The 144,179-nt window shown below is 39.3% G+C and overlaps 5 protein-coding genes across 6 annotated transcripts in view; 1 reads left to right on the top strand and 4 right to left on the bottom strand.

Annotated features, from left to right (window-relative positions):
- The window catches only part of SLC34A2 (solute carrier family 34 member 2), an 18,667-nt gene extending 10,813 nt beyond the window's left edge, over positions 1-7,854 (bottom strand). Inside the window, exons 1-4 of the mRNA XM_009812248.2 lie at positions 7,807-7,854; positions 1,854-1,968; positions 1,612-1,749; positions 904-1,032 (exon numbers count right to left, since the gene is read on the bottom strand). Coding sequence (XP_009810550.2) covers positions 904-1,032; positions 1,612-1,749; positions 1,854-1,959 — 373 coding nt within the window. The 5' untranslated portion in view covers positions 1,960-1,968; positions 7,807-7,854. The remainder of the gene's footprint in view (positions 1-903; positions 1,033-1,611; positions 1,750-1,853; positions 1,969-7,806) is intronic.
- A 38,489-nt stretch (positions 7,855-46,343) lies between these two features.
- ANAPC4 (anaphase promoting complex subunit 4) lies at positions 46,344-65,865 on the bottom strand. 2 transcript variants are annotated; one of them, XM_059817455.1, is made up of 28 exons: positions 65,758-65,865; positions 64,947-65,052; positions 63,727-63,859; positions 62,385-62,459; positions 62,217-62,243; positions 62,077-62,121; positions 60,844-60,928; positions 60,337-60,447; positions 59,680-59,763; positions 59,332-59,418; positions 58,558-58,622; positions 58,422-58,464; positions 58,241-58,317; positions 57,694-57,794; positions 57,563-57,614; positions 57,200-57,255; positions 55,939-55,988; positions 54,954-55,010; positions 54,735-54,791; positions 54,104-54,197; positions 52,340-52,437; positions 51,765-51,826; positions 51,644-51,682; positions 51,447-51,548; positions 50,230-50,307; positions 49,257-49,427; positions 47,655-47,778; positions 46,344-47,273 (listed from the first exon to the last, which is right to left on the bottom strand). In XM_059817455.1, the coding sequence occupies exons 1-28, from the start codon at positions 65,863-65,865 to the stop codon at positions 47,058-47,060; spliced, it is 2,403 nt and encodes an 800-aa protein (XP_059673438.1). In that variant the 3' UTR covers positions 46,344-47,057. The 2 variants fall into 2 exon arrangements, with proteins under 2 accessions (XP_059673438.1, XP_009810549.2); XM_009812247.2 differs by having other exon boundaries at positions 55,942-55,988.
- A 1,222-nt stretch (positions 65,866-67,087) lies between these two features.
- Positions 67,088-78,710, bottom strand: ZCCHC4 (zinc finger CCHC-type containing 4). The gene is made up of 13 exons (XM_059817907.1): positions 78,599-78,710; positions 78,148-78,266; positions 76,690-76,772; positions 75,710-75,985; positions 75,116-75,196; positions 74,736-74,808; positions 72,995-73,145; positions 72,416-72,516; positions 71,052-71,173; positions 70,358-70,433; positions 69,804-69,855; positions 68,916-69,060; positions 67,088-67,299 (listed from the first exon to the last, which is right to left on the bottom strand). Exons 1-13 carry the CDS (start codon positions 78,708-78,710, stop codon positions 67,176-67,178), a joined length of 1,515 nt encoding a protein of 504 aa, XP_059673890.1. The 3' UTR covers positions 67,088-67,175.
- Positions 78,711-78,951: 241 nt separating this feature from the next.
- PI4K2B (phosphatidylinositol 4-kinase type 2 beta) lies at positions 78,952-100,009 on the bottom strand. Its single transcript, XM_059817738.1, has 10 exons — positions 99,721-100,009; positions 97,046-97,203; positions 91,685-91,885; positions 91,058-91,189; positions 89,557-89,710; positions 87,894-87,961; positions 87,295-87,394; positions 84,592-84,725; positions 83,461-83,520; positions 78,952-80,597 (listed from the first exon to the last, which is right to left on the bottom strand). Exons 1-10 carry the CDS (start codon positions 100,007-100,009, stop codon positions 80,424-80,426), a joined length of 1,470 nt encoding a protein of 489 aa, XP_059673721.1. The 3' UTR covers positions 78,952-80,423.
- A 3,551-nt stretch (positions 100,010-103,560) lies between these two features.
- On the top strand, positions 103,561-129,867 carry SEPSECS (Sep (O-phosphoserine) tRNA:Sec (selenocysteine) tRNA synthase). The gene is made up of 11 exons (XM_059817716.1): positions 103,561-103,674; positions 105,065-105,219; positions 107,511-107,629; positions 107,717-107,875; positions 110,493-110,646; positions 114,633-114,735; positions 117,016-117,145; positions 117,260-117,351; positions 124,507-124,600; positions 125,238-125,328; positions 127,333-129,867. Exons 1-11 carry the CDS (start codon positions 103,561-103,563, stop codon positions 127,580-127,582), a joined length of 1,461 nt encoding a protein of 486 aa, XP_059673699.1. The 3' UTR covers positions 127,583-129,867.
- The last annotated feature ends 14,312 nt before the right edge of the window (positions 129,868-144,179 follow it).

Here is a 144,179-nt window from a genome sequence, read left to right as displayed (position 1 = left end):
AGGGAACTGCAAGGTGAAGTCCATAGGAATTATCAGAGTGTTTAATTAAAGATCATTCAACCATTTAATTGATACATATACAGCCATGCTTGCCAGTCAAAAAATGTACAAGGTGACGTAGTGCAGGGATCTAAATTCAGGTCCTGAACTCTCAGCTTCTCAGCTGTCAGAGAATACTTCGTATTCTCTCATTTCAGTGACTGAAGAAGCTGTACTGAACTCTGCAGAGAACCATATAAAACCACAGCCATCAGAGGAAAGACTGTAGGACAAAAAAACACACATGCATAGATTTAAATGCTATTATTGCCTTGATATTTTGGTTACTGAATCAAGGGAAATGATTTTAATAATCCTGAGGAATTCTATTCCTGTAGCTTTCTGTGTTGCCAAAAATCCAAAATACTTCCACAGAAGCTCACATATTTCTCTGATAACCGCTTCTGAATCCATCAGCAGCCTTCAACCCTTGGACATAAGTAAAGGTAAAAAATACATTTCAATAGTTTTCATCTTTGAAGGATTTGGGGGACATTTCAGTGCTGGATGCTTTGATCAAGAGCACAATTTTCATATTTCACCTTGTTGAAATGTCTTTCACATGGGACGGATTTATGTATTACAGATGTATTCATGTAAACTGTCACTAAAGTAACAGGAACCTACTAAGAAATCGGGCCCAATAATCCCTACATCAACAGCTTTTTGGAATTTGAGAAACAAAGGCCCTTTCAAACAAATGAAGGTCAGTCTTCAATCAGAGCTACTTCCTTCTGAATCTGTATCTCAATACATAAATCTATGGAGCATGTTCTTGAAGAGTGATACTTGTAATTTAGTCACTCAGATGAAATTTACTGCATCGTTCATAGTTTATTCTTTATATTTTAGGCATTTTCATACCTCCTACCAGTTGAAAAGCAGAGCTCAGTACATCCAGAGAACACACGAACAAGTAGAGCAATCCAAGTAGCATAATAAACTTCCCTATCCCGTAGAGTACACGAATGATTTTTCCTTTTCTATCCAGTTCTGCAAAACAAATACATTATGCATAAAAGACTTGATTGATGTATCTGGTGGTGTCTCTGGAACAGTCTAGTGCACAAGCAGAGACTACAGAGTCAAAGACAGTCTTGTGACCCCAATGTGTGATTAAACCCAAAAGAATGTCCTTCTTAATCAAATTTTAACTGCAGAAACAGGTAGTTCGTTCACCTAGCTTTACCGTGTAAAAGCTTTTGGTATATGACAAAAGCCTATGAAGTCTGAGATTGACCCTCGGTTTTACACAGTCATTCTACTGAGTAAAGAAAGACCAATAGGAGCCTGGATAGAAAATATTGGGTTTGGATTGTTTTCCATATATCTCCTTGTGTTTTAAGGAGGGTAAGCAGCATGATTTCCAGATTCTTCTTAACTAACTAAATATGATGTCCCCGTTCACTGTTGGGGAAGGTGAGACAGAGTGTAAAGCCTACATCTGAAAACTCCTCAAATCTTAAATTCAATTCTGCAGCAAATACCATTTCAGAAAAATAACTGAGACAAAGAGAGGGGCAGTGATGGAGAAAATAAATGCAGGTAACTTATTTACTGAGAAATGGCTACCTGACCACTTGACCCCAGTGTCCTGCAGGTCTGGCAGAGCCCATGGGTCTACTTCTTCTGGCCTTGTCTCATCTATCAAGGCTATTGTGGAAAATGCAGGTTGAATTTCCCCTTTATTTCCAAGTGAAGCCACGTTGCCTGATGAAACAGAACATTAAAAAAACAGTTTACTTACTTTCCATCTTCTCCAAGGAGCACCAAAACCTATATATCTATGTAACTCACAGGTGAGTCCACATTACCTTTGTGATTTTCTCCTTCTTTCCCAGCCATGTTCTGGTTTTGTCTGGAAGAGTCCCCAATATAGTTATTGGTCTCAGGCTTTTCCACCTCAGGCCAGGGAGCCATGACCTGTGACTAGCAAAGTAGTGCTGATTAAAATGTGCGTGCAGTCAAAATATTCAACTTACAATAGGGTATGTGAGAAATGTGATTAAGTTTAAGAGCAAAAGAATTAGGAATGGAATGGAATGGAAGCAATTTGTCCTTGAACACAGTTTTTAACTAATCTTTATGAATTATTCCTTTATTTGCGAAACTGATTTCTCAATTATTTTTTAAATCACACAGTTGATTTATTTGTGCAATTTACACAATTAAAAAAATTATTTCCAACTCATGCCTGTATTTTTCTTCACTTTTAACTGTCATGAAAGCAAAGACTCCTCTGCCTTCCAAACCTTAGGCATTTCTGTTCTTTAATTCATTTTATCTCCTTTCAGCAAGAAGTCAGAGGAATGTTCTTTCTTCCACCTTCTGGATTTAACTGACTGCCTTTACCAAACTGGTAATTCAATAGGCAGACCTTAGCAAAGTTCTTCCCTAAAGCCTTGCCTAGTTCGGGTCACATATGCTAAACACAATCTTCTCGTTGTCTTTACTGGTTGACTCCCATGGAAGCATGGAGGGGAACATGAACCTGGACAAGGTGGAGGAAGACCCAAGAGTTTTGAGCTCCAGAATGATGCTTGCTGAACGACTGAACAAGAGCATAATTAGACAGCAGTGGGCATTTGCCGGTCTGTATTTGCCTGTAACTCACAACCAATGCTGTAAGTGAATCTGAGTTAGTGGCAGCAAGGCCAGGCTCACCCATCTCACGTAGGCTCTCTGCCTGAACCTCTTCTTTCCTGACCCCTTTCGAGCACATTTGACATGCATTTCAATATTAACAAATAATAGCTTAAAAAATAAGACATTGCATGGCCAAATCCTGTTGGCAGAGGTACAAGCACATGTGACAGACCTAGCCCAGGCACAAGAGGAGGAGGCAGCTGTCCCTTGAACCAAAACCTGGAAGACTCCTACTTATTTTCTTCACCAATATCGGAAGCCAGAGGGAGGGACATGAACGAGGGGGAAGGTGATGATGGGGAGCCGAGGCAATATATAGTAATACTACTGCCTTTCCAGGCTTTTAAAGCTGCCGGTTAGCTCAGCCAGCGTGACCAAAAATTCAGTGGAAAGGATGGGAGAAGTGAACCCTCCCCAGAAAAGCCTCACCTTTGGGTCTGTCTCTTCCACCCTCTCTGCCACACGAGTCTGTCAGTGCCACAGGCAAAGCTGCCCCATGGCCGTCACGTGTGGCACCCGGGCGGCTGAAACATCGGTGAGGAAATTTGCCTGCAATGCTCCTCATAAACAGGGCACCTGCACCCAGCCTCGAAGAGTCGGTGTCAGAGTTGGTATCATGCTCCCATAAACAAGGTTCACCTGCACTTAACAGCCACTCTAAGGGAGTATAATTAATCATTTATTTAATCATAATCCTTTATGTAGCTGATGGTGAAAATGTTTTATCCCTGCCCACGTCAATAAGCCACACATTCTCCTCCTTTAGCTGGGAAGGAAACGTCACAGACAAAATCACTCATGTCTTACTGTAACAGAGGAGGGTATTGTTTTCTGGCACTCCACAAAGAAAAGACTATCTCCCCTTCCACATTAGCAGGAAAGATTTTTCTACAATTGCATTAGCAAAAACTATGCTTTTACACATTCTTTATCTGTCGCTAAAGATCCAGAGCAGCTCCCAAGATACACAAAGAAAGATCGCAGAACGGATGGAAGAAAATCACTCTTGCTTGTTTCAACAAGGGTTTCCATTTGCTTGGAGCAAATTCTCATATTTTCACCGATGCCAGAACAACCTCCAAGCCCCACCCATGCCAGAACACCTCCGTCTTGTTAAACAAGTTTCATTTATACATGTTCAGCATTTAAAGAGCTCTAAAAAAAATAACTGCTCAGCACAAGTGCTTCTTAAGGGAAATGCAGTCGTGAAAACGCGTTGGAAATTCAGATGTGAAGTTGCATTGACAACATATTCCCACCATGGAGAGAGACAGAATATGCTGGACACCAGCAGCCCTGGAGATGCCATCAGTACTTTTACAGCTATTCTGTTACGCTCAGTATGGAAATGAAGGATTCAGCCTGCATGATTACTGTATGGAAACTGAGCTGATGCATTCACTGGAGAAACTGGAGCTTGGAAACTTCAGCAGACAAACAGCCTCTATGTCTCCTAAATAAACTCTCCCCATTCAAGAATTCAGCAGGGCATTTTTTCATAATAAGCATCTCTCATGTTCCTGAGGCGCGCAGGATCCCACAGGTACGTCATGTATTATTATTGGGTTTGCTTTATGTTATTAAATACCCTAGAATGAGAGTTGACCACCTCTGTGGAGGAAGTTTTTTTATAGGTATGTATATAAAAATATTCATGAATCCTAGTCAGCCTCTGATTTGGGAAGGTAGACTCGAATACCAGAGGTCCTTACAGTATTTGCCTTGTGCATTCGAGTTTGCAGAGGTATTACTAGAACAGCGCATTCTGTGTGATTGGTATCAAGGACTAATGAAAGCAGAACCGTCTAGACCCTTGAAGCGCTACCAAAGCTGTCAGCCTTCTCCAGATCCCGACTCTTGTTAAGAGGAACAGCTGAGAAGATAGTTTACAGCCACCTGATACTCTGTTTGCTAGAGTCCTCGCCACAGCTACTTACTGTTAATTAATCACTGTGCTACAAGGATAATCTACATTCTACAGTTTTTCCTTCAAAGAATTCTTCCTTGGCCCCAGTAGAGACATTAGCATCTTGAGAAAATACTCAGAAGAAAATCTAGGTGCTGCAGAGGAGCAGAGCAGCGGGGTGACAAAGCTAACTGCATCATTCCCTGGCAGCTCATATTAGCTGTGCCTTTGGAAATGCTGACGTCAAGCGCGGTATGAAAGACCAACATCGTTTGACGCAAGATATAAGTGACAATGAAAACCCTAATAGTGGTTTACTTTTGAACACCAAAGACATAACTACACTGTGAAGGAACATGTTAGAGAACGGGCAGAGGACGGGCCGGTGACGACACATGCCGCAACAAGGAGCTATGTTCAGCTGGACGCACCGGTCCATGTCCAAAGGCAGGATAGCCACAATTGCTGGATGAGGTGCCTGGAGTGATGAGCTCTGCCCATCCCTGTGCCTGCCTGGGTGTCTCAGCGCCGGGTGTCTCAGCGCCGCGTGTCCAGTTCCCGCCTTAGCTGGCAAGATGCCGGCCAGGATGCCTGCACCCAGGGCATAGTCGTGGAGCTCACGTCCGGATAAGCATCGGCGCTTTGGATATCCACCTGTTCGGAGCTGTGCTGAAATGGGAGCTAGTTTCCTCCTGAAAGTGGCGGGTCAAAATATGCTATGCATATTGCAAAGGTCTGAAAACTAATGCCGGCGCAAACTGTAATCCAGTCCGTTGCAGTGAACCTCGCGGCAAATCCTCTCACACCATCGTGCGCACTCCTTTCGGTGTAAGTATAGTCTTTCCTCACCGTCGGAAAATGCTAACTATATGTGACATCCTTTCTGACTCCAAAAGAAACTGAAACCTCCCACTCCTGAGAGGGAGATAGACAGAAATTATGGCATTCAAATTCCGACATAAAATGTGAGAGAGAGAAAGTCGAAGCCAAAGTGGGCTCCCGTGGTTTTTATAGCCATATTCACTCTCTCAGTGCAGCGTTGCGAAGAGTTAAAGTCTCTGGGGAATTATTTGAGCAACACTAGGTGTCATGCAGTTGCCCTATGTTGCGTTCCTCAGTGACTCATTGGACTGTAACAGCATTGCCTCGGTTGCAGGGCTAGACTCTCGGTGCTTTTCAGTTTTAAATCAGAACAGTTGTAAATCTATTTATTTTGCTGGACTTAACACAGAGAATATGAACTACCACTTGCACATGCCTAGACGGTATTGTTTGTACCTCTCCACCCGTGACACCTCACTGAAAGGCCGCGTTGTGCCTGAAATAAGAACTACGAAGCAGTAAGCCTTAAAGAAATCTAACCTCCAGGGGAACAAACCCAGTCAAGCCAAGATGAAAAAAAAGTACTGGAGAAAATAGCAGTATTTTCAAAACCAGCTGGTGATAACTGCAACAACCACCAACGTGACCATACATGTGCCTACAGGTTGCTTAAGCAGCTCCAAATCAAGTTTTGGGTTCAGCCGGGCTTTCCCCTCTCTCACTTGCTCTCCTTCTCTCTCAGCTTTTCTACAAAACCATATCACTTTCTTGTCATTCACCACTGTGCTACTGTTTTTCTGTTAAAAAGGGGTTTATCAGCTAATCTGATAACCAACTGTATGACTTAGTAAATATGAATATTTACCACACATACTTCACAGGAGTAAATACCAAGCTACATAGCAATCCTTCTTATACACAGTCTGAAGAAATATTGGGGTTTCCCCCCCTCACAATTCATCATTTCCGACATAGAAGCACGTTATGTAGAGACAGGAAAGGAAGGATCCTCAGCCAGCACAAATTCATTCTGTAGCTTTACATCAGCTGGTAATTTTGCCCCACAACCTGTTCCATGGCAGCCACAAAGCCCCGGGTGCAACAGAACAGGCAACGACTTAAATAAACACCAGCAATGATTCAGCCTTGCTAGGAGCAAGTCTTGCCTTTGCTCTGGCACCGGCCGCTTTCTTGGGGCTTTTTCTCTGAGTAAGTTATCAGGCTTAGCCAGGATGTAAACTTTCAACTAATGTAGCAGTAAAGGAAAAAACAGATATGTGAAAGCTAGAAAAAAAAAGAGCATTGTGCTCACTGTTTATTCCTATGGATCCCTGAGACTTCCTGCTCACAAGCTTGAATCTAACACATAGCAAAACTGAAAAACCATATAAAACAAGCCAGTCAAGAGAACTAATTTCTAAGCAACTGCAGAGGGAAAACGAATCCCAAACGTTAACTTCTGCGTTCACAACCAAGCAAAGCACCGGACACTGCCACGGAGGAGCCAGAGCCAGGAAACATCAGTGAACTACTTGAAATGCCTATTAGGTATTTAAATAAAACAATTACTTTTTCAGAATAAAACAACAAAAAAATAATAATCCCACCAATGAGGAAATACAACAGATTTACCCCATCCCAAACACAAAACACATGGTAAAGTATCGAGAGAGGAAAAAGTAATGACATTAGAAAGACTTACTGATCTAATGGAACAGCTGCTAATAAAAGTTACTGAGAAACGAGTTGATTTCTGCCTACTGCCACATTAGTTGAGCTAACTGCATTAGACTAATGTATTCCTTTTACCTCCATGTATCAAACCAAATTAGCATAAGAAGATGTTTCCATCGAGAATAGCCTGACATGGCCATAGCGCAGCACACAGACTTTACACACTATCTGTGCTAACACACGAACTGACAGTATTCCCTTCCAATGTTTCATTAATCATATCCTAGACATTTTCCAGTATCCAATACCACTGATTACGATGACTTAAAATCTCACTTTTTTTCAATCCAAATAATAGATAAAACAATACATTCTTATGCTATAGGCAGTAATTTCTGGGAGTTTTTGACAGCTGCTAATAAAATGATTTTTTTCTTTATCATATGCTATAAAAATAAGTCTAGTTATTTGCAGACAAAAAGTAGCACAGTTTGGTTTTAGAACCATGATTTTTATCACTTCCTTAAAATACAAAGACAGTTGAAAGAACACAAGGTGAAAATGCTAACAAGTGGATGACATTTCACATGCCACTCCAGTTCCCCACGTTAGCTCTCTGTTGCCATTCCTTGAGCTGCAGGAGCAGAGCTTTGGATTTATAAGCTAAACAAGTTCAAAAAAGAAGAAAAGAAAACTTGGTCTTAGTTGTTCTTACTTACCACTTCTTTATTCCCAGACAACAGAGCGAACGGATCAGCTGGGCAGCCACTGAAACCTGCAATATATATAGACAGGTGTTGAGCAAAGTTTGCTTTCATCACTGCGCACTAACATTCCTATTTTACAGTCCAGAGGCACTGCCTACCTGCAACGTAATGATCACAATCACCCTTTTTTTAGCAGGAGTGGGCAGCAACCAAGACTGATAAAACTACAGGCTATTTCACACTTATCACATTCTAAAAAATGTCCCATCAGCATTTAAGTACGAGTTAACGAATGTGTTCATGTGAATGCTGGGGAACGGTTTGTTCCAGCCTGAAAAATTGCCGTCCGCCTGATCATTCAGTAATCTTTTTTCCAATAATAATTTTCCAAAAATATTTTGCAATCTCAAAAGTCTGTCAAAAGGGTGTGAAGAAGATGTAGTACTGTTATTTGTCTGTTCAGGTGCCTATTAATCTGCCTAAGAACAGGAGCAAAGGAGAATCAGATAAAAAGCGGTGTAAGTAGGAAACACGTAAGAACTTCTTTGAGAACAGAGGATGGAGTTTCATTCTTATCAGTACTCAATGTTTACAATTAAGGTGAGCTCATTAGCATTTTGGCTGTGGCTGTCCTTCTAAATGAGATTTAAAGATGTAAGGACACCTTTGATAATCGCATTCAGAACTCTACTGAGGAAGAAGACTGTATGATAAACAGATACATTATTCAATAAATACAGTATGGTATTACAGATTAGACAAAGCAGCCACTAGCATTGCCGTCGGTTCTACCGATGAGCTTAATGGGGAGCTGGGGGGGGGACGACTGCATTAGGCACTGTAGCTTCATTTTCTTTGAAATTTTTCTGTTTCAACAGGCAACTTATACTGAGAAAATAAGCTGTAAACCAGCAGCCTAATCAGCAGATCTGCTTTTTCTGCATGTGCGCAGTCATATCTCCCAGCAGCTTAGTGACTTAGTAACTTAGAAAAATAAAACTCTTGCTTTTTGCACCTTCTGCAGAGACGCCCAGCCTTTGGAGCTGTGAGTCAGAACTTACTCTTCCCCTGCGCTGGCATCAGAAATGTTTAGTAAGTCGTGATCGTAAAAGCCTCTGCAGCCTCGTACGCAGCATCACCTCACGGCAGCAGAACCGCCGAGCACCTCCCCTGGCCGCAGTGGCTCTGCTGGTGTACACCCCACCGCCCCCCACTACCCTGGCACGGCTGATGCTGGAGCCCAAGGACGAAAGCACCAGCCCTGCCTCGCCCTTCCCACCTGCGGCTTGCACAGACATGGCTATGGAAAGGAAACCAATTTTTCTTCTGTGCAAAGTGGAGAACAGTCCAAAGTGGAAAGAAGTGATGGAAAATAGACCCAAGGTCCACCTTGGTGGGTCACAGGCTCAGTTTTCTTAACAGAAGTGTACTTTAACATTGCATCTAAAAACAGAAGTGTTTCACTGATGCCCTACACATAGGAAATCAGATGAAGCTTTTACCTGCGAATCCTTGTGTTTCTCTGAGCTGTGGCTTATTCGCTTCTGAATCACTGTTTGTGAAACCCAGCTCTGACAGTGAGAAGGTACGAGACGGGCACGTTCCAAGTACCCAGTTAAGGCTCAGCCAGCGCGTGGTGACGTCTTCCACAGCATTTTTATTCCAACACTGCTCATTCCATTTGCTAAGCACAATCCTATGCTCTGACCATGTTAATGTTTTAGGAAGGCAACAATCCTAGATCAGACCCACCATATTCCCAAAAAGCCTTTAGGAAAGAGAAGTTGCTCACACAGAGGCAGGCGACCTGCGGTCTGTCCTTGGAAGTCCAGGGTGGACCTTCTGCAGAGTCAGTCTGGAAGTATCCACAAAGAGTAGCCACAAGGGATGAACACAAGGGTGTTACTTGTCCCAGAAGCCTTTCCCTCATTCAGGATCAGAGAAGAGGCTGAAATCCTTCCTGGCACACCAGGGCAGTCAGAGCAATAGTCCAGAGCGCTTTTCATGCATCCAGCACAGATTCAAAAGATGTCACTGCTAAGGAAGGATAACCCGATGCTCTTTTGTCCCTCTTCAGGCTTTACTTTGAAGCAACTGACCTAATTTCAGAAAATACTCTTGGATAGGGAACGTTTAATAAAACGAAGCAAGCAAGAAAATTTCAAGGGTTCTGATTTCCTGTCACAAGGGTGCTGGATTAGTCTGCAGCTACTTGGAATAGTACCTGTGACAATCTAGCATTTAGCAGGAGGTGCAACCACAGAAAATGTCTCAAACGCAGAATGTGAAGAAATTCCTGGCATGTGCAAATTCTGTGAGAGGTGAACTCTGTCCAGTCACTGTTATATGTTGCAAGAAGTTATAACACAGGCAAGAAACATGTCTACATAACAGAGATCTGTGCTGCGTGCTTCCTCACAGATCTCCCACAAAAAAGGGATACTTGCTGTGCAAGTGTCAACCCCATTCATCTTTAAGACCCAGGCCCTAGGACAGCAAACCAAGTGCATCTAAGTCAAAACTAAAATAAAAATAATTAAAGGGAAGTAAAGAAATGGTCATCCATCCTGCAAAGGTATCAGAGCAGCCCAAGATATATTTTCACTAACAATTCATATTCACATGATGAGGTTTGCTCTTCTAGTAGACACAGCTTCAAAAACCAGCACGTATGAGCAAGACTCTCAGATAACATCAGGAGAGAAACTCTCTCTCTTACAGTTTAAGTAAATTTTCAATGTTCCACAAATCCAAAGAATGCACAGCATTCTGCACTTACTGGCATTCGAGATGTTGGGACTCTAGAAAACAGCTACACGGCTCTTTACTGAAGAGAATTGGTTTTGTTTCCATCATTTGGAAACAACATTGTCTATTTTAACTGGTTCAGAAGCCTTGAACAAACCTAGTTGTCTACATTTGGGAACTGCATTAGTGCAAATTAGACATCCCTCTTCCAGATATGTAAAACACAAAGCCCTGATCACTAAAGAGAGAGACCAGTGCTGATTTCAATATGAATTATAGCCAGAACAGTTATTTGGTTAAGGATTTAACCCTATTCAGCTGCAGAACACCTTCCTCCTTTGTGCAACTACCTGGAAGAATTTAAGCCCTGGCTTTCTCTGTTGTCTGAAACGTCTTCTGCATTTAAACATTTTAACAATGCAATTTGGTAATGAAAACGCCCAGTCAGATATGTTTTGTGAATATTAAATTCCACATTGGTATACACCTAGGTATTTACTAGGTATCAATATTTGTAGCAGACTCTGACCCTGGCATTATATAGGATGCCTTGATTTTGGAACAGAATGTAAACGTTACAACTTTGTAGTTGATTAATTATTTTTTTTCCATTAAGAAGTGTAAATTTGTCTTTGAAGCTTCAATGCCCACCAGGAAATTGTCTGCTTTTAACTATCCTCTACTCTTCTACTTTAGGTGGGTACGGCTGCAATGCATCCTCAGATCAATTTTTTGCCCAATATTTCTACTATGGTTGGAAATAGTAAAGAAGAACTCCTAAGACTACTTTGACAGCAATAAGAAAGCACCGAATTTAATGTATAAAGAACCTGGATCCTATCACAAGGTTCTGTATTACAATACTGCGCATTTTGTCTCACATGAATGATAGACAAAAAATTAATGGAGTTACAGTAGGTAACAGACTTCCAGAGCTGAGTAATTAATAAAGACATAAAGAGACATCATTTAACAGAGCCAATGCCAGGAATGGGAGGGGGAAATATAATGTGAAGTGAAGGAATCGCAAAGAGAAAAACTACAGGAAGGGCTTTCACAGATAAAAAGGAAAAGAAATCTTTAACTACAGAAAAGAGTTTTTATGAAGGAATAATATGGCCAACAGTTTTAGGCAGATAGCTGTGTTTGAAAGAAAAAAGGGACTCTGTTTTGGTCTTATAATAATTGAGCAGCCCCTCCACCACAGAACCAGCTTACTCTCATTACAACCATGCCTTAAATGTTTTTGTCAGTACAAATGCATCCTTGGGCTACAAGCTAGTGGGGTGTTTTGTTCACGTCCTCTGTGATAGCTATGTTTTCCACTGAAGTCACATACTACAGTTGTTTTTATTCTTCTTGGAGTATCTTATTTTAACTTCCTATTTAGTCAATGTTTTGCTACTAACACATATCAGTACCCATTCTCAACATTAACCAAAACGTAAGGGACTGTGCATCCAGAGCCTGCAGTACAGGCGGAGGGTGACTGTGGGTGTGCAGCGGTGGGAGCCCTGCCCAGCCCTGCAGCGAGGTGGCAAGTGCTTCTTACCCTCTGCCAGGGGCGGCACGACGACAAGCAAAAAGGCACAGACTAAAACATGGCACGTGTAGAAAAAATGCACCAGTACTAGCCTGAATTTTATTTCAGCCAGAATGCTAAAAATACGACTTTTTAGCATGTAGTACCAAGTGCTTTGAAAACTAAAGCCCAGATACATTTTCAAACCATTTTTTATCATAGCTGCTCAAAACGTTTATTGTTTGTCTTGAATGTTTAACTGAAAGTTTTAAGAAATGTCCATTAAAAAACCCAACCCCAAAACAAAGATCTGCTGATGCTTTAGGGTAAGAAATTTTTAATCACAAAAGAAACCCAATATTATTACCCTCTTGCTAACCTTTCCTTACTCTTTTTATAGTCTCTCCCCTTACCTCACCCCCACCCGAGACCCCCTCTCCTCCCTGCTCCTGTTCACTCTCTCAACCAATCTTAATATTCCTCATCTTCCTGTTGTCTCCCACTTTGGACACATATTCATGAATGCAAATAGCATCTCTCCAACAGGGTAACAGGGAAGAGGAAGAAGGGAAGAAGTGAAGGGAAATGTGAGAGCCCTTAAATAAATAACAATATTTACACTCTTATGTAAAACTTAATTTACAGATCTCAATGTGCTTCGGGAAAGTAGGCGATGTTGACTCCTTTGTGTCACAGACAGTTCAAAGATTTTTTTTTTTTTTAAGAAATCCATTGTTTTCTTCCTACACAATTTGTTAACCCTTGGCTGACACTGGACGTGGTGTTGCCGATAGCAGGATGAGCAAGTATAATTACCGGCAGCTAGCTGAGCATGTTTACACTGAAGAGAAGACTCATCTCACATTTCCAACCTTCCACTTCTACTGCACCTGCGTTGTACAGCCTGCTGGCCTCCATGCGCTGCCTACAGAGCAGCTGCTCAGCTACAACAGCCACGCTTATTTGTCTTCTACCCAAATGACTTCTGCCTAAAAGATGCAGAGCATCTTGAAATGAAGATTTTTGCTAACATAAATAATTTTGCACAAAGATATTACTCTTTCAAAGGGCATATATGCACTAATTCTGCATAGAATTGTACATTCCAAATAAAGCATTAAACACCTCAAACTCTGGTTTAAAAATTGCAAATTATTTCACCAATGCCACTATTTGTTACTTATTATTGCGAAATGCTTGGCAGTATCTCCTTTCTAAGTCTTCATCCCTGAAACAGCTTTTTGACAACTCTAGGTGAGTTGCCTAAAGGTGATCTGTTGCCATCAGGTGAGAGACTATATATCTTTACTTTGAACTTACTTTCCATACAACTAACTACCCAACACATTAATTCTGTACAAATCTTTAAACTAGATCTGCAAAATTAACAGCAAAATCCAACCATCTGGTATTCAAAAAATCTCAAATACAGTAACTTTCCTTAAAATATAGTTCATGAGCAATTACCCATGATTATCACCTAACATTTCTGCCAGAATAATCAGTAAAGGCTCTCAGGTCAAGTCGTCCAAAGAACCGGGTGCGAAGACAGCCCTCTCAGGAGTGAGCACTACAGTAATTCTCTTACTGCATTAGGCAAACTAGTTTTGCTGCATAGTTGTGAGATCTTGCAATTAAAAGACCTCTCTGTGCCACGCATCAGAAAAATTTTCTCATTCTGTCACAGCAACTTCTCCCAGTGACATCTGTCCCACATAAACTCTTTTGATGCAATCCTGCTGTCACCTGCAAAAACTGTGGATGGTTTAGGAGGATTTTATTCTCGGAAAGATGACACTGTACCTGGTGCAGGAACCATCCCCAGACTCTTTGCAGTTTAAATTGGATGTTGGTCCTCAGCCTTCACAACAAATTCCACATGGAGAAACATAATGCTTTTTTTTCTTTAACATAATTCCATTCCTGAGGACTTCCTATAGACTTAAGATGCCCGTCTTTAAGATGCATGTAATGAGTGACTTCACTAGAATAAGAAGACAGTCTCCATCTGTTAACGGCATAGCTTCTTGTAAACTATTGAAAATTAAAGTCTACCGCAGACACATAATTACAATTCCTATTGACTTAGAAGTACTTACATGTGTGTATGTAAGACATCATATGGACCAAGGCACGCAGGCAGTAGCTGCTTCTTAATGGTTTACAGTTCATTCTTTTACACAAATATTTTTGGCTTTATAAGGGGTAATTAAGGGATTAATGAGACCAATATTTGCTTTTCCAAAGGAAGGCTGTAATAGACCTAAAGAGGAATCCAAGACAGAAAGCATTTGCTCACAGCCCTCAGCCTTAGCCAATGTGCAGGGTTTTCCTTGCCTGTTTCCATTAAAAAACAGAAACTGATGCAAATGTTTTTGCTGAAGTTGTGTCTCTTTACAAGGAAAATATATAACAGTCTTCCATGTGAAGACACACAAGGCAGAACTCAAGGGTATTGAATAAATCTCTGAACCTTTGGGCTCAGTGCTGGCAGAAAGGGGCTTCGAGCTGTGAGGCAGGGGAAAGTAACCAAAGCATTTAAAAATCAAATCACAGCAAAATATTCTCTGTCCTGTTCATAAGCTGAATTCATGGAACAGAAATTTGAACATTTCTTGGAAATGTAAAGGGATACTTCAAGGATAACTGACTCCACCATTAACTCTTTTTCCTAAAGCAAACAGATCCAAACTTCGGCTGATCGCTGAAGTCCAAAGAGGTAATACTACAGCAAAGACCATCTTCTTGCTGTAAAAGGTGGATGTTGTTAACTGTTAAAATGATTATGAACAATTCCTATGCGTAGGAAAATACAATTTTACCTCTCTAAAAAAGATTGATTGATAAACCTCTGCATAGATAGTTTGGCTGCTCTCTAAAACCTCTTCAAATTTAAAGCCAAATATGCTTATTGATGAGGATAAATTTCCTGGCATAATATGACCTAATTAAGCTGTTGGTTTTGAGTCTTGCTAAGTGTCTCTATCACTCTGTGGGAACATAGTCTTAATAATCAGTTAATGCACTTTCATTAAAATTGTTGCAGTGTTGATAAAAATGACAATACCACAAACCTAAGACTGCCGTTACTTTAGAATTGTTTCCTTGTTTAAGTAAAAAGCATAAATTAGTGCAGCAAGAAGACAAGAATTGCTTCTTAATTGTACTGGAAGGAATTTTTTTTTAAACCTGACGGTAACAAGTGTCATTTTGCATATATTAAGCTTTAAAGAGGTGTCTCTGTTACAGCTGATATGTAACTCAAGACTTACAGAGTCGTAAAACTGTAACTTTATGCTAATTTTAATAAATTATGTATAGCCCATTTACAAATATGTTACGTGCTGTCCTTGATCCCCACACCACGCTTGTATTGGTCTGCTATTTATTTATGGGCTTGGTCTCCATAGGCCTCAGAAACTGTTACTGGTTACAGGAAATAAGATTTGACTTATCAGCCTTCTCCCCTGTTAGTCACAGCAAGGGTTTTCATATGCCATATACCACAGAGCACTTTGTTTCATTATTATGTGAGTTTGAAAAAAGTCCGTAGAGCTTCTTTATTTGAAAAATATTATTGAATAAAATAAAAGAAGATGAAATACAGAGCTTGTGATATTCAGAGGTATTCAAAACAGATATTTCAGAATAATTATTATATATGACATTTCCACAGACTGAAGCCCTTGCTCAGATTTAATCGTTCCATGCTTGCAGTTATTCTTTTCACTGAAACTTAGTGTCAGGAATAATGACCAGGACTTTTTTCAGCCCAGGGGCATTAAGGACAAGAGGGAACACCACACCTGGGATGAAGGCCTGCCCGAGGCGCTCGCTGGGAACCGCAGCCTGCAGGGACAAACCGTGCTGGAGATGCGGGGAGGAAGGAGCCGCACACCTGTGCTCGCTGCCCCGGGCTGCAGCCCAGAACCTGCCCCTGCTCCTGCAAGGATGCTTGAGGCACACTCTGACAGCTACACCAAGGCCCAGGGCAACTGAGCATCAGTTTCTAGATGTGGTGCCTTGGGAAACACATGGCTATTTCTTGTGAGCGAATAAGTAGTGTGAGGAAGTACAAGCCCTAGAAAAGGGGAAAATGGGAACACAGCAAACTGTCAAGGTTTCCAGTGGAGTTTACAGCGTGTTTGCACACAACAAGCAAGGGCACAAGACTCGATCCAACTCCCTCCCCTTTTACTCATAGAAGTAGTCCACATAAATGTTGTTACCAGTTGCACTTTGTCTTTCATGTCTGTGGTACATCATGCACTTGCCTGCAAAGATGAAGCACTCTTACGTAGCAGGATATTACGGAGATGAAGACCACAAACCATCACAGCAAAGGGTAGCCTGAGAGAAGAAATAGCTCCTACAACCCATTTGTTTGTAGTCAAGCACATGATTGTGCCTCTTTTACTGACTTACTGATATTTCCTCTGGAAAGTCACTGCTTCTTGGTGTGTTAGTCCCACTACTTTCTGATAGGTCTAGTATTTACTACGTGGTCAGATTCAACTACTGGTTTTGCACTTTGACGATTAAAGCAGACCATAAATGGTATTCATGCAAAGCCAGCACGATCTGTTCAGGAGGCATATAGAACAGTTTCCAGCACCTTTGATGTATTCTGTAAACAAAATACATAAGGCTCATTATGTCTAATAATAGTACAATAATAACATCTGATGTTTGTATAGCCCATTTCACATTAAAGGGGATTAATCTGTTACAGCATGTTGAAGATGCAAGATTAACAGAGGTATAAATGGTTAAGCACAATTCGTGGTGAAGGGCAAGTTAATGTTACCTGGGATTGATACCACACCATACATGAAAAACCAACATGTCTCTATTTTGCGATCTTTATTTTAAAGTTTCCAGATTTCAGGTGGTCCTTAGTTTAAAAGTCTTTGTTGAAGGGGAAGACAGGGAGATGCCCATTTTGAACAACCATTTCTGAGGAGTTACTTGAAAGTGCTTTCTTAAAGGAAGTGATTTAGGGCAGTTTTATCTGTGCCAGTAAGCACAGGCACATTGGGGGGGGCAACCTGAGAAAGCTGAAAAACCTTCCACGGAGTCGTTCTAGATGTGCCACCTCTCAGTCAGGCGACAGCATCAGGTCGCCTCTACCCATGGAGCGGTTCCCTCTGACTCCCTGTGGCCCCTTGGTCACCCGGTCAGGCCGCCCACAGCACCTCAGCACACACTGCTGCTATCTGAAAGAACGTTTGGGCTTACACAAGCTGTAAGGAAATGGTGGAAACCTCCCTGCCCTACCCACACCCCTTGCTGGGACGCTCTGCTTTGAGTTGGACCCCCAAGACTGCCATCAGTGCAGAGCATCCCCCCACCAAACACCATCCTCCTCTGCTGCCCAGGCAGGCGGCCACGCTGCACCAGGTCCCGGGACAGCCTGACCGCAGCAGCCACATCTCCCCGATGCCGGCAGAGGAGGTGAATTTGTTGCCGGCGGGAGCAGGTCACAGGGCTCACCGCTTCAGGTGCAGCGGGCGGCTGCTGCTCCATGGGATGCAGGAGCAGTTCAGCATGTCGGGGCTGCTCACCCCATGCAGCTGTCTCAGCATAACGCGTCTGCGCCCGCAAAGGTGGACCATCCTCTGGGAACAAACTGGGGATTTACAGCTTGGTGATGAGGAAGAGCTGGCAGGGCGGGGGGGTGGCACAGCGGTGCCGCTCAGCCCCATAAACCGTGCGTCTGACAGCTTGGTTGCAGTTTGCAAGGACAGGCATGCACGGAGGGAGGGCAGGGGGACGAGGGCTGTGGTGTTCTCTGCACAGTCATGGTTGTTCATGTGTGAGCTGGTCCTCGCTCTCAGCCACCGGCAAATCCAGCTGTACTGTAATTTGTTGCCACGTGGAAACATTCACCAGCTCTAACAAACAGGGTGAGACATGCAGATCTCATCCTCCCCAAAATGTTTACAACCAGCCAGGAGGAAAGAAAGTTCACAGACCTGGAGGTCCAGGGCATAACTTGCTGATGCTTTGTCTAGTCCGCAGATCCCAGTGATACAGTAAAACTGTTCACGGATAAGAAAATGCATAGTTTTTTGTGGGCTTTGGATTGCAGGGATTGCAAGAAACGTTTGCAAGATAGAGCTCCACGTTGTCTTTATTTTTTCTGTTCTGAATTAGGACAATCTGGATGCTAAGGCCATTTCTGCCACAGTATTAGCTCTGGCAGGTGGAACAAGCCTCACTAAAGGAATTTTAGCCTTGGCTTGAAATTCAAGAAGTTAAAAAGTGGCATTAGAGCTACAGTGGAGTTTCTAGTGTTGGAAGATGACTGCTCCAGTGCTACAAAAGAGCAGGGTGTAAGAACTGGCTAGATAAGCTAATTCTCCAGCTAATGTAAACAACAGTCGACTGCTAATATTCTTGCCATCCACCCATTTTGCATTTTATGTATGTTTAGACTGACTCCTAGTATTGCAGTCCTCAGGTCTTTTTTGGTATGATACTCCGAACCTTGTCAATACTGATTGACTGATATACATATGTTTTCTCCCTTCTCATGTGGATAATGTGCCACACTTGCTATTTCCAGTCCTGTTGTTTCCCTCTTGGACTGGCAGACATTTAAGCCATCTGACCCACAATTCCCCCTGTCCATTATTTCAGAATTTCAGCTCACAAGTAACCAGCCCCCCCAGCACACTGCAACTCTTGCTGCCATTTCAGATATGGTCCATATAGTCCCACACCTCTGACCCTAATAGCTGCCCTACGTTTTCCCCCAGGAAGAGTAGCCTTTTTCTTTTTTCCCCTCTAAGATGCACTGTTGATTTGGTGATCAACAGGAGATACAGATACCCACATACCCAAATTTATTTTAGTGGTAAAGAAAGGAAGAAACCATTTGAGCAACATTTAACAAATGCATTTACCTCATGGAGTAGATCCTCCCTGCGCTTGGTGTATAAGCAAAGACAAATTATCTACTGTTTAAAGACAAAACACACACCTATTATTTCCACAGCCGAAAAAGGGTTGTATGGAGGATTTGTTCTGTTTTACACTCGTGAGCCTTTGGATGCTCTAGGCTTTTGAATGTAATATCACTTTTTAAAATTATCTTTTCTTAGGTAGATCTTGGAGGTGAGAACTGCCTTATAGAGCATGTCATCAACTCAGCTGCTCTGACATCAAATAATAACATATAAGAGCACACTGTATCTAGGAATACATGTGCAGCATGGGTGCTCGCTGGAAACCCTTATTCACCAAATGTAGTTGCATACAAAGCAGTGTGCCAAAAATGCCCGAGAAAAAAAATGGGGGATGCTTTCAGTCATTACAGTAAATAATGCTTTCCTACCTGACAGCAGAGAAATTTTATTTAGTGTGTCATGCAGAGCAGCTGGCATAGCCTTCATCTGGTGCCAAGTCACATAGCTCATGCCTGCTATGGTACCTGCTGAGTTCGGGACTATCGCTCACAGCCAAAGGCACAAGCAAACAGAGCCAGCTCAGGATGGCTGCTAAACTTGCAGTGGCAGGTCTCCTATGCCCACCCTGGGACAAAAAGTCCAGGACAGAGGAAGCCTCTGAGGAGCAGGAAACTGATCCATAACCCTTGAGTACAAAACCAGAAGCTGGAAAATCTCACAGGAAAGTCCTCCCACCTTTCCTGGGAACTTGGTCAGGCTTGCCAGCACAGTTCGAGCCTTGCCCAATACAGAAATCACTGGGTAGGAGAATGAGCATGGCAGATCTCAGGAATCCTGGAGAAGAAGGAGGCCACTCTACCACCCTCCATATTTAAGCCTTTTCAATTAACTTTGGTTTTCTTACATTTGATTCAGAACAGTTTGTATAATTTATTACTTATATTTTGTAGAAGGCCAGCACAGCAAACACAGCCTTGTATTCAACAATAGTGTACACAAGAATAATCAGGAACTTGGACCTGAAATTTCATAATTCAAGCCACTCGTTGCAGCTTGATGGAACAACATAATACTCCAGTGTCTCACTGGCCATATATTCAGGCTTTGGTCATTTGAGCACTTGAGAGAAATGGAAGCAGATCACTCAAGCTGCCTTTCTGAAGCATTGCCTAAAACCCCAAGGAGTCAGGAAAGGAGGTTAGAGTTGGAGGCGTTTGGGACCTTCCACTTCTTCAGAACACTGATTTGTCAAAACTCTTTGTGATTCGTATGTTTCTTAATGATAAAACTTCTGAAGGAAAGTTTTCTTGGGATGGGAATTGGAGTGTTCAAACAAGAGGAAAGGTTTGTGGGATGTGAGCCCAGAAAGTTTAGTTCATGAGTAACTCTCAGTAAGGCTTGACCGTACCTACTCTTCCAACCACAGCTATTCCACACAAACGCCTGTGGGCAAGGTCATTTGAATTGCAGTTGCTGGGGTCAAGAGCTACTTGAGCTCATTTTCACTTGAAAAGATTAGGAGTTGAGAACCTGAGAAACTCAGCAGCAGAGCTAGCTTTGGAGCAGAGGTGGCCTTCTGGCAGGGGCCTGAAGACACACCTCATTTAGCTAACACAGTTGCCCTTCATACAATGATAAGTGACCAACATTTTCAATAGCAACCAGCATATCAAATTTTGTATGTTTAACACCAAGTACCAATTATCTGGTGAGTAAGATTACTAAGGAAACATGATAAGATTAGAAATGTATACCTTATATTCACCTAGTGGTCAGAAAATAGAGACAACAATAGCCTTTTTATTGTTGTCCGTATTGGATGTGCATCACTCTTGGATGCAAATAGAATTGAGGGGCCATGTGTGAAAGAAATTTTGCTTCCTAATAATAGCAAGTCACAGCAAAGCTCAGGAAATAAAAAAAAATCATTTATAGGCAAACAAACATAAAGGTCATAATAAATTAAAGTTAAATTTAGAAGTTCAAAGAAGGGAAGGAGGAGAGAGAAAAGATAACAGGCATAGACAATAATTACAGTACCTCATGAAAAATGTAGTTAAATACAAAGCTTAACACGCTTTAAAAGAACCCAAAACAAACAACTGTACAAAACAGAGGTTCCAATGTTGATAATTTCCTTAAACAGGTCTATTCTACTGACTCATAGAAGTAATTTGAGGACAACATTTTTAAGCGATGCTCCCATGGAAACACCTCCCTCATGCTGTTGCTTGCCATATATTCTCGATACATAAGCAAACTATAAGATAATTCCACCTTTCTTTGAGCACTAATTCATGTTAAAATTCCCTTTTCTCAACACTACTGCTTTTACATTCATATGATTCAGATGTTTAAATCTGATTAGATCTAACAGTGACTGTTTATAAAAAACCCAAGCAATTGCCAAGAAGAGGTAAAAAGTACTTATGGATGTGATGAGTATCATCAAAGAAGTCAGAGATCTGCAGAGTTTAATGGCATTGTTAAAAGCTGGCATTTCTAGCGATACAGACCAACAAGAAAGTGCATGACCTTTCTAGCGCTGATCTTAACTTCCTCTGTTTAGAAAAATGCAGCTTCCCTGTAAATCTCCTATTCCCACTGGAAAAGAAGAAAAAGAAGATATTCCTAAATCCAGTATTCATCCAAATGCTAGGCAATGAGACAAAGTAAAATCAGTTCTTGAAAATTTGAAAAATGTTGAGCTGAAGAGAAAAAGAGGGCAAGCTTTCAGCCAGTCCTTTCAGTTTGGAAATTGCCCCCTCGAAGCTTCTACTCCATAGAACAGAAATAAAGGACACTGTTGTTACGTGGAAACACATGTTGAATACCCAGTTTAAAAGTAGGACTTTAGTTGTAAGGTATAGCTACTGTTCTGTAAATACTTTCCATAATTTCAGCTTGCAGTCCTTATTTGAAGAGGACCTAACTACAGAGGTGCTAAGTTACGTTCTCATAGCTCTCTTGAGCTGGTTCCTTGTCTTCATCCTTTCTCTCATCCTCCCAGATGTGAAGACCCTCTGGCCACTAGAGCAACAGAAACACTGAGGTTCCTTTCTAGTCACTGGAAAAACATTAATACCTCCAAAAGCTGTTTCATTCCCCTTCATAAAACACTTTACCTAAAATAGATTGATCTGCTTTCTGTTAACTGTAGGCAGCCTGGACTACCACTGGTCTCTTCAGAGCTAAGCTCAGTGAAATGAATACTAGCATAATAGTTACTGTCTTGTCATACTCTAAAAAAAAAAAAAAAAAACAAACAAAAACCAAAACAAAAACCACCTTACAAATTCCTGGCATCTGTATTTCACTTATCTCCACACGAGGACTCTCCTTTTCAACCTATGGATGAGAAAGCTATAAAAGCACTAAAGCAATAACATGAAGGTGCTGGAAGCAGTCCATCTGCATCAGCCTGGCATCAGCCTGGGCCAGCCTACCTTCAGACAGTGGTATTAGGCCTGTTCTTTATATAGCTTTATGCTGAATGTGCTCAGGCCGAAAGAATTATGGGTTTCTTATTATGTAGGGTTTGTTCTGATAACATACACCTTCACTGCAGAAAGTCTTGGGCGTAATCTGGAAGATGCAGCAGACAGAAAGGCATAGCAAGAATATTTGTCATCCAGAAAGAAGAGAGAAACAATTGGGAATGGCAGAAGAGCACACGGCTGCATGCTTGTGTTAAAATGATTATTAGACAAATTATGTAAAAACCCTGAGAACTGGTAACCAAGAGAGGCACAGAGATAGCTAGCTTTAGCCTCAAAAGCTTACTCTTGCTGGTTTCCAGTCAATCACAACCAATGGAGAGAGACCTGTTCTTCCAGAAGGTGTTCAGAAGGTAGCAACGTACCACAGTACCCCTGCAAAAACAGCTGTTTTCTCCGCTAATTGAAGAGGCAGCCTACAAACATTTGCTCATTTGACTTTTTTCTGAACTAAATCAGCACCCTGTGACCCCTGCTGACTGGTGGGTTACATCAGGGGAATAGCCTCGGTATCTTGAGCTCTCAGAAGGCAGTGATAAGCATCTTTCCTGTCCACTGGACTAGGTTGAAGGACTTGATGACTTTAGACACAGCAGCGGTGAGTCTTCTCCTTGGGAAGATGGGGCTTACCTGAGAGAAGGCAGTGGGGTAAGGCCAGAACACAGGAGAAGCAAAGCACTATGAATATTAAGGGATGATCCCTCAAGAAGAAGAAAAACCCACCATGTTTCCAGTTATGATGTAGGCTGGACCACAGTCTGAGCTTGCTGTCTACCGATGACCTTTACAGATGTCTGAGATATATTTATGTGCCCAGCGGAGACAGAATTTAGGTTTTTTGACCTCCTGCCAAACTAACTCCAGAACTGAAGTAGTGTAACAGCAACACCTAAGTAGTGCTGCAGAGAGGACATCATAATTAGTCTGGAGACAGTGCCATCCTACAGCAGCAATACTCTTCAGGTGCCCTTGTGCTGCAGCCACATTAGTGCGTTGTACCACATGCACCTGTCTTGGAGAGTTCAGCTACGATGACGCACAGCGCTTTGCAAACGTCAGCAGTTATCACTGGGGTGAAGACAGATTGGGTGTTGACTTTTGAATTACACAGTTCAGGAAAGAAATGTCATGGGATATTTAAACATACTAAATACTCAGAAACTGTAATTTATGTCCAGCTCACAAGAAGGAAGCAAATAACAGTGCCTGAAACCTAATGGCATGCAAAGCACAACAAAGGAAGGATTCCCCCTTGCTCAACTCTTGATTGTATGTGCTGCAGAAACCTCAGCTTTGCATCTGGTGACAAACAGCATGCAAGGTACAAGGAAATTACAAGCCAACGCTCTATGATTGCAAGCAAAAAAAAAAAAAAGGATAAATTAGTTGTTTCCTATTGATGAAGAGATGCCATTCTCAGAAAAATGGCTAACTCCATAAAACATGTGGTGCAGCAGAAGTAGTTAAGCAGCTCTTCTTTCCCTTTTAAGTAATCAGGGGATTACATCTCTGTACGGTTAAGATCCAAAACCAAGCCAAACTTAAGCAACATTGCTTGACTTCAAACAAGTGAGAGGAAGACTGGGTTTAAAATAAAGATATCCTAAAATATGTGTGTCTTGTCTAACTCCACTGTTTTCATCTTTCCACAGTCGTAGAACTTTTTAGGTTAAAAAAAAAAAAGCATAACAGACTAATAGTGTAACAGGCTCCTCCTGTTCAATATAAAGAGTAGTCCAGCTTCACCATTCCCATTAGCTCAAGTTTCTAGGTTGGATTTTCTGTAGTGTATTTCTGGTATTTCTAAAAGAACCTGAAAGAGCTTGCATCAGCTTTGTGCTCTAAGGAGCTATGCCTATTGCTCTGGATCTATGCATATGTTGCAAACTTCTTTTATACTTATTTTAACTACTGTTGAAATTCAACATGTATTCTAAAGCAGTTTCAGTTATTCCAGAAGTAACATTAAGACTTTAAAAAGATGCTTTTACCAACTTCATACACCATAGTGCTGATTAAGAAATACTAATATATGTAGGCCTAGATATGAGAATTTATTGCCCCACCTGCAAAGCCTATAAAAATGTGCACGCAACATATGACACCCAACCCCAAATGTGTGTCTTAAGCCTATTTACTCACATTCCAAAACCTAATTATTGTGCTACATACACAGACTTGTGCTACCTTCATAACTACGCTAGATTTATGCTATACCCAATTGCCAAAATCAGAAACAAACCATACAACTCTTGCCACTGACATTGGTGGGAAGGTGTGTTGACAGCTTCTGGATGAGCAAGTGCTGGCCAATGTTTGATGGAAACTTCAGAGGATTCAACACAAACATAAGACTCATTTGCATCCACAAAAGTGGGAAGGAAATGGGCAAGTGTTATATATCTGTGGCTTTCTGTGTTAATATTGATTATTGCCAGACCCTTTTTTTTTTTTTTTTTGGCCAAGTTTATTCACTAAAAGCTTCATTCTGCTCAGACTTTTCAAAAGCACTCCCTGACTTCCATAGAACTAGTCTTATATCTAAAGCAAGTAGGACTGTACGAAAAATTGCTTCATGAGTTCACAGTGAAAGTGCCAAGGAGCACATCTTGAACAGCAGTGTGTGTCTCAGGCTCCTTGCTTGCTTACATTGGTCTCCATGAACTGCCAAAACAGAGCACAGATACCTCTGAGGGAGGAGAATTCAGAGGGATTAAGTGGTGCTGCCACACCAGTGCTAAGCAGCGTGTGAACTATCAGGTCGTACGTGATAGGGTGCAGCATTTCTCTAATGCAACTACCTTGATTTTGGATCCAAGCACGCAGTTCTGTGCAAAGGCACTGTTTATGAACAGATAAGCTTGGGCTGGTACTACTTTCAAGTCTTTCTTGTGCCATCTTCCAGTGGCTGGCACGGACATGTCCTCTGTGAATTAGAAGCCCAAATTCCACAGACATCTAATGAGACTGGTTTTGACTTACCTTACTGGTTTTGACCTGGCCAAATCAGTCAAGTTACAGGCACACATGAGGAACCACAACATCCCACGTTTCAGGGTACTTCTTCAGTGTCCCTTATTCTCATAGCTGTTCGTATGGTTGATCACCAATAGTCTTCATGACTCTGAGTATAAATAAAAATGTATAATAAAACAGTATAATAACAATAATATACATACAGCATAATAAAAATAGTTCCATTTTAAAAAAAGAATAAAAACAGAAGGTAGCCTTGTAAGAGGAGAGGCATGGCCGGGACTGCAGGCTGTGAGGTACAGCTCTCCATGCCTCTGTTGCACAGGCAGCAGGACTCCAGAGTCACACTTTGCAGCTGTGCAGTTTCCAGAGCAACACAGAGGATGCTCGTAATCAGCTGACGAGGGGCTTAACTTTTGAGGCATTGGTGGTGTTAAATACTAAAATCTAGGATCCATGCATTTGCTTGCACTTCAGCACAAAAACCCTGCAGAACCATCCCTCTCCTTTTCTGTGGCCCTACAGCCCTCCTATTCACTTGTTAAGTTTTTCACCTAACACAGATAATAAATTTTCTCCATCATTTATAACACTCGTGTTCGGAGGGTTTTGCTAAGAGCTACTTGTTTCGCTTTTGTATTTTATCCTCTGTGCTGATAGTCTTGTAGCCAACAAAGCAGATGGAGCTGAAATACAGATGCAAATAAGTAAGTAGAAAAGTTATATTAATGGAGTCCCCCATTTCACAGAGTGGGAGAACATGAAAAAGGTCTGCCAGAATACATTTTTTTACATCAGTTTTGCTTTTCTTCTATTTTGCGCTATCTGAATGACCTCCAGCTGGGGTGGCAATGAACCTCAGATAGGCAAAGGTGCTGAGAAGTCTAGATTTTTTCTGGCCTCTGAAAATGTAAAATTCTGTGGGCTAAGCCTCTCTTGCTTCATTCCTGTGAAGTATCACAGCAGACAGCTTTATGATCCAATTAAAAAAAAAAGTGTTTTGTTTGAAAAGCTTGTTAGCCTTTCAGATTAAGTCAGCTCAGCTGCAAACCTACCTATCAAAGTTTCATTTGATTACAAATAAAAAATCCAAATAAAAAGGCCAAACACCAGCCAAACCTGAAGACTTACATACTCAGGGTTCCCGGATTCTCTCTTCGTTTTCTTTGGCTTTGTAGTCATGATTATTTGTTACTATTTTTAGCACCAACAACGTGCTTCTCTGAATACTAACAAAACAAGCAGAGTCGCATTCCTACAATGAAAGGAAAGTCAAACAGACAATAGAGCACCCCAGCCTAGTTCTAGGAAGACTATGCACTATGGAAAGAGTAAGTCCAAGTAAATGAATAACACCCCCTATGAAGTTTGCAGGTACTATGCCTTGACCAGACATGTGCAGGCACAAGCTGGCATATAATAGGACCCAACTATCTTGATTCCTGGGCCAGTGATCAAAAGGCGTGCTTCTCCGCCAGCAATGCAGGCTCACCACCCACTGACTTCTCAGGGAAGAGCTGAAGCTTCCGCCTTTGCAGCCAAGAAGAAAACAATATGCAGAGAGATGGCTCTGGATAAGACAGCCTTTGCAAGAAATGGCTTAGGGAACAACAACAAATGAAAGCCGAGTTTTAAAGCCGCATAACACCCAGCACTGCAGGTGTCCGCAACGCTGACCAACTTAGCACTGCGTGCTCCGGGCGTCTAAAGAATAGGTCTTATTTTGAAAAATTGAAAGTTGAGAGAGTACAAACCAGTGAGCACTGCTTTGCATAACACACACTGCAGGTAAGAGGGACAAGTAAAGGGCCGCATTTTCATGTCCTCCCTCACAGTAAGCAGCACCTTTCTCCCTACAGTAGGCCTATTTAAATAACCTGGCTTATAGAAAAGCTTTCTCAACATAAATATCAGAATCTAATGGATATATTTTCCATTTACAGACCTGGACCTGCTCCAGAAAGACATGAGGAAAGACTTCCCTAATAACTCAGAGAGGGAGAACAAGCGAAGCGTATTCAGGTGATTTGTCCCTGGTAGGGAAAGAAGCGATGGCACTGGCATTAGTTTATTAATAGGTTGGAGACTGCTATCCACTCTGCTTTCTCCTCCAAACGAGACACTGCAGCTGCCATACCTTGTTGCTTAACTGTGATGGTAATTTTAATTGTTTCAGTACATGAGAACATGCACTATATCCTTGAAATACATTCAAGAAAGTGTAGAGTTCTACAAATCCAAGGAAAAATTTTGTAGAGATATAAGAGGGAATGATTATTTATTATATCCTCTGATTTGTGCAACTGCAGTTTCTGAATTTGACCAAATGACTTTGCATCAAACCCATAATTTTAGACTAAGTTGAAGCATCTAGTCTACAGAGCATACTCAGTCTTGGTTTAAAGAGACCAGATGATGAGAAAGCCAATACATCCCTGAATTAACTGTTTCCAGGGTAAATGAGCCACACAGTTAAAAACGTAAGCTGTATTCCAAGCCCCTCTCTGTCCATTCTTAAGATCTTGAACATTTTTCTTGATGCAATGAAATTAGGTATCTGGTACTATTAAAGTTCTAGCTTAAGCGTACTTAAAATTGTGTCTGCAACCTGCCAAACTGAAAAATTCACATAGGAGTTTAAAAAAAAAAGGATTTTAAGGGCAGAGCAAGTAATTTTGCCAAGATAATTTTTTACTTCAGAACTGAACGCTATAGTCAAATCCATGCATAAATCCATTTTTCATTTTCTGTATTCATCCTAACATGTTTATAATTAGAAGATTAAATAGGTTTAAAATTGCAAATAGACATTCACAGATAAGAAATATAAATTATGCTATCACATGGAAGAAAATCCATTGCAAAAATTAAAGAATTAAATGTGTCTACTTGTTTTGTTCTACGGTTTCTCCTCCATTATTTACCTTGCACATTCCTACTACCAGACCTTTCCCACATCAGGTAAAATTTTGATTAATCTTGGTCATGTACTTACACTGAAGACTACGACAGCAGTGGCTGAAAATCAGTATGTGTACTAACACATTTGTCCATAACTGGTAAAATTTTAATTCATCTCCACCATGTATTTGCATTTGGAACTGCATCACCTGGGACCGACTAACACCAGCTATGCTGCCTGTTGATCAATGGACTCATTTCCCAATGAGCAAGCAGCCGAATCACACAAATCTTATTCACAGTCAGCTCTGTTCACCATCCCTCAGTTATAATGTCAGCAGAGATGCACTGAAAGACTACATTATTCCTCGCCTACAAAAGTGTCCAGAGACAGCAGATCAATATTATGGCCATAGAGATAGTGCAGTTCCTCTGCCTAAGAACAGATTTCTGTAAATCCACAGGCAACAACCAAGCATATTTTTTTGTTACTCTATTTGCTTTTCTATTATCTTTGTTCTTTATATTAAGTATTTACGATATAAAACCAAAGGGGAGTTTAGCAGTAATGGGCGCCAGGTTATGCACAGATGCCCCAGAAGAGACAAAGGTGCAAGAGGTCCCTCCCCTGCCCCCATGCAGGAGGGTGGTATGGCTGGAGACCCATGGGTGCTGCAGCTCTGCACCTACCACCACAGCCCAAGGCAGGTACCCGGGCTCCCCTGACAAGGACCGTGCACCTCCAGATGTTGCAGTAGGAGAGACCAAAAAATCCCCACCACACACCGCGGAGCAGCCATCCACTTCTAATCCCTGTGTCGGGTGAGCAGGCAAAGGATTCGTAAGGGGGGTCCCATACCGCCAGCCCACACCAGCCCGGGTTTGTGAAAGATTGGCTACTCCTGAAGCAGGATTTCTCAAACTTGTTGCTGTTATGTCTATACTTACCAAACAAAAGGTATTGGGCCACACCCTATCTCATGCTAGGTGACATTCAGACGTAATGCAATATTTAATTTCATGAAACCTGTCTTGCCAAAGTTTGCAATGACCTCAGCCTGGGTGCTGCATCCTCACCTTCCTTTGACACAGGTGCTCGCATTCTTCTGCCCAGGATGTTGCCTTCCTTTTGCTTCACTGCCAGCCTTCTGCTTTTTCTTTTAATTCTCTTACAGTTTTGATCAAAGGTGTTTGCCTTTCTGAGTCCTCTGCCACTCTTCTCCACTTTCTGTTAGTGTCCTACAGGTCTTTGACCTTGGTTTCTTTCTCTTCACCTTCAAAAATTCCTCCTAGGATCTCAAGTGCAAACAAATTGTAGCTACAATTCCCATGCCACTGAAGCGCTGAGGGTAGAGGAGGTCTTACGATTTTTTTTTAAAAGTTAGACTCATTCACAAAATAAAAGGTGTCTTGTGTTAGAGAGCTTCTCCAATGTTTTGATCACTGGTTTTGTATGTGACTTCCCTAAAATTTTATATACAGTGTAAAAAAATTAAACAAGCCAGAGCTACTACAGAGATAAATTCATCCATGTTCAGTCTTACAAGATGCACTTCAATTTCATAGACTATCTCAAGTTGGAAGGGACCCATAAAGATCATCAAGTCCGACTCACAAAAAACCTGGGGAAAAAACCTGACCTGTTAGGGTAATATTTGAGAAATGGTATGTTATATAACAAAGACTTACAAATAACAAGCAGCAGCATAAATTCTAGACGCACAGGCTTACATGGCTGTATTTTGACTTCTAAGTACTTGCTACAGGCTTTTTATGCTTTCACTTAGTTTCTTGAGAAGCTCACCCAGAGGTTACCTACAGAGATAACCATGAGTGTGCTACACTTTGAGTGTTATGAGCATGGGAATAAAAAGCTATGACCATCGTGAGACAAATCTTGGCCCTTCTGAAACAGGTGTCAAAACCTCTACTAACAACTCCAGCTAGCTTTTCATCGTCATGTTTAAAACCAATGTAGCCCATTTTTGAAGCTTGATAGAACATGTACTGCCATGCTTATGTAACGATAAGCACTCCCAAAGAGAGCAGAACAGCACAAAAGCCCTTAAAAATACCAACAATGTAAAGAAATAACGCATTTTATACTTAAAGTCATCAGCGTTGGCTCCATCTCAGCACAGCTCTGGACTCTGTGTGCTCCAGCACTGCAAAGCACACAGCAGCCCAAAGCGGCAGGAGCAACCGGCACTGGAGCTAGGAGCGGGGAAGCCTGGTCTCCTGCGCCTGTGGTGGGTGGCCTCGGTGACACTGCCCACCACGGGGGTAGGGAGTGCCATTTAACCTGAACAAAGGCGTGTGGAAACAACAGATTGGGAGAGGAAATGAATTAGCGTCTGGCAAGTATCGATTATCTAATAGTGAGGAGTTGCAGTCATAGCTGGTCATCAGGGTTGGCTAGATAAGGAGATTAGGGTTTAGAAATTAATGAATTGTCTAGGATGAGCAAGAAGGGAGACGGATCTGAGGAGGAGTACTGGTAAGGCTGGTAAAGAGCATGAGACAGAGCCAGGAAACAGGGAAGCTTTGAATGGAGGAGGAGACCTGGGAAAGAAATTATGCTTGAGAGGGAGGGAAAGATTAGGAAAAAGGACAGTTCGGTGCAATAGGAACGAGCTAAACAAGAAAAATGGGAAAAAGATATTGGAGCACTGATGGCGGACAGGACAAGGGCACCCCAGAAAGGAGAGTGGTGTCTGGGGAGAGGGAGAGGTTTGCAGGTAGGAAGCTCAAAGAGCTTGGGTAGTGAGTTCCATAGTGAGTTCAGAGGGACATCTGGGACTGGCTGGAGAAGGACACTGGTAGAAGTTACCTAAAGAGAGCAGAGGAGATGACAAAGCAACTGGGGTCTGCAAGGGATGGGGCTAGGTCAGGCTCAGATTGGAGAAGTGGGGAGAGACGTGACCAACTCGGGGAGAAGGAGGAGAGGAAGGAGCAATTGAGACTGTACCACCAAGTACACCCTTTTCTTCAACCCCTAGGAGCCTTTTCAGCCTTTCCCCGTGCCCAAGCTACAGTGCTACTTTCCATTTTAAACAGCAGCACACTTGCTTTGAATGGGTGTGCCTGCAGGAATTAGGAGTTCATATCATGTTATTAACCACCACCGAGCCCAGAAGCAGTTACAGATCTGTTGCAAGAAACTTGAGGTTTTTTTGTACATCACTTTCTGATCTTTGAGTTTGAGTGGTGGTTTTTAACCCAAGTATTTTTAACCTTTTATTATACTAATGCTTATTATAGCAAGCGAGAACACAGAACTTGAAAAATTCTAAACAAGAACCATCAACATTATCTAATGATACATCTAGCCTGATTAAGAAAGCTGTATAACTCATTAAGTGTATTTCGGGAGTTGGTTTGTTATGAGAGATAATGCCAGACAGCTGACTTCTGCAAGGAACATTTTTTTCTCATTATTTTAATCTTAGAAAAATATTAGAATTACAGAAAAGTATAATTAATGACATCTGTTTATTAATTTCATTAGTGTGGCAATGAATTAAATACAGTTATCAGAGTAGGAAAGCACTTCTAAATCACTGTTTATGAACAAAGATGAAGTTGAGCTCAGAAGAGATCATCTGAAACCAGACAATTAGACATTAGCTTGATGAATTTGTTGATTGTCTTTCTGGTCTGGCCACCAGCAGCTATCAACATCTAGCTACAGGGGAAGAACAGTCAGTGCAGGGGGAGGAGAACTGGGCTGTACCTTGGTGACAACCTATTCTCAGATCAGTTTACGTCAGCAATGAAGACTGACCCCTTTGAATTTATCAACTGACTGTAGGCCTGTATTCCAATAACTCTTATTTGTGCTTGAGAGAGCGGGTATTGCACAAAACTGAATTGCAGAAGAAACCGTTTCACTTGCATTTAGGAAAAAAAAATAGCCTTTCTTCAGACCACACAATGACAGTTTGAGAACCCAGTTTTCCTGTTATTCTTGGGATATATAACTTTTATCTGGCAGGCAAACAGGAACAGTGTTGACAACAAAGTGACTTTTTTTTTTTTATATGAATCAAATTCTTTTTGCTATGCGTATGCTTACATATACATGTGCAAGTATTCTTTGTGAAAGACAGCTTCATAGCTGCACGTTCAGACTGTTATCTTTCGGGAACGATAAAAACAAACTGAACCTACAGCAACCATAAAAAAGTGTTTACTCACTAATCTGCACTGATATGTTTATGCCAAAAACAGATGAGGATCATGCACTTCCCTTAAAGAAAGCATTCATTATTTCAGGATGCCCTGTAAAATTGCAAGTTGTATTTTCTACCTTATCTTCATGGACTTTCCTGTCTCTCCCCTACTTAGCCCAATATTTAGAATGCCTTTCCTTGTGCAAAGCCCCTCAGGTGGTGGTTTAAGGTTTCCCCCAGAGCAATGGGGAGTCACTCTCCTGTCTGTCCCTTGCAGGAGAGGCACTTGTTTTTGGTCTACCCCAGTGTTGTCCTTTGTGCTATGATCTAAAACCACCTCAGGTCTTGCATTCTCCACACTCACCTGACCATGGCCCTCTCACAGGGGTGTCTGAATACATCCTTTTTTTTTTCCCAGATCTGCAGCCTCCAAAGTTTGTTGATATCACCCTGAGAGTCCTTGTCCCCTACGGTGCCCAATCGTCTTAAAGACAAAACAAACAAAAGCTTATTTAGGAAGATTTCAGGTGAGGCTAGGAGACTGAAAACAAAAGTATAGCAAGTGTAGAACACAAGCCAGATGATACTTAGCTGGATGCTTTCGCCTCCTTCCAAGATGCTTTTGGCCTCCCATGCCTGAGAGTTCCCAGACATATCCCATTAGCTGGAGCCAGGAACACAAGTTTTACAGCACCAACGTGTCAGCCAGGTGTGGGCCAAGTTCTGAAATTTTCTAAGGCAAGTTAGAGGAGGAAGGAAGGTTGGGTCCCATCTTCCCCTCCTTCATCAATTTTACAATTAGCATTACAATTCTAAGTTTCATTTAGTACCTTCTTCTCAGTATAAGTGGCCTTAATATTGACAGAATTAATTGTCAAGAAGCTTTATGTCAGCTTTCAGGGTTCCCTTACTGTGTTTGGGGTTAACATCTTAAAAATAAGATAAACAAGTTGCTAGTTTTGCTTTGTGAGCAGGAAGAAACTCCCTAGATGACACCTTATCTCTACTTTATGACTGTTAACTAATGCCTACGCCTTATCACACTGAATTATCTAAAGACTGAACCCTGACCTCATGTAGAAGATACTATTGGACTTAGCTTCTGTTCTAGGGTCTAATCTTCTCATTTAATGGCAAAAATTCTGACACGCTAGATACATGGCTTCATCCTACACCATTTGCTCATCTCACAGCAGTTACAGGTTCAAAACACCCATAAAATTATCTGTGAATTTTTCCATGTTTAACTACCTTCTTCCAATGATGAAGTTTTCAAGCTTTTACTTATTTATTTATTAAATTACAGCAATATTGTGAACGCTTTCATAATAAACCATTAAAAAAATTAATTTTCCTTCAAGGGAAACACCTGCATTACGATGTTTATTTCCAGCAGCAGATTCCTTGTAACAGCAAATAAAAGAAATAGAAATTATTAGGACAAATTCCTAATTCAGTTTCCTTCCTGTGACATCCCTCACTCCAGTCAAGCTCCTTCAGACTGAGACCTTGAAGTATGGGATAACGCAAAGTGGCTTCCTCCCCAGAAGAGCCAGAAAACAGGGGGGAAAAAAAAAAAAAATTACTCTCATTTGTTCATTCTCCTGCTATTTGCAGCGCCTGCTTCTTCAGAAACAAAGCTCTTATACCTTGTAGGTAGGACCTTGCTATCATGCCTCCTATACACTTGAAGCCCCTACCTACTCTTTCTCTGGTACCAGAGCTGCTGAAATCAAATCAGGTGTAAGGAGAAGACCATGGAGCATTAGTCCAGACATAGCAATCTGAACAAAGTTTTGTGCTTGGGCTACACGTTTGACATGTACCAGAAAGTTGCTAAAACATCTTAAGAAAGGTTAGCCACTTCTGGATGCTATTACAGAATCTAGGGAACCAAGGACATGACTTTGCATTTTGAGTCTGCTTTATAATTACCAGCAACTTCTTTTCAGGATGTGCTTACACCCACATGTAGGTGGACTGCAATCCAAAATCAGAGCTAAAGAACATTGTTAGCTTCAATCATGAACTCCACACCGGATCAACAGTGCTCAGCAACTCTGGAAAATCACCCCTAGAAAATAATTCATAAAGCTTATGGTGTTTGGGGCTCCATATTCAAAAGGACACTGATTACTTTTATCAGTTACAGGAGGGACTAAGTGTATATACTTGCTGAAACACACACAGTAAACTATACAAAACAGGCAGAAGGGGAACAAGTGCTGTGCCGACTGGCGTGCTGAAGATTGTTTTTACCTCTACAAAATGAATTAATTTTGCTCTACTTCTCCAACACAGCTACATCACTTTCATGCACATGCTGTGTTTCTGCTCACTCTCACACCTTGTACTTTAGCAGTGTTTGCCTCCTTCATGTCTGCACTTCATGGATGTTGCAGAGCTCAAGAACTTAAACATTAGTAGTTACATATCAGGAATGGAGGATACTCACTTAAGAAACATTATGCATCTTACTGTTTGCAGCCTCCTCTGGAGAACAGCTGTCCTCCACCTCTTCCTCTGCGACCACTTAAAGAAGATGAATCAACTCATAACTTGACACGCCTAATTATTACATACTGGTAATATTCAAGGATGCTGTCAGATAAAGAAGAGGGTGTAGCCTCCATGCGAACATGCTTTCCTGCTCTCAAATCAAAGGCCTTCCTTTAATTAGAGTAATCTAATTAATTTAGGCCCAAATGAAGCTTCACAGGCAAAGGCAAATCCAGATGAGGCATCATAAATAAGCAATACAAATCACTCATTCATCCTATAATTATTAGATGTTTTCAAAACAAGCCTTACAAGGAGGCTGAGGTCCCCTATTGTTTCTATCAGGAAAGGAAGAAAAAGCTTCTTTAATCACCTTATTTTGAAATATACTTATATAGAAGATGACTAAATGAATACATACAGTAACCTAAAAAGTTTAGAAAGCAATTAAGAGACGTTTTAAAATTATTTTAAAAAGCTAAAGCTCTTAGAATGATGGACAATCAAATTCTTCCCCTTGAAACAGTTCTGGCAATTAGCCTATATTTCCTGACTTCCTGATTATGGAAAGGCTGCTCATATTTTTAATTCAGGCATTTCTAACAGAGGGAATCATTAATCCACCCCAAACATCGCATTTCACTGCAGCCAGAGATTTGTACTGGATGAATTTACATGTTAAGTCCAAAATACAGTGGTATTCTGGTACCAAAGTGATGGGTCAGCTGTTTAATCAATATTTAGCTACCAGTTTCCCATTTGCTTTGGTCCAAACTACCTTTCAGTACATGCTATCCACTAATCCTGGCAGGAAAGGATGACAGAATGAGTCCAGCATGATTTTTCCAATCTTTCTTTTCTGGGGCAGCAAAGAGATGCAGCTGAAGGGTGCTTTATTCTTCCAGCTACACCGGCAACATAAGGCGAATGAGATGAGGAGAAAGAAAGAGCTGCAGCATAGTGGGATTTCTGCAACAGGAAAACTGGCTTGTCTCTCTTTCTTTGCACCTGACCAGTGCCCATCTCCAAGGCAGCACTGCTCACACAGACTATGGAAACATTGCAATTGCTCAGGAACAAAAGAGCAGACCTCATGCTATGGCTTCGAAGGCAAAGCCCTGTGCAAGTGAAAGAAAAGAAAGAAGGATTAGGGTCTCTATTCTCATCTCTGGACTCCCACAGCCCACCAGCTCTGGTTTACCTGTGCTAGCACGTAATACACTACTTTTCTTCAGGTTCTTTCAGGTGTCTTCTGAAAAGCACCTTGAGACAGCAACCAAACAACTGAATCAGACACAAATTTAGGGAACGTGATGCTAATGAAATATTCACAGCAACTCTGCCATTTCATCTGAATCCATATAGAGGTAAAATCACTCTCCCCTCTTGATCTGGTTAATTCACACAAACCCCACTTCCAGTTAGAGCAATTATTTGAGTGAAGGAGTAGGTTACAATGACCTCAGAAGAAGGTCATTAAGCTTTTTCAAAAGGCAAGCCAAACAGGTTTTTAGGGAGAAGTAGTATTTTTGGTTTTTTCAACCCATCAGTTGCTGTAACAGACAAACTTTCAGAGACTGAAGAAGCACTTTTCCTTAAAGCCACTCTGCTTTTTTCCAGATATATCTGTTGGTCTGATAAAATACATTAATTTCTCCCTACAAATATTGCCTTTCAGAGTATCACAGATGTGTCAAAGCTACCACTACAACAACTGATTGTGATAGGTTTGTATACTAAAGAGTCGTTTTAGGACAAACTTTGAAGGAGGATTAAACCTGTATTTCTGAAGTGCCAATGATACAGCCACAGCATTTCAGACTGCACAAATGGAGACAGTACAGATTTAAATAGGCCAAATTAAGTCATTAGTAAGCAAAGTACATTTCCCCAAAGCACTTTTAGGATGAACTCCAAATGGTCAAAGCATGGGACAAGATTACTGACACTGGCTGACCTACCCACCTTCATATCAGAAGATTCCCAAACATGATTAGGTCAATAGAGAAAGCATAACGAGGCCTCCGGCAGGTCATTAAACAGAAGACACTGGCATTTGAAGTGCGCATCTGATATAAAGAAAAACATTGCTTGAAGGCTCCCAGAAATAAATGCTTACTTAAGATGAAGACAAACAGGAATTCAATAGCACCTTTTACAGTTAGAGAACAATGAATCCTGTAAATATTTTCCACTCATTTAATTTAAAAATAAATCCACCTAATCTGTGTTCTCATTTTCTGCTTTTGCTCTCTGTTCTTATTATTGCAAACAATTTGAATAGGTGGAATATTCTTAGAAACCGATTTTTAAACAATTACTATAAAGAGATCACTTTGAACATACAGCAGTAAATATACACACTGAAGACAGACTGACCAAGTGTAGCCTAAACAAGCAGAGGGAAAAAAGATAAAGCAATCCTGTGTAGTCAAAATATGTAAGTAATAAAAGTAATGGGTAGACCTGGCTTCTTAAGGCCCATATTCACTGCAGCCACATGCTCCCCCAGCTCCTAGTCTCCCTAGTAGCACAGTGAACCCACAGAAGGTTTCTGAAATCAAACTTCACAACATAATTCCTCCTTTCCCCCCCTCTCCTGTTTCACACAAAATAGTGGATGTCGTGGCTTCTTCTTAAACAGCTTCGTCTACTCAAAGAGAAAAATGCTTCTGTCTTTCTTCTCCTGTTGGACTCTCACACTTTGAACCATTCCAGATCTAGTCATAGCTGGGTCTAACTGAAGAACCAGCCAAGATGGCATGGCAATATTCCTTTAGCATCACATCACAAATAGAGAGAAATGGGAAAGTACAGGTTTAATCAGAAATCTTAAGTCACAAATACGGTCTTTAGCTGAAATACAAATGACATAAAGGAAAAAGGAGAGTATCAAAAGCCTTCCATGGTTTCCATCCCCTGATACAAAATTAAAGTTTGGCTTTGAGAAAGTAATGAATGTGCCAAACACCCGGACCTTTAAAATAATTGTAGTGCTTTATGTACTAAACCATGCAAATTATCCAGCAGTCAGGAAGTAGTACCACCAAACCTCTGAAGGTTTCTTCCTACACAGACCCTTTTCTTCCCCTCTAGGTATTTTGTTTGGCCATCTCTCTGTGTTTTCCGAACGCTAGGTAACTGCTGCTCCAACGAGGCTACCAGGTACCTAGAAATCCTTGATAAATGGCCACTCTGCCTATACAAACCAACCCTACAATGTGTGCACAGCCACTGCAGCAAGCAGGTTGAAGGCTGGCAACTTTTTATCCAGAGGCAGTAAAAATAAAAATCATGCCTTTCACCAAAATCTACACCAATCTGCTGTGAGCATGCATCAGGTCCACATATATTTCAGATGTGCTCATAACAATAGGAGCACGTGCCCAAATGCTTCAATCCCGTTCTCAGGGAAGCATTCCTGACTGAAGCCCAGATTTTCAGAGGTACCGGCCTGGTGTGCACAACCTCTCACAGACACACGAAACATCCAGTTAATCCTGGTGAACCCAGGAATAACTAGAACCAATGTAGATTTACATCATCCAACAAAACTTGAGCATTTTTTCTGCACATACTCTCTGCGTGCTCATTAGAATTATATTAAAAAGAGGGTTCAGGATGTGCTTTTACCAAAAACAGTTCTACTGGATAGAAAGATATGAAGGCATGACTACTTAGCTGTAAGCTAAGGTAGGGTGTGGATTTCCGGCACACTAGGCATTTTGCAAAAACTGCCCTTGAGCATGCCCCTATCACATGGTGCCAGTGAGCTGACTCCACTATCACTGCACAGTGGCTACCTCACATGTGCTACCAAATGAGAGTTGTGCGCGTAGGCACTCACCAGCCAGTAGCTTATTTTTATAAATCAAAACACTTCCACCACTATGCCTTATCTTGTTTGTGGATCCATAGACACTGGTCCAGATTTTTAAAGGAACTTAGGCATTTAACTTGGCCATTAGGCATTTAACGGATTGGCACAAAGCAAGATGTTAAATCACTGCATATACTACAATAAGGACAACTGTCTAGATTTTCTTTTTTAATTAAGAGACGCAGCACGGGACTTTTTAAAGCACAGCCCCACCTGCCTGTGTGAACCTTTTGAGTTACCCAGAGCTAAGCTAGTAACAGAGAGCCTTATTAGCATGAGGAAAGTACTGGGCAGGTATTGGGAGACACCCAAAAGGTGTGCTCTATTTTAATCCACATTTTTCCAGATAGGTAAGAAACTTCAGTTAGATTTTAAAAATGAGGCATTACATATTTGGCATCGCATTAGTATTATCAGTATTTGCCTACAACACTCCGAAAATAAACCTTTCATTATGTCCAGACATGATTTACAGATACACTCCTTCAAATAGAAACACTGTGTTAATTTTAAGACAAATCTTTTCTTATGTCCAGATCTGATTTACAGTTAATTTCCTTCAAATAAAAATGTATGACGCAGATTTCCATTTGCTTTCTGCCAGAAACTTCTATTTTTAGATGCAGGCCAACTTTATACTCCTTTAATAGGCCTACCACTCCTATATAGCAAATGGTGCACCTCAGCAAGGGCTGACACATTCCGTTAGATAAATAAATTCTGCAGAACTGCTGACAAAATTGTATCAGCGTTGATAAGAACAGCAATGTGTTTGGATCTCCTACTCGATGGAAGTCTGCCAAAGAAAATTACTTAACTACTTTTTTTTTTCTCCTTTCCTTTTTTTTTTTTTAATTGTCATTTTTATATGTGGAAATAAACCAGAAAAAAAGTAGCTCTCTGGGTACACTCCATACTGGAACCAAATTGCTCTTACACAAAATGTCCTTCTGCATCTGTCAAGTTGGGACTGCTCTAGAAGCCTTCACTGGCTCCCGTTTTCAAGGCACAAGGTCTCGTGCCATCAGCTTTGCCCAATATTGTCTCCACCTATGTCTCTCCCATTTCCTCCCACACTCACCTCCCACTCTCCATGCTCTGCCCAAATTACTGATGACTGACTCTTCTGGATTCTTTATCCACTCCCAACTGTGGACTTTCTTATATCCCACCCATGCCAGTAGAAACAACCAGTATCTACCAAATATTTTCCCTCCATCAAGAGCACCCAGAAAACTCCTATTCCGAAAAATACTCCACTGTTAAAGATTATGGGGATATGTAGAAAACATAAAATTATATGTACCATACCTTGTGTCTGACCCTTTGTCTGGCATAAGTTTGGTAACATACAGACAATATAGATAAATATTTTGTTAGCTAAAGGAAAGTACAGAAATTGTTTTCTTGGTTTGCTTTTCTTTTCCCCCCAAGTGGCAAAGCTGGGTTTAGTTTTTCAATAAAAGCGAAAATTTGGCACACATTTGATACACACATTTGGGTTTTTTCTTTTCCTTCCCTATCTCGGTATCAAGTCAAATGGAATTTTCCCGATTCGAAAAACAGTATTTCCTATCTATCTTGCCTTCGTGATGGCCTGTGTTTTATATTTTATGAAATTATGGCAACTTCAAAAACATGCATTTGAATACATAATGTGACAGGAACATGCATTTACTGCTGTTCCTGAAACTAAACAGCTTATTATCCAAAGCACAAGCAAAAAAGGAGTTCGCTTACTAATTTCATTCTCCAGAAGGCCTCTGCAACACACGTAATGTCAGAGTGCAGTGAAGATCATGCAACTCAAATACTGCGTTTCAGGGATCTGCAACAATCCTTGCTGCAAGCTTCTGGGAAAGAATCAACTTCTCCTGGCAAGAAGTTTTTCTTCTATTAGCTAAATTATTTTGAGTTATTTGAAACTATGAATATTTGTCCAAATGTTTACATTACTGAGCAAATATTAGGTAAATTCCACCCAAACAATGAAGCAACTTCCAGCAATGAGTAACAGAAATAGTGCCTCCCTTACATACCTACTTCAGTAAATGTCTAAAAACAATCCCATAACCAGGTATTGCAATGAGAAATGAAAGACACTGGGAGGATCGCAACATTTGGAACAAAAACTCTTTCATCATAATGTAGATAATGTCTGTGTAGGAAGAGAGACTTCGTACTCACTTTCATTTCTCATGGATGTTCTCACTTATCTATTCTTCTCAACACTTCCAAATTATTTCCTGCTTTGACAAGTCAAAACTATTTTTAGAGAATTTCTCAACTCTGGAAAAATAACACTTGGAAAGCCTACTAGAATGAAAAAGACTTCCCCCCCGCCCCCGCTTAGTCTAACTGGCACTATCAAATATTTCCCATTTTATTTAAAACAATTCCATAAACTGAGAAAACAAGATCCTGGAAATAATTATACTTACAATAACCCACAATTCTGACTGAACAGGAAGTCCTTTGAAAACACAAATGCAGTCTCCCTCACATCAACAACCAGTTCCTTCAAAATCATCTATTATAGAGCTGCAAGTGTTTAAACATTAAATTAAGAGATTTGTCAAGGATACAGTTATATAAGCATGTCCTTACTATTACATGGGTTAAAATCAGAGAACATGAGTATGGAGTATGCAGAAAAAAAAAATCAGAACTGAGTTTTACCTGTAACCAACAGTTTAAATTAACTAAGGAACCTATTAGATTACAAAAATAGTGTTTACCTATTTTTGCCATATGACATTTTCTCTATTTTCTACAGAACTAGTGAACAAAGTTGAAAGAAGAGTGTCACCTATGCAGCTTACACAGCCGTCTGCAACACTGTGAATATTTTTTCAAAGTCAGTGTCTGAAATTTTTGCTGGCTACCTATGACTAATACGTTCCCTCACATCTCAAAACAGACCTCTAACTATCATAGAGCTACAGCACCTCATGTCAGCCCCACATTTTCAGAGGGCTTCTAGATATGTAGGAGGAATACTGAGATTTTAAATGAATGAAAGGTCTTCCTTCTCTAAAACAAACAAACAAATCACAGGCCATGATCTAAAGCATTAACAATAATGATGCGTGGTATTTAGGAACTTTACTGTAAATAACAACGAAGTTTGCATTAGGATTAAATAAGGTTATGACAGACACGGTGGAAGCAGTCTCCAAAAATTAGACTAGAAAACAGCAACCCAGCGCCCTACGTTGCAAAAACCAGTACAGCATTTCCCCCACTGCTGTTTCCCTAAAGGTAAATGCCAGGCCCTTAGAGAGGGCACATCCCCACCTCATATTAAGAGCTGGCTTGAGAAGCACACTTTCACTGTAGAAGTCTGCTATATCAAGCAGCAGATGGAAGAATAAAACACAAGGAAGGTAATGTATGGCATGATCCATGTCCTGCCACAGTTGTTTCTCCTCCTGCAAAACAGATACCACTACTTCCTGACCTCTACGTGTCACAGAGCGATGGTATTTTCAGATATTGCTGAAGCAGTGACACACAACACTAGTAACTCAAACTGTATTTGGCAAAGATATTGAATTTAAAACAAAAGTCTCTCTTGGGAGAGGGAGCTTCAGGAAACAATCTCAACTGACATCATTTCCCAGTGCTGACACCTTAGTGACATAATACTATGATGAAGCTTTATTTTACTGCCAAGTCTGGTATCCTCTTGTGAATCTAAATTGAGCAAAGAGGTCACCTCCCCTGTGTGCTTACTACTACTCTCCAAGCATAGGCAGCAGCAAAGTTCTTGTGAACAAAGACACCTGGATCAGCTTATGCTGGATAGAAAGTGGTATAAGCAACACTGGCTTTGCAATAGATCAGCTAAGGAACAGTCACAAAATCCATCCCAGAGGTGATGGTAACAAACAAGAGGGCAATAAAGAAGAGCTTGGGAAACATATGTCCAACCTTTAGTGAGAACTCAGGGAAAAATGCTATCCCCTTAAAACACCAGTGGTGTTCTGTGTAATACCTAGAAGTCTTTTGTTCGACTCCTACCTCAGTCCAGCCATACTTAATTTCTGAGACAGTCACAGCAGTTTGCTATCCAATGCCACCCAAATCCCTTTTAAGGATTGTTAAGAGCTTTGAACTTATGCACCTCCTTTATATTAGGTTTGAAAACGAAGTAATGAAATTACCTGATAAAACACACATGCTATAAATCCATAGACCTAGATCACAAATGAAACTTAACAGCCAACAAAAAGTGATTTGAGTTTAAAAAAAAGACAAAACACCAAAACACACACCATAAAACCCCCTCACAAAAAAAAAAACCCCACACAACATTCACAGAACAGCTCCATGAAGTTAAGTTGCTCTCATTCTGTACTTCAAGCATCCTAAGATGTTCAAAACTACATGACATCCAATGGTAAGAAAAAATGTCATAACTGGTAATACCTAAATCAGGGCATGCGTCTGGACCTTGCAGAACACCCATCAAGTGCTGATTTTGCAGAAGCCAAGCTGATTCAGTCTGAATTTGCATGTTCTCCTTCAAGTTCTGTGGAAGGGAGGCAAGTATAGTTTCCAGATTTAAACCTTTCTCTGATGTCACATCAATGGCTTGTTTTAAAATATCATTGCTTGAATACAAACTTTGGCTATCTCCCCAAGATACAAAGCGTGCAGAAAGAGAAGTATACGTCCAGTCTCAAATTGTGGAAGAATCCCAGCCTGAGAGAGAATTAAGAACAATGAAGACCAGTTTCTGTTAAAAGCATTTGCAGATGCATGCAAGTGGGCTAATTCATTCTCTAAGAGCGACCTGCAGCTTCTCACACGATCAAAATATTACACTCAGAAATTGCCTGAGGATACAAGAGCTCCCTTGTGAGTTCAGGCTGTCGCTAGCACAACTTTGGAGCTGCAGGGCAGAGGACAGCAGTTTAGCCGCAACTACAGCAACGGCCCACCCATGAACCAGAGCTCAGTACCACACTGTATATGGTGAACAACAGATGAACAAGAGAAACACAGACTGAAGGATACAAGGATACAAGCTGTTCATTTAAAATAGGCTTCACTTTGCACAACCTGGAACATAATATGAACTAACGAGCAAGCGACACCACTTCCAGCCAGATGACTGCACTGAGAACTATTCTTCCTATATACAATACTCCTTGTGTATACTTTGCGTAGTAGAAAGGGGACGTAACCCCAGCAAACTGAATTAACCTTGCTGGTGCTTAACTGAAAGTGGCTCACTACAGATTGGACAATCCCACTCTAGGAAGTCAAGTTCAACTCAGATTACAAATTCAACACAGCAATAACTGAACTGCATATGCTGTTGTCATAAGCACATGCATGTTAGCATGTCTGAGGGACATTACCGAATAAAAAGTATATATAATCTCTAACACAAGCAGAAAAACTAAAAGGGAAGTTTAGGTCTGTTACAGAACCTTAAATGTGAAAGTCTCTAGTTGTAACACAGAAAAAGAAAAAAGTCAATAAACATTGGGGGAAAATGAAAGGTGTAAATTTCACCTACATTTGTTCAGGACACCTCCCCAAATTATAACTAGCAGAGATGCACTTGTTTTGAAGTTTTGCCTTGGTTCACTTTGAGACAACTCAATTCCAACATGCCTATTGGGACTTTGGCACAGCTTCACTTTGGTAAAAGACAGCTTTTGCAATTGGATCTCCTGAGGCATTTTGTTCTACAAAATACGTAATTGGTGCTTTTGTTAATGCACTTTATTTCAACAAATTCTAAACATTTTTCTTGTATTTGTTTACTACTCCTCTTTGACTCTTACTGACTGTAAAGACTTGCAGATGTTAATGCTGATGTTAACGTTATGAAGTGAATCAGATGAGGATGTTCATGGACAACTTCTAAGCTTTGCTTTTGTAAATGTTCAGTATTAAGCTAGGAGGGAGGAGAGGAGGGAAGCACTCTCCCCTTGCTGGAAGATCTCCTTCGACCAGGACTTCAGAACCTAAGGCTGTCCCTGGATCACTTTTGCTGGGTTAAGGACAGGGTGACACAGGACTTTGGCTAGAGCTGAGATCGTGCCAGTAAAACGTCAATATACTCGCCATGACAGATAAGGTTGCTCCTTCACTCAGTACCGAGTGATCAAGCTTCACGTCAAGGAATTATCAGTAATCTACAAAGATAAAACATACTGGGGAGACAGGAAAGAGGAGACAAAGTGCCTCTTAAGTCTCCTCCAGCTACAATTTGTTTAAAATCCCTTACACTTTGTTCATCTCAATCTATCGCCTCCCTGAAAACCAACTCAAACCAACTCTGAGTGTCATTCTTCCTGAGCAAGCCATCAGATCCCTTGATTTAAATCAGATCCTACTTTCTCTCAACCTTCAGTAACTTCAAACCTCTCCAAAATACAGACTGCATCTTTGTAAGATATCACATCCGTTATTTGACATGTGATCATTTCAATACTTCTGCCAACTACAGTGATTCTTCACATGAAAAAATATTCATTCTATTTTTAAAAGTGTTTTAAAATTTAATAGATACGAAAAGGGAGAAACCCAAGACACATTGTAATTAGCCATGTATTTATGGATCTCCAGCAAAAGTCCTTGAACATGAATCTCCCAGGTACAAACCATATCTTCTTATTTAGGAGCACAGCACACCTAGCATTGTAGATGTCCCTACAGTTGAAATAATACCCAAAATTTGTAAGGAAGAAAGTCGTCTGAGTGTGAAGTAACTGAAAAGTGAAAGCCCAGTCATACAGTCACTTCCGATTTCAGAGTAGTGTGGCTGCTTTTATTACAAGGCAGAGATCAACCCATAGACTTATCTACTATGAAGGGAGCTTCGACTTAGAACAGAGGTAGAAGTGAAATGTGTAGGTGGGAAAGTGAAAGCCTTGATCACTTGTTACTTATCAGGCACCTTTTTAGGAACATCAGCGTCTTCTTTAATTCCTATGAAGCACTCAACTCTGCTGGTTTATATCTTTTTTTTACAGTAGTCTGGACATTGATACAGAGTACGAGGAACTCTTTATCAATTTATTGTAAGTCATGATATCATTGACCCTGCATGACCACAATATGTCCAATCCCTGTCATAAATTCTGGTGAGAAACCAGACCAAGAAGTAAGTCTGATCTAACTGTTGCCATAAACATAGTAGGAATTTAACAAAAAATTCTGCTTTTAATTGTGTCCAGGAGCCTCCAGTGACCTTCTTACAGGGATAATCAAAGGTGGAATTTGGCCCAAAGCAATTTGCTTTTTAGTTGCATTCAAACATCAAGATTATTAATAGATATCACAGAGAAATCAACGCACCCCTAAACTCTCGACTGGTATTTTAAGTCTTCCAAAGTGATCTCATCAGATACATATGCTGAATTCTATGCATGACACACAATACCACATCAGAATAAAAAAAAAAATATATATATATACTCTCTGTTTTAACTTTTCATTACAAAAATAACAAATGGAGAAGACAGACTTGCAGGAACAATCTCACAGAAACTAGGCAGTCTAAGACATACAAACATTTGACAAAAAACATACACACATATACGCACACAAATGTTGCGCTGAGGACTGAAGAACTGCACAGATTGAAATACTGTGTTACTAAGTATAGATGTTATCAAAAGAGTTTTTAGAAGTATGTATTTAAGCAACAATTGCTAAATTTTGTTGTCTAACTAGTCTTATGGTGATCTGCAAGCTTGTTGTTGGCCATACACGCTCTTAAATTTCAGCTGTACAGGAAGCTTCTGTAGCCATTACTAGAACACAAAGTCTGAGAAGAAAAGAATTCGGTCCTGAGTTTTGTTGTTTTCACAAACAAGTTCATTTTATCTTAATAACAGTATTCAGAACTGAACAGGTTAACTCCAAAAACGTCAGCTGGTATTTCTTTTTTTCCTCACCTATTAAAAAATGGAAAAGCTCTCAAGGAAATTTAGTTCATACCAAACCATGTGCCAGACAAAAAATGGATCAAATAAACGTACTCTAGAACACAGAGAGTCTTAGCTGAGAAGCAATACAGAATTCTGACACACAACATCTTACTAAAGCCGCTTGAGGAGGTACAGGATACATCGTCTCAGCAGCCTGAAGTGAGATTACAGTCTTCTCCCTTTACCAGTATAAAAGCCTATGTCAAGGATCCAGACTTGAATCATGTTCTTCAGTTTCATCAGGTAGCTCTTCAGCAGATGCACTACACACATTGTCCTGGTTATCTGCAGACTGATTTAGCTCATCAGGTTCCCCAGCTGCAATCTGAGTTGTTTCTTCTTCCTCTTCTTCCTCAACTTCCCCATCATCCTCTACATCCATCTCAAACACCCTCACATGACGGAGATTTGAACTTAGCTACAGAGACATTAAGAAGTTTCTGTTAACAATAAATAAACAAAAGCACCAATACAATTTTAAAAGTCACCCAATAGCTTTGAAACTAGCCTTTATCTTTGAAATGGAGGTATCAAGGAAATTAGCAACTTTTTTATTGCTCTGCAGGCTGAAAATTAAAGCAAGTAGATCTATTAACTTTTGTTAAAGTTTTTCCATGTTGTGTTATGAAAGAGGTATGACTGTATCTTGACGCACTTAGATTACAAGAGAATAATCTCTTTGTTAAAAAAAAACTTTTGATAAACCTGTTTCTGCTAATTTAGTGAGATTATCACTCTCTCCAGTCATAGCATGTTTTCTTTACTAGTTTACAGGCTTGTTCACAGATACTGTACTTACCACACAGGAAACTTTTCTAATGCCATTTACAGAAACATACTGAGCTTTCATATTCTCCAACACTCTCCACTGATTCTCCAAGAAGACAGTACATGTGGATATCTCACCATTTTGCTCATCCAGCCTGCACATAGCAAGAAGAAAAGCACAAAACTAGCATATAAGAAACAATTCCAGTACTAAGAAAAACTTCAGTCAGTCCAGTATTTTATGTCTAAGTTTTACTATGTCATATGCAAAAAGCATTTGAAACCATCATAATTCTGCTACAGCTATTCTAGAGCAGGGGATCCAACTGTGGAGACACAGCATGTTTCAACTGAGGTAAAAGATTACAGTAGGTGAGAAGGGAGTTGTAAAGCCTGATCTTCCCACAAATAACAGCTACAGCAGGAATATGAGGATGGCCTTCCTTCAAACCTCTCCTCTGCAAGAAGAGGAGTTTCTGAACATAGTCCTGGAAACGATGCCTCCACTTACTCAGAAGTTTGGCCTCCATGACCTTTCAAAGATATATCACTCCAGTTCACCCCCCCCTCATAGGGACTGTATGAAGGAACTCCCTGCCTATTTCAGTGGCCAGGATTAGTTTGAACTTGCTTTTAGTATTTTCTATTCATTCTTCAATACACAATTTAGTGAAACATTGGAATAGGCTGCCCAGGGAGGTGGTAGAGTCACCCTCCCTGGAGGTATTCAAGGAGCATGTGGATGTGGCATTGTGGGATGTAGCTTGATGGGCATGGAGCTGTGTGGTGTTGGGTGGGTTGGTTTTTGGTGTGTTGTGGTTTGTTGTTGTTGTGTGGTTTTTTTGGTTTTTTGGTTTTTTTTTTGGTTGGACTTGATGATCTTATAGGTCTTTTCCAACCTTAGTGATTCTGTGATTCTTTGTGGCATTAAAAAAAAAATATTTACAGTTCAGTATGGCTCTTTATTTTAAGGTAAAAATGTATCTTAAGCAATCCACCAGACAGGCACAGGGAAAAAAAAGAAAAAGCAAGCCAGGCACAACAACCAGAAGACTGGATTCACTGCTTGAACTACATTGGCCTTTTTTGTGTGTGTGTTCACTTCCCCCAGATGCTCTCCTCTCCCTATGCCAACACAGAGAGAGGCACCAATTCTGATGTTTCAAGGCTAAGCTGACAATAGTTGTAAGTATGACTACGAGGAGAAAGATGAAGAAATATTTGTGTATCCTTATTACAAGACAGAGGTATATGAGCAAATATGCTGAAAACATCCTAAATTCAAGTATTCTGACCAGCAAAGTTAGCATACTCTAAAGAAAAGAAGATTTCTGATTCTACAGAATGTCTTCAATTGGTCTTCCCATTTCATGAGAGCCATGTACACAGGTAGGTGTTCAGTCTCAAAAAAACAAGCCCAACCCCAACCCAACCCACAAAAAAAACCCACAAAACAAACTGTTTAGGAAGCTTCCATCTCCCCACCCCACTCTCCCTGGGACAAAGAGAGTTTTTGTCTTTAAAATATTTACACGCACACACACAAAGCATGAGTAACTGTACACAATTAGAATATTTGCTTAATCTGCTTTTCAGTTCAGCATTTTCAGACTTGCTCAAAGTTTCTCAGTACCTTTTTGTAGAATCCCAGATGAATTCCCTATCTTGGTCCTCATCTGTGTATACTGAAGATAAAGGCAGCTGAGCCAAGACTCTCTCTTTCTCCTCTTTTTCCACACTCTCCTTCAGAACTACAGTTACAGTTTCATCATCATAGAAGTGTGCATCTAAACAACTGTAGCATCTATAGGAAAATAATTTAGAAAGCATCACGGAAAAGTGAATACAGAACTAAAATATTTTTAAGTTGCACAGCATTCATCTTAAAAAGTATTCAGTAGTTAACAGTGAGCTTTACTGTAAATGATAAAAAAAGGTCAGTTATGCAGCTAAGACACTGAAAGACAGCCATAACCACAGCAGACTCCTGTAACATGCAGGAAAAAAATATTCTGAAGGGAAAAAAAACCCCAAAACAAACAAACAAAACTTACTAGCAATCTTACTTTTTCCCATTTCAGGTGAAATGTAAGAAACAGTAAACACAAACACCAAACAAAATTTAGAAACACAACTGAAGGTACTGAGGACAATCACATCTGGTCTTTCTACATGAAAAGGATGAGCTTAGTCTGCCACACCTTCTAAGATGCCTTCAAATTCAGGCATATCAAGGCATATCAAGTCTCACTCCATCTTACTTAAAGAACATCACAGATACAAGCAAGAGCTGTTTCCAGCTAGCTTTGTTTCTTGCACGTGTGCTAAAGCTCTAGTTTTCAACTAGAAAACTAAAATTTACTTGACCTTGAGATGAAGTACAAAATAAGACTCCCACAATCCTGCAGCTTCATGGACCTGTGCAATTTCTTACAGCCTGACTCACCCAGGGACTACAAACTGGTCCAGCATCTGAAGTAGTGACTTGCAGGATAAAAGCCAAACTATAATGCCTGAGAAGTTAACTTAATGTAAAATAAACACTAGAAAACACGGTCTTCAATTTAGCAATCTGCAATTCTGGAAGAAAAATCAAGTGTACTGACCTGGAGTCTGAGCTGTCATTTATACTGTTGCTCAAGAAGCTTCCAAAATCTACTCCAAGAATTCCATTACTGACAGACCTAGAAGAACAATGTTCATTATCGCAGTGACTAATTTCTTTTCCATTCATAGAGAATCCAAAATCTCTAACAGCAGCTGTGGTAAGAGATAGTGTAAGCCTGTCTAAGCTTAGTATAATACACAGCTACATCCCAAAATGATGTAACTGGTGAATGGGAACCTTTTGATTTCTTCTGCCCCTCAGCAAAACATGACTAACGGAGTCAAATGGGAAACCACATCTGGCTTGTGGGATACAGTTCTTCTTTGCTGAACTCTTGGCTCAACTGCCCCAGTCTCAGGTCCATTCATTTACTTGTTACTCAAATCTACAGAAAACTAGTTTAGACTGGTTTAGATATCAATGAGGAAGGAAATAGGATAGAAATTACACCACAAAGCTGTAATTTTGTCATTAGCAGCTCTCAACTGGAAACACAAAAGATAGTTTCACCGTATATTTTCTTCAGCAGTAAAACTGCTTTAAAAATTCCCACACCTATCACAGCTCATTTTCTCCTCAAATTAAATGACACAGATTATAAAAATCAGTATTTTACAGAGAGGAAAAGTTTTTGTTGTTTTCTAAACCCAGGTCATTTCAGTAATCCCAATGACAGAATGCATCTTAAACAGTTGTATCAGCATATCTAGGCAGTGACAAACTGCATCTTGGACACAGAAACTCCTGAAGGTACACAAAACTACACCCCAAAGAGAGGTATTCTGTTTGTTGCACCTGTGAGTCCACCTCCCATTTTTCCTTAGAGTATTAAATTACAGGTTGCAAGGGGTTAATCAAAGAATAATTTTTACAGTAAGACAAAGCAACACTGAAAGCATGATTCCCTGTAATTTTTCAAAGGTTTCCACAAGCAAGTAATTCCGTGAGGAGCAAAACTAAGGGAGCTTGATTTTTTTTCCTAAGCCTAAAACCATCTTGGCTCTTGTGATTAGATTTTCCAAGTCTAATACAACACAAACTCCTGCAGCAGTTTCCTACTGCACTTCCTAATGCCTTCCTCATTTTCTCCAGTATATAAGAAAGATTGTATTCATGCTGCTCATTCCTTCTTTTTACAGAAAGATTCAAATTGTAACTGTCTCTATACACACGTCCTGAAGCTCACAAACCACTTCTCCTCCCTTTTTGTCTTACCTGGAAGTATCAGTATGTCTCCTCAAAATGTATATTTTAGAAATAGAATTTTCTAATATGGTGAAGAGAACATAATGTATATTGGACGTTTTGTCATTCCACCTGTAATGCGGGGGGGGGGGGAAAGAAAATTAAAATTTAGGTCAGGTTTTAATAATTGGTAAACAGCATAGAACAAAGAATAGCAGCATACTTACAGAAATGGTAGTTTAAATAATTGAGGTGTGGAATCTTCGCTGAAAAGGAAAAACCAAACCAGATTACAAATGCTACTGTAATTTTATGCAACTGAGCTTTAGAAATAGTGTAAAGCAATACCTTTGAGAAGTTTTGTAGAGACACATGCAGACTGCTTGACGCACTGACTTTCCAATTACATCCTAACAAATATAATGAAAACAGGCCAAAAAATATAGGCAGTTATTCATAATTATACACCTTTTTAAGACAAAAAACCCAAACAAACAAAAATGCTTAAGTACATCTGAAAGAAAAATCCACCAATATTTATGCTGGAATAAACATCCCTAATGCAAACACTACTATCACTTGATAAACTTGTTTCACGTTTCGTCATAATATATAGACTAATATATTACCAACTAACACAGTTATCTAGTACACAGAGCATACACCAAGCTAATTAACATTAAAAATAGATCCCAATAATGTGGGAGCAGAAGACACGAAACAAAAAAATCCCCCATTACGCTCTCCCTAGCCAAAGGCTTGAGACGCCCCGGCAGTGGTGAAGCGGAGCTATATGCTACCATCTAAGTTATAGGCACTCGAAGGCAAAGATTAAAACTTCAGGCCCTACTAAGGCCTTACTACTACCTTCAGTTGACTGCTACCCCTAAAAGAAAGTTATCAATTATATAAATGGAACTTACCGCTGGCTTTTGTAAACACCGATCAATGACCCCTTCCATTTGCCTTTTGACAAAATGCAATGATTTCGCAGGATAGTAGGGAAACAAAAGCGGACTTTCTGTAAACAGATAAAGTTCATTAAAGAAATGCTTGTATCTCTATAAAAACATACTACACTGTTATTACAGTGACAAATTGGAATGAGACCAGTGGAGGGTCAATAAGATGGTCACAGGGCTAGAGCACATGCTTTACAAGGGGAAGTTGAGGGGGCTGGGTTCATTCAGCCTGGAGAAGTGAGGGCTAACAAGGAGGAACCTGTTGCTCTCTTCAGCTACCTAAAGGAGGAGTTACAGAAGATATCCTTTTCAAAGCTGCACACAGTGAGAGAAGAATCAGATAAAAGGAAAAAAGTTTTCACAAGGACTGGTTAGTCACTGGAGCAGGGTGCCCAGACAGGCTGCAGGGTCTCTATCCTTGCAGGCATAGAGGACTTGACTGCCCAAACCCAGCCTAGCTTCAAAATTAGCCCTGCTCTGGTTGGACTAGGTGACCACCTAAATTATTCCCTGATTATAAATTCTAACTCAAGTAACTAACTGGATTACTGTATGAAACGAGATAAATGAATGAGAAATGGATGTCTGCCTGCCCCTTCCGCTTTTCTTCACAGCCCACTCAAAATTGCGAAAAGACAGAACTACATTTACCCAAGAGCTAGAAACGCAGTTGTTATAAAATATCTTGTTTAAGCAAAACAAATTCCGTACTTTTTATAGTAGCTATGATTTGGCTTTAATAGCACTGATTCTTTCTTATGAAATGAAATACTTTGTAAGACGACATTTAGCTTTTGAGATAAATCTCACTACTTATTTTAAGTATATAACCTGTTTCTTTTCCATTGTTTAGCTGGAAAAATGATAAAAATTACATCAAACAATAAAGCAATATAAAACACCAAAGAAGGGTAGAAAGCGTCAATGACAGAAGCATTACTTGTCCTAAACACCTCACAGTTCTGAGAGCGAGACAAACATCTCAATACTTGTCAAATTAATACCAACAAAACCACTTACAAACCATCTCTAACAACAATCACAAATCTTGGGTAGTAACAGAAATGACCAGTCAAGTAGTCTACACATTTAAAGTATCAAACATATTTTCAAAGTATGTTTAAAAATACATTTTCTAAATACTACTTTGCCAAAAAAAAAATGCTATCACTTCCCCCCTTTTTATTGAATTAAATAGGCAGAAAAAGGCAGCTATAGCAAATTCCATTACAAGACAGCTTATGCTGTAGAAGTTTTACAGTCTATGGTTTCTATAGTTAAACAAGAATCATTTTCACCATCAGCTTGTTATAGTCTCCTACTTCTTTTTCACCAGTAATTAACAAAATAGTCTCAGGCTCCAGTCAAAGAGAACCAGTTGGGATACTTCCCCCAGCTATGACCAAAGCATAATTATTTCTTCCTTGAACTGAAATTAAGATCTCCTAAAACAGATATCTCCTGGAATTCCTTCCAAGCCATCATTTCTGAGACTGGTACATAAAAGGTAGGAAAACCAGAATATGGTAACTGGCTGGGTAAGCAGCTACACGAAAACTATGTAAATTAACAAGGCCCATTTATTTTATTCTACTCAGATGGAGACCCATGACTAACACTATAGAAATAACTCGTAAGTATGAAAAAACAGATTATGCTTCTACATTTGTTACATTCTACTTTTACCTTTGATTCACTTTTACTTTTTACTAAAGCACACATTACCTTTAAGATGAGTACTATTTTTAAGAAAGTTAAACCACTGGTTTCCCTCTGTATTAGGTGGTGATACAAGGTCATCATCTTCATCTTTCAAGTACTAGAAAAGAAATGGACATTTGTAAGATTGTATTTTAAGAATAAGAGACATTAAAATTCACCTCCAATATTGCCCCTCACGAGTCTGTTAAACATTTCTTCTTAATTTAACATGCTCTGCTCTTACAACTAAATATTGTACCCCTTCTTGAAACAATAAGAAAAATCAACTATTGTCTAAGATCATATAGTGATATTTCCATAAGAAACTGATTTTTAAATCAAGTTCGAGCACAAATGTTTTAAAATCCAGTAACTAATGGCATAAAGACAACAAACATTTCAGTTTTACATTACTATTGCTAGCTGCGAAGAAGTTTCATCCTTTTCCTAAAAATACAAAACTATAAGATATGTTTTTAAATGCTCCTTTTCCTAGTAATAGTGGAAAATAATTAAAATACTTTCCTTTACCATTACTGGAATGTGCAACACCGAGCAAAAGGGACAGAGAAGAAAAGTGAGGACAGCTTCAAAAGCTTATCCATCTAAGGATTTTCTCATTTATTCTTTTTCCATTTACTCCCTAGTTCTTTACCTGGCCAACTCTCTCCACATTGAAATATTTTCCTTTACGATTATAAAGTTCTGGTGCCTGAAAAAATAATGCAAACAAAACCATTACTTAAACCCAAAGTTAATGAGATGTAGTGTACAAAAAGATGATTGAATTATTTTATTATAGGATTTTTCAGATTCAATTCTTGGCAGCAAAAATACAGTCAGATGCTGTACTTGGCAAACCAATATAAGTTACCTCATTGAAGTGTTCAGTAAGAAAATCAGCAACAAATGTGATATCTTTTTGAGTCATCTAAAAGAAAAAAAAAGAAACAGTGAAAAAAGCAAAGAATAAGAAATACATTTCAATGAGCACAGAACACATGTTCTGTAGGCTGAACGAGCACAGCTCCCTCAGCGTGTCCTCACAGGGCAAGTGCTCCAGCCTCTAACCTGCTTGTGAGCCCTCTGCTGAACTCACTCCAGTTTATTCATGTCTGTCTTATATAGGAGGGCTCCAAACTGGAGAAAGTATTCTAGATGCAATCTGATGCATGCTGAGTAAGGAGGGTAACTACTTCCCTTGACCTCCTGGCCATGCTCCTGTTAGTACAGCCCTGGTTACTCTTGGCCACCTTTGCTGCCAGGGCACACTGCTGGCTCATGCCCCCACCCACCAACAACCCCAAGTCCATCTCAGCAGAGCTGCTCCCAAGCCAGTTGGGGCCCAGTTGTGCAACTGCAGGGCATACTCTTCCCCAAGACAGAACCTTGCATTTGCCCCTGTTGAACTTCAGGAGGTCACTATCTGTCCATTCCTCCAGCCTATCTATTTCCCACTGGAAGGCACCTCTGCCCTTGAATGTATTAACTGGTTTACCCAGTGCGATGGTGTCTGCAAATCTGATGCAGGTATATTCCATCTCCTCTACCAGGGCATTGGTAAAGATATTAAATCCCATTTCAGTTAACTTAGTCATTTAGGGCATATAAAGAGCTGCTATACACAGAGGTCTCGCATTCACATACAGCGTACTAAAAAGAGGAGTATTAATAAAGAAAAAAGAAAAAGTAATTCATGCGAGACAGCGTATTAGTGTGAATCTGCAAGCATCAACTTTCTCAAAGAAATGACACAGACATTATCCTTTAAGTTCTGGAACAAAAATAAACCTTTAATCTTGCCCTCTAAGTCGAGTAGAATACAGGGTATACCACCAATTATTAGAAAATGTTACTACTACCTTGTTCAGCTCGGGAAGCACATGATCTTCTGACATCCTCAACATGGCTGAGGGAAAAATAACAGTCTTACTGCATTAATATTAATGTGTTTTCCTAATATTCTTAATTTTTCCATGGCTATGTAATAAGATACGGCTGATAAAACAGGAAAGATTAATTTGTCAGAAGCAAAAGTCTGGACTGAAGAATTATGAATTGAGACTGAAATTAAGTCTCACTTGCCCCACTAGCTTACAATACAAATCTCAGAGAATTTTTATCTTTAACCTTTTCCAACTGCATTGTACCCGGTACAAGACTGAGATAAGATTATTGTAGAAAGAGTTCACAAGAATTTATTCATGTACCTACTAAGAGTAGTAAAATGGATATATATATAAAATACATTAATACTGTCATGCCCAGAATAACGTGTTTTAAGAGAATTGCACAGAAGTAATTTTAAATCAGTGAGGCTTAGATAAACAGTTCTCTGTTTAGTTTCAACACAAGCAAACACAGTGAACACTTAAATAATGAAAGTTCTAACATTATGACAGAGAACTCCGATAGCTCTGCTTTCTGTAATTTTTAAAGTTAAAACTATTTATTCCTGCTTGTAAGCACTAACACTGCATTTCTGGTGCTTTTACAGTTTCTGGTAAGGCTGCTTAGTTTTTTGTAAAGTAGTTCTAAAAAGATCAATTAAAAATTATACACCTATTCATAACCACTTTATAAAAACAAGCAGGCTAAAATACAGCATTCTGCACTTCCTTCTAACATTTTACCTGCAGCTACCCAGCTACAACTGGAGGTGGCTATTAAGTGAATCCGGACATTCAGAGACTGTTTACATCTGTCCATAACCTTACAGCTAACTAGGTCTCCACAGGAGAAAACAGCAAGTTACAGAGTAAAGGAGAGTTAGACTATACTTTAAATTTGGTGTAAACTAAATAAAGTCCTTTAATTTCTCCAAGACCACCAAATTGCTCATGAAACAGACAACAGTTCAGAATAACATTACAGGATAAGTATATACAATACCCACTGTACATACACTAAGTTTAATTGAGAACTATCAAATTTATGATCTATGCATTCAATATCATATTTATTCTTGCCTCATCAACTGTAACCTTTTGGATGTCCAGAAATTTTCTATGATAGAAATAAATAGATGGTTATAACTAAGACTGGCTTAATTATTTGCTGACAGTTCAATGCTTACAATACAAAACAGATACTGGATGCTTACTATGTCGTCAAGCTTACCAACATACAGCCATCGAAAAAATGCTTTGAAGTTTTTCATACTACTGTCGATAACTCTAAGCAAGAAACAAGAAAACAAATTATCAGATCTAAATGTCACAAGCTGCTCCGGGCTTAAGTCCCATCTTTACTACAGAAAGGCCTGCAAGCACCATCATTTTTTTAAAAAAAAGACTGGTGCAACCTTACAAGTAAGACTATTCTTGGGGTATGAGTCTATGAGATGCAGTGAGACAAGATAAAAGCTCACCGCCAACAGAGGAGCCTTTCTCTCCCAACTTCCTCTATTCCCAGCCACATGCTTCCCCTTAGATAAAAGATTCAATAGGCATGTTTTTTAAACTCTGCAGACGTTATACTTACTGAAGCAGCTCATTTGCTTTCAGGATGAAAGAACCAACAGCAGTAATAGCCTCTGCAAAAAGAGCTATCCATTATTATTAAGCTTTCAAAAGCGAAATCAGAGTAGGTAAGTAGCACACACACTACTGTACCTTCAATTCCAGATGCATCTAATCCCAGAGACTCGTATTTTTGTTTCCATAAAGCCATTCCTTTCAGTTCACTCAAGTGGTATAACAGTGCCTCAGAGCCACTAGGAAGACAGAGCAAAGTAGTATAATCTTTTAGACACCCTTTGGAAATTCACTGCTTCACTGCATGCTACATTTTTATCTTTTAACGTGCAAAGAGCAGAGCTTTATAAGGTGGTCTGACGTATAAGAGTTAAAAGTATCACTTCACAGAAAAGCAAATATTGTCCTAATGATTTTAACCACCACACAAAGTTGGTGTGATTATTTTGCATATATCCTATAAACACACCAGGCAGTGATATACAGGTGATGTACCGTGGAGATTGTTCAAAGTACTTCAACAGTTCTCCATTACCCAAAAGTAAAATAGTACATTTTGCCAAGGATCACGGTCTCCGCACCAGCACACCTATATACAAAGAGCCACTGATGCAGCACACTGTCTTTTAGCAAAGCATATAATATGCCATTTTATCTATAATTCATTGGACATTCTGTGACTTACCTCTGCAAATGACTTATGACCAACTTTTGTATACTGGAATAGGAAGACTCTATGGACTGACCAAGTTTTTTTAAACCCTGTTAACAAAGAAATACAAACATATAATAATGTTCTGTTAACAGAACAGTGATTAAAAGATATTGAAATACATTATTTTAATGTATCAAAAATATTAACATACCTTTACCGTCAGTTGGTTCATTAGTAATGCCTGAAGTTCCAGACTAAAGGGGGTGGGGGACAGAACCAGATATGTGCTCATTCTGTATTTCAATATCAAATGCAAATGCATACTCAGATAAAACAACAGTAATTACCTTGCTTTGCCCCATAACAGCAGCTGCATAAACTCATCCTGAACAGAAGTGGTTGTGTTCTTTTCCTGTCAGTCAAAATGATTGAAAGAGATCATTAAAGAGATTAAATCCAGGCTACCAAGTAATCTCACAAACACTTCAATTAAAGTATATCATAACTCACCCATATCCCATATGAATGCTTGAAATCAGACTAGTGCTCACTGGAAATTTTCTAGTATTTTAAGTTACTTCCAATTATATTACCCAGTAAAAATTCTAAGCAGTTTGCCACCACCAAGAATCTATTTTAAAAAATAAATAAATTATTTGATTCAATTAACTTCTAGCCATGGTCAATGACCACAAAATTTAAGCAAATCTAAGAGCATCTTAATCATGGCTGTTATACATGTTCTATTGAACTAGGCAGTAAGTGCTGGTGGGCTGTGACTCAACACTTACAGTATTCAGTTTATCAATGTCTGAAGTACAAAGAGCACAAGCTTGAAAAGAAAGCAACTGATCAATAGCTGTGCAAGCTAAAAACTATCACTTTTGAATAACTTATAATAGATAAAATAAAAAGTATCACAATACAATCGTGCTTGATTGTACTCATATCTTCAGTGTCAGAGCACTTGACACACAATAGATTCCAGGTTGCTTCTGAACTTAGAGATTGTTATCTGGAGGCATTATGCTTCAACAACATTAAGACACACAGTTTGTTAACATGAACAACAGAACTACTGCAAAAAATGTTTTTCCAAAGAATGGTTAATACTACACTACCTGTACGAACTTTGTTAGCCGTGAGTCCATCTGCATCAATATTTCTTCCCACGCTTCACACATGCACGTCAGTGACAACTTTATATACTGTAATACAGATACAGACATTAGCGTTATTCCCTTTTTCCCCTTCCTTCAAAACGCATGCAAGAACTGGATGTTACAATACAAACGGAAGATATACTGTAGACATCATATAAAATTTATTATCAAATTCCAAGTTAGAGCTCTACATTTATTTAAAACCAACTTTAGCTTCCTACTAGAAAACATTTATTTTACTTGTGTTAAGAATATTGAAGCCCGTAAGAACTGTGATATTAGAAAGATGTCATAACATAACTGTACCTGTAACAGAGTTGAAATGTGAGTAAACTTCCGGGCCATTCGAGTTACCTCAGGTAAGTAACTTGATAACAGACTAGTGTCCAGCTATAAGAAATGAAACAAGCAACAGTTATCAGATGATTTGTCTTTTCAGAAATTTTAGATTACAGAAATAAAGACAGGTGGGGAGGCCCACAGAAAAACTGTCATTTCCCATTTCATTAAAGTTGATTTTAAGAGGGAAATACATTTAATTCAAAGGGGCAATAAATACTTTTAATAAATCTATAAAAACTCCTGATGAAGTTCCTCATTTTGGAGTTTTAAAAATAACAGTTTTAAGGATGATTGTTCAGGATAGACTGGATAATCAACAGCAATGCTGCTATGCCTTTGTGTGCAGGACGAAGAAAATCTGAATAACTGTAACTGAATAAATGAATGTTATATTTAAAGTAATATTTTTAAAGAATGCCTCAGATCACCACCATCAGTCTCATCAGTGAAACTGCATGTTAACATGATAAATCCAAAAATTAAATCGGAGTGTATTTCAGAAAGGCTGGATACAGTAGTTTGTGGGTTTTCTGCAAATAATAGGAAAGCAATAAAGCTACCAGAAAGTAATTAAAAAAGCAGTTTTACTTTTAAAGAACATTTTAAAATTACTTTACTTGCCTGAAAATACGTTATCTCTGCTTCGCTGTCTGAAGAGCCTCGTATCTCTGTAATAACCGACAGCGATTTCAAATCACTAGACAAGCATAGTCCACGACAAGAACCTGCCACCTGAGGGATTCCAGTTTAAAAGTTAATGAAATATTGCATTTCCTCCAAGATGCATTTACTGTTCTAACACATTCACATACAAAGAAAGCTGCATTCAACGACATGTAAAAACAAAGCGGAATTTTCAGCTACTGTTCAGGAACAACAGCACTCCTTTTACTGTGGATTAGTGCTGAACTTTGTTTCAAATGAAACAAGATGTTAAAATTGCCAGAGTTAGAGTGTCTTTCCAAGAATAACCACACGACCCAATCAAGAGAAACAACTATGCCTTTCTTTAAACTTCAACAACCCAGTTTCACTTATCTGTTAGTATACATATGTATTTTTTCCATTCAATCCAGCTGTAGTTTGGTACATTATGAAGAAAAAAACACAGAAAGGAATGGAACATACCCCAGTTACTGTAGCAATCTTGAACATTCCATAAGCATAAATCTCAATAAATCCTGAGCTGCCACCAAGGACAAGAGCATTAAGCCTATAAAAACAGAAGAATATGTGTTGATAAGCATACTGAAACAAATTCTAATGCATACAAATACAATTCTTAATAATTAAATTCCATCCCTTTACTAAAGATCTTCTAAAGAATCAATGAACTAGTGTCTACGATCCAAGAAATTTAAAAACAAAAGAAATACTAGCTTGGATTTCATTGATAAGACCTGCCTCAACACCTACAGAAAGAGTATCAATTACTAAATTAACTGAGATTATAGGGAAAAAATGACACAATTTAGGCACAGAAGCTCTTCTTCGCTAACTTTGTAACTTCCAGAAGAAAAAAGTAACTGTTTCTAGCAACAGCCCACCTATAAATAGAGGCTGCAAAGCATTCTTACAAAGCTACTTTTGTATTCCCCTGAGTTTATCCTAACTACACGCAGAGTAAGTTTGCCACAGTCACTCAGTGGCATTCCTCAGCAAAACCTCAAAAGCAATAAACGTTTGAAATGGATGCAAATTTTGAAATAAGGAGAATGATTCTCAGTGGTGTGACTGTAAGGAACAGTGAAAGAAAGCAAATGGAAAAACAAGGCACAGAGGTTAAGAGCCCTCCTCAAAGATGCACCACAAGCTCTCCACAAAGCCAGTCTCAGCCTGCTAAACTACACTTCCTCCAGCTGCTCCCCATGTGCTTCCTAATAAGAGATACTTACCTTAAAGTATCCCTAATACTGCTGATTTCAGAGCTAATTCTAAGTTTAGCTTTGTCACACTCATGCAAACCCACAGAAATTCCCTGTCTATAACAAGCGTTCGCAAATGTCTCCAAGACCAGCTTAAGCTAGCCTTCAAATACACCCCAAGAAATCATCGTCTAAGGAAAAGAAGCTAAGGCATCAACAGCAGTTGCTGATAAAGTGCCTTATAATCCCTCTAAATTGAGGAGAAAAGGTGTAAGATGATGGAGGGACTTTTTTTTTTTTAATATATTCTTTAAACCTTATCTTTGTACATGAAAAAAGAGACATTCCATAACCTTTCTACAGGACCCTTAAAACCAGCTTATGAATAACTTAAAAGTAAACCCACTTATCCATTATTTTACAGCTTTAAAAAAAACAACCAACAAAACGAAACAAACAAAAAACCAAACCCCAGCAACCCACATAGGGAATTTACCTTACATCACCCAGAAGCTTCATAATCTCATCTGACTTTTCTTCACTGAAAATACAAAACATATAGGGTTTATGTAGTTTGTCTCAATACCAGAAAACAAAATAAAACAAAAAAAAATATATAAGATGACAATTTCTTACCTGAAAATTTTTGCAGTAGTACTGTAACTGAAAACAAAATAATTATTTTCAGTAACAATGAGTAGACATCTAATCCAAAGCATCTGTAGACCATTAAAGATAAATATCCAAAACAATGACAACAAATGACAAATTGTATGTTCTCAAGCTTACTAGTATAATGCTTACTTTTTTGGTAGTGCTGGTAATTTAGGCAAAAGGAGATTTGATTCATCCTCAGCATTGTAAAAGGAAGTGAGGACACTGTAAAAGAAGTAAGACTGTCTTTACCACCCAAGCTGTAAAAATGGGGGGGGGAGATAATTTCTTTCTAACTTCAAAGTTACTGCATATACTCAATACGTCATCTATGTTAAAGAGTTACAAATATCAGAGGGTAATCCCCTATGGGGCCTTTAATAATTTATCAAATTAATAAAAGCAGTCTGATAATTTTGTTTCATTTCCACCAAAGGAGAATATAAAGGTTGTATCTGCTGGCTCAGTAGCTTGCCACCAAATCCCTCATCACCTGTAATGCAGTTACTGTCCGAGGCTTTCTGTTTAAACCCTGTACAACCCTGCAGTACAGCCTACCTACACCTCAGAAAACCTTCACTCTAAAGACACGTTACAGTGAGAGTGAGACCAAAGTGCAATACTTAATACCACACCCTACACATGCCAGAAGGATGAGATTCCCAATAAGGTGATAAGTCTATCTCCATCAGCAGAAGAATGCTAGAGTGATTTAAGAGGTAGTTATTTTCTTGCTATTTTAAAATTGGCGTTTTCTGGAGGTGGGGGGGAAATCCCCAAGTCAGGCTTACACCACCTCCCTTTTTTAAATAAATGTTTTATTTAATTATTGTCTGGCACCACTATAAGGTGCCTATCAGAGGTCTTTGTAAGACTACAGAAACAGGGACCATGATGTCCTCCAGCTCACAAGTGTTGCTGAGAATTGTCTAATGCCACGGAGCTCATGGTCACTAGGAGCAATCCGACTTCCTGAAGCAAGTACACCCACAACAGAATTGCCACTGGGGTTGGATGTAACACCAAAGGCACATTGTGAAAGATGTAAACACCAAACTAAAGATCTTGAAAACATAAGTGAAGAAAGATTTAAATATAATACTTATTCTGACTAACAAAATAGATGAATATAATAACAGTATTATAATTAGCTTAATAAATTAATTGGTATTGAAATAAACTAGATCAGAAAACAGGCTGTACAAGCTAACATTATATTAAGCAGCTCTTAAGAGGTGGGCACTGAAGCTCATGCTGAAATTTTTGTGTACAACCTAAAGAACCACAAGACTAAGATATCAGCACTAAAAATAAGTGTATGGAAAGTGTCCATTCTAACCAAAAGGAAAATTTTAGCTAAGTGGTAACAAAAAGCCATAGCTACATAATATTATATTATTTTATATGACTGCTCGTAACATACTAACTATAAATTATTAGTAAAGTGGCACTACGTAGCCCATAATTTACTTCTAGAGTTTTTCGGGCTCACCTGCTTTCCTCAGTTACTTCCATCCAATGCATGTAAGTAATAGATGAGTCCACAGAGAAGGAGTGCAAGCTTTCAGGTTTTTCTACATCACACAGAATAATCCGCTTGGTATCAGTAAGGCCAAAAGCCAAAACTAGAGAAAGATGAGTAAAATGTATAAACCACCAATGTGCAAAACTTTGTAGTTACTTTACACTGAATTAGAAAATACGTCTTCAAAGCCAACTACTTAAGAGAATTTTCTCTTTGTTTATTTACAGTCCTCCCAAATTCTCATTTGAAACGTACTCATTAAAATGAAGGTTTGAATTCCTATCATATTTTAGGTGATAAATCTAAGTCATAGACATGATCCCACAATTATTTATCTAAATGTTGAACTGAACATGCTTCTAACACTTCTAACAACAGTTCTGATAAAGCAGAGGCTTCAGTTTTTGCAAATTTGAGGCCAAAATTGTATATAAAGACTGTGTACCAGGAAAGTTTGGGTTTTATTACAACCAAATACAATTTAAGGCTTGCTGAGCAACTTTTGCATCACCTTCTTCTCAACTTTATTATCCATAAAAGCATACGGCAGGCAAAGGTTTCTCTGCTTACTTCCTTGTAATCTCAGGCAACCAGCTTAAAAGTAAGTTTCTTAAACTCCTCTGACTCCATCATAAAACTATATAGGTATTTTTTTAGCCACATGTCATGGAAGAAGCTTGTTCCCTCTCTGGCCTCTAATGAGTCAAAAAATTAATGAATTTCCAGCTTAGGTTTATTAAGCTACTAGTTTCAACATTATTTCTGTTGATAAGGAAAAGACTTTTTTTCTTCTGTGGTGTATTATTAGAGCAATTTTAGCCTCTAAAGTTCAGTCTGTGCTAAACAAGCTAAGCTCTTCAGTCAACCCCGATGAGACAGCCTCTCTCTCTAATTGTACAATAAATTTTGTCATTCATATAAAAATATTCTCCTCAGTTAGGAAGTTGTTACACCTTGAAAAGCAGTATTTTGGACATAAGTCCACCTTGCAAATCTTTCTTGCAATTGCTTTCAACAGTGTAACTCCATTACTTTGAATAAACCTATATAAAATGAAGCCACTCTTCTCTTCAAACAGTTTACTTGAAAATTTCCTTCACAGACAAAAGGTATTACACCACCACAACTTTCACTGACTTCCAGTGGGATTTTTATTACACCGTATCAGCTCATATACTCGACATTACTTTTGCCATCTGGTCTCCAAGCAAGAGCAGTCACTTCTTTTCCTGTATTTTCATTTGGAGGCAAACTCCACACTCGTTGAAAGTTTGCAAGCCGATGAAGTAAAACCTACAAAGCAAACCCATTGAAGACAGAAAAATAAACCACATTCTCCCATTAATACCACTTTGTAAATCAGTTCAAGATACACTTATTTTACCATTCTTTAGTAATTCCTACATCTTAAATGTCACCTGCTCCTCTAATAGATGGTTGACTCCTATGTCATTTTAGAGGACAGTATACTGTTTACTGTACCACAACATAAAGAAATAAGCTGTGCCTTGTACAAGCCTAGAAGCCTGTAGTCAACAGGGGTTGCCCATGCTTCTCCAGCAAAGACGGCCTGAAAGCACAGCAGTCTGTCTTCATACATGATAACACAGAGCAGTTCCAGGACAAAAATACCTGAAAATAGATTTCATTTATGTAAGAAATTTCATGCGCTTTAAAAACCCACTGATACAGGCCCAGAGAGCATCATCAGCAAATTTGTCTGGAAATTATTAAGTAAAAAGGGAAAGAGCAGTAAGTATTGAGAAGCTTGATAAAAAATGCTCTACTCCTAAGTGTTTGGCTAAGTTTACAAGAATTATGGCACAGGTAGCAGCAAAGGCATCTCAGCGACTGCACAGAACAGGCAGCGTTTTCCTGCTAGCAGCAACCGGCCTTCCCTCCTCAGAGCTCTTCCGCTCAGCCCACAGATGCGGCCTCCAGCACGGCCCCGGGCTCCCCCTGCCCCGGACCGGCGGCTCGGCAGCCCCCCGCACTCACCTCACCCGCTCTGTTGGCCAGGGCGATAAGGTCCCTTTTGGGGGACCAGGCCATGAAGACGACCTCCTGGGGCAGCTGCTTCTCCCCCACTTGCCGGAAGGCGGGCATGGCGGCGGGGCGCTCCGGCCGGGCGCCGGCGGTGCTCCAAGGGGCTGCCGGGCCCCTTCCCTTTGGCCGCGCGCCCCCTGACCCCGCGGTGCCGCGGGCTTCCCGCCCTCCGCTCCCGGCTTCCGGAGGCGGTGCTTCCCGCCGCGGCGCGGATTGGGCCTTGAGTGGGGCGGGGCCGCCGCGGCCGCCCGCGCCTCAGCCTTGGGCCCGGGGAACGGGGCGGCGGCGGCGGGCGCTGCCCCGCGGCGGGGCGGGGAGGCGGGTCAGGCTCCTTCCACCCTGCCCGCTGGGACAAGGCCCCCGCCTGCCGTGTGCCCCTCAGCGAGGGGCAAAGGCTGTCGCCGGCGGGGCACGGCTGCCTCCCCTCACCCCGGCCCGGGGCTGAGAGAAACGCCCGCGGCCGTGAGGGCCTCTTGGAAGGGGGGCGGTGGGGCCCGGGGCTGGCGCTACTGCCCCTTGCGGGGGCCCGGCCCCAGCTGGGGGTGGCCGCCTTTGACAGCTAGTGCCAGGGGAGAGCCCAGCCTCGCCTACCTGCAGTGCAAAGCGAAACTGCAGACGTACTCCAAGTAATGCTGCTTTAACGTCAGCCTAACAAACAATGGGGTTAAGGCTGCGACACACCACGGAAGCATCATCCCCTTCTACTGCGATACAAACCATCTTTCTTACGCTTATGCACTAACGTTCAATTCCCACTTTTGCAATAACCCCCTCTGTCAGCAGTGCCAACCCAAAATATTAAAACTAAGGATTCTTTTAAATTGAACTGGTGGAAGTAGTTTTATAAGAAATTTAAGGATACTTACAAGGTCACTTTTTGCACTTACTAAGCTTCTGAACTACATTTAATTTTTTGTTCTTAGGCTTTTTTTCCATTTGGAGAGGAAGTAAAAAAAAATAATCCCCAAACCCATACTGCGAGAGGACTGGAACTAACAGAGCTTGGGTTCCGATGAATTTGTGCCTTCCCGTCACCAATCTCACTTTCTCCCTTGCCCCGAGTCCCCCAATACCTACCACAAACCACAGTATCCACCAATACCTCACCCCTCAGCAGTACTCCTCCCTTGACTTCGGACTCCCACTAAACCAGGCAAATAGCTAATCCTAAACACATGAAACCGTTACATTATACAAATACATGGTAAGTCTGTGGTTTACTTAGCTTTTTTTTTTTTTTTGTGCCAGTAATGATGCAAAATAAAAGAACTGTCACTTTTAATTCAATCAGGTTTTATTTTGGATGTTAATATTAACATTTTCAGAAAACAGAATCAAAGGCTGGCCATAAAAAAAATTAGCAAGCAGTGTCACATCTTTTTTTTCTTATTTTTTACTTTCTTCCTGGAGAATACAGTATGCTTCATATCCAATCTTTTACAGATCCCCATCTTTACCCTCTTTAGAGTTTTCTGCCTTTGCTTTTTGTCAGCTCTGTAAAGCAAAAAAGGAATATAGAGGTTAGAATAAAATGGATAATGTAGTTCTACATTTTCTGGTATTTGAAATAATCTGTCCATGTAAGTACGTGAACTCAGAAGTACTGTCACAAAAAGTACAAAAAACATTCCATCATACAATGTTATGACATTCAATCTTCCTAAAACCGTTGACAACTTTATTGCCATTAATTATTTTTCATTTATGCACTTATTCAGCATTTACCTTTAAACAGATATAGAAAACCTAAGAAATGCCACCGACCATTTGGTGCTCAATATAGAATGCATGAATATATAATAGAAAGGCTTAGAAGAAAGTACATAAAGTTTAGTAACGTTATGAAGACTCCTGCAAATAATACAGGACCTAAATGTAACTAGCAAGTGGATTGTTTTCTGTCTTTGACAAAGGATGTCTTTCATAACACAAAGCACTGAACAATTTTAACAAATAAAACATACGGATGTTTTTATTAGAAGAAGAAACCTAAGTCATCTTCTGTAATAAATCAGCAAAAGAAATAACTCACGATCTGAAAGGACTAAACCATTCCAGTACTATATATACTTGACAGAAGAAACAGATGAGGTTTCATGAATTTCTTTTAGTATCCTTTTTACTTTTCTAAGCAAGAAAAAAAACCACTAAGTGATTAAAAGAGAAATGGAAATGAAATATTGCTACATTTTAGCTCTAATACTCCATTACCAAAGCTCAGATTAATGTCATAGCAGGAAATGAAGCAATACACCTGTAGCCCTCTACCATCCCGCAAGCATCTGGTGAATCTCTTGATGCTGATCCAGGAGGGTAACTATCTGAGTCTCACTATGCAAGAGGTACATCTTTTGGGAGGGAAAACTTGCATTTCCACTGTTACATCCATTCAAGTCAAGAATCACAAACAAACCCACACACTCTGGAGAGGGAGTTACAGAACTGTGGGCTAACTATCCTGAACTGGAAAGACTGAGCCAACTGCTGGATCATCTCCTCTCCTCTTTTTAGTTAGTTCCATCTGAAGACCATCCACACAATTTTTTTGGTCTTTTGATACACAAGTATGTGCTTGTGTATGTTACTGAAGCACAATCATGGCAGAATAAAAGAGCTTAATGTGCCCCTCTTTAATAAAGACCTTACATGGTGGAGATTTAGACCGCACTACAGAGAGCACCTGAAATACCTGATGGAAAAAAGATGCCACAATGAAGCAAAAGAGACATGAAGCAATAAAAACAGTGCAGTGACTGTTTTCACTGCCCTTTCACGAGGAATCCAAAGGGGATAAACGTGTTTCATTAATTTTAAATCTTCTTGACAGAGCTATCCCACGCACCATTCACCAAGTTTGGGATCCATATAAACCAGTTTTTAAAGAAAAGCCACAGTTAAGGAATTGGGAGCCAGAGTAAGTGACCTGCCTGGTTTTTATCACATTCTCCTTCAGTATGTACTCCCCAGCGATACAGTAGGTGGACAATAGTGAAAGCTAACAACAGCACCCAAAGCCAAAAATAATCTCTTTCGAAATAAATTTCCATGAAAAAAGATCTAATCTTATCTGAATGCTATCTTTTATTATATTAATGCAGTATCACACTTACCGGCAAGCTGGTTTGGTGTGGGAGAGACTGGGACAGGTACTGCGTTTGTGACCTGCCTTGCCACAGACAAAACAGCCAGCATCAGTCTTCTCACAAGAGTGGTTTTGAAGAGCACAGCAGTTGCAATTGTTACAGTGAAACCAAGCTGCAAAATAAGTAACATGATTTATGATCTTGAAAAGGTTTAGAAAGATCATTCTGAACCTAAGCTTTAAATACAGGCTATATTACCAGGTTTTTAATTTTTAGTTCTACAGAGATGGATGTAGTCAGTTTCTGGTCCCTTATCACATTTCATAAGGCAGCCAGGTACTTTAGTATATATACCATGTAACTTTCAATATAACTGAATTATTTTGCCATTAGAACTATTATCCTGTATGTGATCTTAACATGAAAAATAGTCCAGATGTTAAAATGGACTTAGAAACTGTGATTTCTGTATTGGTAACAAAAATGAACACTTCAGCTATTTAAACACAGCTATAAATACAACTGCATTTGTGTATGAAACATAACTTGATCATGCCCTCTCAAACATTTTAGTAACTGCCTTTTGTTTATAAAATTCTAATGAAGAAGTTTACAAAATCAGGAAACTTATATGACAAATCAAAATATTTACATTTTGCCATAAGAAATATAAATGGGATTTAGTATGCCTTAACAAGAATTTATCACATTTTCACACAGTGCAAATATACCTAAGTTATCTAATGGCAACTCATGTGAAACTGAGATTTTTCCTTTACTCTGTATCTTCTGAATGATTACATTTTATTTCTTTTGCACAGTATTTTCTCTTCTGGTTTGTCATCTCAGTTTCCTTGGACTATAACTTAAACAGTAAGTGTACTTTTATTTAGAAAAGTATTTTTCTGTACTTACAGGGTTTTACACATTTTTTGCAAAGAACACAATGTTTCCATCGTCTACCATCCTACAAAAGATGAATAAATGCATTGTTTGTTTGTTTTAAAAAAACATTGATTCCATCTTAAAGCTGAACTACTGATGTGTGGTCCCCATTACTTACACAAACACGTCCTCTGCAGGAAGGACCATAACTTAAAAACAAGTCCTGAGAATCTGTGACAACTGCAGCAAAATGGTTGCATTTTGAAATAAGCAAGTTCTACAACTTCCAAAACATGAGAAGAAATGTATGTGTCAACAGACCACTGATGAATAAGTAGCAAGTAGCAAGTAGTAAACTTCTCCTGTCCTCTTTCCAACAAAAAGGAATTGGGGAAAGAGAAATTAACTCCCAGTGGGTTACGAATGATGTCCTGTGAAGCTTATAATAAGTCTACGAAACTGAACTGTTTGGTGTTTCCCAAGGAAATCGGTATCAGAATAGGTTTTTACCAGAGCAAATATTACAGAAGTTATTATTTGACTACTGCTAAAACTGCCATCCAGACGGAAGTCAAAATACTTACTTTCGACGTACACGAATTGCATATCTCACAGTGCTGGTTACCAGAACTAACATACCGCTGACATATAGCGCAAAACCTGGACAAAAAAATTATAAATGCACTGGTCCACTATTTGCTCACGAAGCAATATAAATTATTTTTATACAAGCTCAATAATAAATATAAGGATTGCAGAATCCCTTTACTAAATTAAAGATGTTTTTGATGCATAAAATCACCACTTACGCCCAGAACCTCATAATCATTTACAGTACATCTAAATAGTAAAATTCAGGTGCTTGAATTCAAATTCGCAACACTATCAGCAGTAAATCAAACCAAATCCATACTTCTGTCCTTGATGCTTCTCTTAGCGTTCATTTTTTTAACTACTGTCTCAACCAAGCTGATTATGAGGGATAGCTGTACATCTCTGTCTCTCACAGGCGTACACAACATTTCCTATGGACTAGCTGAGGAATCTCATCATTCCACGCTGAAAAATGTAAACATCTTTTTAGGTGCCCAGCTCTCCTACACATTGTTTATAGAACATGCAACCTTAGAATGAGACAGAGAAATGTGCTCGAGCCTGGCGTCCAAAAGTTAGGCATGACAATACTGAACAGCACCATCCCAAAGTCCTTTAGAGACTTTACGCCCTAATTCAGAACAAACACACAGTTTCAGTCACTTGAGCGTTAACACATCTTACCTATAACCCTCTTCTACAGGAAGTACAATCGTACTTGGGGTGAGGTTCGTGAAGATACGGACAGGGGACTGTCTACGACCTGTCTTGCCATGTTTATAAAGTGCATGATTATCATAGTCTACCTAGAAGAATAAAACCATAGAAAAAGAGTCTTAAACTGAATGCTAAGCACAGGCAGAACTATTTACATATTTATTATCTTTATATGTGCTCTATGCAATTTTCATTTTTATGTAGAAGACTCTAACCCCAGATTAGATTATAAATTCTACAGCAAGTATTTTGTCTCATTTATTTTTAAATTTGTGCAACCATAGTATCAGGCTAGACTCAAGAAACGTAGTTCCCAGCACTACAATAATCCTATTTTACTTACCCTTTTTGCTCTTTTGCATGGGATATCTGAGGTAACAACACAGTTGTTTGTTCTACAAAAGAGCCACCCATTAAAAAAAAAAAATAGAACTATACTGTTTGGTCTATCTGGCAGTACCAGAGTTGACATGCATCTTAACCTATCTCAGAATAATTACAAAGTTGCAAATCCAATCAGCACTGCTTTTTCCAGCACTGCCTTCAGAGACTTGTCACAAAAATTCTCATCTCTGAACACTAGAAGGAATGCAGAGTCTAGCCCAGCACAAGTTTCCAATTTTTTTCCACAAATTTCCATTCTACAAGATAGAAACATGTTGTCCAGAACACGCATGTCAAACTTTATGCAGCTGTTATATGAGAAAATAAAACTTTAGTATCATGAACATCCCTGACTGATCTCTCAAAACTCACTAATGGATACAATACTGGAGAATATGATGCCAGATTATTGCTTTATCACTGACAACTTCATTTATTACATAATTAAAAAAAAATTTCCATTGCTGTAATACTACTCTGGTCCCAACAGTTTTGGAGATGAAATACCTTAATATTTTTTTTTTTTGACCAGAGCTAGGCATTACCCACAAAGCTACTGACATTTCAACATCTGGGAAAAATGAAACACTCTTCTTCAAGTTACCTCTCGCCTCTGCAATATGCACCTGTTGAAATTAGTGCAAATCGTCACACTGTAAACCTTGCAGAAGAAATGAGTTAATGGACAGATGACAGATGAGTTAAAGGGACGTAGTGAACTGTAGGAGAGTGACAAGTTATCAAAGGTATGACTAACACAAATACAGAATCTGGGCTTCACATGATGAGCACCACAGGGTTTGCAGTGCCTGCAACGCAGTCAAAATTAAAGTTCAAGAAGGCGGCCCATTTACAGACAAGTGCTACCATTATATCTGCTTTCATTCATATTCCCATTCACATTGCACACGACTGAAATTTAGCAGATTCACTGGGTTCAGTTATACCTGGTAATCCATCATACTGAAGCTTGGGAAAAATTCCAGAATCCGAGACTCAAAGAAGTATGGAAATATCCAGAACATGGGCATCTCTTGGTTATTATGACCTAGTGAAGAAAAACAAGGTACATGAAGCATGAAAAATTTACAGTAAATATATGCATGTATATGTTTATCATGCTGGGCATAAGAACTAGTTCCTTTAGGTGACAGAAAGTTTTGGTACATTTTATACATGCGGAGCTGTAAGCTCCACTTCACTAACGATTCTTGTCACCTGCCCACATTGGTAAGAAATGGTACTGGTTTGATAGCCTATTCTTCTCTACTTTTGAAGTCCATTTTAATTGCAAAGTAGATTTTTAAACAATTTGTAAAAATTTTTAAGAGAGACTTAAGAGAACTGGGTATTATTAAACTAAAAGTATCAGGAGAGTATGTTAGATATATCGTAGTTCATCTTAGGAAGTATAACATCAGTGTGTTCACATTCACCCAAGTAGCAAGGATCATAGACTTGTAAGTAGGTACTTTTTCTTACACTGATGTTACAGCTCAATCCACCTATCTGGTTGTAATACATACCTTCTTTTTCTGCCTCCTGCCACATTGCCATCAGTTTTTTAAAACTAGAAGCCAGTGCTTCCACTAAACCTCCAAATGGGGGATCAGTTACCATAATGATTCTTTCACCATTGTCTTGATACAAGAACTTCCTACAAGTTTCATGTGCAGCCTGTAAGAAACAGAGGTTAATTTCCAGAAATATAGATTCAAGAACTGTAAAAACATTGTATTCAACATTAAAATGATTATTTTAGAAGTTACAACTTTGAAGATGGAAGTTATTTCCTCTTAAAAACCAAAACCCTAGATTTGAAGCACTGAAAACAAGTGCCCCGTTCAGTTAGAGATAACGTATCAAGGGCAGATGCAGTTCAAGCTTCCTAAGATAGTCTCCTTCCCAAGGGTACTACATTTAACTTGGAAAAAAGATGTTATTCATAGCAAGAAAACAGAGTTGAGGCTCAGAATACACTTTATTCATGCACTTTTAACTTTAGTTTTATTCTGTAAAGCACTATCAAAGGAACGGGAAAAAATTCAGTCCACTGAAAACTGATTCAATCCATACTGGTTATAAAAATATATAGTGTTCAAACTTTAGCAATCCAACCTGGACTCTATTATTAAAGGAAACATAAAAAGTTATGTATTCACTGCCATCTTGCAGTGTTCTCTCATCTATTACTTAGATTCTACTGCATTCGAAAACCAGATTTTTAACACTAATATGCATTCAAAAGTGCTGCAGTTCAGTTCTTGAATATGCTGCAATACAGTGCCATTACAGGTGTCACCTTTTCACACCTTGAAAAGAACACTACAACGTTTATAATGCAGATGAACAGTCTTTTGTTTTAATTGAAAAATACAAAGCTTGAATACAGTAATGGATAAAAAAATTCAAAGGTAAGGCTTTCAGACCAGCCTCCCATTTCATTCTAGACGACTTTTTTTATTTTCAAGATCCCATTCAAAATTATGCTTTAGAATGGAAAAAAATCTGAAAATTACCTACATAGTGTGAAAGGTATTACAATAAGTATGTTTATGCAAATCAGTGGTGGCTTACAAATAATGGCAGGGGAAGAGCAAAGAGTGAGTATATTACTGGGATAAACGTTTGAAATTAATGTTTGGAATTGAATTACATTGTGATTCTCCACACAAAGCTACCATAAATGTCCTATTGCAGCTGCAGGTTTCCTAATTAACTCAAAATTAACCACTTAATGTGACATTTAAAAAGAAACAAGAAATTCAGCATTTTTTTTAACCATGACACTAATTCAACCTCATTTTAAGACAATAAGGTTGACCTTTTGACTTTGCTGGTCCAGAATAAAGCAGGACAACTTCCTCTTCCCTCCCACCTCAAGTACCAGTGAAAAAGTCCCATGGCATCCATTGGGCTTGTAAAGGCTGGGAATAAAAAAATTAATTCTGTTGTAGCAACACAAGAACAGGGCTAACGAATACTTACATAAGGCAACAACTCACACCAAATTGTCATTTTAATAAAAGCAGCAGTTAAGGTGTGTAAGTAACACTAGTTAGCATAAATTTAATAGGTAACTTTATCTTTTAATCAAGTGGGAGATAATTACTGAAAAGGCACTGTTATTCTTTGATTTCCACTACTGTTGTCCATTTTTATCTCATGATAGTTGTTTTCTACTAGACTAGCCATGACTTTCTTACAAAATTCTGCATCAACAACATGTACTTCTTTACAAAGCACTTCAGAAATACTTGGCCTTACCTCTCCACCAAAAAAATAATGATTAAACATGTTGTAGTGGCAGAATTCATCTTCTGTGTAAAACTGTGAATACCTGTAAAATAAGTTTTAAGTAGTAGAAAAATACAAACAACTTCTTGCCTGCCCTAAGGGGCATTAACAGTTAAAACAAGGCCTTAAGAAAAACTTCTTTGGGTTCTAATTACTGACAACACATACCAATACTGGGAATTATTAAGTATAATTACTTTCCTCATAAACTGGATGTTATTTGTGTATGTGTGCAGGAACAGAGGTGCAGAGACAGGAAAGGGAAAACAGGACCAATTTATCTTTAAAGCAGTGAGAACACAAATCTTTGTACATACTCTTTGGACAGATAAATGTTTATCAAAACCTACCTGAAATCAATATCTAGCAGAAGGCTTCTAACCCTGAACTCTTCTTCTTGTGATGCTTTTGACTGGATCATTTCATGAAGCCTGGAGTATAATTGGAGCAAAGAAATTTAACACATAATCATTGGCTTCAGAATTTATCTTGCAAGACAAGAATGCCTGGTACTTTACTAAACCTAAAACCAAACAGATAGAGAAAATGGAGTAATCTGAATTTGGATGATTCCATTTGGCTAATATCCAAAGTTAGAAAAATGTGTTAATCTTAAAACATGACGTCAGTGGACCCTACTGGATCACCATGAACAAAAAACCCCAAACATAAGCAAAGAAACTCATTGTTACTTCTGTAAGAAACAAACAAGACATTTAAAGTGTGTATGTGTGTGTGTGTGTTACTTGGAGTGCAGCTACAGTCTTCTCCTGTATCTCATGAGCTCAAAGCAAGACCCTACTAGATGCTTGGACAACCCCAACCAATTAAAGCATAGTGAATCCCTTATTATGGGAGAATCCTTGATTATTTAACTATTAGTCAGTTGCACAATTTTGAGACAGAAATATTATTTTAAAATGTAACCATTGTCACTGACATACCTGGGTGTCCCAACAGAGAGCACGCGTCTGAATCCTAAATCAATAATAAGATCCAGTAGGAACTCGCAACTTCTGTCTGCAAATAAATACTGCGCATTTGTTTTTTTATTCTCCAGCGGATGCAGAAGTTGACTGGGACTTTTTAACTGGGCAGTGGAAATATCACACAGGAACTGGTGATCCGAGTGTGTTTCCCATTCAGCTGGCAATAGCAATTGCTGGCATTCCTGGCAAAACCTCCTCTTTGATAATGGCAACAGAACAAAATTCTTGTACCTTTAAATATGAGAGAGACAATATGGAACAAACTTTGAAAAAGCCTCTATAAAAGATATGAAGGGGGGCTACGAAGGGGGTTTTATATTTTGTAAGAGTTCAATTTAAACAGGCAATGTAGTTTAAGCTGCTCTTGCAAAACTCCACTGTCTACATGTGAATGAAGTAATATTTATGAAAAAATATTCAAAGGACACTTTGAAAAAGCCTCCCCTGAAAGCAAGGATATAATACGCTGGCCAAATATATTGAGAGTCCCCATAAAATAACTGGATTACAGAGTGAAGACTCCATATCAACTACCAGCAAGCAGTCTTGTACGTTTATACGCGAAACTTGGAGATTATTTGTTACTGTGCTACCTTTGCTTTTCAAATGTTGAGCCTGTTACTTTTGCACACTAAAGTCACGAATAGTTTTTTGAACTGAAACTGCTACTGACCTATTTTTAGCACATTATGAGCACTAACGTAATAAGAACTATACATACTAAAAAAAAAACCAAACAGTTCCTGGGTTAAAAATACCATGCTCTAATTAGATGTTTCATGCTATTTTGCCGCTGCAGTCAACCAGTTCTTATTTTTCCATATCCCTCTGGCATGTTTTCATATTTTAAGGAATCCCGAAGTATTATCTCTACCTTCAGAGTACCTAAATTTTCACTACTTGATTTTTACTGAAGAAAATATACATAACAATACCTTTCCACATTCTGCCTGTGTGTAAAAGAAGGCTGATGATTTCTGTTATATTCTTCACGTGCTGCAAGCCTAGTTTCTGACACCTGTAAAATTCATGCATATAAGAAGTTACAAAACGAACAGATATCGCTCTGTATTGTAGATTAAATGTCAATATTAAACAAAAAGGGTGCATCAAAGGTCTCATGCTTTAGCTACTCTGCATAGAAAAATCATCACATTCTTTGGATTGTTGTTTCAGAAGAACAAGCATGACCGCACCATAGAGGCATGCTGCGTAACAACACAAGTCTCTCATTGTGAATTTAAACAGCAAAAAATAAATAAATAGAAGCATTTCATTCTTCTACCACATGTAATACTCAGGGAAAAACTCAAAACATGATTATGATCAAGACAGAAAGAGGTATACTTTCCATTAACGCATGCCAGCAGTTGCATTCCTTCTGAAGAACTATGAACTGATCCTGTACAACTCATGACAGTGGAAATGTCACCCAAGTCTTTTGTGTGTGATTACTTTAAAAGCATGACAGCTCTTCTCTGAGTCTTCCACTTTGTTCCCACAAAACATACTTAATGGCTTCACAGTTAATAGAGTTTCAAGACATTTGCACAAAACTTAGGGAACTGATTTGTATGAAAGGAGGAGACAATAAAATTCAATAGAACAAAAGACACCATAATACAAGTGACATTCAAAATGAAATTTCACTAGGAATACCATTTAAATCTACACAACTGAGTGATTAACCACCTCATTTTCTCTTTATACAACTTTTCAGTAGTAACCAGCACAGCAATGAAATGCTTACGAACCTGATTAAATCCCAGCCTGCCAACCTGCTGAGGACAATGACCACAACACAAGATGCTCATTTAGGAAGTAGAAAAAGTAACACAAAACGTAGTGGACAAAAAACGCAGCAAGCTCTCCGTGAATACATATAGATCCCAATTTTGCTACCCTACAATTATCTGACCAAAGTTCTTTAGATGAAGAGGAATTGCTGCAGATGTTCCGACACTACTGAGCAACATGCTGATCCCCACCATCTCACTATTTTGTATATCCCATTGTTTGCCTGTATCCACCGGATTTTCTCTGTCTTAATCATGGAAGATGAGGACATCTTGGAATCAGAACTACCCTATTTTGTTCAATGTTGCATAATACTGGCAAACTTCATAACTTGAATTCCTAAGTGTTTTAGCAATACAGTAACAAATGCCAGTTTTGCTCAAAATGTACATAGCCTTCCTTGAAAGTTATAATTGAAACATGTTCTCCTGACAAAAATTAAATGCTCTGCTAAATATAAACTATTAGACAAAGTTTACAAAACAGCAATTGCCACAGATTTCCAGAACAAAATACCTTTTTTTTTTTCTAATTTTCTATTAAATAGAGAAAAAAAACCCCAAAATTTACCATAGTCTTAAGCAGTGCTCTCTTACCTTCTCATCTTCCCACTGGAAAAAGTTACAATCTTTTCTATCCCTACAAGCTGAACAAGCATAAAATCTTCTTCCTTCCTCTTTTCCTTGGCTGGTCTTTACAAACAGAAGAGCAGGACCTAAAGGACAAACGTAATTATACGATGACACATGGGACACCAATAGATCTGTTTTAATGCCTCCACTGCAAGTGTCAAGCTGCCAGAGTAAAGCACTAACAACGGGTGCTGTAAAACACCACCCCTCGCCGGGGAACCGAGACAGCAGTGATGACGAGTATCAGAGACGCTCAGGGAAGTGCCAAACTGTTACCGAAACAAAACCCTCCACCCACCGGGCACTGCGGCCACCTCAGTCAGGCCCAAGAGAGCCCCCGGCCGGCCGCGCTCCTCCCCTTGGCGGGGCCCGCAGCCCCCTCCCGCCCGAGCGGCCTCCTCACCGCCCGGCTCACCGTGCGGGCAGCTGGGAGCGCTGGGCGCCAGGCCGAGCAGGGCCAGCCCGCCAGCCCCTGGCCGTTCCGAACCGCACAAGCCCTCGGGGTCACCCGCGCCGCTGGCCGCCATGTTACCGCCTCCTTCCCGGCAGCCCTCGCCACCCGCAGGGCACCGCCGCCGCGGTAAGGCAGGAGCGGCGCAGCCCGCGCTGCGGCGCCCCCCAGCGGTCTGGCGGCCCCACCACCAAGGGAGGAAAATTCTACGGGGTAAAGATGTACAGATTTGGCACCATAGCGTAACACGGATGAAACAAAACAAAATTAGGGTCTACTTTTTGCAGAACAAAGACGACATCTGAGCCTAAAACCTGTGCATTTTAGGCTATGACATTTATTTTCTTCAGTGGCATGTCTGGTACATAAACACTGCCTTTAATTTTTTAATAAACTGTTTGGATAAAAACAATCATGGAAAGTTTATAAAGGTGGTAATTTCAATCTTATTTTGAACTCCACCATACAGTGAGTTTTACATTTAAGGCTTAAACGTTTCAGTTAATCATATGAATTGCTGACATGCTACATTAATATTTACATCCACTCAAAATTATATAAAATACAAGCATTTTATTATTTTGAGTTCAAGAGTATTGCTTAGAATTACAAAATACAGCAATGTCTGAAATACTGAAGGTTTCATAAAAGCAGCAATTTTTCTCCCATTCCCAGTCTTAACTGTCCAGAAAATTACTAAAATAAAAATATTTACTGTGTTACATAAACATAAATGCAAATGGCAACTGGCAGATGAGCATGACATTGCTAAGGGCACAATAATAAGTCTCTGTGCTCTATGTATTACAGTGTTTTTTTCTAGTAAAAAAAGTAACGGTGTGTTTAGACAGAAATTTAGAAGGCAGACTGGCTTTGTGCTGAACACAGTGCTTCTGTCATAAATAGCACAGAACCACTTTGATGACTACTGATGAACACATTTACACGTGTACGTCAAAGCCAACCTGTAACAACATAGTGCAATTCTTTCATTGTGATGGATCTATAAAGAAATACCACAATTTTCCTACATGTGCTTAAATACACAAGTTCTAAAAGCTACAAGTGAAATTTCAACCTCTGAAACATACACTCAGTTTATTTTGTCACAGTAGGAACTGTGCATACTCACTCGGGTTGAATTTTGCTGTAATTCAACTATTTAACTATTTTTGGTCCCCACGTGCAAAAAAAAAAACCTACTTGGAGCATTTTTTCCCTTCTCCCTTTCTTTCACTGTTTGTCAAGGACAGACTGATTTTTTTTTTTTTAGTGCATGACTTTAAGTAACTAGCCTATGAAAAATCTATAAACAGCTTAAAATATCAGGAAGAAATTCCAAGGAAAAGCATTTTCACAATCAAAGATAACATTCTACACTTTTTTTTTTTAAAGACCATATAAAAAGAAATTGATAATTTATAGGTTCTCACATTTATATTAAACAAAAAGAATTCCTGTTATATTCAAAAGTAGTTTCTCAGCATATGCAAACTGTGTATCTTCCCTTACTCAGAGTATTATTCAGAATACATTAATTTAGCCTATAAAAATACAATACGGACAAGTTCTTCTCATTCCCTGACATAAGAATTCACAATTTTGACACAAAAATTGTAAACTTTTATTACATTCAAAATACATTTCTTAAGTCTTTAGAATTTAAGTTCTGAGGTGTTGGCAGTCAGAGCTCTTGGTATACAGCAGAAGTACGTTACTGCAGAACCTTTACACAGAAGTAGCTTTTCTAAAGTTAAGAGAAACTTACACTTCCCACCTATTTTTGTTGCTACCAGGAGGAAAAGAAAGGCTTCCTGCTATGAAAGGTCTGTGTGAACGTGTTACTCAGATGAACAATCCGGCCCTGACTTCCAGTGCTACTTCGCTCCACAATCACACGTGGCATCTGAACAAGCTGAATGGGACTTTTTTCATCCTTTAGTGCCTGAGTAAGGTTTAGTATCTAAAAGAGTAAAAGCAGGTAAGGTGAGGGCACACAAATCCTGTGGCTAGCAGGCTTATAAATTTACTCTTAGATCAATTCTGTAGGACCGCGCTGTCAAATAATTATTTTTAAAAGATACTCTATTGCAAGCAGAAATATTTTATTTTAGTAACTTTATGACATCCTACTACTATCTGACTACCCTTCTATTCTTTTCTTGAGTATTTCATGCAATCCTCTCTGAATTTTTGGAAAATGTTACAGACAAAAATCTAAAAGCATTCTAAATCTAGCACATCTCTTAAGAGCATTGAACCTTTAATGAAAAAAAACTACAAGAAAGCAATCAACACGTCTTTAACATACAATCTATCAGGAGTTTAGCGAAAAATTATTTTCGTATCAGAAGATATGAAGCCATATTATAAACCCACACCAAACCCAGTGCTAAGACCCAAATTCAGCCTTTAGCTCCCAAGAGTCTGTTCTCTTCCTTCCAAAACTTCAGTGCTCACGAACTACCCTGATAATTTACTCCATGTTCAATGTCATCCTGCTGAAAAGTGAGGCAAGTATTCAATTTAGTTCTGGTGACACATTGCATTATCCTTGATATCAAGTCTTTTTTTCCCCCACCCAATGCCCCTTCCTTCCTTGTGCGACTTGCTGATCCCCTGCTCATTCTGCACTTTCTTGGCTGAAGAACCCTGACAGTTAAAGTCCTTTGCATGGTTTACTGCAATTTGCCTCTTCCGGAAACTCCACCCGACATTTACATTTTGTGAGTTCTAAGGCAATCCTTTATAGATCTGTGTTACCTGGTTGCTTAAGCTCTATATTCTTGACAGAACTGTTTATCTTGGGTTTGAAACCGTTCCCAGTATTTTTTCCCCCGCTTCACAAAAATATGCTTCTAACTACTTTTGGTACCTTTAAATTTTAAGATCTTGCCCCTTACGTGCCAGATACATTTCTGTTCAGCCTCCTTATCTTTATCAGCTAGATTCTTCATTTTCTAATTGTTAAAATTTTCATTTTTAAGGATGTATTTACAGATGTTTTGGCTATCCTACAAATTCATCTTAACTGAATGAATCCATCATGATGTGATCTAGATATCCAACTCTTCTATGATGCCCTTGTAACATACTTTGGTTTTATACCAAAAGCAAGTCTAAAATCAGTGTTGAAAGGCATTGCTAATGTAGTTCCAATCACGTCCAAGAATAACTCATTATCTGCATTTCTTCCCTAAACCCACGCCTGAAAACCTGACATCTCCCACAGCGAAACACATTCTTGTATAGCTAGATTTAAAAAAAAAACAAAACCCACAAATCTTTGCTGAAATCCACCTCAGGGAAAGGATGTGAAGAAAGGGTCCAGATGCAGCCTTTATAGTGGGAAATTGATTTAAACAACCTTAGCTAGGTGTATTGGGTTTGCATGGCAGCGCTTTGGTAGCAGCGGGGGCTACAGGGGTGGCTTCTGTGAGAAGCTGCTAGAAGCTTCTCCTATGTCTGATAGAGCCAATGCCAGCCGGCTCCAAGACGGATCTGCCACTGGCCAAGGCTGAGCTAATCAGCAACAGTGGTAGCGCCTCTGTGATAACATATTTAAGAAGGGGGGAAAAAACCGGGAAGTGGCAGCCGGAGAAGAGAGGAGTGAGAATATGTGAGAGAAACAACTCTGCAGACACCAAGGTCAGTGAAGAAGGACGGGGAGGAGAGGCTCCAGGCGCCGGAGCAGAGATTCCCCTGCAGCCCGTGGTGAAGACCATGGTGAAGCAGGTTGTCCCCCTGCAGCCCATGGAGGTCCACGGTGGAGCAGATATCCACCTGCAGCCCGTGGAGGACCCCACGCTGGAGCAGGTGGATGCCTGAAGGAGGCTGTGATCCTGTGGGAAGCCCATGCTGGAGCAGGCTCCTGGCAGGACCTGTGGAGCCGTGGAGAGAGGAGTCCATGCTGGAGCAGGTTTGCTGGCAGGACTTGCGATCCCGCGGGGGACCCACGCTGGAGCAGTGTGTTCCTGAAGGACTGCACCCCGTGGAACGGACCCATGCTGGAGCAGTTCGTGAAGAACTGCAGCCCGTGGGAAGAACCCACGTTGGAGAAGTTCGTGGAGAACTGTCTCCTGTGGGAGGGACCCCACGCTGGAGCAGGGGAAGAGTGTGAGGAGGAAGGAGCGGCAGAAACAACGTGTGATGAACTGACCGCAACCCCCATTCCCCGTCCCCCTGTGCCGCTCGGGGGGAGAGGTAGAAAATCGGGAGTGAAGTTGAGCCCGGGAAGAAGGGAGGGGTGGGGGGAAGGTGTTGTTTTTTTAAGATTTGGTTTTACTTCTCATTATCCTACTCTGATTTTGATTGGTAATAAATTAAACTAATTTCCCCAAGTCAAGTCTATTTTGCCCATGATGGTAGTTGGTGAGTGATCTCCCTATGTCCTTATCTCGACCTACGAGCCTTTTCCTCATATTTTCTCTCTCCTGTCCAGCTGAGGAAGGGGAGTGAGTGAGCAGCTGTGTGGTGATTAGTCCGGCTGGGCTTAAACCACAACACTAGGTATCTCTCAATTACATAGGTCAGTTTCTTTTTCCTTAAACTTTTTGTTAAATAACAGATTCCCTGTAGCCAATTGCCTCATCACAAAAAAAGCAACTTAACACAGTTTAAGATGGATGAGTACTTCAGCAGTGACCTTCCAGTGACTGCACAAACTTCTCAGAAAAGTTATATCAAAAATAACTCCTATAATTCAATTTAATAAGTAAGGTTTGCTGGCTTTTAGCCACCACATATAACTATAGCTCTAAAAAAAAACAGCTGAGAAATTGTGACAAATTAAATACATAAATAAAAATGTAAAAAAGCAGTCTTACCTGCCCCCTCATAACGGACATTTGGTTTTCAAAAGTAGCCTTGTCAAATCCTTTATCAGTCTTTAAAAAGGAAAACAAACAGTTATTACAGGAAATGACCTATTTATTTTTAGCTATATATTAGCATGCAAATTCATCAATTTCATAATATGCATAGCCATATTTACCAACATTACAATAATTTTTGGAAGCTTCAAATAGTCATAGTATGACCCACAAAAAGGTCTATTTATTACAGCAAGTTTACATATGTGAAAATGAAGGATGTCCCACATCATAAAAGCAAAATACATCACTGGATACCACTTTAGGGCATTGGTAGGTAGGCTTACTACCATCACATAATGCTACACCGCGCTGTCTCTCACCTTTACTCTGGCAAAAGAATACTTCCTCCTTCAGATTTATTAAATACTTCAAGTTCCAGTGGGCTTAACAGACAACCCAGAGTCACTTTGAATACAACCGAGTCAGACGCAAATATTGTGAATGTGTTTCGGGATCTTGTTTTGACATTACAGATGCATTTTCATTAAAAGCTTAAAATTTCCATTTCTTTCCACCCTGACCATTTGGATTATTTCACTTGAACATTTGACACAATTGTTTATGGAATGTGTTCAGAGAAGGACACTTCTTTACATGTCAATATTGTAGCACAGTTTCAGTATCTTTAAACATGGTCAAGATTCCACTATCAACTTCACACAATACATGTATGTAAAATTAAGTATATGAAAGGTATGCAGGTACTTTAAGTTACATTAAATACGTGATTTCCTCAGGTTGCTAGTTTATCTTAAGTGTATACACACCACACAGGTATGTTAAATGGAGTTTTTACACAGATTCATGCTGTAAAAGTTAACCAGTTCAATTTATTACATGAAACTTAGATATCTAAAAGGTAATTATGTTTTCAGATGAGCTCATTACTATCAATTAGCCACATTAGCGATGCAGTTTCCTCTTAATTATATAAACCCTTTCTACCATGCCAGTGTTAAAGCTAAAATAGCACAATATCATGACATACAGAAGTTAAATTCATAAAAGAAAAGCCATCTAACTGTTCCATTACAGGTATTGGCTATCTCAGCAACGCTCAATTCAAAGAAGCACTCGATTCACCTTAAATAGTTCATAGAGATCTTCACAAAGATCCTGTACGAAGTTCATATCGGAAATGCGAGGAAGAACTAAGTCTCTGGTCTCCTGAGAGAAAGGAACTTTTGCTTGAGAAAGCCAAGCCCAGTGAAAGGGATCTAATGCAGAAAAACAGCACACTTAATGAGTAACAATAGGCAAAAATGAAATTCTTACCACTGATACAGTACTCTGCTGCCTACTGGAAGTTCTCAATAACACATCATTTTTCACAACATTGTTACCCCATATACCTCTTTTGGCTACAGTTACAGAAGCAGCTTTACAGCTACTTAGCCTTTTTTCCAAACAGTGAAAATACATTTTAAGTAATAAATATTTAGTTGAAGAAATAAGTATATAAATTAAATACTGTAAGTAACAGTAGAGGCCTTCTCTAGTTTAGTAATGAAGTTTCCTTTGAAGTAAAATAATGGCTGCAATCAAATAGAAATCATTCACATGTTTGACTCATACTGAAGAATTAACAAAAAAGTAGCTACTATTTTTTTAATAAAATTGTTTTAGTTTATTAAAATGCCACTTTCCTCAGCATGCTGAGAAAAACATTCTTAACTTTTCACATAATTGCTATTAAACACCTGTTTCAAGAGATATTGTAAGAGTAGTTAATATTACCAGATGTTAAACAAGACAAACAGAATCAGCTGCAGGAACTGAGGAATGTCACTAGTAGCAGGCCATCCACTGAACTTCCAGACACTGCTCACAGCTCTTTGAGTCTGACAGTCCAGCCAGTTTTCCACCCACCTCACAGTCTGTTTGTCCAGTTCATATCTCACATTTGACTACAAGAATACTATGAGAGACCATGCAGAAGGCTCTGCAAAAGTCCAGGAAAATGAGTATTCACTGCCCTCCCCCCATCCGCTGAACCAGCCATCTTATCATTAAAAACTGTCTAGTCAGTCAAGCACAGTTTGTCCTTGGTAAATCCATGCTGGCTTCCCCATTGCCTTCTCGCTCTTCACGTGCTTGAACATGGCTTCCAGGAGGATTCATTCCACAGTCTTCATGGGGACTGAGGTTAGGTTGGCTACCCCATCACTCCTCATACGCTGCATCTTGCTCTTCTTGAAGATGGATGTGATACTTAAATTTTTCTAGTCATCAGCAACCTCCCACATTACTACAGTCTTTCAAGAGTGATGAGAAAACAGCCTCACAATGACATCAGCCAGCTCACATCATGTCTCCAATGCACCCCATCTACTACTATGAACTTCTGTATGTCCGTTTTGCTTAAGTGCTCCCTTTCTTCTGCTTTGGGTCATGATTCATTCCCAGAGGCTCTGCGTATGAGCTCTGAGCCCTAAAAGCCTGAGAGCAAATCTTACAAGAAAAAACTGAAACAAAGCCAGCATTGAATAACTTGTTCTTTCTTACGCCTTTTGCCTTTAGGTCCTTGCTGCACTTTTCTTCAGTCCCGCTCTCACTTCTAATTTACTTAACCCTTTCTTGTTACCCTTTATGTCCTCTGCTAGCTTTACTCCAGCTGCGCTTTGACTTTCCAGACTCCATTCTTGCACTTTTGGAAAAAGTCTCTATTTTTCCAGGGCATTCTCCACATCCATTTTTATCTGCTTAATTTTTGTGTTCCCTGTTCATCCATGCTGGACCAACTTCCTGCCTTTTGGATAGGCTGTTCTCTGGCTTTAAGGAGGTTAACCTTGACAATCAACCAGCTCTAGTCATCAAGAAAACACGCTCTACCCCACAAGAGCCTACGATTTTAAACAACATCATGCTACAAGTTCAGCTTTACAGAATTGTCACACACTTGTCCAATTGCAAAAGAATTCTAAAGAATCATCCAAGTTTATTACTTCTGATGCTAAAGTAAAAGATGGTATAAAATAAACAATCATTGCCATGTCTCTAGAACAGCTGCAGAAGTGACTGTAGCCAAGAGATACGCAGGACAGTAACTATTAAGTATCAAGATGTCTGGGACTATACAGAGCTCTGGGTGGGGTAAATAACTAGCTTTTTGACAGCAAAACTAGCTCACACTTAACTGCCATAATTACCTGATTGGCTAGTAGTCCGCAGAAATAATTGTAAAGCCTGTTGGGCGCTTCCCTCTAAACTATAAGTAGTCAGAGATGTGGTCAGAAGCAATCTAGCTTTAACAGTAATATCAATTTTCAGTCTGCTCAAAAATACTAACTGAAGATTAACTTCTACAAAGTAAGCTAAAGCTGGGAACAAGTAAAAATAACACATAACTTGTCTACTTGTTCACCTACAACAGTACCCTTTGTTTTGAAATAGAAATTTAGTCATTAGAGAGATAACTTGCATACCCTTGCACCCAAGTAACTTTCCACCATGGCTGTCAAGAAAACACACATGAGAAACATGTTGCAAAATTTTTTCCAATTCCACCATCAGTCAGTTTACATATAGTAGTATGTTTATGAATATCCATGTATTAATATATTTTAAAGATATAAGGGTAAAAAAATATGAACAAGGACTCAATCACATATGCCACTGCAAAAGTGGCATTTATTGCCAACTTTCTGAATAAAAGTATGTTATTTAAAAATTCAATATGTAACTACAGTGATGATTTCTTAGTTCCTTACTACAACAACCCAGACAAAAAAATACTTCTAAAGTTACTCTCCCAAAAGGCATGTGATTGAAGAATGCAATACTTACATGCCCTCCACTCATCAGGATGCTTAAAAGGAAATGCTAAACCATTGTCAATTGCAGCAATTTTAATAGTAGATTCTTTAGTTATAGTCCATTGGCTATCCTACGGAAGGAATATTTCAAAAATAAGTGACACCCATGTGCTGACAAAAATAGTGACATACATTAAAAATACTAAATAATATACTTTTTAGCTTCACTGCTTAAAGTCAACTTAAACAATATAAAGGAGTATCCAAATAAACTCCAGCACATATAATTCTTACTCTGCCACCATTAAAAACGAGCCCTTCCCCAAATACAAGATAAGCAGAGCACATATATAGCTGAAGAAATGTGCTTGAGCAACAGTGGGCAGTTTTATTATTATTATAGACCAAGCTAGTAAAGGAAAAGTACAGAACAATAAAAATAACTTCTAGCACTGTTCTATCCAGACTAGTCTAATCCAAATAGCTTTTCCTTTCATTTTGCCTAGAATAATTTGCAGTTATCATATTTGAGACCATGCACCAGGATTAAAGCCATGCACTTAATCCCCTGCAAGACCAAGTTATAGAACTAAACAATTTGAAGAATGTGTCAGAGTACAGTTTTCTTACCTTATCTGACAGATCAAGTCCATCATCTTGTTTTTCATACCTGACTAACCAGTTATCGTTACCTCTGTCTTTAAACAGGAAAATGCATGTCACAACACATCATTTATAAAGTGATATACAATGACTAATATTGTAAATTGAGAATTTACCAAGAGAGTCAGGCAAAAACGTTCAAAAAGTTTTTTCCACCACAATACATCTGTTTTTGCTTTACTGAAATGTTTGAGGCAACTGATTTATTGGAAAGACCAAAAATTTACCAAGTGTTCTTAGGTATGTGTTACTGCTTTAGTTCACCCAACTGGCTGAATATACAGCAAAATATCAAGAAAGCTAATAGAAACTATTTTCATCCACTTTATGCAGAAAGATTGGCTGTAGTGTGCACTTTTCCTGGGGAAAAAAAACTCTCAACACCAACAATCACAATGACTTCATTTTTAAGCTTGTTCTAAAGCTGATGGGGAAAGGGAGAGGCCTTCCAAAATTATAAATAGTGTGGTGTTCAACTATACGGAGAAAACAGACTCTTCAAAGATTGGAGGCGGGGGGGCAGAACTGAAGAGCCTTACAGAAGCTGAAAATGCCTGCACCGTTCAGACAAAATTGAGACATTGAAGGCTTTCACAAGGTCTTTCAGATAGAGGATGATTGCATGGATTTCTAGGTCCTTCTGTCATCTTAAGGTGCTCCCTTAAGTTTAATTAAACAGCCATCAGAAGATTTTCATGTTCTATCATGATTAGATATATTAGATGAAGGTAAAATCATTCACGTCATGAGGTTTTGCATTTTGCGTAGTTTCCTTACAATTTTAAGAACATCACAGGACACAGTAATCGTTTGGAATCGCTGGGACCTGTTTGATAAAGCTGACAGACCACAGCAGCAGCTAGGAAGTATTACATTCTTATGAAACTTTCTTCTTTTAGTTTGCTTCTAAAGAGCCAGAGGTCAGAGGGACTTACTTTCAGCTGGATTCCTTTCTAATAAGTGAATTTAAGAAAAGGAAAATTAACTAGAGCTGGTATGTCTGAAGAAGAATGAAGATGCCCTCCTCTGACAAAGCAGCAAAGGAAGTATTTTAAATATAAAACTGCCTTTGGATTCTTGAGGAAATAGGTCACCTACATAGCCAAAAGAAGAATCCCAGCTTCTGAGTGAAAGAAACAAGAATGCAGGAGAACTGAGATACACGTCACAGTTGTACTTTAGTGCCTAGACACAATGAACATGAACTATTTTGCACTAATGTGAAACCATGCTGTTATCAGCTCCAGCTTAGCATAAAAGGAATGGTAGTCATGGCTTTACTTATGGTTCCTGAAACCCCACCATCCCTTAACCTCATCGGGGAAACAGACAGTTAATAGCCTACTAACAGAATTAAAGCATAATGAAAGTATTTGTTCTTGAATTCTTACATCGCTCAAAAATGCCAAGTAACAGCTAAAAAGGGTTGTTTGGATTTTGTCATATTGCAATATTTAATGTTTGAATCCAAAGTAAGTTTTTTAAAGTTTAAAATGCAACATTCTGGTCTTCAATTGTGAGAAGAGGATCTGAAATGCATTAAAAGACTTCATCAACAGCTTTCAGCCAGCATTGCTTACCATGCCTGCCTCACAAAAGTAGATAGATACTGAGAGACCCTAACAAATACCTGTATTTCTGATGACATAATCCAAGATAACCAATCTTTCAAACTGTGACTGAAATTCTTTCCTTGTGTTCTCAGGTAAAGGATCAGTTTCAAACTTCCTGAGCCAGTAGTCAGCTTCCTTATATCCTTCAACAAACAGCTGGAAGGAGCCAACCTGAAACATTAAGAAACTGCATTTGGAAAATGCACTTGGGTAGGTCACACAACTAATCTTAACATTAACAGAAAAACTGATTACATACTTTCGACAGTTCAGAACACAGGAAGTATGACATTAAAAAGAAAATTACTAAGTGGTTTCTCTTTCTTTCCTAAATTCTAAAAAAAGTAAGACTCAAATCATGAGGGGTTTTTTTGGGTTTTTGGTCTTTTTTTTTGTTCTGCGTGGGTGTTTTTTTTTTTTAAATATTTAAGCACTCACTGAATTTACCAGGAATAAAAGGTAGTCAGACAGCTCAACATAAATGAATGTTCAGTATTATCAGCGATACTTGAAACAAAGAGAAAGAAATACCATCTATTCTCTTTTTTATTGGAAACACTCGGTTTGATCATTCATAGGAAACTCACCAAACATTACAGAAGAAAAATCTTCCTCTTTGAAAAGCTTGTATGTTTCATTGATGAGAACAGCAGCATTAACCATTTTTTTCAAGATGGACACTTTTTATATGAAAATGGCTGAAACACATTTCCCAAAAGGAGCCCAAGGAAGAAAACTACAGATGGCACAGGCTCCATATGTGTGGGCAACAGGAAAGGTGCCCAAGATCAAAATTCAAAAGAGGACTTATATTTGAGAAGTAAAATGCAGATAGATACACAACATGTGGAATAACCATGCTGATACAAACTTGCATAACGTATGTCACATGGATGAAAATTGCTGGGAACTGACACAAGTGGATTACCCAAGCTGTACATAACCTGTGTTTTAAAAGTTCAGGAGTAGAATGCTCTGGTGATATTTTGGGAATACAATAAGGCTCATTAGGCAAGATAGATATGAGGTTTTAGTCAGTGGAGTACTGCATACAAGATGAAAGGAAGATAAGATGAACACAACAATAGGATACCTGAAAGAATAAAACAAACAACAAAAGGGAAGAAAAAAAGATTTAGGAAAAATGAAAGAACTAGGTAAACTGCAGCAGAGAAACAATTAGACAATACAAAAACATGACACTGAAGGGAAATGTACTAAACAGTCAAGAAAAACAAAAAACAGTGATATATATACAGCATTTTAACATGTTACGCCTCCAGCAGAAAGCTAGACTGCAAACTGATACAAAGAGTGGCAAGATTATTAAAGGAGTTCAAATGAAGGAATGATGTAACAGAGTGGATAGATTTTGCGTAGAAACGTCATTCAGAGATAGTTTTCAACAAGCAACAAGGTTTTTCTTCTACTGTTGAAGTTACCTATAAGTATTTTTTTTTAATTCAAAGTTTTATGTAAGAATCAGGAAATGCACAAATGACTTATTTTTCATCTTACCTTAGGAGGTAGTCCAATTCGATTAAATTTTTTAGCAACTTTTGGCACTTTCTCTAAAGCATATTTTTTTCCTCTTGACTTCGCACGATCTATTGCACTGTAATTAAAGGTCTCACTGACAAGCCAGACAACCTTAAAATATGAAAGTTAATTAAGAATTCTGAGCTGTGCTTTTATTTCAATTATAAATTTACAGTAAATTTTATGCTCAGTTGTCAAAAAAGCAAAAAGGAAGCATCAGGCATTTCCAACAGAGAAATTTTATATGAAAAATGTGAATATTTGCTATTTTACTCAAACAAAAAGTGGGAATCTCTATATGCTGCTTTTTGCAATTCTGCTGCGTCTCACCAAAACATAAGGCACAAATGTGTCAGAAAATGCTAGAAACTGAAGTGGTTCCAAAGAAGAAATTCAATTCAGATTGCAAACTTATCCTTTAAAACAAAAATCACAGTCATTATTTCGACACCAAACCACTGTGCCTTTGGACTTGCAATAGTTTATAAATGACTTAGGGATAATGCATGATATACAAGGATGTCTCCAGAACTACAGTCCAGAGGCTGACAAACCTGTCACTATGTGGTTTTTTGCATTCAATAATTTATGTATTTTAACTTTTACCTTAGTTTTAGGTACAACTCCTAGCCCCAGCTTGTCATCCACAAGATAGGCACCAGCTTCAGAGAGGTATCCCTGATTTGGAACGAGGCAGCCTCTGCCAAAGCAGCAAGGACAACAAACTTTGTGAAAATATTTGGTCCACTTTGGATTTAGATGTCCATAAGGCTCTTCTGATTTTGGTTTGAACACTCCAATAATTTTCTAGGATAAATAATATAAAATTAAAATGCGAATGCTTTGAGTTGCAAAAGATTAAAATTATTTTGAAAACTAGTTATTTGAAAGTATTGGTGAGATACTATACATTGCATTTTACAGTTGCTCTTTTCAGATGATGAAATAATAAAACTAACAAAATGGTATTCCAAATAAATTCATCATCAAATGCTTGTCTAGAAGTAGTACAAATTCAAAATAAGCTCTTCATAAGAGAAAAATCAAAACCAGCTAACATTTACTATTTTTTTCAAAATTAGAGGACTGCATTTTAACATATACTTTTTTTACATACTTTAAGTTTTTCAAAAAGAAGGTTTTAAAAGTAGTTTTAAAAATCATTTTCAGCCCACGAATTAACTTATTGACAAGCTATTTCAGACAGAGACTTAATGGTTCCAGGAATGTGACAAACGTATTAAGATGTTCTGCAATTCCAAAGAGTGGTGTTGTTTACTGTAGATTGCTGTATATTCCTCAACTCAAAGCTGACAATGGTTCACACTATCAGCCACTATTTACATTGAAGACATGTAGTAAAGCTTAAAATTACTCAGAGCACTGTGTCCAATTTTGGACATTATGCTTCAAGAATTCTGTTAACAAACTGGAGAAAGTTGAAAACACGATAAGAATAAGCACAAAAAATGTGAATAATGAAAGACTGCATCAACAGGGATTGTTTAGCCTAAGAGAAAGTGGGGCGCAATGAACTATGTGAGGGGTTGCTATACAGAAAAAAGGAACACCACATTTACTGTTAACAAGCCAAGAAGTGATAGGCTTAAATCCCAGCAGATAAGTTACAAAGAAAAAAACCCTTCTGAACCTTAAGAGCAGTTTAAAACCAAAACAGACTGCCAGGTTGTGGAGTCTCCAAAACAGGATGCCACTAACAACAGGTTAGTTACACATTCATCAGGAATCATGTTAAGATGATCCTGCTCCACAACACAGGCATTAAATAGATGATTTCTCAAGGTGCCTCCTACACAATTCTGTATTTGTTAATCTCAAACCACAAGATTATTACCACACTAAAATATATAACCTTCCAATTGTCTGTGATAAACTTTAGCCTAGTGCATAAAGTCCCTGTAAAGACTCTTTCATAGCTCAAATGAAATGCTTTATCTTCATTCCTTCTCACAGGACCTTGGTAAGTAAATCAAATTCTTATCTATTAAATATTTAGGAACAACTGTTTAAGAAGCATTTTCACATATTAGTACTTTCCTGAATCCTTATCAAAAAAGTGAATACCTCAATAAGCTAAACCCTGCTTGTTGTTGCACCAATACTCATAGCTGATTTACACTCTTAAGTCATGAACAAGTTTGCTGGCAGTCAGAAACTAGCATTCTGCTTCAGTAACTGCTGATTCAACTACATTAGGGAGAGGACCTGACTAGTATGTTCCAGCTTCTAGAGAATTTTCACCCACTTTATCCAAGACAATATAACTAGTCCAAGGCTGTCCAAGACAAAGTAACTACAGAAAACTTATTTCATTCAGTTTGTAAACAGATTACACAAGACACGAGGCATTAGTAGCATCGCCTATCTTGTCCATCTATTTTGATTCATTTCCACCAACCACTAGGAGAAATTAAGTGCAAATAGTGGTATTGCATAATTCATCCTATAAAATAAGTTTCCTATCAAGAGGGGCAGGAAACAAATTGACCAAAATTGTCTTGTTTTCAGCATGCTATTATCTGTGATTCTAAGGTTACATACAAAATCATAAGCAAGTTCTATGCAACTGCACAGACACAATTCAATTTAGACCTACATAAAAGGTTACACTTACAATAAATATTCTACGCAACATGAAAGGCCGGGATGTTCTCTGAACACTTTAACTTTTTATTTTTTTGAAAAATCACAAGGCTTTGGAAACTGAATGTACTTGGTGTACTAGTTTAGTCAAAATTCTAATGTTAGGTTTTGAATTATTAAAAAGCTATTTAATTTTTTCCTGTTGAATCACAAGTATCTATCTACTCAAAACAAAGCTAGCAGCTTTTCATATCCCAGAAATGCAGTGGTGTATTTGGTAGTATATGCCAAGACATTAATTATCTCTTTTCTGAATCACTCTTTGGATAACACTTCCTACAAAACTGCCCATTTTAAAAGGGAGCTTAGCTCATTCCATTACTTTCCTGGACAGTACTGTGCTATGCTATCAAATCTAGATATGGTTTTCAAGGTTTCACTGAAGTTAGAACCTTGCCAAATTTTGCAGAGCCACTGCTGTTGAGGACCAGAGTAGAATCAGAAAGCTCAATATGTAGACAACCTACCAAGGCCAGTCTTAATTTTGCAAGTCAAAATTAACTTCTAGACTGACTCCATTGGCATTACCAATTAGCCAATACCTAAATCGTCAAAAACATGTTGCAGAACAGTTTGTAACAGACACAGTGTATTTTACTTTGGTTACACAATGAACAACAAATGCAAAAATATTCAACACTTCAGCAATAGTGCTGCTTAAGTACTGAACTGCTTCATGTCAGTAAACACCTACATCAATAAATGCAAAAAGTTAATAATTTTCATTAGGCAAGTTTAGTTTTATCTTTCTGATAGATTCAAATCAGCAAATAAGATGACCTAATGGAAACAGGTTATTTTACCTGTAACTTGGTATTAGTGCGGGTAAACACTTCAGAACCTGAGCAGTAAGGCAGCTTTAATAAGCTCTTTCCCAGCATAAGGAAGAGGAGATTACTCAAGAAGAATAGGAGAAGGCAAGTCACAAAACTGGTCTGAAGTAGAATGATGCAATACACTGTCAAACAGGATGTGAAATCCATTCTACAAACGGGAGCTGCACTATTGACAAAATGAAGATTTATCAGACCTTTAATATGGATAACAAATTTGGATAAGCTCTAAATTTAGTGCAAAGAATAAAAGCAAAATTGAAAGTCAGCGAGGAACTCAGTAGCATTATTCTCACAATCCCATGTTGGCAAATACTTTCAAATTTTCCAATGAAATTTTTCTGGCCCACATAAAAAAAATTGGTGGTTTTTTAGCCTTCATTTCTTCTAAACACTTACATTCAAATCAATGACCTGCATGAAGGGGGAGGGCAAGTCACTACTAGAAACTTAACTAGGAATAAAACCAACACTTCACTACAAAATAGAAGTAAAACCAACAACTCTCTCGCATTAGCCCCAGGGCACAGTGAGTCTCTCAGGCATTTGCTAGTCACCAAAAAAACCTGCAAAATCAGTCTGGAGAGGCTTCAGACAAAACAGATTTGCACATATGGAACTCCAGAACAAGTATGGCGTTTTTTTAGTAATTCCTCTGCTAACTAACTTTCTAAGAATAAAAGATCTCAATTGTACAGCATTAAGAAAAACTCCAAAACCACCACTTAACGAGTTTCAAAGCATTTTAGCATAACACTATAGAACATTCTTTAGACATATCATTCATTGAATTTTTTTAACAGTATTGATTTAAACCAGTATTTGGTTACTTACTCAGATTTTTCCTATTGCATATTAAATAAGATATAATCCTAATTTAAAATACCTCTTTAAAAACCACATAAAGTTTGAGTATGTATATATAAGCATACAACCTGAAAACCTACAAAGAACTAAACTACTGAAGTAGGGAATTAACCTGAAGTTTAAAAAGTCTGCTGAAACTTTGAAAAGGTTTTCATATCAACAGCATCATATGCAACAGCAAGAATCCCACAAAGCAATTAGAGAAAGATTTTTTTTTTTCCTTCCAGTTTCAAAAAGAGAGAGACCCTCCTTCCCAACCTACTTCGGTTCTCCTCCACCAGAATGGAGTCATTACTAACAAATGTTCCTAGAACGCAGGAGTATGAACTGCCATGTGCAGTTCTGAGAAGATTGTGAAGGGGTAGTTCTGCCACTTTCCATCTTAGAAATAAATCCATAAATTCATATATTTATTTGTATTAAGTCAGGTAACTGTTCTAAAAATCTCTCCTTCAATAAAATGTGAAAATTATCACCCGAAAAGTGACATTAAAACAAACCAAACATCTGTGAAAATTAAGCAGCAAAACAGAAATTTATTCTGTAATGACCAATAATATGAATAAAAGCTAAACAAAAAATAATACTTCCTAAACAAATCCGAAATTACCTTTTTGGGGATGCAGAGAGGGACAGCAATCTTTAATATGTTCTGAAAACCTAGGCACTTCAAGTGTTACAACTTCCATGTCCAAGATAACTGGGATCTTCAGGATTAATGAACACCTACATCTACCTAAGACCAGAAGACTGCTGATTGAGCTTAAAATAAGATCAGATATGACAAATCAACAAAGGTGTGAGGGTTGAGAGTCCTCTTTTTTGGAACAGGTTGGTAAGCAGACAAAGTACGTCTGCTTTAAAGAAAACAATGTGACAGTATGTCTGAAACATTTTCTCTCACTAAATAATGCTAACCAAATGTTACTTTTCAAGCAAAATATTCAGGTACCTGTTACTTCTCTGTCTCAAAGTAACCTTAGGACACCTCCTTGATGGTCACTATTCAAGGTACCATTTACCACTAAGGGACAGGAAACCAAATCTTCCAAGTTAAGATTCAGCAGACAAGTACAAGTAAAAAGGCAGATTTGTTTATATCACTCTTCTTGCCCATCTACCAATCATATAGGAGGAAGGAGACATGACCTAAATAAAAGATTATCTAAGAAGAAGAGACAAAAACATAGGCAGCTTGGCTAAAAGAAACCTAAACAGTGCCCAAATCAGAAGTTCAGTTGTGTCAAAAATCAATTAAAATACACAAAGAACAAAATGTTAGATTCTGCACAAAGGAATCCCTGAATTGCTTTCAGATGTCAAAGAGGCCCTTTTATTTTCTCTTTATTCCTTTGGTGCAGATCATTCAAAACATGGTAAAACTGCAACAGAGAAATAATAGTTATTTTGGCTTAGCTTATGCTGCAAGACATAATTAGAAATCTAAATATTACTTGTGTTGATTTTTCCAATATAGATTCTGGCATGCCACAGATTATTAAACATCTTTAATTTAAATTAATTTCCATTTAAATAGAATTTTTAAATATCCATTTTAAATTCATTGTTGATAGCATCTCTGACTTTGCAGTAACATGCTCACCCCTTTGGAATCCTTGGCAAAGTAACTCCCACTGGATCCTTGGGAGATTCTTTCCGGAAAAACTCCACACTCTATAGCTTGTTCTGCTCTCAGAATAATTTCTGCAAATTCTGGATCATCCAAAAATATATTCATATCAGTAGTATGTCCTGTATGTCCTGAAAAATAAGAAAACAAGCAATCTTAAGTGTAATTTGTACTACAAATTAACATTAGTAAACACACTGAAAAGCTAACAGCCTTCCCTGCTTATGCCCATTCAATAGCAGGCTGAAAAATCTGGTCCATTAAATCAGTGCAAGTTTTCCCACTGATTTACCCATGTCTAATCAACCTTTAGTTTAAAGTAAATCAGCCAAATCTGAAACAACTAATTTAAGACTACCACTGCAAAGACGTTTCCTTTCAGTTTATCAACACTCTCCATATGAAAATAAGCCCTTTTAATTGAAGCTAGTATTTACTGAATGTGGCAGGGTTTTCTGAGTTGGTTTCTTCTTCAAAAATTATTTTAATCAATCTTTCCACTGTGAAAGTATGTTATGGTCACAACTTACTCCCAGTACAGTCTCTAACTTATAATTAACTAATCAAGGTTTTTCCTGCAACCACTCTTGAAAACTACTTTTCTCATTAAACTCCCACTTGGGAGACCAGGGTTCACACACACACAGTCTAACTACCAAGCTCAATAACTTTTTTCAAATTAATTTGGACAACGCCTAAGGCTGTGAAGCTGCTATACTTGAATGATGGGGACGCGCCAAAGAAGATACAATTGCTATCGTCCACGTATACACCTCAACCTGTTCTTCTGTCAGGTTAACATGACATAAGCTAAACCAATACACTTCGCAAGAGTAACATGTATGAAGTCCGTCAATACTAGCTTTATACTATTTTAACAGTAACATGATTAAAGACAGTGCATTCAACCAATTCCATCTTTTTCTATACAGTCGCATATTCTGACCATAATTCCATTATGAAAACACTTTCCCTGTTGCAATAACATGCATGAATAACACCTGTTGCACATTTGTTCCACCTGCCACATGAAATAATCCTGTACCCTCAAGTGTTAGACATACAGAAAAGGTAAGGACAAAGAGACAAGAGCAAGAGATGAGATGCTGCGATCAATCACAGTTCAGAGATTTTCTTACATACCCTTGGGGCAGATCCCAAGAAGTACTCTGCATTCACCACCCTAATTGCCCCAGTAGTGCAAGATCCATGGCTCTAGTCTCCACTCTGAAGTATTAACTACTATGTTTTGCTAGAAGCACTGTCTCATTAACACATCCCAAGTCTTGTGGGAAGGAGACAGGAGAACCCAAACATTTTAACATCATGTTTGCATTACAGGTCTGGTCTACACTTGGGCCCATTGGTTAAAGGATGAGATTTTTTTTTTTTTTTCCTTATGGTTAGACACAGTAAACTAGCAACACTCTCTATAGCTACGAAAAAAAAAGTTACTAGTATAACTTAATTTGCTCAAATTGATGGGGGTTTTGTTTGGACTTTTTTTTTTTTAAATACGCTATTGTTGCAAAAGGAACAATTTTTACCAGCCTCTGGCAAGAATTCCTACGGTATAATTACAACAAACACACACTATTAAGTGATACAAGTCCACAGATTTCTGTCAACAAACCTTTCCTACATGTACATCTATTTACAAAGTTGCACAGAATCAGAAATCTTGAAAGTCTGAAGAAAAAAGTAAGCAATAAATACTGTGTAGTTTATCATCTTGCCGATATATTTACAATTAGATAATGGCCACAGTTATGCTTCTTTTCAAATTCATAATTCAGTTCTTGCATTTCTGAATTTTCATATCACATTTCTTTCTCTCTTCAAGACTGGACTTCAAAACATGGAAAGCAGATACATTTTTATGAAAACCAAAAATGTAACAGAAGAGTCCACATCTAAATCTCTTAATACATATGATGATACAAGGATGTGAACTGATGATTGGAGCAAAGAACAGAAACAGAGTAAAATTTTTTTTACACGATGAAAGATGAGGGTCCAAGCAAGTAGCTGCTAGAATAGGAGAGACAAATAGAAAACTTAACAGAGTTCGCCAAGTGTTCAGGAAGCAGCAGCCAGTCCCAGCACAGAACACAGCCTGTAAAATGTGCAAAGCCAGAAGTTTCAAAAAATATAACAGAAGCAAACAAAGCAAAGCCCAACAAAACGGAAAACAGAGAACAAGGAGAAGCAACAGTGGAGACACTCATGAAGATGTGAGTTCGTGCAGCCCTGCACATAAAAACAGAGAATTTGCATTTCGAGCTATCCACAGCATTTTCCCTTCAAAGACTATTAGTCAGCGAGCCCGTATGCCCAGCAAGGACAACGCACCTCTGCCCCTCGCTGCCACTACGCCTTCCGAGAAAAGGCTCGTAATGAGTTCCCTATGAGACAGGGACACCTCAAGGAGGCATCGCGCATGGCACATCAAGCCTATTTTAGTCCCTACAGGTATTTTTCTAGTCTCGCTGGCAGGACAGGGCAGGGGCTACCTCTCCCCCCGGAGACACCCAAGCAGCCCTCCCCGGGCAAAGCCGCCCTGCCGCGAGCCGCGCTGGCGCACCCCCTGCAGCGCCCCGCCGCGTTCAGCCGAGCCCGGCGGGGCAGGCGGCGGCCCCGGGCCGTACCTGCGGCGGCGCGGGGATCCTTGTCCCAGGCGGCGCCCGCTCGGCGGCCGCGGCCGGTGCCCGACGCCCGCAGGAGGGGCTCGTCCTCTCCGTCCCCCTCGGGCCCTAAGTCCTCCTCACCCTCCTCCTCCTCCTCCTCCTCGAGCCCCAGCTCCCCACACAGCCTCACAGCCCCGCCGGGGGCGGCTTTCACCCCTTGCGGCCCCCGCCAGGGCGGCCCTCCCTGAGGCGCCGGCTCCGCGAGGAGCAGCAGCCGTTCATCGGGCTCCTCAGCACCCGGCTCCGCCATGGGCGGCCGCAGGCTGAGCGCGGTGGGTGGCGCCGCCGGGCGGCCTCAGGCCCCTCCGCCGCAGCCCATAGCGCTCCCGGCCGCCAGCGCCAGCTCCGCGGCCACGGCGCCTGTCACGGCCCTGCGCATGCGCCCGGCACCCCGCCCCCGCCCCCTGCCTTAAAGGGGCCGCGGCCCCCCACGGCCGCTGCCGGGAGTCCGGCGCCCCTGGGCTGTGCGGGCGTCCCGCAGCCAGCTCCTGCGTTTGAGCAGCAGCCGACACCGGGCTTAGGAGGGGTCGGGAAGGGCTCCAAAGTCTTCTCCAGCCCAGCTACCAGTCGTGGGGCACGGCAAAACTGTGCTCGGGGAAACACTGAGTTCGTACAATGGCGGTCCTGTTGTAGGGCGGCCGCGGGGAGGGAAATGCTGCGGGTGAGAGTCTTGGGGCAGCATCGGGTGCTGTGGCCAGCTGGTGTCAGTCTGCAGGTAGTCTGACAGCCCGAATGGCATGATCTGCTCAGTGTTCCTCTGGGAAATCGCAGCCACGGGCCTCCGTACTTGCATTATTTTCACGGCTTGCCATTTACCGAAAACATCCCTGAAACCTGCTTTATTTCTGTGTCTAAAACAGGCTTGTCTCCTGGCCACCGCTCTCCGCTAGCCAGCTGCTCTCCCTCCCCATGCTTTAAAAGACGCTGTTCTACACCGACATGGTCATTTCCAAAAGGAAGCCTAAAAACAGTGTGAGTGAAAACAGTATGAATATATTGTCATTATTTCCACGTTCCCACAACCATCCTTGCATGATTAACCGGAAGAAAGCGAAAACAACTATAACCCCAACACACTGCATCAGACTTTGACATGGATGCCTTTTCCCACACCTCCCTATAGAAGAGGAGCTTTCCTCAGTGCAGTGCTCCAAGATTTTGGTGAAATATGGGAGAAAGATACACACATGAAGTGCTTGTATAGAGCTGCTATTCTGGGTTACCCTGGGAGCAAATAAGTTCTCAGCTAAAATAGTAATTGCACATATTTATTATTCATTATTCTCATAATTATTCATGATATAAGGATTCATTCTGTACATTACCTGGATTGTGGAAAGAAAATTACTTTGCTTGGTTACTGACAAAATAAAACCTTACTGAAATGCTTGTTTTGTGGTTTTTTTTGTCTCAGGTTACCTGTCAGCCAGTGGACTTTGGAACTAAGTTGAGTGTCATTGACTTATGTAACCACTAATATCTGTAACACTTGATAAAATCTGTTCACACTTGCATTTCTGTTTCCATTCCTTTCTATTAAAAGTGAACATATTCAGTCAACTGTAACTCCAGATGAATAGCCATTTTATGCCTATTAAACAAGTATATGAAGGTTACAGCAACTGGATGTAATTTACTGCACAGAAAATTATACTCATGTTAATCCCTGTGTGAAGCAAACAAAAAGATCAGACTAAAATGGGAGAAGTCTGACATTTTGCCCAGCAGCTCATTAAGGAAGGCTGCACCTCCCTTTAGCTACATTAGTTACAAGTGAGTTGTGGCTGTTCCAATAACGTTCTGTCAAACAGTTCATCCATGGGTTTCCAAAAAGTTTGAAAGTTCTTTCTCTTGAATAAACTAACAAAGAAATAACTCATTAGTTATTTCTTCTGGTTTAGGAATTCATCTACACATGCTAGTGTATGTCTAAATGCAGTTAATTGTTAGTTTTCATCTTCTGCTGCAATGAGAATTCTGTAACTTGCTCACAGGTCTTGATCTAACCAAGTCTTTACATTCCCTCAATCTTCAGTAGTGCAGAGTTCAAACACTATGACAGCTCATAACTAAACAAAATACACATCACCATCATAGTTATTAACAAACTATTAATTTTAATTCTGAATAGCTAATACTCTCAATTAGCCACCTGGATTAAAATTACTAACAATTAAATCATGCAAATAAGTTGGATCGTTTTCCTCATGCTAACACTTTTGTCTATATCCTTCTAATCCATAGAGCATACTTTGTCATGTGTTTATATCTGAGCACTGTGTCGAAACAATGGAGTGGGAACAACAGGAACAAAAAAAAAAAAAAAGGAAATATATGCACAATCGTGCACTTTCAGCTTTAGGTGAGCGCCCTCTCGTGATACTTTAAGATAAAGAACAAGATGAATCGCTGCTCAGTATTTCTAAAGTAACAGCAACACGGCACATCATAACAATCCAGATGCAGTATGACTACGGGGACTAAGAAGCGGGACAATTCAATTTGCAAAGCTCTTTTTTGTTCAAAAGGACTAAGAAACTGTGTTAATTATAGTCTGAGCCAACAATTCAAACAGGTGTGTAAGATTACTCAGAACTCCTGAAAGATGCTAATCAGGCTAATTAAACCTACAGAAGCAGGACGGTCACTATGTACTTTTCACATGTTAATTGGTCGTCTGAGCTCTAAACTGTAAAACAGAAGAATGAGATAAGACTTCGTAAATAAATTCAGTTGACCAGGTACAGGCTGGTTAAACCTAAACATTGGAACAAACACACTGTGTACTCAATGCACCTCTTCAATTTTTGCACACTTGCTACGGGTTATTTCAGGAAGGCAAATGGCAATCTGCCAGCCCCCATGGCTGCCTGAGTGCAAAGGACAGTGGAGGCAGCCGGGCACTCAAGTGCCCTGAGGAGCCCCTGTGCTCTAGGTAAGCTTCCATCTGCTGAGGCCTCACTGGCAGCTCCTAGTAAAGGTGCAATGCCTGTCACAGGTTTCCTACTGGCACAACCGTATTTTCCCAAATAACGCGAAAAGAAAGCAAATTAGATCTCTCCTAGTAGCCTGTCTCTCTACCTGTAACGCGATGTTTGCCTTGCCCTGGCGCGTAGGCTGGGCTGCGGCTGCACCCAGCGAGCGGAGCGGCGGACAGTCACGCAACCTCCCTCCCTCACAGAAACGTTGTGAGGAGCAAAAAAGGCTCTTACCCTGACAGGAACCTTCAGGGGAGTTATGGGGCTGACCTCAACAGCCTAATGCTAAACTTTGGGGGTGAGGCAAAAAAACAACCCAGGAACGGGTTCTTCACAGACAAGAAGCCTAGTTTCTGGTGGCGCACCCCCGCTCACGGAGGGACGCCGCCGGCAGCGGGAGCCCGCGCTGCCTGTGGAGGGCCCACCCCGAGCGCGGAAAACTAAGGCGCCCAAAGGCGGCTCCACGCGAATGCCGCCCCGGGGCCGTGCTGCCTCTTTACCTCTGGCAGCGGGCGGCCCAGCGCTCCTCGCACAGGCCAAGGCCTCCTGCTGGCCGTGCCGGGCGGAGACCGCCCCGGAGGGGATTGCCCTCACCACGGGAGCCCGCGGCGGGGCGGGCGCGGCCCAGCCTCCGTGCGGGGAGGGGCACGGCGCTCCTCGGCGGCGCATGCGCATTCTCTCCGCGGTTCTCCGGCGGGAACTGACCGGCTCGCGGGTGGCCCGCTTCTCCGCTGCGCACGCAGCGGCGCGTCGGCGCTGAGGGGGAGCGGCAGCCGGAGCCCGCGCCCGCGCCCGAGCCCGCACCGCCGCCTGCTCCTCGGCCATGAACGCGGAGAACTTCGGCTCCAGCGAGCGGCTAGTGACGGCAGCCTACGTGCGCCAGGGGGCGCAGGGCCGCCGCGCGCACGAGCTGCGTCTGCGGGCCCTGTTGGAGCAGGTAACCGGGGCCGCCCCGCCGGCCCTCGGGGCACCGGGGCCCTGGAGTAGGGGAAGGCAGCACTGAGCCGCTCGCGGGCGTGGGCCCGGCCTGGGGCCCCGCGGGTGAGCCGCCCCCGCCTCTTCTCCGCCCGGCTCGGGCACGGCCGGAGCGTCCCCGCGCAGCCCCGTGAGCACGCAGGCCTGCCGGGCCCCGCCGGCACCCGGGCCGTTCTGCCCCAGCAGCTCCCATACTGGTTTTCCGGCCTTCTTTAACGCACCGTGCTGTTGAGCAGGGGCACGGCGCTCCCGCGGTGTGGGGCACAGTCCGGGCGAGATGGCTAGGGAGAGCCCGGCTCGCTTTGCCGTAGTGGTAGAGACCTTACGGAGCCCCGAAATAAAAGGCCACGTTTGGGAGTGAAAAAGGATTGCTTTAGGTTGTCCGTTTGCTGAGAAGGGCCCAGTAAACAGGTGAAGAAACTTTTTAAGACAGTAAGATACTAACATATTGTAACATGAGGTAGAAAATGATACTTGTAAGGTTCCAAAACAATGTACTTCTTTCTCTCCAGCGTACAGAAATCATTATCAATTCTCAAATGTTTCAATTCTTGAACATCCTTAGTCACATCGTCCACTGTTTCAAACTTACCTTTCATACCTCACTTCAGAAATTAATTAGTTTCACTGAATTTGTTTTACTCTTATTGGGACATGTAAAAAAAGCCTCTGGACTGTTGAGCTGCTGTAGTAATGCTTCATGCTTTTATGGGTACCTTTTCTCTGAGAATCTTTTCTGCAATTTGCAAAGATGAGTGCAGCTCTTAACACAGTAAAGAGCACATCTCTGGTTGCAGGTTTTGACACGTTATATTCTGTAAGTGGTTTCCTTACCTATTAGATAATAACTAGAAAGGAAAATACGCAGATAGGAAGATGTGTTGCAAGTGAAACTATATTTCCCTTCCACTCATAATTAATATTTTTGGTTCTATAATACCGAATTATCTTCCTTTCATCCAGTTTTCTCTGTTGCATTCCTGTAGTAGTAGATTCTTGTCTAGAGAATACATCAAATAATCATGTAATTAACATGTATGTGCTGTAGTGGTTGTGTGTGTACCTTGAAAGTGGTTTCACTTTCAAGAAAGTTTCACTTGAAAGTGAAAAATATCCTGACTATTTTAATATCAAGATATGCTAATGTAATTGCGCTTAATACATGGAAAACCCTTTATTTAACTTCTCTCTGAATACAGGTTCATAATATTAGATAATATAAAACAGCATAATGAAAATACAAACTGCTGTTAAGTGTGGGAAAGAAGGGTAACGTTAATCAAACAAGTTGCATAAAGTTTTGTTCCTTTTTAATTTCCAAGTTTGTTAGTAACCTTTTTATTATTATTAAGGGAAAATGTCCTGAAGATGGATGGGATGAAAGCACCATTGAACTGTTTCTTCATGAACTTGCTATAATGGATAGCAATAACTTTCTAGGCAACTGCGGTGTGGGTGAGAGGGAAGGAAGAGTGGTGTCAGGACTCGTTGCCCGAAGGCATTACAGGTACAAATTATTGGCAATTTGAATTATTCAGATATATTATTGATGCTTTCCAATGGCATATTTTATGTGTCTTGTTATCTGAAACTTTGATAGCATTTGAGAAAAATTATATAATGTGATACTGAATTGATACAATTCTCTGTATTGAATTTTCATTAGTAACTCGTTGGAAAGTCTTGAAAGAAACAAAAATCTTTTGTCAGGGTTACATCCTGTCTGCTGAACTGGTAGAAACTTAAGATGTTGAGTTGGCTGCATGCAAGGGAAGCAGAGATCTTCCTGTTTTAAAATAATCTATGCATTGCTTGCCTTTTTAAATAGTGTACAGCTTTTCATCTCTATATTATTAAAAACTACTGCATAATGTAGTTGTAAAGGATCGAACATTCCTAGTGAACAGCTATTTGTATTTGGTTACATTCGTTAATATCGTTATAATGTGATTAGTGGATATGCACAGGAAAACCCAGTCCATCTATAATAGATTTTATATGAAGTAAGGAGATCTGTAAGGACAAGAAGAGCTTTTAATAGGTTGTAGCCCTTCTGACACTTGATGGGTACATTGGATGCTATAATTCTAGAGGCTCTGTGTTAATTTCTTTATGAATATACTTTTTTTTGCATAAAGTTCTGCACTGAGTACCTTGCACTGATGTTTTATCTAACAGGAATGAAACAAAGTGAAATTTCTTGGAATGTTTCTCCTTGAAAGATTAACACAAAAGCGTATCAGAGACCAGAAATTTAGTAAGCTTTACCACATGGAAGTTGAACTACTTAGGCTTAATGGCTTTGATAAGCCCTACAGTACCATGAAAAACTTAATAAAGCAAGCCAGTAATACATTAGTTTGGCTTTTTTTGTTTTCTGTACTGCTCTCTAGTCTAGGATATGTGTGGTGAGGGAGGTAGAGGGTCACGCTCCGGACAGTATCCGAGGTAGTGTTGCGTTCTGGCAGTGCTGGAGAAAGCATGCCCAGCTTCTGGCCAGAGAGAGCCTGTGCTGGCATTTAGCTACTGTTAGTCTGATGCAGCTCTGTCACCTGGCGTCTTGCCTTCACCTGTGAGTGTCAGCAATAGAAAGGAAAGGTGTAGAGGTGTCCTCCACTCCACTTATTTCTGCAATAAATTTTACAGGTAATTTCGGGAGTGATGGAGGTAGCAGGAGACAGTTCTCAAACTGTCTTTCCTTTCAGCTTAATAAATTCTAAGGGCCAGTCTTAGGGAGGATTCCTCCTTAGGAACAAGTATGTATGTGCAGAAAAGAAAAAGTAGTAGTATGAGAAAGCTGTTAAGAGCATAGCAGCAGGAATGACGGAAGAAAATATTTTTGATGGAGTGAGAATTATGTGGAAGTTTCAATTAATTTATCAAGCTATTGTTGATTTCAACCTATAGGTTGAAATGAAGAAAAAAATTTAAGCTGTAAAACTATGCTCCAAGAAGTTCTGAATTCCATACACTCATAAAACTGCATTTTACTCTATTCCTGAGACAAAAATAGAATTAAAGACATAAATAGATATGTATTGTTACTAGGTTACTTGAGCAGCTGCTGCATTTCAGCCACGGGTGAAGTTAGTTCTGTAAGCTTATATTTTATACAGGACTTCAGGATCCTCCACTCCTGAAAGGTGCTAAATAATAACCAACATTCATAAATGCAGTTTATGACCATAATTTATAAACAGAATGCAGAGGAGATGGTATTGCATGATACATAATCTTGAATAGTAGAATGAGGTGGATGAAGTGAAGATATAGAAAAAGATGAGCAAAGTGATACCTTAACCTAACTGTCTTTCAGGACATTTTGTCACAGTATATATTATTTCTTCGCCCTGTGGAGATGAAGCATTTGTCAGGGGAGTATCTGTATAATACCTCTACACCTATGGTATGCTACACTATAGGCAACTGATTTTTGTTTTCCTTGGAGCTGTGTGCCTGAACATGTCAGCATTTATAATGCTAATTCAACAGACATCAAGAAGTGTTGAGGTACGCTTAAAAGGAAGCCTACCAGATGCTAAAGGTGTTGCTACTATGGGTCTTCTCAAAGTTTTTAGTTGCATACTGGAACATTGTTAATTTACTGTTAAAAAAAATAATAACAGTTTCATATGAATATATGTAGTTTGTTATAATGGCACTCATTATGGCAGATACTGATGTTGCATTGGATGCAGCATTTTCCACAATTGTTTATCAAATTCTCTTCAGTCAGCAAGAATTACTGCTTTGGGAAGTGAAAAAAATTGATGTATGTTTTCAACCTTTTTTGCTTAGGTTGATCCATGGAATTGGAAGGTCAGGTGATATTTCTGCAGTCCAGCCTAAAGCTGCAGGTTCTAGCCTTTTGAACAAACTTACTAATTCAGTAGTTCTGGATATTATAAAGCTGTCTGGTAGGTGTAAATCTGAAAATATCTCTCATTTGTGGGAGCATGTCTTGGGTTCTTCATGTTACTTTCTGACTTGCTTTTTATGTGCAGGTGTCCGGACAGTGACCAATTGCTTTGTGGTTCCTATGGCAACTGGCATGAGTCTAACTCTGTGTTTTTTAACTTTGCGGCACAAGAGACCAAAGGCAAAATACATTATCTGGCCACGTATAGACCAGAAATCTTGCTTTAAATCAATGATAACTGCAGGTAAGAAGGAGCTGACTGATTATGCAGTGTGTTCTTCTAACAGATGTAAAGCTTCATCTAGCAGAGTGATCAACTCATATGCTTGCAGTAAGATCCAGAAAAGGTGTAATGCATGGTAGTTCTAAATGCTTTATTTACACTTCTGATTTCTAACATGCAATCACATGTATAAGTTGTCTTCCTAATGCCTTTTAAAATGTAGGCATATGCTGAGGTACAGGGGTGTATAAGGTAGTCACTAGAGAACACAATACTAAGGAAATTACAGTTCACTCTCAGAGTTAGATGCCTAACTTGCTGTCCTGAGAATTATGTAAAACCAAGGCTCATGGTTCAAATCTCTCTCTTAGATTTATGCAAAAAGCATATGTGTCCTAGGAGTTGTGATCAGAAGGTGACAAGCTGTCTGATTTGCACATTCTTTTCTTTTAGAACATGAGAAATGTTAGCTGCCCTATTTGTTTTTCATCTTGCGGTGTCACTCAGCTCACTCAGGAAATTTGGTGCCTTTCTTAGTTCAAACCTTAATTTCTCTCAAATGGACTTCCTTGTTTACCAGTCTATAAGTAAGCTAAGGGTAGAAGTCTGTCCCTGCGCTGAAGCTGTCCCCTCCTGCAGACAGATGCATGGGATCAAGGAAGGGGCAAGTGAGGGAGACCATAATTGTCCAGTTCAGTGTGCATACCTGCAAGTGGTGGTGTAGATTCTGGTCCTAGTTCCTAGGATGAACTTATTTTTTGCATAAAAGAATCATTAGATAAAAATGACGAAGCAACTGGAAGCAGGGACTGGATTCTATCCAGGTAAGATGCAGAAGTGTTTAAAAGGAATCAGATCAGAACAAATAGAACATGTATATGAGAAAAATAGGAGTGTTTTCAGAATATTGTGCTCAATTTAGAACATCAGGCTAAGGAAATTACGTTTATAATGGAGAAGGTTGTGAGGAAATACAATGGATCTGTTAATTTTTTTAACAGTTAAGGCAGCTATCACAAAATTAGTTAAAAGAATTATCAACTAAAAATATGAGCGAAGCAGGTATCAGATATCTAACAGCTATCTATTAAATGCAATCTCTGTCTTCGAGATCACTAACTGAAAACCAGACTTGGGCTAACAATGTCAATATATCATTCTAGTCCAAGTTCTTCTATAGCGTTTGAGCCTTATGACACACATCAGTGTTAAGGCATAGTGTTCAGTCATGAAGGAAGAATTCACATAACTGCTGCCATGTTACACTGCTTTGGAAACCACTCTTTTCCTCCCGCCTCCCCCCCCGCTTTACTTTCATTCAGTAAACTGAACATCTCTCTGTTTTTTAAGAAAGTAGTAGTTGCTTCAGCTAGCATGATGTTGCTGCCATGCTACACCTGTTTGGGGTAGCGAATATATGGTTTCCAGTGTTCTGTTCTGTAAACAAAACCTTTCTGACTTATTTATTTATTTATTTATTAGCTAGAAATTTGAGCAACTACCATGACAGGCTTCACTCTTTAAGAAAGAAAATTCTTTAAGCGCTAGGTTAGGTCAGCCATACCTTTGTCTAGCTGAATCTTGAAAATCTGTGAGGATGGAGATTCCACAACCTTTCTGGATAGCAGTTCCAGTGCTGTGCTATCCTCTGAATGAAAATAAGTTTTTCTTGCTGTTGATTCTGAACCTCTCAAGCCAAAATTTGTTGCTGTTACCTCTTATTATATCCTACCAAGGAGAGTTTGGCTCTCTTGTCTTTGTAATTCCCTTACAGATGGTTGAGGGCTGCTATTATATATTCTCCTTAGCCTCTTCAGGCTTGAAAAGTCTAGCTCTTACAGCCTTTCTTTCTAAGCTGTGTGCATTATACCGCACCCATCTTGGTAGCCCTCTGATGGACCCTCTCTGGTTTCTCAACATCCCTCCTGAGCAGCCCGTTCCAAAACTGGAAACATTCCAACATTTAGAAGAAGGATATAACTTCCTTTTTTCAAACATTTCTCATATCTGTCCTTGAGAAACAATCTTACAAGGTTCAGCTGTTGTACATCTTAAATACAAACTTAAACTGGAAACTTAAAAGAATAAAATAAAATATTTGGGAAATAGCTTGGATTTCATGATATGACAAAGTTCACTTTCAAAATGAGGTCAAACATGGACATTTTTATCTTTTAAGAAGTAATTTGGAAATTTATAGATTGAATAAGGCAGAGGCTTATGATTAAAGCCAATTCATAAGGGTCATTATTGCATTGCTACATCTAATGGCATCCTTTTTTAGAGAGGCTGTTTTAGTGTGCTAATGCTTTACAAGAATGCCACTCGAACACTTTCTTTTTAATTGGGAGGGAAGAGGTTAATGTGTTTTTAAAACAATCTTAAACCTGTTGCTGTTGCAGGCAAAGAATGTAAGGTAAGCTTTTGTCTGGGGTCCAGTATTTAACAAGAATATTATTGTAGTTTTTAGCTATATGGGCATTGTACAATAAAGCAGTTTATGTATCTGTTCGTAATCCAAGAGTGAAAGAATCTGTTAAAACAAAAGAAGATTTTGTTAGATTTATACTGGAACTGAAACCCCACAATTAGTCAGAGATTTGATGATACACATTCAGGTCTTGCTTTTTTTGGTCAGGTTTTGAGCCTGTGGTGATAGAAAATGTATTAGAAGGCGATGAGCTGCGGACAGACATTGAAGCAGTGGAGGCTAAAATCAAGGTTCTTGGTGCTGAAAATATTCTTTGTGTGCATTCTACAACATCTTGCTTTGCTCCAAGGGTACCTGATAGGTAAGTAGTCTTTGTAGGAAGTGTGTTATTTGTTACTGTAAAAAACCCAAACAAACAAAACCTCCATGTTTTGAATGCTCATCTTCCTAAAATTGCTTAATTACTGCCAACAGTTAGTAAAGATACTTTAATCCCCTTGCTTAATGAAAATGGCAGTTTGAAACAATGTTCCACTTTCAGAAGAGTATATTAAAAAAGTGAGAGTAATGCAGAAGGTCTTCCTTCTGTCGTATAACTGAGGTTAATGATGATCTCTTGTGCTGAAATTAATGTCATTTTGGCAGTGGTTTTCTTACAATTTCATGGAAGCAGTAAAAGTAGACTTTCATAGACTCATAGTCCAGGAAATGTAGTTCCATAGCTAATGCCACATTTTAATATTACAGTTGCCTTTTCTAGTCTTCTCCTCTAGCCAATGATGAATTTTCATAGGCTGTTAATACAGTTAAAAAAAAAAAAAAGCTACAGCTAAATTTAAAATCTTTGCTTGAGTTACTCTTTCCTGTATTATACTGATGTTTATAGGACTAATTAAGATACACTGATATAAGGAAGCTCTTGGAAGCATCTAGGGCAGAAATAAGAGTATAACATATGACTTACCCTGCTGTAAGTTATGTTGGTTTGAACATTTGCTGCCTGATTGCATGATGCTCCTACTTATCATTTCCAGCTGTTAAATCACCATTAAAAGAAGCTTAAAATACATTGCATTCTTTCCTAATATTATTTGTCCATATACATAACTTCCATAGTTGCTATGAAGATGTCGTTCAAGCACTAGCTGAAGCTGAGATGAACATTATGGTTATGGATGGGAAATAGAGTATCTGAGACACTATTTCAACCTGTAGCTTGGTTATGAAATATCTAAAAAACTTCTCAATCTGAAAATGTTGGAGTAGCGGTGGCTAAAGTACTTGGTATATTGAGTCATTTGTCCAAAATGAGCACCATTGTTACTTGCAAAACCTGCTTTCTCTATTTGCTTACAAAAATAAGTATCAAGAAGCAAATTTCTTCGGTTTTACAATTGAACGGGTATATTTTTATGGGCTTGTATGTAATACACTGAAGTATGAGATATTAGTAAGATGTCTTTTTTTACATGGTTTTAAATGTAGTGTCTCAGTTGTTCCACTTTAATTGTTTTTAATTTATCACGAAATTTAAAAGACTTATGTTTAGAGTTCCTCTGCAGTGCATGCTTTTTTTGTTAATTACTTTGTTATCTGGAAAATTTAGTTGAATATTTGCAAGTGTAGGAAAGAAACATTGACTCTGAAACATGGCAAGTAAAGATATGTTTTGCTGTGTTTTCCTACCTTTAAAAAAACCCAGTATTTATCATAGGTTAACCCAGTTGCTAAAAGGCAAGTTAAAACTATATAATTCTGTCAGAATACTATGAACGTGGCTTGAAGTTGACTTGCAGATTTATTAGCTAACTTAAATCACAGCTATCAAAATTGAATGGTCTATTTTATAGCTTGGGCAAATGAATCTTTTACTTATCTGCCTCCTCTTTTTGACATGTGGTTGTTTTGTCCTCTGCAACTAAGAGATGAATTATTAGGTAGTGGCACTGTGTTATAATATACCACAGATACAGGAGGATTTGAACGCACTTTCTATTTAAAGGATACTGTCAACTATTGAAGGCCATAACATTCATCTTCCTACAGGAAGGAAAATCCTGTACACCATTTCTGGAGAGTACCATTTAACATGTCTATTTTTAAATATCTTGCATTTGTAAGGCTTTGTTTAGTTGTGATGGTGGTGGTATAAAATTTTAGGTGGCTTAAGATTGTTAAAAGGTCAGAGGAAGAGTTTTATGCCTGTGTACCTGTAGCTTTAATTTGAAGTATTTAACTTTACGGGAATAATTCACTAGTGTAAAAACTCCCTTCCTTGGAGCAACAACAGTTCTCAGACAGTCTTTTACCTGCTGTTGCTGTGAGTTGTCTCTAAAACTATTGTATTTAAAAGAGAACTAAAGGAAAAAAAAGTGTCTTTTTCAGTTGATCTACTTAACAGAACTCTCTATCTTGTTACTTCCATTACTATTAGAGGAAAGAGCGAACCTTTCCTTTTATGAACTTTCACAAACAGGAGAGAAAGAAAGAATAAATTGGAAAATATTTCTAAGTCCTATTTGTGACTTTTAAGAACTCGAGTAGTAGCCAAACTTACATTAATGCTTTATTTTTCTGGTATGACTAGCAGCACTTTTAATGGTTCATTTTAAGCCTTGGAAGCAGACAAGTGGTGTGCATAATTGTTTCCTTCTCTTGCATAATCACATGTTCTTTTCAAACTGTAGCACTCTCATCCTGTATTGTAATATAGATCTAATTGTTCAGTAGAATATTTTTAGGAAACGTGAAGAGACTTTTCTGTCTTCAGTACTTGAAGCTAGCTTATTGCTCCTTAAAGTCTCAGGAGGCGAGAAAGACAAACATATGTAGCAGTACACTCTCTATGTTTCCAGTTTGGTGAAATTCTCTACCTGCACTTGAAAAGGAGCCTGTAAGAGGGGAACTGTTTTCCTTTGAGTCTCTGTGGAAGGTGAGGAATGAGTCTGATTAAGATCAGCAGATCAGAAGGCAAAAACTTTGCCCTGTGTATTGTTACATTTCCTGAAGTATTCTGTTAATGTTACATAGTTCAGGATTCAGGATGTTGATAAATGTGAAAAACTATTGGACATGCAGCCCCTGCTGAATATCTTGACTGTAGAAGATCAATATCTACATTATACTACTGGTGTTTGCTAATCATTAAATGCTTGTGATTTCTTCAGGGATAATACAGTGATGATGATGTTTTCCGAAGGATTGAGGTTTAGAAAATTTAATCTGAGGTTTGCAGCTGAATTTTGCATTACAAAATGACACTAGGCAATGTAATAGAAATAGAATGCAAAGGAATGTCACCTCTTGGAAAATGTTTTCATACTCTGTCACATTTTATATGAATGTCAGTAAATTACAGTGAGAAGCTGTACAGAAGGAGACATAGTAAAAATGCATTGAAGGTTTAGAGTTTCCTGGGGTTTTTTTAACTAATACTACCTTTATCATCACTTTAAATTATTATGTATTACATTATTTTTTCAAATAGATTTTATTTCTAAAATATATTCACAAGTTTGGGGGAAATCAAGAGCTTTTTTAAAGAATAGAGCATGATTGGAGTCCTTCAAAAAAGGGTACTAAGTACCTGTATGTTTAAAATGCTGAAGGCCCTTACCCAAAATAACTTATGCACCCACATAAATCCTAGTTTGACTGAGAAATCAATCCAGGCTGAGCTCACTGATTTCAGGATTTTCTAAAGGCAAGTGAAGAGTTGTCTTTATTTCTGAGTAAACAGTTGAATGAAGTTTTAATTTGTTGATTTCCACATTCAGATATTTTAGGGCTCTCCATTCCTTTGAAGAATATCTTTTCTGTTAATCAGTTTATTTGAAATATGCAAGTGAGATTTCAGCCAAAGGGTTGAAATACTAGTTCTTTGAAATAAACAGAAGCATGTAAAGACTTACTGTTGTATGATGCTTTTGATTCCCAAGACACATCTTGAAACTTCCATCAGGGCAGTTTCAGGTTGAATATTTAGAAGAAAAGGAAAAAAAGTGTGAATAGCTAAACCTCTGTCAGTTATCATTAAAGTAGTATAAAAAAATGCTTATGTCTGAAGCAGAATGATTTGGGATCTGTTTACTGTGTTCCAGACAAAACTTCAGCGAAGCATGAAAAATTTCAGCCCAGCCAACAATTTGTAGTGTATGTAAAACCTAACAGAATTTTCTTCTTAACCCTTATAGCTTAAGGTGACAAGTGCTACCTTGAGGTAGTAATCAAAAAAGTTTCTTTTCTCATTCTGACCTCCCTGTAGACCTTTCAGTCTTTCAATAGTCTGATTTGTAACATGAGTTACAGTTATCAATGTTTCTCTAAATTACAATTTTATGCTCATAGACTGGAGGAACTGGCTGTGATTTGTGCTAATTATGACATTCCCCATATTGTCAACAATGCATATGGAGTTCAGTCTTCAAAATGTATGCATCTTATCCAGCAGGTAGGAGCTGTGTTTTTTAAATAGTAATTTTTTTAACAAGTATAAATAACTCTCTGATTGTAGACAACACTAGCAAATTTTATCAGATGTTTCACAGCCTTGAGACTAATCCTGTGCATGTCTGATATTTGAATAATTTTCTGAGAAAGCAGAGCAGAGGGGAGTAGAGCTTAAAAATAATATGTTATTACTATTACATGCTTTTTATGTATTAAACCCAAATTTATTTAGGTTTTATTTATGTTCAAGTGTCTTTCATAATGGTAAAATGTCCTTACTAAGCTTTCTTAAAATATTTCATAAACTCATTAACTAAAAATAAAATAACGGATGATACTTGAATAGGGATTAAGCCTTTAACAGAATGTGAATTACAGATTTTCATTTGAAGGTACAAGATTCTGCAGCAACACTTTATAGACCTCCCCACTATTAAAATATTGTTGTCACAGAGAACAACTGGGGAAACTGGGTTAAGTTCAATGTTGTGTTTGAAAAAGTTTAATTTCTGTTCCTGTTTAGTTTGAAAAGGAGGTTGCTTAATATCTAAGATCAGCCATGAAACTTAGAATTCTTGCATTTTGCTCATTGCAATGTACATGCACTGTTTCTTAAGCAATGTATTTTCCCTCCCTGGAGGAAACTGTAAGGATTAAGTAATTCAGCTTGCACTTAAAGCAAGGTTTATGGTTTATAGTTGGACGTGATGATCTTAAGGGTCTTTTCCAACCTAAATGATTCTGTGATTCAATATTTCTCTTTTCTCTTTGTTGCCCATATCAAGAGAATAGGGGGATATTTTTTTAACAGGATCCAGGGAATCCTGAACTATTACAAGTTTAAAATACACTGGTCATTTTTTTTTTCTAATTAAGAAGACATTATGTTATTAACTGGGCACAGACCAACCTGATATGTAATTATGACAGGAACATCATGTTGGCATTTCTAAATCTTGAGAGACTGAAGGCATTTGACAAAACTTGAAGTGATATGTGGAGTAGAAAATGGTGTATGCTTTATTTGTAATGTACTTGGTACATGTTTATTGTATTTAACTTGCACAAGTTTAGTGAAATGCTGACATGAAGGGGGCTGTGGGATTGCTGAGTTTTACTGCGTGGAATGTATCTAATGATAATCTTTTCAGACTGCAAAGCTATAAATAGAACTGTTACTGTGTTGATTTCTGTATTTTCTCTTGGCTTGATAGGTTGTTTGGTGGTTTTTTGTTTATTTATTCTTTGGTTATGCAAATGTATACGTTTGAGCTCTGATTTGTTTTACATTTATTTACAAAAATATACTTCCTGTGATAGAAAATGTGCTGTCAATGAGGAAGTAGTTATTAATGAATGCTTAGGAATATGTACATGCTGAGCACAGTGTGAACAGAACTTGCAAGAGTATCACAGGAAAGAGCTTTTGAGACCATTTCATTTGTCATGCTTTTCCTCTGGTGGTCTCCTGTCAATTAAATCAAATTATAGCTGCTGGCATTCTTCTTCCCATCAAAAACCTGACAAATTTGGAGTGCTTCTTCCCATCTCCCATGCACTAAACTATTAAAACATAGGAATAATAACTGTGGTTTAGTTGGATCTGGTTTTTTCACTCTTTTTGCCATAGCTATTAACTCTGTTTCTATTTCTTGGTTTTAATATGTAGTACTTTAATATGTATGTATTTGAATATACTTTAATATGTATGCTCTTTAATATAGTTTTCAGGTTCTGTTGTGCTGCATACTTTTTAATTGTACAGCTCACAGTAGTGTATTACTCAAATTGAAGATGTACTGCAGAATCTAAATTTTTTTTTTTCCCTTAAGAATATATGAGTGGCTAGGTATAAGGATGTTTTGTCTGCTTTTTTTTTGTCCTTCGTCCATTAATCCTTTACTGTGAGAATCTGTGAAATGTTTTGGGTTGTACAGTTTTAACTGTATTAATTCCCATTAAATTCCAAGGGTTTTCTTTTTGGTTGTTGTTTAAAATAAGCTATACTTAAACTTGCAGGAACTAAAATCAGGGTTTCAAGTAATAACAAAATAGGAATTTGTAAGGTACTATGTAAGCAGACAATGGTAACAACAGTGAGCAATGCTAAGAAAAGGTAATACTCTGATTTTTAATTTTTTATCACAAATACAATGTCTGAGAGAGTTTCGGGAATTACATGTATTTCAGTTACATTGCTGTGTGATTATGATGCTATCACGTGTTTCCTTTTTCCTAATGAACGCTGTGGATTTTTTTTTTTTGTTCCTTTTTGATAAAGGGTGCTCGAGTAGGCAGAATAGATGCTTTTGTTCAGAGCTTGGATAAAAATTTTATGGTTCCAGTAGGTGGTGCTATCATTGCTGGCTTCAATGAGTCCTTCATTCAGGAGATCAGCAAAATGTATCCAGGTAACTAGTTCATGGACAGATTTCATCCGTACGAAATAACTGTAGAAAACTTGATTATCAGCCTTCTTTAAAATTTATTTCTGCCAATTTAATCTGTATATTTTTTATTTTCAGGAAGAGCATCTGCATCTCCTTCTTTAGATGTCCTCATTACACTTCTGTCTCTAGGTGCCAGTGGCTACAAACAGTTACTGAAAGAGAGAAAGGTAAGCATTTTGGCAAGCAGCCCGTTCCTGAAGTCAGCTGTTTACAATGTCTTGTTGCAAAACTGCTTTGTGTAGTAAATCCAGTTTCTGTCTAGAAAGCTGTTGAATTTCTTCTGAGCTCACAGCTCTGAATCTGGAAGGGCGGTATGATATAATTACTTCTTGGCCAAATGGTGCTCATGAGTAAGCATGATTTCCATGTTGCTTTCCAAACCAGAAAGCTAAACTGAGGTCCTGTACTATCTTGTACAGTATTCATATTTGTTCTAAAGTGTGACTAATACAGTAGAATTTTGCCTAAAAAAGCTTAATCTGAGAAATACTGTGCTGTGTTATCATGGTCGCACTGCTTCCAAGACTAAAGTGTGAGATTGGACACTCGGAGGTAACCCAAGGTTCTCTGCTGTTCTTCATTTGGCCCTATGTGTGGTCTGTGGTTGGAACTTGTACATTTTGAGTTGTCCTTCAGTTCTGGACATAATACCGGCTGGATTTTGCTATCTTATATATAAACACAGATGATTCTTTTTGTAGAGGGTTTTAGGTAAGGAAATGCAGTGAATTAAGTACTGTTAATAGTTCTAAATCATGCATGATCTGTTCCATTATTTTATTTAGAAACTATGTTCCAGTTTCCTGCTGACAGCTTGCTGATGCCTCTGATTACCTGGCAGGGCAATAGTGCTGAATGCAGTGACTTGTTTCTAGCTGCTTGTAGAGGCATCCAGAAATTCTCTACTGGAATTGAGATCCCATAGGAATAGCTAGACTATTAGAAAACCAAACCAGCTTAGTGGCCTTACAAGGACTAAGAAGTGATCCGTGCAACTAAAGTGAAAACATGGTTTATGAAACACTGAGAGCAATTACCACTTTTGCCACTATCGCAATACAATTTCAAACATTTTATTCTAGACTGTTGTATGTATTGCCATGTTTGGTTTGTGTCTTCATTAAAAGCAAATTGTATTTTTTCCTCCTTCACTCTCATCTCCAAAAGAATCTCAGGTGAATTTATCTTCTGCAAAGCTGATTTTGATGTTAGATTTACACTGGTAGCAGATATATAATGGGCAGTATAAATATTATTCAAGTCATAAATAATAATTCTTTCATAAATAAAATGTCTTAATGAATAGCTGTATATTTTTAAACATGTCATTTTCTTGGAAGTAGAATTCTAAAGTGAGTAAAGCATTATATTTTTACAACTTCAGGTCTTTTTATTTCAAATGTGAGTATACTCTATAAACACAGCCTTATATATGGCATAAATGTTTCTTTTATTGGATTTGCTGTAGAAATAGAAACCTTTTTTTGCTGAAATCTGTTTGTTCCTGCATTGTAAAAGTGTAATAGTGGTAGTTTATTGTCTGTGCTCTGTGAAAGCAGAGGCAGAGCTATTAGGCTCCCAGCAGGAGCTATTTATAGCTTGACATTGAGTACTCCTTTCTGTATCAGTGCAGCTCCACCTATTCACACAAAAAGTCAGCTATAAAAAACTTCAAGTATTTTTTTTTTTCTTTCTCTTTTTACCTTATCCTTATTCACATGGGTGTTACTTCAGGTTATTTGAGCTCAAGCCAGAAAGACCAGAATGTTACTGAGAACAGATTAATCTTGCACAACCAAAGAAAGAAATAGTCTGCCCAGTTTTTCTTTTACACGGATGAACTGTTTAATATAGGAAGGGAAGAGAGTGTATGAGGGAGAGGAGCATGTACATGGAGTGGGATTTTCTAACAAGCTGGCAGTCATGGGGTGTGCAGTTGTCCAAGAGTATGAGATTATATGTTATGGTATGAAGGAGTAAAATGGTGCAATGGATCTGACGTCAGAAGAGCAGGGGAGTAGCACACACATGCTGTCCAAGTGACTGAATAAGGTGGCCATATATGAAAGCTTAATAAGGAATGTTTTCAGCAGTCGTATTTAGCCTTGATGTTTCCAGATAGAGGATGGAAGAAGACCACCAACAGTAATGTTTTCTCACTTGTTCTAAATTTCCAGTATTCCTTTTTATGTGTTTGTGGTGTTTAGAACAGTGGCTTTCTGATGTCACTAGGGGATTCTGGGTCCTTTTGTAATGCAGATAATGACAGCTGATCCATAGTCAAATTGGTAATATCTTTGCTTTTAAAGAACTCATAATATTATGTAAAGGTTATGTTTTTTCTAGTGACTCCTTTGATTTCCTTAGTACAGGTTATGTCGTGTCCCATATTCTGCATTGCCAGGTCTTAAAACGCTCTATTTTCATTTACGTATTTGTGTGTCTGAACCAGGCCACATGTAGCAAATATAGTGGTTACACTGTGTAATAGCATAAACAGTAGACTTCGACTGTTACCTCAGAATTGATGGAGAGCGAGGACCCTACATTCAGGGTTTACATTCAGGACCCTACGTATATCAGGTTTAATACCTGTTAACTGTTTTCCAATGTGGTCCATTTAATCCATTTAACTAATTATTACACTGGTATTATCGAAGAGGTGATGGCTTTTTTGTTTTCAGCAGTTATGGATTTCCTCATTAGACTTTCCTTAACAATCTAAACTATCAAGATAATTCTGATTTTCTTAAATGTATTTCTGTGTTACTTGGGACATGACGGAGCTTTTTATAGCTGTATCCATGTGTATACTTTCTAAGAGTGGTTAACTGGAGTAATTTTTATGTCTTTATGGAGTATGTATCTAAGATATTTAAAATCACACTGAGTGGGAGGAAATTGTTTGGTTTTTACAATTCAGTAAAATACTGGGTTTACATTTCACGGTTTATTATTGATGTAATTATTCTGATAGGAATAAATTATTTGTACCATCCAGTGTGAGTTTATATTGCTGCTCTACTTATGATTGAATTTAAGAATATGAGAAAAGCCATTTAATGCTGAATATTAAAAATGTAAAAAAAATCAAATATTCGTACAAGAAGATGCGCATTTGTTACTCCTCTTTTTTTTTTGCCTTGTCAGTTTGCTACACTATAGGTTGTCAAATGTGTGGGTATGTTGCAGGATTTTCCTCGTGTGAAATATGTGGAACCATATTCAAATTTTAGAGTGGCTGGAGGCAAGATAGTTTTAACTGAATGTGATCATTATCTTAGATGGTGTTGTGTAATTAAACAAGTGCCAAGTATGAATGGAAGCCTCAAAGAGGCCTATGTACTCAAAGCATGTATTGGAAAGGTATGGCCCACAAGGAGCCTGATCTCAAGGTCTTGCAAGTGTTGAAGAGAAAATGTGTTGATCGTTGTTGTTAAGAAAGACCTTTTAAAAAAATAGAAGTGTGGCGATTGTCAGCATTAGTGTTACCATATCAGGTTGGCAAGACTTTCTGGGCAGTTTCTGTTAGATTACTTTTATATGCTATAAAAATTTAAAGGTAGGTTCTGTAATTAATTTCATATTTTTAAAACTTTCCAGTATAGTATAAATTCAGAACAAAATTCTCAAATCTTGCAATGCAAGGCAATCTATATATGAGGGTAAGTGGTATATGTAGGTATCACACATGTACACGTACATTTTCTGTCATGTGTTTAGCTGCATTTCAAGAAAGTAAGCCTTCTACTGGGGCTCTCTGGGGCATATACTAACAGGTCTCCATGCTCAGCACTGCAGCCTCTCTTTGTCTGCATGAAGTCTGTGCCAAATGGTCTGATCAGATCACAGGTCAGATGCAGCTGGTCAGTCTAATACACAAAGCAGAAGAGAGGCTATGATGGTTGCATTACAAATAGCTGCTGCCACAAAGTAATTTAAGATGGGACCAGATCAGTCTCAGGTACAGCATATGAGAGTTGGCAGTCTGTATCTAGTGCAAAGAGGTTGTAAAATTACTCTTCTGCAGTGTCTCCTTCAGCGCCGTAAACAGCTATATGGCTGTTCTCTGAGGACAACTCATCTTTTCAGATGAGAGTGAAACAGGGAGGAAGGCAGAGTGTTACAGACTCAGAGCATAAGCAAGCTGGGTGGTTAGAACCAGCTAGGATAGTTTCAACCACGCACAAAAAGTTTTCTGGCCTTTATAAATTGTCTCTCTGTCACCTGATATGGGACTAATGGCATATTCAGTACCCCCATCTTCTGCTTTTTCTCTGGAGCTACTGGCTTTTTGCTTACTTGTTTCCCTCTAGTTACTTTCATGTGGAAGAAGAACAGTGCCTATCACAATGGAGCAACAAATGAAGAGTCACCCATATTAGTGTAGGTTCTATTAAAAATAGTTTTGTAATGTAAATACAGTATGATTCAAATATTTTTAATAATTGTTACAACACTTCTTGAAAATATTTTGTATATGTATGTGGAAGTAGGCCATTTTGTCCAAATAATTTAGTAGTTTGGCACATTTGATGCATACGCCATTGTTGACTTGTTTTTCGTATTTTCTGAGGTATTTTGTTTAGGTGCTAGAAAGACCAGAAGTGCAAGGCATTTTCACATTGTTTAGCATTCATTTCACTAGCCTGGTGAGATTTTGTGATAAGTTTCTAAGAGGAAGGAGTGAATTAAATAATGAAACTTAACTGACATTTAGTGCTTGGATTGTTCAGTGCAACTTTAGCATAATAGTTAGCTTCATTGGAGAAAACTTGAGTGCCTGCCACAGAAAATCAATTATGTAAGAGCTCATTTGTATATAATTGCTTAGGGTGCTTATAAATTTTCCACGTAACAGAAATATTTTTTAATAGAGGTTGGTTATAGATTTGACCTCACAAAAATACTGCTTTTTTCCTTTTTTTGGAAAAGCCGTTAATCTATTTTGCAACAAACTGCTTAACTTCTGAAACTATAAAATATCTAGAGGGCTTTCAATGGAAAGATGCAAAATAGTGTCGTTCATAAAAATGGGAAGTTTTGAATTTGTGTTCAGGCAGCTTCAGTCAAACTGATGAAAACACACACTTGGATTATTTTTTTGTTTTGCCATCTTCCCATTCTCCTTTGTTTTAACAAATTCCTATGTATGTAAAGGGTCATCTAGTAATGTAGGTATTTAATCTTAATTAAATTTAATACATTTTTACAGTGGGTAACTGGTTATACCAACTTGCAGTCCTTTCAGTAATAAATACTATAAGAGATGCAATAGAGAATTCCCTAGGTGCAATACACAAAAATTAATTACTTGGGAATTTGTTCCTGTTCCAGTACAGGTTTTTCTCATTACCAATTTCACCAATAGTATCTCCATAGTAGAGACAAGTTATGTATATTTCTGTAATACTTTGTGTCAGTTGTAGAAGTAAATAGCCAGCAGAGGGAGCATAAATTAATTTATGATTTGGATTCCAAAAAAATACTAATAAAATGGCTAACACATTGGTGATGCTTATTGTGGAACGCAAATAACAAATGAGTAATGTGTTTATATTCAGTGACAGACCAGAAGGAAGGCAAAAGTGTCTGAACTTTTGAAACATAAATGTTTTTCAACTTCTGAGAGTGAACTGTAAATAAACTCTGATGAACGGAAACCATAAAATCACTTGATTTACAAATGCCTCTAAAAAATAAGAATGATATTTCACAAATTTCAAGTTCTGATAATTAACTGTAGATGCCTCCCAAAATTTTTGTTGTTGTTCCAAGTATTGCAGAAGCTTTATATGCTCTTGTTGATAGTTGAATCAATAGCCTAACTCATTTAGACAGTAACATAGTACTTTTTCCTCTCTAGCCGAATTGATTCTGTGTATTAGGAAGAACAGGTCAGGAGCTGTGTTTGTTTGGTCACTCATGAAGTAAGACTGGGGTCGCTGCAGTGGCTCAAGAAAAGCAGCTGTAACGTTTTTCTAACTTAGCTACCACAAAGCTCATTCGGTTTCATAAGACCTTTGGGAGAGTCTGCTCAAAAACATAATTTCAATCACAAGCTATAATTTGTATCTGTCAGAGTGCACAGGTCAGAACAGGATACTAGTCTACAAACAGAAGAGGCAACTCTATTTAAAGAGTGAAAAATCACTTGTCAGGTCCAGAAATTGATGAGGATGCTTGAACAGGCAGTCACATTGAAGCAGATGAGCAGCACAGTCTTTATGGCCAGAAAGAGGAAAAATCTGGTGTTTAGTATCTTTTAAAAAGATTACCCAGTATCTGTATCTTTTTGCTAGTTTTTATGAGAGACTAAGCATTAAAAAGAATGGAAAAGAAGTCGAAGGATACAATAAGAAGAATGGTGTTTATTCTCACTCTGTCCATAAGTGTTTTGAGCTGATATGTGAAGAGGAAGATACTAAACTGAGGAAGACCATGAGCAATTATCATAGATTACTACTGGGGAAGAGGGAGGAAATAAAATAGGAGTGAAGTAAGAGAAGCAGCCTTTTATGTGCAGTGTGACTTGTATCTAAGCCAAAGCATTTATGAATCTTAGTTTTATGACACTTTCACAATGAAGGTGCAATCTCATTAAGTGATAGCAGAAATTCAGATATCTCCATTCTTTTAGTAGGCTTGAACAGGAGGGGTTGGTCCCAGGAAGAGGACTAGCTGCACAATAGAGCTGAGTATTTAGGAGAATATATATTGTGTGAAACAAATGTGTACTCATAGCCTTCTCCTTAAGAGACTGTATTGCCATTCTCGTACAGAAAACGCAGTCTATGCGCTAGTGATAATTATGATTGTGTGACACATGGTAACAAAATGCACTACTTTTAGTCTGGAATGTATTAATAGAGAGAAAACAAAGTAAGGAGCAATGTGCTATAACATGGCCATCTGTGATGGTAACAGTTCATTCTCTGTGGCTCAGGGTGCTAGGGTGGGGGGAAGCTCTTGCAGGAGTGAGGTGGGCTAAGACCTGCTGTGCAGTGGGAATCTTTTCAAGATTTTACTTCCCTAGGTTTCAGGGCCATGGAGAGAATGACTGACATCGCAAGCACATATATTAGACCAGATAGAGAGCTTTGTACCAGCTTGAGGGGGAAGAACAGTGTTCGGGAAATGGAGCTGTTCCTTTATAGAATGATTTCAGAGAATTGTCTGGTCTGCTTACTTGGTACGCATGAAAAGAGGATCAGCTGGGCATCTGTAGGATATAATGGAGACTTAACAGTTTTGTGAAATAGGTACTATTTTCTCTGTTTGATAGCTAATAACAAAAAATACTGCATCTTTTTTTTTCCCAGGAGATGTTTTCCTATCTTTCAAGTGAGCTGAAGAAGCTGGCAGATATCCACAATGAGAGACTGTTAGACACAACACATAATCCCATTTCCTTAGGTAATTGTTGGGTTTTATCTTTTAAAAAAAATTTCTAATATACTGTGCATTCATAATGCACTTTCACATACAGTTCCTATATATTAAATATTGTTCACTACACTCCATTAAATTGTTCTTAGGCTGAGATGAAAACACGGAACCTAATAAGATAACCTACTATGAAAGTAGAGTAGTGACTTGAGCCCTTTTATTTTTTTACAAAATTGCTCCTGCCCAACATACTCATTTATTGTAATCAAGGCAGGCAGAAGATGTTAGCATGTAGTAATAATTTATAAATAAGTAGATTTAAAAATAAATTAGGGTATCATTATTTTACCCATCATCTTATAGTGCTGTGAAAGAGATTATGGAATTCCTACTCAAGATATTTGTTCTAACCAAAAATTCTGCTGAACACCAAATTAATATTGCCTACCTGTGCAGAATCTCTGCCTTACATACAGTCTAACTAAAGAAGTAATCTGTGAAAGCTTGTGGGGAAAATCAGAAATCATGAAATGTAGTATTCGTATTTCTTTTTTTCTTTGTATCTAAACGCAAATATTTAGCTAGATTTTTATTGTTGGAAAACAGCTTCTTTGCAGAAAAAGAAGTTTTGTAGTAGCTTTAACATGACCTTTTTTTACTTTAGCCATGTCACTGAAGAATCTAGATGAAAATAATGATGCTGCTGTTACCCAGCTTGGATCTATGCTTTTCACAAGACAAGTTTCTGGAGCAAGGTGAGGATGCTATGAGTTTGAAAAATTTGAGGGGTTGTATTAGCATATCTTTCATGAAATCCTGTAATCCTTGTTTTGTACCAATTGTCTCATGATTACAGGTTATGGTCTGACAATAACAAGTCAGAGAGTAATACACCCTTCTTCATCACTGTTATCTACTAATAATGTCTACCAGCCTGAGTTAGCAATGAGGCCCTCTTTGTTAGCTTTGGTAGGCTAAATAGATAATCTATGCCCATTTAATTTAGTGTCATTATTCCCTGGTACCCCTTGGTTTCATTTAGTTTCCAGCTGTTGCCTGATCTTATAGTTAAGTTGTAAGCTACTTAGGGAAGATCTTTGTTTTGTTTATTGCAGCACAAATATGGTTGTGCTGGATGTCAGGGGAATAAGCTTTTAATACCTTACATAGCTTTTTGTTACATGGAAGAAAATCCTCCTTTCCGGAACTAATTGTGTTTAAAAAAAAAAAAAAAAAGAAAAATTTAAAAATCTACAACATGAGCCAGTCTGAGTTGACTTTATTCTTAGAGAAACTGGTACATGGAAATGCAAGCCAAATTTTTAATTATTTTGGTTTAAACCTTTTAGAAGAAGAGAATGATTTAAAATTTGTTTTGGCAGGATTCCTTAATCTGAATATTACTGCTGCCATGCTAACTTCTGCCATAGACTTAATGTCATTTTATTGTAGCAGAGCTGAATGTTACCACATCAGAAGGTATGCTTCATTAGCTTGGATTATTCCACTTCCTGCACAGATGAATGACAGTAAAGCTGTATGTACTGTAGTTAGATGCTCTTTTTAATTTGCCTGTCCTAACCTTGGCTTGTCCTGCAATTTCAGCCATCTTTGGCTGAAATGATTCAAGAGGTTCAATTTTTTAAAAGTTAAATCTCTCCAATTCTTTGCCTGATACAAAGGTTTCAGGGTTTTCCTTTTTTTATGTGAGTAATTTTTTTGTCGTGTATACACTGTTTGACCTGGCATTTCAACAGATTTTAAATGTTATGCTTGTGCCGAATGTCAATGGTAGGAATAGCAACTCCCCACCCACTTCACTAGCATATAGGCTTTTGCATAACCCATGGTCTGAGCACTTGGACAGAGGAAGGATCTGCTAATCCTAGTCGTATTTGTCTGAATGCAGTTTCTTTTATGAACTGCAGGGAATGTCTCTATAGATGTAGTAAATTTGTATCAATTGATTGGTGTTAACTGCTTGTGTAGGCTTTAACTATAGCCACAAGGTGAGTTGCTCCTTTAACAAGTAAGGATGTGGGTTAGGGTCTTGATTTATCAGGAAATGGCTACGTGTTGGAAGTGCTGAGAAATAGGGTGTAGTAGGTAGCGGTTCTTAGTATGAGGAAGAGATAAAAGTGGTGGCAAAAACTATCCACTACAAGGAGGGAATGAATATGAGGTTCACATCATAGGATGGGGCAAAAGGGAGATGCAGTAGAGAGGAATGGATGGGAAAAAGTTGGGGTCCTGGGCCCTCTGAATCACTTGAACCCAGACATTTTGGACTGCAGTACAGTATGCCAAGCAGATGTCTGTACTAAGGCTGCTGTCGGTATACTGACCCAGGCAGCTCAGGGTCACCAGGTTGCCTAAGGAGGGGTGAACAGACCCAGGTCAGAGACAGAGCACATTGGATAGTTAGGGCTTGTTATGGAATAGGAAAGTTTGCTGCAGATGTCTTTCCCCCCCCCACACACACTGGGGAGCTCATAAGTACCAGTAATGAAGACCTTAATAACTTAACTGGAGAGGGGAAGGGACATGTGCATATGCACACAGACTCGAGCTAATTCAGGATCTGCTACTACTGTCACTCATAGTAATGCTTGGGCACTAACTTGGAGAATGCCTGATCTAAGCCTGCTTACATTAATTTCTTCAGAGTTAGCAGAAGTGTATATGTGTTCATCGTAAGGTATCACATAAAAAATCCAAGGCATCTTTAACTGAATCACAATTTTGTTTGTTTGTTTCAGGGTTGTTCCCTGTGGATCTGTGCAAACAGTGAATAACTACACTTTTAAAGGCTTTATGTCACATGCAAATGACTATCCTTGTGCTTACCTCAATGCTGCCTCAGCAATTGGAATTAAAAAGCAAGATGTAGATGTATTCCTAAAAAGACTCGACAAGTGTTTGAAGACTGCTAGAAAAGAGGCAAAGAAAGAAAAAAGTGGAAATGAAATAAGTAATTCTAATACAGGCATGGAACAACTTGAAGACTAGAAGATACAAATTTAGTAACACTGGAAGATAATGCTTTTGTTTGAAGTATGTCAGGTTTGTATTGCGTTAGCATTGTGAATCTGCAGTGAAGAAAATTTATTCCTGATCTGAAAACAACAACAACAAAAAAATTGGGTGAAATTCAGCTTTAAAGAAAGTAGGTGATATTCTCTCCAAGACAGAGGGCCAGACACAAGTTTTTTGCAGCACAAATATGCACTTAATATCTGCCAAATAAAACCTTTACGTTTACAAAGACCTTGAGCTGGCCTTTCAGTCTGTGGGTGACTGTTTGGACAGGTGTTCAGCAAATCACAGAATGCCTATTCACATATTCTTGATTAACAAGATTTATTTTGTCTTTTTTCCATTTCATCTTTTCTTTGATAGGGTGATCAGGTCAGAGACCCACTGAAAGGAGGAATGCCTTGAGGGATTAATGCAGCAGTTTCAAGAGCCAGTGAGACCCTGAGGTTATTTGGGCATTTTTAGTCCAATTGTTGTTAACATTTATAGACTTCCATTTCTGAAGTGTCTCTTGCCATTGGCACTGTTTCTTCGTAACTGTGTGCGGTTGCTGATTTGAATTCATTAAGCAAACAATAGATTCAGAGTCTGTTCCTGAAACAAAGGTTCCATATCACCAGAGTGACAGTGCTGTAGGTTGCAAAACTTTTAGTTAATCATTCTTAAATGCGCTATTACTACATTGCATGTAGTTTTTACATCATTTACTATTCAAAGTGAGCTTAATGTTCAAAGACATTTTCTTTGTCTGTCTGTAATGTAGTAATACTTGGGACACCGCAATTAATGAGTTCTAAATGTCAGGAAGTATTCTAGCTACTTTGTTTGGTGGGATCTGAGACACGTATTCTTCAGAGCCCTCTGTAAATTGCTTAATCAAAATAGTGGTGCTTTTGAAAGGATTGTCTATCCAGCATGTTCAAATTAATTGATACAAGAGGTGATGTTAATATGCAGAAGTTAATAGTATGCTAATCATCATGAAGGTGCTCTCACTTAGTGAGGTCCATTGTATCTTAAGCTTAAATTGAACTGCTGCTTCTACATTGTTATTGCTACAGTTACACGTTAGACTGATTAAAGCTTGTGAAAGTATGGCTCCCCGGACTACAGTCGCAGTTGTTGTTTGCTGTACAAACACATCCTAGGAGAAATGTAATATAACTTGGCCACTGAGTCTTTGTGGCTATAAGGAGATGTAAATTTCTTTTATTTCTCTCTCTTTTTTTTTCTTTTTCCCTTTTTTTCATTGAGAGCATGCTATACCTCAGTTTTTCCAGTCAGTAAAGCTCTTCCACAAGTTTGGGAGCCAAAACTCTGCAGCTCACTGCCTCAGTATTCAGTATATTGGAGCAGCCAGTGGAAACCTCAAGGCCTTAGTGATACCTTTCTTCCAAGTTTTTGATATTGCTGTTCTGTGCCTGAATGAGTATAAATTACTAAGTTAGATGACTAGTCATGTAACGCGAATGTTAGAACTGTTGCTGTGAGAGTTTAGGGAGGTGTATGGTAGCAGCTAAGATAAGCATTTGATGAATAATATCCTGAAACTGAATAAAGAAATGAGCAGTTGTCTTCTCTGAGAGGAAGAAACCTCTGCCTTTTATGTTCTTATAATAAATTGTCTGCTGCAAACAATTCACTCACTTCTACTACTATAGGTTGAACTGCTTTCTCGGGTAGTGTTTTTCCTGTCATCAAAATGTTTACCATTTGCAATCAAAGTTGAACATTTCAACAAATCTCTATAAACAAGTATCCAGGGAAGGAATTAAGTCATTTGTTCTGATTTTGACCTTTTAAACCTTTTTTTAATCTAAAAAAGTATTTTAAGATGATGGCTTTAATTGGAAAAAAAAACAACACATTTTTAATTTGTGTGTCGTTACATCTCTTCACAAATCTGAGTGATGCCACCTGAAGTCAGGAAATTTAAAATATTTTGAGAAATGTACCCCATCACATGTATAAACTCTTGAACTAAATATTTGTTATGTTTACTTAGGTAATCTGGTGTACCAGTTTTCAGTTTTGCTTGCTTGCTTTGTCCCCTTAAATGTCGTCACTTAATATTCAGTTTTTAGAGACGGAAGAATTATATAAAGTCATTATAAACGTAATGAAATTTTAAGTAATTCAAATGACAATATACTTTCAAGTAAATGGAGAATAATTGGTTATTTAGGAGATTCAGTAGATAAAAAGTATTTTTCAAGGAAGAGTATAAATAATTTATTCTCTATTCACTAATATCTGTAATAAAGTGGTAAAATAGTATTGGAACATAACCCATGAGCGGAGTTTTCATTTCCTTTGTATAACAGATACGGGGAGTTTTTGTGGCTATGGCAGGTCTCATCCACTAAAAGTAGTACTGTGAAAGATGGTCATAGCTTGGGCATAGGTTTGTTAAACTATGCAGAGTAAAACAAATGTATTAACAATATTTGTCTTCTGTGAAGATCTTTCTAAGATTGTACAGTGAAGTAAGAAGCTTCTTAACTAAATTAACTGTGCAGCCCTTTTCCTAACCTCTGCATAGGCACATGTCACTAAAGGCTTCTGAATGCCTCAAAAATCTACAAGAGCCAACTTGCTGTCTCCAGCATCCACATGGCTGGTGAGACATCTAGGAAGGCTACCTGGTCTTCAGAATGTACTTGGGGTTCATATAGCAAGAATCCTAGTAGAAACACCAAGAATAGATGCCCATTTAATAAGGCTATCTCACAGCTACTATTTATGTAGCTACTGATCTCCTTCATCTTCTAGGTCACAGCATGTGGTTACCAGATGTGAAATAGGAATGGGCAAGCACTTGAAATATTCCAGAAGAGCTGAGGATTCAGAAAGAGAAGTTTAGGAGGTTACCATTCTTGCTACCTAGTCTGCTCCTTTGCCAAAAGTTAACTGCCCTGTAGCAGAGGTAGCAAAGTGATCCGTGTGCTTGGCAGCTGCCACAATTCATACAGTGTATTAACAAATACTGAAATTGGGATGTGTTGGAGCATTGCAGGTATGAGAAGCAGTTGCTGTAGAGCTAGCACATTTCCCATTCTACTTCTGCAGAACGTATATTTTAGGGATACCTGCTTCTGAAGACAGTAACCTCTGGCAGCCAGGCAGGGTGCATGGGTAGGCAGGGGCCCCTTGAATTACTGCAGTCTGAATTGCCAAAGTGACTTCCCTCCCTTATGGTGCCTGTAGCTGTTTTGTGAGATGCTTTTCTTTCCCTCTGATACTACATCTTATGCTATCTGGATCTGTATAGGTGAAAGAAATGAAGGAGCAGATGGACTGGCTTTATAAAAATAGCACTGGGATAATACAGTGCAAGCAAACTGACACTGAATGACCCATCTCACAGGCCCACTCTTAGTTTATACTTCTTTTGTAGTATCTGAGATAATGAACAAGAGGAAGGACTGTTCGAGCAAGAACACTGCCTATTCACACTTTGCTCATAACGATTGCCTAAGATACAAAGCAAATCTACCAGATGCAGCAAATTCTCTTGAGCCTAAGAAAGCAAAATTGTAATGTTGCAAATGTAAATGCTGGCATTGCAGCTTAATACACATATAAACCGAGCAATCTATATTGTGCGATCATCATTTTTTAAGAAAGGCTGGAGCCCAGAGACTAGCAAATGTTCTCATCTGCAGTGTATCAGCAGTTCTCAGTCTTCAGCTGCTGTATAGATAATAATTCTAATTGAAGAATCATTACATGAATCCATATGTGAATGATAGATGGGCTATAGCCGTTTGTTCGTGAGGCTTTAAAAATTGAGTTGCTGTTTTCACTTTCTATAAAGGATCATTAGATTGCCTTTTTTTTTTAATGCAACATTTTAATCAACCTGGCTTGACAGGATTTGGAATCTGAAGGAAAAACAATTTCTGTAGCTGACAATTTTTTCAAACAATAGCTATTTAAAGGCTTGAATTGGTTACAAAGTGACTCTCCACAGAGAGAACCTTTGTTCAAATGTTTTTAATTCTGAAACCAGTGCTTGAGAAATTGTGGTCTATGTGCTCTGTAATAATTGGGTTTTATGTATTATACTTTTTCCCCAAAGATAACAGCATACACTTTAGTGCAGTTTAATAATTCTTTTCTAAAATCATAGTTAAAAAGGCATTTGCTCTGTCACTCAAGTATCTGTCATATCAAAGAACTAGTAATATGTTTATCTTGATGGATAAGCGTCAGTGTTCTGGACCAAGTTCAGTGTAACTGGACCAAGCTTTGAATACTCCTTTGGGGATCCTAAAGTCAAGTTCATGATCTAATTAAGATAGGTTTGATAATTATATCTGCTGCTGAACAGGAGTCTTTCATCATACCACATTTCAACTAAATTCTTTAGTGTGGCATCAAAGCTGATCCAGTTCAGAAGCTGAATTGCTTTCTTAATGTGGATGGTGAAATTTAATTTGCTTTTAGATCCTGGATTCAAATCCGGGCTGAGTCAGCTATACCAAAATTATAACTGCTTTTTTTTTTTTTAACCTAATGTGAACAGAATGAATACAGTGGTTTTCAGCTGGGTGCGGTGCTACCTTTCCTATTGTTCTCAAGGAGCTGCAAACACTAGACTAGCATCTCACTACTGGTCTCCTGTTAGGTAGTGGGTGGGGGGGGAAGTTGGTCTTGCACAAATAACATGAGAGCAACAGGGGTGTGTGCACTACTAATCTTTCTCTAGGCTTCCCAAGTAGGAACATACCATATTACTGGGAATTCAAGGCAAATGTTTAGTGTTTCTACTGATCCATTCTCTCCAAAAGCTGCTTCTCAGGCACATTTCTTGTGATCAAAGGGTACCAGAGGAGCATGTGGCCAAAATGCAATGAAAAGGAACAAGGTCTCCAACACTTCGGAAGCTTTCTAGATTGGTTATATGTGTTTGGCTTTTGCTATGCATAAAGCTCATGCTGCTATCTAAACTCTTAAGAAAGTGTTTGCAGCCATTCTCATCGCTTACCTAAACTGTTTCTGAACTGAATTCAGTGCAGTGGCACGTCCGTAGGCGCCGGGGCAGGGTGTGCTGCTCCGGCACCGCTGCTTACGGATCCTTCTCTAATGCAGCGGCAAGGTCTGGCTGCAGGAGGAGAACTCAGTGCCCAAGCAGGGGAAAGCGTTCCCGCTTTGGTTTGATATTGGACTGCTAAGCAGACAAGTAGAACTAGTTTGCAGACACAAATACTTTTGAGCAGTTAGTTAATCCTGTAACTAGTCTTTCTGGAGTCTGAGGAACTGCAGATGGAAAGAGTGCTTAGTTTGGTCTGTAACATGTCAAATGAGGCATGTAGCTATAGAGGAAAGAAGAATCTGTCCAATGTAACTAAAGAGAAGCATCTTTAAAAAAATTTTGCAACATATTGTATAAACTCTTGATTAGATTAAATAAATGAGTTGTCTTATTACTCATGGTTTTCTTCTGGATCCCTTTGTAATGAAGCTACAATGCAGGTTCTGGCTTCTGATTTTATACAGCATCTTTTTCAATAGTGGTAGAGAAATTGCAAACGGCCTGGTGGGTGGAGGGCTTGGGATACCGTTCAAGATACTTTTTTTTTTTTTAATGGAAGATGAGGGAAGTGTCTAGGAAGTTTATAAAAACAGGAATAGCCTGAGATGCTTGCTGTGCAGCTGAGGAAGTAGTGAGTCTCCAGCAGGATCTGAGTAGGCATAGTAAAGTTGACCTGCTGCACAGTGCAAGCACCAGAGAATACTGTCAAAATATAGCTCTCATTTCATCGCAGTAGTAGCCTGACCTCTAATAGTATTAATTTCTAGTATTCTGTTCTCCCCTCACCCCACTGAGTATTTCTGGGTGTTTTTTTTAGCAGACTGTGCTGTACTAGTGCATCAGAAGAAGGATGGGGAGCAGGGAAGGATGCCTACCAGTGTATTGCCATCCCCACTGAAGCAGAACTTCATATGCAAGAAGTTGACTGGAGCGCACAAAGGCAGCAGGTGCGCGTGCACATGCTGCTAGCTTTTTTCGTTGAAGGGTTTATAATCAGGAAATGGATTTGAATATAAAAATGTTTTTTAATAATGATATAACTGATGCTGTTAAAACTCAAGCCCGTATTCCATGCAGATGGCACAAACTGTCACACTCTGGTTTTCTCTTTAGTTTTGTTTGTAAAAATTTCAGCTGAATGTTAAATCTGTGTCAGGGCAGCACTTCAGGTTTCAGAAAAGATGCACACCATGTACATCTTCTAGCAGTAGATGGTGTGGTTAGGCCCCCACAGTTCCTCTCCCCTCGCTGAAGGCATGCTTAGGAATTTCATCCTCGTTGGCTCCAAGGCCTTTGGAAGCAAGATGTTTCTCAATGACTGTGTCTTCAAAAAGAATCTGTTGTGACTGCTGGAGGTCTTTGTGGGCTACACATACTCTTCACAGTGCCTTGTGGTGACTTCATGCAGTGACTTCTGGATCCATGTGCTCTTTTACAGGTAAATAGTTTTTAGGTCTCTTTTCACACTGAGATGGGCAGGAAAAACGCTTCTTTATTGCTCGCACACCCTTACCGGTATTAAAAGCTGTGGTGAGTGAAACACTACTGCCACCTTCAGCAAGGCTGTAAGGCTTGTGTGGATTTGCTAATGGAGTGGGGCAGGGCTAAGGGTGTTCCAGCTCCAGTATTAGCAGTGATGGTATGCTTTGTGCTCCCAGTATTGAAATGCCATTGCACTGCCAAGTGCAGCGGGGGCTGCTGTGGCCCTTCTGCAGGGGTAAGCTGGGCAGAAGTGAACTGTGCAGCTGGCTTTGGGTTATTTGGTCTGCTGATCCAGAAGGGAGTTGTTTTCTCTTTTCTAGATACGATGGCTCTACAGCGGGCTCAGGAAGAAAAGGCAATAACAATGTATTTTTGTCATGGAAGCAAGTAGCTGTGACTCACAAGGCTCCAGGGGCACCATTTAGCGGAGTTAAAAGATGCTGTTTTCATTTAGTCGCTATATAACTGCATTTCTGAGTCTGTTCACTTCATTCTTGAATAAGCCCCTCTTCCTGCATTTACAGGCCCTACTTTTCCCCTACCTTGCACTTTCAGAAGATTTTTATATCCATGCAAGTGGTGGTAAAACTCAGCTCTTTTGATGTGAGCGCATTTAGCATATATGCTGCATTTACTTGGCACAAGCATAGAAGGCCATAGCAGGGGCAAGGCAGTGGGGAATCAAGCCAGTTGTTTACATCTTCCTCCAAAGGACTGGTAGGTCAAACAGCCTTCTCCTTGTCCACAATACTCTGCCATTAACAGCTGTTAGTGAGTGTTAGCGCATCATATTTTTTTCCCCTCGAGGCTGAGCACATTATCTCTACAACACTCCAGCACCTTGCTGGGAACATGCCACAATTCTGTTTTCAGAGTGTTTTGTTAATGCTAGTGACCTTGGTGGTGTGACCACAACACCTGCTTTACCTGATAAGATCATTAATTTTTTCTCTGCAGCCTTTGTGTTGAGCATAAGCAAATCTTCATTTGTACCTGGAAAACACTGCCTGAACATCAGCTTACTGGAGCACTGACCTGTATCTCCCGGTATTTTTTAAGGCGTTAAATAGGCAATTAGAAGAAATCACTTCAATAAAAGCAGAATGAACACAAGCTCCTCGTTAGCTGCAATGGAGCAAGACGGTATTGGAATCAATGGTGCAGCTTTTCAGCTGTCACTCTGCTGCAGCAGCAGCTGTCTGTCAGTCGAGGTGACAGCAGAGAGCTGATCTATACTCTTCTCTGAGCTACAGAGATAAGCTGCACATGCACAACGAATGTGTTCCCAAAATAAACACATTGGGAAGAGCAGGGTATTTTTTTAACGATAAATCTTCTCGCCCTGCTAACAGTTCCTCCTCCCTCCTCCTTTGTTAGTTTACCAGGTTGCTGTCACCCCCTGCCTTTTTTCTTACAGTGGCTGTGTGTTCTGCTTCTGCCTTTTACCTTACGCGTTTGGTTTTTTGCATGCTGCTGCTTTGTATTTCTGTGGCTGCACCCACCTTCTGCATCCCACCTTCTGCTGCATCCCACTTTAAGTCTTAAGAGGGGCCCATCGTGGAGGAGATGGAGGCGGTGCTGCCTCCCAGGCCAGCGTGACCATGGCTGGCAGTGCCGTGGCTGCAGCTGGTGTCTGATCAGAATTGCTCGGAAGAAGTTTAAATGGATCTGAAATCAGGTGTGGAGTAGAGGGGCTGTAACTCCAGAGCTCTCTGAAGAGGCTAGCCCTAATTCAAGCCTTACCCCAGGCCTTTGCGCAGGCAGGACTCCAGGGGGTTTATATTTGCTTTTGCATCTTTATTGATCAGGCATGAACTTATTAAATGATAAGGTGGCTTCAGCTTCCCCCTCCCTGCTGTTTGCTCCAGTTTTGTCATTCCACCACAGCGGTGCTGTTATCATTTGCATTTATGGGGCGGTCCTGAAGTTCTTCTCTCTCTTCCGCACCGCCGTGTTGGATGTAGAGAAACGGATTTCCTTGGCAGAAATCCTGTGCTATGGGACTTGCTACATGGCCCCATGCACAAGTGTATCCTGGTTGTATGTCCCGTGTGACAGGGCTGTTCAGGCTGCTCTGCTCTCCAGTCACGCTGGGGTTGAGGTTGTTCCTCATTTTCTGCTTTACTCTACAGTAACAGGCATTTGTATTTAGGAGTCTGTGAGTCTTGGGTGACCTCATTTCCTCAGTAAAAGATAGCAGTGTAAGCACTGTGTCATGAAAGTGCAGGGGATGATGGTGGCTCAGGAGATTGATCATGTCACTGGTCCAGACTAAGAGCACATACGTCATGAGGGACTTACTTCAAGGCCTTCCAAAAAGACCAGTAGAAACTAGTAGCTGGCATAAAAAGGGGAAAAGCTGATCTCAGAGAAACCTTTACACGTACAAAAACGCCCTAAATCTTTTCATTTAGAAATTCAGTTTCATTCTTTATTTTATGATCTTGGTTGTACAACACTTGCCTCTATTTTTTAGTTTTGCCTAAGGTCTACAAAGCCCGAAATGGAAAGCAAGGATTTCTCCATCATTCTGTGAGATGGAGCTGAGTAAGTATCCTTCCCATTTTATAGGTAAGAAAGTAACAACAGAAGGATCACCTCCAAGTGCCAGTTGCCTTTCATGTAGCTGTGCTGGTTGATGCTGGTCATGCCCTTTGGTTCCATCTCAGAGAGCCCAAAGCAGCAGGTCAAAGTCTGATGCCCGAGACAGGTAGCTCAGGACATGTGCTGTCCCTATCCTTGCGTCTCTTTCTTTAAGGTGCAGATTACTTCAACTCTTCCATTTTTAACTGTTTTCTACTTAAATGAGGATAAATACATTTTTGCCTGAATAAGGTTTGCTATAGGATTTGCAAGACCAAATACCACATTATGACATATACGGGGGTAAAATCAGCAGCTCCCATTTTCCAGGCTGGTGGCTTTGACTAGCTGATTCCTTTGATAATTTCAAAGGGCCTAAGATAAAAAGAGCTTAGAAAATACAAAGACCTCTGCTTTCCTTCCAGAAGTGCAGTGGAGGAGCAGGGAAGCAACACTGAGCCATCACCGTCTCTACAGCTCTCAGTTCACTGAATATGCACTGCTAGAAAATGCCAGTTTTCAGGCCTGTCAACAGATATTTTTCTTAAGTATTTGAAGTACCTCAGCAGCGATAGTTACACAGCTCTTGCACACTGCCAATCCTATCTTTGAAGTCTATGGTTTTAGGAAAGTTTGATACAGCTTGCTTAAAGTTAAGCCAATAGCTTATCCACATGCAATGGAAGTTTGGTCATATTAGAAAACTCTTTTTTTTTTTAGAGTTGTTACTTGTAGCTTTCCAGAAAACATTGTGTCTAAAATAAGATTTTGACAGCAAAAATTTCAGCACTATCAGTCAGTTGGAAACATTTATCTTCTTTCTGGTTCTATCTCAGAGTAGATCTTTTAATTTTAACAGATAAAGAGTGCAGAACAGCGGAAGCATGCGCTGCACCTATATGCAGAGGTTTGGTTTGTTTTCCAATGAGGTTGTAATTTCTGTCCAAACTTAGGGCGTTGCTGAGCTCTGGTTTAAATTTTACTGCAAAGTCTCAACAATAAAATAAAAAGAAGGCATAGAAAAATACTTAAAGGCAAAAATTAACAAACCCAGTCATTTCTGAGATATATTTTTTAAAAAACCCTAACAGTTTAAATTAAACCATTGTCTTAGTAAAAAATAGGTGCCATAAATCCTGATCAGCTAAGACACACTCAGTCCATACCTACGGAAAATTTCCCTCATGATTTCACATTTTACATGAATGCTTTCAGTACACAAACACCTTTCCAAGATCTTTGTGAAATCCTGATATTTTTAGTAGTTAATGGAAATAGCTGCTTTCAGAAATGTCAAACATTAAAGAATTAAGTAATAGCCGCATGCGGTAGACAGAGACATAAACTGTGCGCTCTGCGTTTCAGGCCAACTTGTGTTTGTGCGAGGGCTGGAACACCAGTCAGTTATTGATCGCTACCAGGCAGCTGGGCCAAGCACAGGCAGGTCCCAGCAGAATTGTTCGCTCTTGCCTGTGCCCTTTATTTAACCGATTGTTAAATGCAAGGAAGATAACCAAGGCATGAGATAAAACAACGCTGTTTGGGAACGCCTTTGAACAAATCCAATTAGACGTTAATAGAGCTTGCAGGAGTGGGGCCTGATCCTACCGGCTGTTGGCAACCAGCAAATGAACTTCAGGGAAAGCTGAGGCTCTCGCTGGTACTTGGCATCAGCCTGGGCAATGACCGCAGCTCCTGATGGACCTTAATCAAGTTTCTCCACATAGGCTTTTCCCACTAATGTTTAACCTGTCTGAACTGCAGACCAGTCTGATTCCTCTGAGTGGAGGTTTTTAGCTAACAGGCTAGCAATAAAAGAAAAAAAAAAAAAACAACAAACCCAAACAAAAAAAAAAAAAGGGCAAATAAAAGATGGGTGCAGGGAATAGACAAATTAACGCATTTAAATTGTAGGCTTAGTAGGTTAGTGACTGTATTGCTCCTTGTCCAAGTCCAATGTGCCATTATAGAAACCCCTTCTTTGCTGGTAACCATTCAGTAACCATTCCCATAACAATGACAAGTGCTGACTAAAAGTCCCCAGAACAACCCAGGACGTCCTAGCTTATTTCTAAACAGCTCCTAAGAGCACCAATGCTATGATGGATGGTGTCTTACTTGAAACCTCCTTTCCCGAAAAGCATAAGACTGCCAATATTTGTAAGCTTTACTCACACAGGTCAGCAAATATAATAGGCAAATATGCAGAGCAAAATACATTTTGATTGATGAGATGGGCTTTGGAGAGAAGGCACCAAGTTCTTTATCACAGATACTTATCCTGTAGTCTTTTCCACTCTGCTGCTTGTTAGTGCATATGGAGTTTTTTGCATGTATTTTTAGATACTAATAAGTGTGAAAGACATGGGAAAGGCTTTTCAGTGGATTTTCTCTTATTTTAATTGAAATGAGGTCAGATATAATGCTGGCCTGATCATATCTTGTTAAGCTCAAACCTGTGCATTTTCCAAGTACTTAGGGCATTACTGAGAATCAACCTAAAGGACGTCACAAGAACAACTAAGAATCCCTTCTTTATAAATATTTCAAGTGTCCGTTAGAAAAACAAACCTCATAGTGGCAATGGCTTTTCTATTTTACCTGCATAAGCATACTTAGGAATATGCCAGCATTTTCCCATCTAAAATGGCCACCAATAGGTGGTGCTAACTATTTCCAAATTCAATACCAGGTTCTTCCCGTTTGTTCCTCAAGCAAGTTCTCCTGCCTGCCTCATCTTCCTGGCAGATCTTCCTCAAAGCTGATTTTTGATAAATATGCAATTCCCAACAGATTGATCTCATCTTTTCATATTCCTTCTTTGCTGCTACGACCTTTAGCTGCTCTTGCATGCTGGTCTTTGGGTTTTCCCTATGCTCCAGTTGGTTGCAGCCAACTGTCAAGCAGGAGCTTCTGGGAACGTGATTTCCGTACCCAAAGCTTTGGCTGCACTCCCGAAGAGCTTGCCTTTGTCTTTGTCTTTGTTCAAAGTTCTTTGATCTTGAGTGTATTTTTCCATTCTTTCTGGAAATGGGTCTTAACATTGCTCCAAAACAAATAAATCATTTTCACTCAAACTCATCTTCTATACAACTTATTTAAAATTCTGCTTTTGAAAGCAAGAGGGAAAATGTAGAGAAAGAAAAAGGTCATATAAATATAAAGCAAAGTCAGTGGAATGGTATAGAATAACTCCGATGACTTCAGTCTTTTATCTTGGGCAAGGATATTCTTCAAGCTCGTTGATTCAGAGCTCAAACTGGTAGGTATTTTCTGGTTTCAGGGACTGTCTGGTTCAGAGCAATATCCCATTACATCACCTAGCAGAAGCTGTAGTGCTAATTCTCCCAATGCAAGTCATGACCTTAGATTTGCGTCGATGGGGACAACCAGGCTCGTCACTATTCGTCCGTCAGCATTGCAGATTATGTTGTCCTGAGCCCTGTGCAGGAGCCGAGAAGTGCCATTGACTGCTGGACCACAGAGGGAGTGCACGAGCCAAGCCTTCACACCGGAGATCGGCATACCTCCTTTTGTAGCTGTCATACTCAGGGTACATGTTTGCATTTGTAATAGCTTTGTTAAGCCTCTTTTTCCTGGTGCTGCTATAAAAAGCAATAGACTCAACACGGAGGACATGCTCACTGGGGTACTTCTGGATTGTGTCTACAAGCCTGGATCTGGAGTGGGGCATAACCTGTAAGAGGAGGAAAGCTGCCATCTCCAGTGGCTCCGAGGTACAGTATGGCCAGTCCATGTCTCTCAGCTCCCTCTTGATTCCTGCTAGAGGGTATGTCTAGGCCAGAACATTTTTGGTGAGAGACTGCCTCCTTGGAGGCTTATTTCCTAACAGTCAGAAACAAAGACAGACATGGGTACCTTGAAGTGCTATGCTGCAATCCCCAACCCTTTGAATGGCGTCCACAGCCCCCAGAGTGTTTATAAAGAAGCTGCCAGAAGTCTTTTTGACCTAAAAATATAGAAACTCTGAGCCCTATGGTATGTCCGAAGGACCAGAGTGCCTCACTTGGGGGTGCAGGCAGCCACGGGAACTCCCTGGACAGGCCTCAGCCGGGGCACCTACACTCACCCAAAGAGCGGTGGCATCCTTGGGGCACTGCCCCCTCCTTCCTGAGTCCTCAGGCCACAGGTCACCAACCTCTTTGTTCCTCCTGCTCAGTTTAATAAGCGTTGAGGGGATCACTTTTTTTCCCTCCTTGGCACACCTGGAAAGATGAAGTACCTCCCTCCTCTTCCTCCAGAGGAGACTCTGAGCCTCAGCCTAAGACTCTTCCCTCGAGGCTTAGAGAATCGCCTGGGGCAAAACTGAGAAGAGATTTGTCATTTTCTTGAGGAACGGTGATCAGAAAGGTGTTCAGGAAGGTGGCGCTTATAATGACATTTTAAAAGTAGTGGCTGGAACTGCATTTCATGAAGGCCTTGATCCCAAGGTATGCTAAGGTGCTCTAAGAAAACATAGCGGCTCAAGGCTTTCATGGGGACAGAGGCAAAGAAATGTCCTGTTTCTGCATCTCCTTTGAATCTAAGTGGGCCTGAGCTGGAACCCTAAGTCTTGGGCAGTTTTGGGCATGGACACCTTCTGAACTTAGGACCCACCGGTGTGAGGCAACAACCAAGCCACTCGAGAGGTGGTCATCTCACTACTGAAAACCATGTTCTGTGGGTGATGCCCGCATTCCCAGGCTGTGCAGCCTGCTTGACTTCAGACGTAATCATTCTTCTCTGAAAGGTCAAGGCGCAAGAAGGAATGCCTCAATCATTCAATCTAGCATCTCTACATCAGATTTTCTATTTTTTTTCCCTCCAGCCTACCGAGTTAGCTGTTCTTACTGATATATCCTCCTGCCTTTTGGGAGGGAAGAGTCTTGTGCCCTCCCTCATCTGGCCTTCAAGGTCCGTCTGATACTTTATTGAGGTTTCAGTGTTCTGCACCTAGACCTTGTACAGAGAGTTACTGGCTTACTTTCCCAGCCTGTCTTTTTTTCTTTAACTGAAAGGTACAACTCCTAAACTGCAGCTTCTAACGTGTGTGCATTGCTCTAGACAAGATCTTGCTGACCCTGTAAGAGACTTCACAATAAAAAAAATTATTTCGTTGCGTGAGTATGATTTATGAGTATTGAAATGTAGACAAGGATCGTAGCAAGGGAAATAGAAATCCGATGTGAGGAAAAGAGATGCTCTTTGGGTACACAAATTGGAAGCACTGACGTCCTTGTAACAGCTCTGGAGAAATGGCATCATGTTAACCATATGATCCAAAATAATGGAGTGTCTGCATTAACTTTAAAGACCTCAGTAAATCAGTAAGTGTCTTGAAGAGTGAAACAGCTGTCCTGAGCTTGAATATTCATCTTTGTCTCCAATAAGTTTTATTCTAGCTGTGTTATAGAAGTTGGTGACGCAACCATCTTTCACTTAATATCAGCACCGGGAACAGTATAAGACATACGTAAATTCACTGAAGAAACAGAATCATCTGGGAAGAGGAACTTTTCTGATGCTTGACTACAGGTCCAAGGGAAGAGAAAAACACAGAACCGAGCAGAAAGTCAGACCTACCCTAAAGAAGCATGACCCTAAGAAAAAGCCCAGAGGGGCAGATTTGCAAATAGGCTGTCTGGAAGAGACTTGGTAGAAGCACAGAAACTGTCTTTGTTTACTTAATCCCTCCAGTGCCCAAAGGAACAGGGCTCAGAAATTCTGTAAGAAACAGCATTGCATCAATTTCTCCTAAGCAGACTAACTTGTAAGGCCTCCACATTTTTGGCCAGAAAGAGTCTTGGATTTGCTGATTTGCAGCTGCTTTAGGATCAGGTTTTTAAACATGTTATAACTGCATCCTTTTTTCCCCAGTTTATTCCATTTTATCAGGCTTGTCTAGGGCTGCTACATATTGTCACTCCTCTGCAATGTATGAACAGATTTGAAGCTTTGCAGATTGCTGTCCTGTTGAGCAAGAAACCTGTGCTGCAGGAATAAATTTTTTAAATTTTTTTTGCTTTACCTGCACACATTGTGTGTGTAGATACAGACAGAAAACAGATTCAAGAAATTACCTTGTCGAACTGTGTGCAACCAACAGCACCACGTGGCTCCTGCCGCACAGTCTCCAGTGGTGACCAAGCCCACCTTTTGCTCTTTGTAAATCACTGCCTTGTATTGCCCACTACGTGATTAGTCACTTATTTGACCTTGATAGAGACTGAAGAGAATGAAGGTTAAAATAGAGATGTGCAAGACATTACTTAGTACCATTAAATTTAATGTCTGTTCTGCTAATAGATAAGACAATTTCTGTCTAAAATATTTTTGACTCAGTTGTAGGTTATGGCAGCAAAAAAAGACACTTTTATGTCTTTCTGCTGTTTCTCAGTTCAGATGCTTTCTTTCATTCACTCTTTTACTTCTTTGCTTTGTATTAGACAGTTCCAACATTTTTTTTTTCTTGTTTCTCAACACTCCTAATAAAAACTCCAGCCATAAAAGAGCAATAAAAGACAAATTCACACTTCAGCTGGGATTTTATCATACATTTTTCATGCATTCCTAAATCCCCATCCCCAAAATCCACAAATAGGAAATCATGATTTAAGTCAAGGCATCATAGCAGAAGGTACAGCTGATGGTATCTCCCGATCTTTACTCACATCATTAGCCAAATGGGAATAATACTTCAAATTAGCTGAACAGGTGCTTATTTTGGAAGTTTCCTGCAAAAATTGTTATATATTCTGTGACTTTACTGTGGAATGACTAAACAGTCGTAATTTTGCTGCAGTCCATAAGTGTTACTGCACAGGCTTAATGCCACTCATAAGACTGTACGAGCCACACACGCAAGGAGGGCCGAGCACACGTAACAAAATCTTAAAATGTCACCGTTAGACTTCAGAATCAACCACCTACAATTTAAAAATAGTTCTCTATTCCTACCGGCCATTTAAAGACAGAGAGCAGGCTGCTCTCTCAGCCAGGTGACAGGGGCAGCAGCACAGGTGCTGTGCTCGGTGGCCCAGGCGCACACGGGGGGGGGACAGGTGGGAAGCACCATGGAATCACTAAGGTTGGAAAAGACCTGTAAGATCATCAAGTCCAACCAGCAGCAGCACCGGACACGGGCAGGTGATGAGGGCTTGGCCTGACCCGCTTCTCCCGCTGCCAGTGTAGCTTCCCTTGAGCAAGGCTGAACCATTGTGGCCAAATTGCCAGGAGCATCCTTAGCTGGGGCAGGTCCAGCGCCTGCTGTGGGGCAGGGGGCTTGTTCCCGGGGCTGCAGGTGGGCATCGCACCTGAACGCAGCAAGGCTTCACCATCCTGAACAGAGCCACGGCTGACGCACGCACACGAAGGAAGATGTGGTCAGCTGCTTTTCTGACCAGCAAGGCTCTGTCTTGCACTCAACGGACTTCAGCTTATCAGTCCAGAGGTCCCAAGGAGTTAAAT

The sequence above is a fragment of the Gavia stellata genome, chromosome 5 (genome assembly GCF_030936135.1).
Source record: "Gavia stellata isolate bGavSte3 chromosome 5, bGavSte3.hap2, whole genome shotgun sequence".
Classification (NCBI taxonomy): Eukaryota; Metazoa; Chordata; class Aves; order Gaviiformes; family Gaviidae; genus Gavia; species Gavia stellata.
Note: the sequence above shows the minus strand (reverse complement) of the source record. Positions and strands in the feature narration are given on the sequence as shown.

Bases quoted from the DNA above. Each gene is read 5' to 3' on its own strand.
- ANAPC4 (XM_059817455.1), bottom strand. From the start codon at position 65,865: ATGCCCGCCTTCCGGCAAGTGGGGGAGAAGCAGCTGCCCCAGGAGGTC. The intron at 57,256-57,562 runs GTAAGTATAACG...TTTCTTGCTTAG, and splicing joins AAAGCAAATGAGCTGCTTCA to AGTTATCGACAGTAGTATGA. The intron at 51,683-51,764 runs GTATTGCTTTAC...TTTCCTTTTCAG, and splicing joins CTCTACAAAACTTCTCAAAG to CGAAGATTCCACACCTCAAT.
- PI4K2B (XM_059817738.1), bottom strand. From the start codon at position 100,009: ATGGCGGAGCCGGGTGCTGAGGAGCCCGATGAACGGCTGCTGCTCCTC. The intron at 97,204-99,720 runs GTACGGCCCGGG...CTTATTTTTCAG, and splicing joins GGATCCCCGCGCCGCCGCAG to GACATACAGGACATACTACT. The intron at 87,962-89,556 runs GTATTTGTTAGG...TCCTGTTTAAAG, and splicing joins TTATGTCATCAGAAATACAG to ACAGAGGTAACGATAACTGG.
- SEPSECS (XM_059817716.1), top strand. From the start codon at position 103,561: ATGAACGCGGAGAACTTCGGCTCCAGCGAGCGGCTAGTGACGGCAGCC. The intron at 105,220-107,510 runs GTACAAATTATT...TTTTTTGCTTAG, and splicing joins GTTGCCCGAAGGCATTACAG to GTTGATCCATGGAATTGGAA. The intron at 110,647-114,632 runs GTAAGTAGTCTT...TTATGCTCATAG, and splicing joins GCTCCAAGGGTACCTGATAG to ACTGGAGGAACTGGCTGTGA.
- ZCCHC4 (XM_059817907.1), bottom strand. From the start codon at position 78,710: ATGGCGGCCAGCGGCGCGGGTGACCCCGAGGGCTTGTGCGGTTCGGAA. The intron at 73,146-74,735 runs GTAAGGCCAAGT...TGTTTCTTACAG, and splicing joins ATTATTTTTTTGGTGGAGAG to GCTGCACATGAAACTTGTAG. The intron at 71,174-72,415 runs GTATAACTGAAC...TTATTCTTCTAG, and splicing joins TCAGTATGATGGATTACCAG to GTAGACTATGATAATCATGC.